We start from the raw sequence: 109,335 nt of genomic DNA, 5'->3' as shown, positions 1-109,335 counted from the left end.
TGAGTTTAATAAAAGTCATGAAATAATAATATACCTAAATGTAAATACTGTAAAATGCCTATCTCTATCTGGTGTGCCTCAATACTGCATAAAGCGCTCGTCAAAGTCAAAATGATGCGATGGCCTATCAAATCAAAGAAGGTGGAGTTATTGTTTACAGATGCCGGAGCGCCAGCTACAAACTACAGAGCGGCTGCGCTACGGTGAAAGAGCAACGCACGATGTAAGTAGCTAAACCAGTGCTCGCAGTACTGACACTTTTATATTTTAGTGTACCTTCACTGTCTTTAGCGTGCCACCACTTCTCATGTTGCTGGTAGCTTGCTGCAAAGAGTCAAAGAGCATTTCACTTTATGTGGCGCTGCGCATAAAGTTCGGCAGCTAGGACATCACAGTACCGCGAGAGCAAGTCGAAATTTTAAAAAGGGTCCGCCTTTACCTTTGCTCTCGCGTTACTCTGATGTCATACACCGATCAGTCAGCGCCGCATCAGTTGAACACACAAAGCGTCAAGGTCTGGATGAAAAGCAGAGACCTGCCAGGATTCTACGCACACAGATATATATAAAATGAATCAAAGCTGCTGTTATCTGCAGTTATACATTTTACAGAAACCAGTATTCATTAGATTTTAAGAACTTTTTTGGCACTTTTATCAGAAGGAAAGCATAAGATAATAATAAAGACTCTAATCTCAGGCATTTAAACTCAGTAAAAGCTTTTATTTAAATTTAATTTCTAAAATATGATTAGATTTGTATTGTAAACCATTTTTACGCAGTCTTTTCCAACTATTTAACACAGAAATAGCTAAAATCCACACTATTATCAATTGGCAAATTTAGGACTTATATAAAAAAAATTTACCACAACCCAAAAAAAAAAAAAAAAAATCTCACTCCAAGCTGAACTCAGAAGTTGGCAGCTCTGATTTACGGTTGTGGTCGAAGAGGGAACCCAAATCAATCATGATGTCATAATTTCTTCTGAATATTAATGATTCAATTAAGATATCAACATCCAGAGGCGGATCTACCGGGGTGGAAACTGCCACACGAACAAAAAGCATATGCCACCTGAGCACTGGTATCCCAATGTATAAACTATGAGTTTAATCGGTTTCCTCGACCGATTTACAGCAGCGACGCTTCAATGTGATGAGATAAAAAGACATGTAGTCGTAAATTATGACTTGAAAACGCATCTTTCTATTACCGCGTAAGTTGGTCCAAACAAACGACTCGTATGAACTGCTTCGTGTTAATGAATCAAACACATTAAATGCAAACAACCTGATCACGAACACATGACTATCCGGCTCTTTCACAACTACTCAAGGCTGGATTGTCCGAACTTTGAAGTGACGTCACGTGACAACGATACGTTTGGAAATTGGCGCTGTTTGTCGATTAAGTCGAGCATCACCTCAACAAATCAAGGTACTAAATAACTATTATAATTTATAGATATATCCTGAATGAGGATAGAAATACAACAAAATACCACTGCTGATTGTCTTAATATGGGGTTGTTGTTTGCTACAGTAGCCTAATTATAGACCGTTTCATCGGGCGCATGCGACAAGCGTCTGGTCCGAACTTTACATCCGGTTTCTGTTTGTTTAATGGTCTGACTAGTTGCTGAAACTGAACTCTTAAAGGAACACGCCCAGATTTTGGGAATTTAGCTTATTCACTGCATCCCCCAGAGTTAGATATGACCATACATACCTTTATCATAACCGTGCGTGCTGTAAATCTGTATGACGCAGCCCCCGCTCGCTTAGCTTAGCACAAAGACTGGAAGTGAATTGCTCCAGCTAGCATACTGCTCCCACTCAGTGACTAAATCACGAGAACAATTTCCTATTTATGTGTTGTGATTTGTATAGTCACACCGTGTACAAATAACAAGGTGGTATGAGAGACAGCGATCTTTTGGCAGTGTACATGCTGGGAGCTGTGTTCTCAGAGGGCGAGGCACTGCTACTGGGCGGAGTGATTTGCAAAACTCTCTGCTCCTCACCAGGGGCTTCTCGGGTGTTGCGAGCAAATCACTCCGCCCATGTAGCAGTGCTTCGCCTTCTAAAAATATAGTTCCCAGAATGTATACTGTTAAAAGATCGCTGTCTCTCATATCACCTTGTTATTTGTACACGGTGTTATATAAATAAACTAGCCTACTTTTAAAGGACTTTGTTGTTATTTATTCTTTGCAGAGTTTACCGGAAGTAACTGATGACCAGGAAAGCCACGTGTTTATGTTGTTACTGGTGAAAGCGTCTATATGACAACTGAACAGCAGGTTTGTGGCAAAATATCAAAAAAATGTTCCATACGTGCAAGCTCAGTGATGATATAGCCTAATGTTTTAATTTGTATTCATAAAGAAACTATTCAGTGTAGAGTATGTTTCGAAAGCTAAAGACGAAATTTCATGCTTGTTGCATTTTTCCTGAGAGCAATATGCTCAGGATCCGCTCCGAAGTCAGCAGCTCTCTGAATCCGTTGCGGATCCGCCTCGGAACCTGACATCCAGAGTTTTTGTTTAAAACGAAAAATAACAGTGGGATTTGCAGATAACACTGAAAAAGGTACAAAAGATGTTGTGGAAGGCAGAGGAGGAGATGAAGTGATTGAAGAAAGAAATATAAATAATGAATGACAAAGAGCTAGATGAGAAACGACAGAAGAAATTCAGCATGAAGTAAGTGAAGTGTGAGAGATGGTTAAGAGATAACGAGAGCTCATACATTGATAGAGAGAGCTTGAAACACAAGCAAGCACACTGTGTCTCAGGTACCATGTATTTTTACATCAATATAAAATAAGCAAAACCTATTTTATTTATATAACTTAGAATCCTCAAAGGACCATCATGTTAACCTTGCTTACTTACAGTTCATGCTTTTTTGATACTGGCGAGTTCTACATTAAATATAACTTATCTATATTAAGATTTGCTAATAGTAAAGATGCTAAAGGGACATGCTTGGGTACTTATAGAGACCGCTGCCACCACATAAATCATTTTCTAAATCCGCCCCATCAACATCCAATTTGTGTTATTTGATCAAAGGACTTTAATCAAAATATCGAGAATCCTCAATTCTGTGTTTAATACATTTGTGCTGCCGAAAACAGAACTTCGAGGGAGTTTGAATATTATTCTCCATAGTTGAGGGGTTCAGACAAGCCTCAAAGGATGCAGAAGGTGAAAAAGAGACAAGCATAAGAAATATTTTGAAGAACATATTTATTTTTTATAAGCACATCTGTGATTGTGTTTGATTCAGGGTTTTCACTACATTATTTGTGAGATTATCCTTGAAGTCCTGTAATCTAGCCTAGCTTGGATCCTTTCGAACTTGCTTTTGGACATAGAGCTTTTTAAACGAATACTGATCCAGATCTCTGGGGGCGTATTACAGAAAGATTGTAACTTGAAAATCCTATCTTATCTGTTTAGTTACCATGGTAATTTCAGTTAGGACCTCATTAAAAAAAAGCTAATACAGAATAACATTTCCTAAGTGCAGTATTGAAGATTTTCTAACTAGATGAGATAAGATGAAAATCAGATTTGTTTCTTTAATGCAAATTTATGTAAAATACAAATTTAACATACATGGAAAGTTTCTGTAATACGCCCCCTGCTGGTGCCTCATGTATAAAACGTGCATACACGCATATTTGATCGTAGAGTGTGCGTAGGCCTACGCAAAAACAACGGCAACGTTCATATTATGAAAGCGATCTTTTACATGTTAAAGTGCTTAGCATCACATCAGGGTCTGGGCAGGCGTACGCACTTTTGCTTTTCTGAGATAAATAGTTTGAAATAGTTTTGTACTTGTCAAATAAGCTATAGTTCAAGAGAGTTCATGACTTCAAGGTATCTGGTTTGGGCCTTCAGGTGGAGCAGAGGATAGAAATTGATCTTGAAACTGAGATAGCGGGTGCCCCAAGTAACTTTTCCTGTCAGCTGCATTACAGACATGAAGCAGCCTTAGCTTGACCTTCACCTTCTCTCACTCATTTATAATGCAGACTTATAAAAGTTTGAGCACATAGTCCTACTGGACTAGAACGTGAATGAGCAAAATCTATTCATTTCAAAACACAAAGCACAGCTGTAATAACACAGAAATAGCAGAAAACATTTTCTAGGTCTGAATACAGGAATATCAAGGTAGCCTATATGCTCAATAGACGTTCCTGTCTTTGCTTACTGTTTTGTCACTTGAAACAAATTCTTAGCAGTACACCGCTCTCTCAGTCCGAGATTTTTTACCTGGAAATTTCTTAACAGGCTTCAGTGGGTTGGAGCAAATGCTTTTAGTTAGTACAACATGAGATAGCATTATAAACTGGCACACGGTATAAAGTTAAAGATTAATTTTCATGTGTTTGTGAGTTAACCTTTTCTGCTACTGTAGTCCCACTGATCATTTTGACTCATCTTGTATATGGTGAGGGGTCAAAAGAGAAAGCTGGTAAAAGAGCACTGGTGGCCTTTAAACACTAGGCAACCCTGAGATTTGACGATATTTAGTCGTGTAGGAATGTCGGGAGATCAGCGTAACATTATATTAGTGAGTGAGGAGGATAGCTGCATGTTACAAGAAGGGAAACAAACTCAATTCTTTTAATATTTAACAGCTGCTACAGATGTTGTACCGAGTGCGTCATGTTATTCTGAAAGTTGGACTAACTGATCAAGTCAGCTAGTTTGCTGAGATTACGCTGTTTGGAGGCAAAAAACTAAATGCATATTTTACATTTAGCAGACAATTTTATCAAAAGTAGCCAATACAATACGGTGCATTTAAGCAAAACATTTTGTCACATGACCCTTGCAATGCAAATGCAATGCTTTATCAGAAATATAGGAACACTACAGAATGTTGATTTAAAATAAATGATTTTGAATTGGAAACAGGGCCGGCTCTGTAAATCTGGGGGCCCTAAGCAGGATAATTTTGGGGCCCTGCCATGCAGTGAATAATGGAGTATTGCCACCCATGGCGTAGCCAGGGTTTGACAATTAGTGAGGTCCAGGGGTGTTAAGAGGTAAAGGATTAGTCCATTTTCTTAAAAAATCCAGATAATTTACTCACCATGTCATCCAAAACATTGATGTCTTTCTTTGTTCAATCGAGAAGAAATTGTGTTTTTTGAGGAAAACATTCCAGGATTTTTCTCATTTTAATAGACTTTAATGGACCCCAACACTTATTAGTTTTAATGCAGTTTAAAATTGCAGTTTCAAAGGATTCTCAATGATCTTAAACAAGGCTTAAGGGTCTTATCTAGCAAAACGATTGTCATTTTTGGCAACTTCTCGTCTTCCTTCAGTCCTGTGACATGCCAGCGTGACCTCATGTAATAACGTCATCACGTCAAGGGGTCACGGATGACGTATCGAAACTACGCCCCAGTGTTTACAAGTGTGGAGAAAGAGGACTGTTCTGACATTGTTGTATGTGGAATGATACTAATTAATGTCTTTGTGTGAGTTTATTGTTTAAAATGGTCCGCAAATGTGCGTTTCATATATGTAACACGTGACCTTTCCGCGTCATTGCGCAATTACGTGAGGTCGCGCTGGCGTGTCACAGGACTGGAGATAGATGAGAAGTTGTGGTTTAAAAGTGCATATTTTTTATTTTTCTTGCCAAAAATGACAATTGTTTCGCTTGATAAGACCCTTATGCCTTGTTTGAGATCGTTTGAGTCTACTGAAACTGCAATTTTAAACTGCATTAAAACTGTTAAGTGTTGGTGTCCATTTAAGTCCATTAAAATGAGATAAATCCTGGAATGTTTTACCTCAAAAAATTATCTGAATTTTTTTTAAGAAAATTGACTAAACCTTTAACAAATGCTATCCCAGGAGAAAAAAAGTGCACTAAAATAAACTTTAAGTACACTTAGTAAATGTACTATTTTGTGCACTCATTTTGTAGTTAATGACTTTGTTAAATGCTAACTCCTAAACTGAATAAAATAAATAAATAATAAATAAAATAGCCTTCTTCATACCCACTGCTTACATATTTGACATATTTCATTAAACCCAACTGTTCTACATCTTTGTACCAGTGTTACTTTTTTACAGATGTTTAGTGTTAAAAGCGTTCATTACATAATCTTGATGATTATTGTGTGTGTCTTGCCGAATGTAGTATCATGTCAGCAATAACCTGCCCACGCTGAATTATGTGCAATTTGATCACTATTTAGGTGCTGGTCACCCCCGTGTTGCCAGATATAAGTAAGAAAACAAACAAAACAGGCCATAAAGAAAAAAATAAGTTCAGACCTTTTCTAACCAGCACATTCTCACTTTATACATTTCCTAACGAGTCACATTAATTGCTGAAACTTTAAACACTACGCCTAAAGAGGATTTTTCACAACCTGATATGGCAACCCTGCGAATGCTACACCAGTGGCCGCCAGCGTCTCACAGCTGTCAGTCTCCGTCATTTTCAGCAAAACTATACTGCCCTACAAAGCCAAAGCGCATTTGGTCAAAATTGAGTAAAGGGTTGAAATGGGCTTTGTGAGATGTGTTGTGTCTTGTGACAAAGTCTCCTGGTTAAATGTTGTCCCATTTCAGAGAAACCTGTGTGCCAAATTTGCAGTAACATGTTTGACTGACTGGTGTAAAAAACTTTAAGGGCATTTTTCTCAGTTTCAGTTTTTTCGGTAGTTACTGCACTTATCCTTTGTAGGGCAGTATAAAGTAAACTGTCCAAACTTAATTACTGTATATACGCGGATGGTTTAAAAGTACTAATTAGTCATTCAGAGAACTTCAAATTTTAATACTTTATATGAATAAACTGTGGTGATGCTGATGAGTACCATCTATAGTTGGGGGCCCCCTAGTGGCGGGGGGCCCTAAGGAGCTGCTTATGGGCTCGTTATAGTTGTGTGTAGGTCGTACGGCGTAGCCGCGACGGTGTAGGTTCCGCGGGTGATTTATAGCCGTGCGTAGGTTCTACTCCGTAGCCTGTGAGTAGATCTGCGTAGCCTGATGTGCACCTCGCACAATTTTTAACAGCGCGTCAGATCTACGCGGACCGCAAGCGCTGTGGTTGGTCCACCAGAACCCCTCCCGTCAGGTAAAAAAAAAACTGTGTCATAGGTATTTCCGTTTGTGACGGTGAAAACAAAGATGAGCCAAGCTGAGGAGTGATTTAACTCAAACTGCATCAGAAGTCGTTTATTTACTTCCGTCATTGCTGGTCTTCTAAAATTATACACAACAAGTTGCTGTTTCTTCTTCGTTTGTGGGTTAACTTGCTAAGCTTCTTCTTCTCTGACGGTCGCGCTGCTACTGTGGTTACGTGCGTGGTTACTGCCTACCAGTGGTCTGCGCGTTTTTGCACGTCGACGCGGACAACGACGCAAAAGTATAAATGAAAACCGACGCGGAACCTACGCCGTCGCGGCTACGCCGTAGGACCTACGCACAACTATAACGAGCCCTTCAGTTTTCATTTATACCTTTGCGTTGTCGTCCGCGTCGACGTGCAAACACACGCGCAGACCGCTGGTAGGCAGTAACCCCGCGTGTAACCACAGAAGCAGCGCGACCGTCAAAGAAGAAGCAGCTTGGCAAGTTAACCCACAAATGAAGAAGAAACAGCAACTTGTTGTGTATGATTTAAAAAGACCAGCAATGATGGAAGTAAATAAACTGTGACTTGTTGCAGTTTGAGTTAAATCACTCCTCAACTTGGCTCATCTTTGTTTTCACCGTCACAAACGGAAATACCTATGACACAGTTTTTTTTACCTGATGGGAGGGGTTCTGGTGGACCAATCACAGCGCTTGCGGTCTGCGTAGAACTGACGCGCTGTTAAAATTTTTGCGAGGTGCACTTCAGGCTACGCACAGGCTACGGATAGCCTACGCTGTAGCTACGGCGTAGAACTTGCACACGACTATAAATCGGCTTTAGTTCGCTTATAGGGAGAGCCGGGCTCTGATTGTAAAATCATCAAACACAATTCTGCAATTTATCAAACATCTCCATAAGGTTCTGTATTTCTCAAAAGAGCTTTTACCAAAGGTGACTTAAAATACATATTTATTAACACATACCTGTATTTTACATTTACAAGATTTGTAATAAGTCATAAGCAAAAATATTTTTATGCAATTTTTCGCATTCCTATTTTGCTACAGTAACAAATGGTGATTCACCTTCATGTGGACTGTTCTCTGCACTGATGCCACAGGCAGACGTGCCAAACCTGAATGAAATTCATCAACAGAAACAAAGACTTAAAAACAAACATCACTTTCATTTACACAGACTGACAAATGTTTTAAATATTAAGAATATAATACATAGAATACGTTTTTTACACAAACAAAACATACAACAATAAATGTGCATTTTTCAATACAATTCCTTTGTACTGTACAAAGCAAAATGTAAAATGTACAGAAATAAAAAAAGAGTTATATGACTGAGGTAAATCATTGAGCATTGGTCCATATTAGGCTTTAACATGAATTGTTTTAAAAGCACATGGTTTTTTTTACATGTAAAATGCTTCAATTTAAGAGAATACTCAAAAGTATTTACTGTACAACAAGTACTGAACATAAAAAGGCTTCATTACAGAGACTTATACAGAAGAAAAAACTGATCAAACGTGTCACAAGACTAGAATAACCAAACAGCAAAGTACCCAGAACTTCCTTTAAATAAGAGGAAATTTATATCTTTTTTTTTTTTTTGCAAAAATCTGCACTGGAACTTTTCTATATTTTAAGATTGCGAATAGCAATAAAGCACAAACCTTCATAAAACAGAGGCACTTGTATTGCATCATGCACTGGAGGGCACAGTGAGTTTGAAATCTGGCTTGAAAATCACAGTATAAGTATTCATGAGACCTTATGTACAACATTCATTCATTGAGTTAATGCTATATGTGACTTCAATGACAGCATCGAGCTGTGGCGCTACAGAAGAGTGAACACTTTTCCTAATATAAAATACTGCACATTCAAAATGACACCGCTGTTTGTATATTTTGCAAACTTACATGGCACACCAGTTGACAAACCTCAGGACAATAAATTGATTTGAAGTTGATGAGACGGTGGATATACATCTATAAAACACAGACACTTGTGTTTTTCGAAAGGAACATACTGAAGGCTGCTGGTGATTGTTGCATGTCTTTAGAGTAGTATTCAGTAGTATTCAGCATCAACTGTTTGCATCTTCTACCTAAATTCTCTCAAATTGAGATTTCCACTTTATACACTTAAGCCAACCACAATATTTGGATTCTTAGTAAATATACATTTCCATATGCAGCCATATTAGCCACTGCTCTCTAATGTATATAAAAAGAAAACTTAAAGTGCATTCATACACTCTCAACATTCTCTCCCTCCAGATACGACAAAATATTAACTTACTGTTTAGACCAAATACCGACATAAAGAAAGCTACACAAGTCCACAAGATACTTTGTGGCTCAATTATGATTGATGGCATGTGCAATGTCAGTATAATAACGAAAACAGCACTATAAAAAGTATCTACAGCGAACTAGAAATAAATGGCATAATATTTAAGTTTCAACCTGTTCAACTACCTTGAAACATGTACAGAATTCAATATACGCAGCATTCAAGACCTCGTCTGGGGTTCTTGGAGCAAAAAAGTTTTACAGCTTTCATTTCGCTCTGAATAGGGCTACATATATGCGTGCTCAAGTTTCAACTAACTGACAATTCAACAAGAGAAAAAATATGTCAAGTGTAGCATTTAGAGGTGCTACTATAGCTAGATTGGCCAGCTGGCCTTTCTTTGCTTTCACGGCAAGTCACGTCTCTTAAAGACTGCTGAATCCAGCCAGCTATAAAATGCAATACAGAATGAACTTGACTGCGCTTACCTTTACAATTTACTTCTGTCTGTGTCTGGAAAGTTTTTTATGAAAGCATTCCAGACAGACCCGCGTCACAAACAAACAATCAATATAAACAGTTTTTCCTTTAAGGCTCACCTTTTCGACATGCAAACAAGTGATACATAGTGACTCAAAATCCACAGAGACACTTTTTACCAAATATGGTAAACATATGAATGATTCAGAGCACTGGCACTTCCTGGTAACATGAGACATTGCGGTATTTATACATACACACATGTGTAACCCTATAAATGAATAGATCAGCATATCAATATACATAAGCAAGTAGGCTATATACAAAAAACACAACACAAAAACGGTCAAGTCCATCTTGTAAAGCACAATACACTGGCTAGTTAAGAGTGTGGTCAGCCACCAAACAACGGGTTGACTCACATCCCAGAGGACCTACTGTATAGGTTTGAATCCTGTGGTAAAGGTTTCTCGAGGTGGTGTTTTATGATTACAATGAATCTTCTTACGGACCTCATTTTCTTCGCGAGACCAAATTACACCGGTCGCTCAAAATTCCTGGCAGATCCTTAATGTGATGTCCTGTTAATGTGCTGAAGTAAGGCTCCACGCCATCATAGATCGATGGAGGAACAGGCAGTGCACAATGAGAGATGAGACAATGTTGCACTATATCTTGATGCCCTCTTGTTGGCAGAGCTGTGACAGAGACTTCTTCACACGTAGTGCAGTGAGCCGAGCCGCTCCATTGGCATACCAGCATTCCCTCATGATCTTCGCCATCACACGCAGGGCCTGCCGGCAGAACACCGATGTATTATACACATTAGTATCACATTATACACATTAGTATCGCTGGCCATATTTCAATGACAACTCTACATACTGTACGCCATTGCTGCATTGCTTTTGGGACTACTAAAACATTTTACTTGGGTAGGTTAGATGTACTCTGTGTATACAATATAGTTTGAAGGACCTTTAATACAGAGAGAAGTATTAAAGGTCCTTCATCCTTTTTATCTGAGAGCACAGTCTAGACAACTCATTCTGTTACACTCTTTAAAAAAACCTGCACGATATACATTTTTAATAAACATTTTTAAAAAGTTAGGGTTGAAATTGGCGTTGGGTTTGGTGACAACAGCATCTATGTCAAAGACACGGTCACATAATTTGATGGTTACAGAATTCATTTATACCAGGACTTGTTTTGTATACTCATCATGACCCCCCAAAATCCCTGTTCGATTAATTTTTTTTCCAAATCATCAGACGGCAATATAAAGCAAGTCTGTACATACTCTATAGGGAAATAGATCTTTTAAATAGGTGGATGAAGTGAAACCGCATAGACCTGATATTGACATGCAAACTTTATAAAAACTGTTTTGAACTTGACAAAGTTGTGTGTCAAGTGCCAAAATGGATAAATTGACTATAATGTCTATCTGTAATGGGGCTGTCACGATTATGTAATTTAACAAATTAATTGACTGTTTTATTGCTTTCACATTTAATTCTCATACATTTTTTTTTGTTTGTTCATGAAATAATATTTCACACATTTTTTTTAATTAAATCTTTTGCCAGGTTTACCTCGCAGTAAATATTAATACACATAAAAACATTTAATTATTTTCAAAAAATAATTATTTTTCAAAATAAATAATGTCATATTAGTACTGAACCACATGTCTGTAGTGGCTGCAAAAAAAAAATCAATTCCTTACATATCCTTAAGAATAGCATCCTTCACTTCCCTAAATTTGGAATTGCTGGTTAAGGAACGCCATTTGATACGTCCTCATTTATACAGGCGCTGCAGCTCCCCCTTGTTTTTTTAGAGAGACTTGCAATCATTGCGGTGATCTGAAATCATCGTGATGAGGTCAAACAATCGCGATGAGACGATTATTTAATCATTGTGACAGCCCTAATCTTTAACTGTTTCCCCGCCAACGTTAAAAAAAAAAGTTGCCAGCCAGCGCCAGCATTTTTCATGATTTTCACAAAAGTTTAATGCCTTCCAGAAAATGGTTTTCTTTAAATATATAAACAAACAATATATCAAATTAAAGAACAGACCCCTCTGCTTTAAAAAAAAAAATTCTTATGTTTGGGTAGGTTTCTTCAAAAACACTCAATTTTAAGCAAAAAGCTGAAATAAATAAATTTTTGTGAAGGACTTTTGATAGAGATCAGACGCAAAGCGATCTTTAAAACATACACGGAGTTCTTTCTCTTTTACGTGAGTCGCTACTTCTGCATTGTATAAGTTGCGGAAGTGCGCCAGCTGGTGGATAATAGCGGTATTGCGGAAAGCTGGAAATTCTCGTCATTGGCAGGGAAGCGTTTTCTCTTAATTGATGAGTTATCTCGTCATTGGCGGCGAAAGAGTTAATATTTTATTCAACATGGCAGGTCAGACTTCACATAATAAAATTGTTCTCATCCGTTGTAATCATTTAAAAGAGTGCAAACATCCAAGAACAGCCATTTATTGTTGGCCAGCTTTGCCATAAAATGCCTTTTTTACTTTGGCACGCTGTGCTTGTTCTGCAGACACATAGTGAGATTAGGGACTTTCTATGACTGCAAATTGGGCATAATCTAATTCTTTTCCACAGCGGAGAAAGCACATCAAGATAAACGGAGGAAACAACGATACCTCAACTGTGATGATACAAACGATTTAATAAAGAAGTGAGAGCGAAAATAAATAAAAAAAGATTTAATAGAGATCAAGATGAAAAATGGAGAGTTTCAGGGGAACAAACAAAGAGGCTAAGGGCCCGGGTATACTTTTTTCCGCGTCCGCGTCCGGCTCGCGCGCGCACGCGTCCGCGAAGCTTTCCGAGTATACTCCGCGCGGCCACACGCGGATGGCCGCGTTCGACACTATACGCAATACAAATGATTTCTTATTCAGATTATTAGTCTAACAGGCTGTCAGGACAGCACTGATTTGGCGACATTTACAGTACATTAAAACATTAGGATAGGTGAAGAAAAGTAACAGATCCACCATTGCAAACACAGTTTAGAACAAACAACAAGACAACAAAGAACAGGAATCAAACAAACATGCTCCAGTGCTTTCTGTTCTTGGAAGAAGTAAAAGTTAAAGAAGAAAAACGATAGTGTGTGTGCAAAATGTTGTCTATTTCCTTTGTATAATTGTTTATAGTGAAGTGTGCTGTCTAAATATTTTAACGCGCATGCGCTGTTGTACGCGGACTGTACGCGCACTGTCCGCGCGGTCTCAAATTTTGGGCTGCACGCGGACGGTCCGCGCGGCCGGCCGCGGACCCTCTTGATGACGAAAATGACGTCATGCGGACGGCGCGCATACGCGGACGTCCCTAGTATACTTTCGGCTTAAGTATGTGGAAGGAGGCGTATACTGTACCTCACAGCTCTGCCACCTGTTAGGGATGTTGGCACGAAGCTTTTGATCACAAACTACCCGCTTCATGTCCTCAACTGATGGGTCAGAGGGAACGAGGTCATAGTAAGGGAGCTGGTAGTCCTCATGGATGCCTGCGTGGAGAATTCAGCCTACATTAATTTTTTACACGCATTTCCAAAATACATATAAATACAGTGGGTCAAAACGTCTGAGACCACATATATTCGTGACCTAAAAATATGAATAATACGCAAATATGTGACAATAACCATGCTAAGTTTTAACCTTCATACAAAAGATTTGATTTCCTGGATGATCCTGCAACAACAATGTAATCCAATTGAAAAAGAAAAAAAAGTTTAAACCATAGCCTACTTCTTAAACTCAATGCATTAAAAATATATTGATACATGAAAGAATGGTGTAGAAGCCCCTAAACTTAATCCCAGATCTAACCCTAACATCAACACTAAACCTAACCCTTAAATCTCCAATGTTGTTCCAGGAAAAAAAGTGGCACTATATATCCAAGGTTCACCTGTTGGTGCTGACTGTCTCTTACCTCCGATCGAACACCTGCGCGCGATCTCCCAGAACACCAGACCTAAGGCGTAGATGTCTGCCCTTTTGAAAGACTCGAAATGCCTCATGTTAATGGAGTCATCCAGAACCTCGGGGGCCATATACCTGTCAACACGAGAGATGACATCACATAACCATGACATTTATTCGTCTGAGGGCCTTTTCGTGACCCGCAGTGTTGACTGATTGGAGAGCGGCCTTCTGTAAACGGAGAATTTGGAGCACGGTGACCTCACTTCAGAGAGCCGGAGGGGACGGAAGGCTGCAAGGAAGCACTCTGACTTTGCGAAGTCACATTTGGTTATCATCACAGCAGGTGAAGGCAGGTTCTCTATATTGCAATGTATGTGTGTCAGTGTTGGTGTTACTGTGCCAGCTAAGGAGTGCTGTGGGATGTGTGTGTGTCCGAGGTGCACAGAACAGTATGGACACACAACTGAGGATCTCTCACAGTGATAAGATGTGACACACTCTTGTAGTGACATCCCTGCTGCAACCATCCGTCTCACTGCATAAAAACTGCTATTAACAACATATCATTCACAAGACTAAATGTGAGGGAAATCTATTACGTTCTATTATCTATTATGTAACACTAGATTTCATGATTCTAGGTCTGCAGTATATAGTTAAGTTAAATGACATACCTATTAGCTATGATATACCTGTATCTGTCTCAGAGCCGAGTGCTGTTAAAGGCCTAACCAATCTAACACAAAGATCTACCAATTATCTAAAATATATTTTCGCATTGTGTTCGTTGTTATAACACCTGTATTTTATGTTCATTTGATAATTAAAGCTGCAAATTATGTTTGGTTACCCATAGGGATGGGACGGTATGAAAATTTCACATCATGATTATAGTGATCAAAGTTATCACGTTATCAATATTATCATGGTTTTGTTAAAATGAGATGGAAATGTTCAAAAAGAACTGATACAGTTTTATTTTTGAAAATCACAATTTAATATTTCATGTCCATGAAATTATTTCTGTGGTAAAAAAATAAATAAATCTAATAAGTTTACCATGAATGAATACAATACATTATCCCTTCAATGCCTTCTTGTGAAAAAAAAAAACTATGTTGCATGTGCGCGCCTGCATCAAACTGATTCTGGCTGGACATGATTTAACACAAGTTTTCAAAATCACGGTAATCAAACTGTAATGAAAATTAAATTTTATACGATAATACGAACCAGACGATGATGTGTTTGTCTTGTGGCGGCTACCATAGCTTCATTACGCATTTCGAAACAGAGGGGTTAGCTGTGGACTGAGCCGTTAGTTGCACTAGTCTCACCTCTAGCTGTCGTTAAAAGCTCCACATTGCACCTTTAAAGGAGTAGTCCATTTTCTTAAAAAAATCCAGATAATTTACTCACCACCGTGTCATCCAAAAGTTGATGTCTTTGTTCAGTCGAGAAGAAATTATGTTTTTTTTTTTTTGAGGAAAACATTCCAGGATTTTTCTAATTTTAATGGACTTTAATCGACCCCAACACTTAACAGTTTTAATGCAGTTTCAAAGGACTCTAAACGATCTAGGGGTGCACCGAAATTTCGGTCGCGAAAATTTTGGCCGAAAATGGCATTATCGGTTTCGGGCCGAAATAAAAATCCAGCCGAAAAAGTCAACCGAAAATGAATGTCAACCGCGCCCCTCCCATCCGTGCGCTAGCGCTTGGGTTTCACTCACGGTAATCAGTCGTCTCCCACCCCTCCCCTTTGTGCTCAAGCAGGTTTAACTCACGGTCAAGCGGTTTGCACGCGTCTTGATTAATAATGTCTTAATGTGTTAACTTTAGAGAGAGTCGCGCTAATGTTGTGTCTCATACTGTAATCCATTAACATACATTTGGCGAATAAAGCAACGAAACACAACGTAACGTTTTTATACGTAGCGACTGTTGCGCTGTTTGGGATTCGCCCTCGGTCTCTGTGTGTGCGTGCATTTAAGTGCCCTCAATAGTGCACATATGAGAGAAACGTGTTTTAAAAAAAAACAAGCAAACATAAAATCTCTCTGTTATTGACAGGGCACATATAAACAAAATTATCTCCACAGTATTCTTTTTCTAATAAAAACATTTGTTTATGTCTTAAGTAGGGTGGCCATTCGTGCCAGTTCCGCCGGACACGTCCCGAACATGTTTTCGGGTTCGTTCTCCGGAAGTCGCGTTGGTCGACTGCATACGTCATCAAGGTTTAATATTTCGGGTTTAATTTCAGAAAAGCAACCGTTACATTTCAAGGTAAGAAAGAAACTACAATGATTGTATGTCTTAAAAGAAATAAATCTAAATTTTTTAATGTATTTTAACTGAAATGTGATGACCAAGCGTGCCGCACAAGCCCTGAAAAGTGAAGCCAAAACATCTCGATCGCCCCCCAGTGACCGGTCCCAGTATAGGTCATAAAGCCCGCCTCCCCATGTTATTCAATGGGACTTGAGACCAACTAAAAAAATTAATTACACTTCAATTATCTTTTTTCCGAAGCTGGTTTCTGTCATTTACTGTAGTTTTTATCACGCTGATGTAAATTCAAATGTTTGATTTTAAAATAGGTTTGTGTTTAGTTAGTTATTTAATGATATAAAAACGGTGGTGTCACGTCATGATTGACAGCTGTGATATCGTGTGATATGCTCATTCTACGAGAGCGAGGGCGGGGTTTTGACTTCGCGCCTTCCCTTCCTGCTCACTACTGTGCATGACTGGTCCCGAAATCGCTATTGCGCAGACTCAAGACCCAAGATGTCAGCGCCATATCGGGCAACTGGCGGCTTCACTTTTCACCAATGGAAGAGAGCGAACAGGCGTCGTCCATCTTTTTTACAGTCTATGGTGATGACGTATGTGGTCGAGCAACGCGACTTCCGGAGAACAAACCCGAAAACATGTTCGGGACGTGTCCGGCGGAACTGGCACGAATGGCCACCCTAGTCTTAAGTGTATGTATAGATAGATTACAGTCAGATTAACCTACTTAAGTCTGTGTCATTAATGTTAATCAAACAACCCATGACAAAGAGACAAATAGCTCTAAAAATAATAATATATTTAATTTATTGTGTTATGATTCATTTAATTTGATTTCTGTACCTAATGCTAATTTCAGACCTTATTAATGTACAACTTTGTTCTTTTTTATAAATGTTTGCAATTTCTTTATTGTTTATTAGATTTTCCCACCTGCTTTTTGCTGATCTGAAAAATAATCTGATCTGTGCCTCAAAAACTGTAATGTGATCCAAACTGTGAGTTTTTTGATCTGTCACACACCCCTAGTAAAGTTAGTACACAGGGATAGCCATAAATGCAATTGTACTTATAATTGGCATAATCATTTCTTTCGTTGTTTCGGTTTTCCATTTCGGCCAAGAATTTTCATTTCGGTGCATCCCTAAAACGATCCCAAATGAGGCATAAGTGTCTTATTGTCATTTTTGACAAGAAAATAAAAAATATGCACTTTTAAACCGCAACTTCTTGTATATCTAAGGTCATGTGACGTGCTAGCGTGACCTCACGTAATACGTCATCACTTCAAGAGGTCACAAATGACGTATCGAATCTACACCCCAGTGTATACAAGTGTGGAAAAGAGGACCGTTCCGACGTTGTCGTATGTTGAATGATACTAAATAATGTCTTTGTGTCAGTTTATTGTTTAAAATGGTCTGCAAATGTGCGTATCATATATGTAGCATGTGACCTTTCCACGGCATTACACAATTACGTGAGGTCGTGCTGGCTCGTCATACAGCCAGGGGAAGACAAGTTGTTGTGGTTTAAAAGTGCACACCCCTTATTTTTCTTGCCAAAAATGACAAACGTTTCGCTAGATAAGACCCATATGCCTCGTCTGAGATCGTCTAGAGTCCTCCGAAACTGCGTTGAAACTGCAATAAAACTGTTTAAAGTCCATCAAATGAGAAAAATCTTGAAATGTTTTCCCCAAAAAACATAACAAAGAAAGACATCAACATTTTGGATGACATGGTGGTGAGTAAATTGGAAAATGGACTAATCCTATCCAACTGCCATAATTGTTTATTTTGAGAATACATTTGAATCAAGTATGTTTTACGTTGACCATCCCTTTTCACAACAACTACTAAATAAAATCCTAACATTGCAATAGAGGGAAGTCCACCTTCCCCAACAAAAGCCGCTGAACTTCACATCATCAACCAATGACGTTTAGAGCCACTTCCATCTAGCTGTTCTCTGAGTGCATGAATGGATGAGTGATCAGTTTTATGTCACAATCAAATAACAACAATTACCCAATATGTGGCATCTCACAAAAAGCCTCTCCGTCGCGTCTGACTCCTACAGCATCCGTCATTTCACTCGCCTTACAGAAAGCTTTAAATCGACTGACACTAATATTAAGAGGTACACAATGCCCTCAGCTCAGACAAATGCTCTTGCTACAAGCTGGCGTGGGTTTAGGTAGGAGTGCGTCTGCAACGGGGCCTAGACATGCATCAATCATTGTAAGAGGTGCCAAGGAATGAATGACGAACCTTTTGGTGCCCACTCTGTGATTGGGTGCGATATCGATGGTGTCTGTGGCAGAATCGTGGCGCACTGCCAGGCCCAGGTCAGCGATGCAGCAGGTTCCATTCTTCTTCACCAAGATGTTTTTGGATTTCAGATCACGATGGGCAATAGCAGGCTTACCTGATAGAAAAGGATAAATAAAAGGAGATCTATCATCTAATTATATAAAGCATATTCCCTTAAAAAGGGACAGAAAAAATATCCATCACTGCATTTAACACAGGGATTAATCTCATCTCTTTCATGTTGAATACTATTGGTGTTTTTCCATTGTCTAGTATGGCATAGTACAGGTCACTTTCAGGGCGTACCTTGTACCTGATACATTTTTTAGTGCAACCTCAGTTGAGGTTCCAAGTGAGCCGTACCGATGCTAAAATGTGATGTGTAAACACTTAAGATCACTGATTGGTTTAGAGAGAATCGTCACAGCATCATTGCTAAATGCAAGATTAGCTCAAGGTCAAGTAAACTTAAGTGATCCTTTGCGCTTTGTTGTACAAGTTCCCAAACTCTCTTTTAGTGGTGAAAAACAACCACATTTTGAGAATCAAGAACACCATTACATCAATATTTGCTTCATTGCTTTGTGCATTTGTGTCACGTTTACGATTATGTCACGGCAATAGAGGCGGTGCAACTTTGATGATAAGTCTATAATCCCACCCACTTTGAATCCGTATCAAACTGCAGTAGAAAAAAGCAACATGAGCCATGTCGTGCCGCACCAAGCCGTACTATGCAATGAAAAGATGGCAACTTTTTGTTTAGCCAAGTAGCCCTGCCCACATTTAAATATCAATATCAAAATCTCACTTAATCTAACTTTACTAGTATATTAAACACTAAAAACATTTATACATATATACATTTAGCCATTAACAAATGCTTTTATCCGAAAGCAGCAAAGCGATTCATCATATAAGCACTAATATGAGAAGACTGAATACATTCTGAATAGCTGCGATTTTATCACGTCACATGCATTTGCATTCATGCGTGGCAGTTTTGCCATTCAAGCGTGGACAGACAAAATCAGGACATAATGCAAATGAGCAATTTTACATGAAAATGAGTGCATTATAAAAATCGTTGCAACAAAAGTCAAGCGGTGTTTATATTGTGACTCACCCTGAGTACCCACAATCTCCATATGCAGATGAGCTAGACCGCTGGCAGTGGAGAGCGAGAGCTTAATCATGCCCTCCACCGTGACCGTGTACCGGTTCAGGTAGTCAAAGAGCGAGCCGTGTTCATGGTAATCAGAAACCAGCCACAGCTGAGTCCATGTGCCGTTATCTGAGAGTTATAGAGAGAGAATTCAACGAATGACTTGCGATTTAATGCATTACAGGGTTTGAATGCCAAGATTCTTTTTGATCAGACGCTTTTAAATGTAGAATATATAAATTAACCACTCTTTTTATGCTAAAGTATTTCATATATTTTGTTGAATGCTGGCTGAAATTTTTATTGAGAACAATAGTATTTACGCAGAGGGACAAATTACATCTTTTACATAAAAAATTGGTCGAATGAGTTTTAAAGGGACACGCCACTTTTTTTTTTAAATATGCTGATTTTTTAGCTCCCCTAGAATTAAACATTTGATTTTTACAGTTTTGCCATTCAGCTGATCTCCGGGTCTGGCAGTACTTTGGACTTTGCTGCCGTAACATGGCTGCAGGAGGCGCAGTAATATTACTCAGTGCCGAAAATAGTCCCCCGCTATTGAAAGCAACCAAGGGCACTGTTTTCGGGCACTGTGCCTCCTGCAGCCATGTTACGGCAGCAAAGTCCTTGATAATTACGGCAGAATGAGAGTATAGTTGTAGCCACATTGGCCTAGAAAATCACAACTTTTAATTTTTCGTCAGTCTTAGTACATGATGTAACTGGGTGATTCTCACGAAAACTTGGTTTAAAAAATGACAAGCATGAAAATGTAAAAATTGCTTAAATGTACTTTTGTTCCCACCAGACATTGAAAAACAAAGGCTGGAGTAAATGGGAACATTAATTTAAAAACTTTTACATATCATTTAACACTTTTTGTAACAATTTAAAAAATTAGTCCTAAAAAATCTCATTACAGCAACAGTCAGAAAACATCAACACTGACATATTTTCAAAATGACATGACAAACCTGAAAGAACATAATTTGGAGATTCTGCACATGCATTTAAAATCAAAGTATTATGCTTCTATTAATTAAATTAACATTTAATAAGCATCTGTTGCTGTAATGATAATCAAAATTTCGTGTAAGCATTCTGACAAGACAATATTTCAAATTACCTGTAAAAAAATTATCTTATCTGGTAGCCATCTTGAAGTAACTGGTCCATGTGCTTGGTCACTCAAAATCAAACTTTATTAAAATTCTGTATGTATGCTTTAACTGTTCTCAAAAAGTGTTGAGGAGGATGAGAACATCAGGCATGGACACATCATTTTCCTAATTTTTCTTCATTATTATTATACATGAATATTCAGTAAATATTTTTTCTGTCATCTAAAGTAGTCTAGCAAAACATCCATTTATTTTTTTCTTAATATTTTTGTGTTAATTTGATTAAATTACAACATAACGCATGTTCAAACACAGCCGGACACATTGCGGTAATGAGAATTTCAGCAGAAAATCAGATAAAATTTACAATTATAAATTCTTATGTTGAAATCACACATTGTGCAAGGTAGAACACAGTATTGTGTTAATTCTGATGCTTATTAATGTTACTATATTACACATTTTAAAGCTAAAATAATTAGTGCCGTGGTGTTTCAATGGTTTCGTGAGAATCACCCAACTACAGAAGAGTCGAGTTTTAAATAGAAAAAATATCTAAACTCTTTGGTCATTTATTTGCGCAATGCTAATGGTCTATTCAGATTCAATGGATTGTGCTAAGCTATGCCAAAAGTGCTACCGCCAGACCCGGAGATCAGCCGAATGGACTCCAAAACGGCAAAAATCAAATCTCCAACTCAAGAGGAGCTGGAAAATGAGCACACTTTCAAAAAAAGTGGAGTGTCCCTTTAATGGCCATACTCAAAGATAAAATCTAAACAAAAGGGTGAAAAAATACTACATGAATTAAAGCGAATGATGTCCTAATTAACTTGACTTGTTTCTACAATATTTCTTAAAAATTGATGTATGTGAATTTATGAATTTACTGTCAAGTACATCTATTGGTCAGATTTAGACAGATTCATTAACTGTTTATCGACTATTAATGTCATCAAATGTAAAATATTACATATTGTTGCCTTATGGAAAGCAAGTACAGTTTTAATAAATGTACTGTAATAGAACCAAACTGTTTCCTTTGCTCTCTGACCTTTATTGTCCGCAGCAATAAAACCCAGGATGTTTTCATGGCGAAGCATGACAGTCTGATAGATCTCTGCTTCACGAAACCAGGAGCGCTCCTCTCTGGAAGAGAATATCTTTACCGCCACCTCCTCTCCACGCCAACGGCCCCTCCACACCTCTCCGAAACGGCCCTTTCCTATGCTCTCCTGCAGTAAGATGGTCCTGGCGATGGTCCTCTGTACTAGTAACGGCAAGCCTAGAGAGGACAAGTAAGTGAATTTAGAATATGCACAAAACCAAGAGCAGACAAAACAAATATTCACGCCATCTGATGCATTGCCAAATGTACATTCTTTCTGGGGAGAAAACAATGCTGTCGTGACAATGCTTTTGATCGAACACATTTCAAGCTCAAAAGGAAATTGTCAAATTTGGTAAACATCTATTGAACATTTTTGTTTACACCCTCTGTGGCCCTTTGAAAACAGCTCGGGTAAAAGTCAGAGATGTATAATCTGTTAGAAAATATGATAGCTTCACCTGAGCCTGATCCAGAGGTTGTCATGTCATAGATGAGGTCTTTCAAAGTGGTGCCGTCTGCAAGGAAGGGGTGGTCCATCCTAGGGTCTTCCTCGCTTGGCACACGGTGGTGTATGATGGAGCGATTGTGGCACATATAGAAAAGTAGCACTAGAGCAAAGATCAGCACACAGATGGGCACCGCAATCATAGCGGCCAAGGTCACTGGACTCAAAGACCGCTGTTCTATTGGATCCTCTAAAACACACAGACAAAGCCGAAAGCTTTAGCTATGATGACCTTCACACAAATGCACTGATAAAAGACTGAATTTGCCATTAGTGATAGAGATTTAGCAGTGCTGATTGAATACTATGAAAACACGTGGGTAAATGTTTTTACTTAAGCTGACCTTGCAAAAATTTCCTAAAAGCACTGGAGGACACTGATAATGTAAAGTCAGCAAAACAGAACACAGAAGCCTGTATTCTGCGTGGGTTTCAATATCTCATTCTTAAGTGTAGAGAGACTGTTCTAAAAAAAAAACACATTGTTTTCTATGAGTATACGCACACTGGCGCCGATAGGTGGTGCCTGTCCGTGCCGCCCAGCTACAACTTAGGAAGTTGCTCAAATCCCTGTCGCGCCACAGAGAACCCACATAGTTTAACAATAAATAACATCATATTTGTCCCAAATCATTAACGCTTAACATTGGCTGCTAACGTATATTTTGCATTTTGAAGTAGACGCTATCTGACGAAGCTCGCGCTATTTAATGTGCACTTCCGGTTTACGATACCGCCGAGTTCTCCTAGACGCGACTTGACGCGGTGCTGAGCTGCACATCCGGTGTGCAACCACCTTTACAGTTTAATAACAAATAATTTTTACATTTTAAGTTCAACAAAAAAGCATAAATGTGTGAAAACGAATAAATTGAAAAATAATTAAAAAGAGAAGAAAATGAATACAGTAAATAAATACTGATTTAAGTTTTGGTTTTGATTCATTCCTTATAATATAACTACACTCGAACAAATGACTTCATAAATTCTGAAGAAAAAATGTATGTATAAATATTAGAGATGCACCGAAATATCAGCCAATAATCTGTATCGATCGATAAAAGCATTTTTCTCACCATTGGCTGATAGTTTAAAAACAGTGATAGTCATGGTCGATTTATCCTCTTAATCAAAAGAGAACAGGGAAATGCAATGAATTTAAGCTCAGTTTAATGTTCAATATTAATGGTCATGATGTAAATGAATATCATTAGAATTTAGTTAATGCAATTTAATATAACCACAAAACTATCGGTATTGGCAGATATCACTCTGAATAATCGGCAATTAGTATCGGTGCATCTCTAAAAAATATTGATATGCCAACTTGTTTACATTGTTCTCATTACTGCAAACGCATCTCTCATTAAACTGATGACAAGCCAATTATTTGGATTTTTTTTTTATTTTGAGTATTTTCACGGCCCATGGTCTATTATTCTTTTAATAAAGCATAGAAGCCTAACAAACACAAAAATTTTAAACTTCCAAAGCACTTCACTATGTGCATCATCTATATGTACAAAAGTATCTGAAGTATCAATCTGAAGCAGTAACTAAGAGGTTCTTCTCAGGAAGTGTTTTATAGATGATGAGTAAAAATAAAAAGATGCTCTTCTCATTGAGGTTATTTTCTGAGGATTAAATGTAGCACAACTTAAGTCTGAAGAGAAGATATGAGGAGCTCATATACAAAAGCCCCTAAATGCCACATCTGTCAAAAATGAGATAATGATATTGACAATGCTCATTTCCAAGAAAACATGTCTGATGCGTCTGAGCTCTACATATTTTTTATAATCCAGCAATAAGCAATAAGATAAAGGACACCAATGTCCAGTTTGGTTATTCATTACTAATTCATTTACACCATGCTTATGAGACTTCTAGGGTTCCCACGCCCTAGTTAACTTCCAATTCAAGGACCTTTCAAGGACTTTCCAGGTCCAATACCCTCAAAGTCAAGGACTAAATGTGGGGACACATTTCAAGTGAGAGCAAGATTACAATGTGTTACCTTTTCAGATACATTGTTACAGGTCCCTTTTGAGGGAATTCGCGCTGCATCACTGCGGTGACGCTTTGGGGACGCCTCCAGGGGTAAGTGCGTCTAAATGTGTATATCAAATTCAACCAATTGCGAGGCTTAACCACAAAGACAGGGTGACGCCAGAGCCAGGGAGTATATCGCTATCTGAAATATTGCCAAAGACGGAGTTACAGGGACGCAGGAAGTATGGCAACTTAGGGAGATGCAGCGTCTCGTTCCCTTCTCAGGAAACAACAGTTACATACGTAACCCGACACGTTTTCATGTGTCAAACACAACTATGCAAAAAGCATTTTGGTATGAATCCACATTTGCATACAGAAGATATAATCATTTAAAGCTAACAGTTTAGCATGTGTGCTTAAAGTCTATAATTTTTATGATAATATTTTACACTACACAGGAAATAATATGGATTTTTTTTCAAAAAACTTCTTGCATAAAATAGATTCAAGCACTTTCAATGACCTGTATCTATGTATGTATATTTTCAAAAATTCCAAGGACCTTGAATTTTTTACCCCAGATTCACAAACTTTCAAGGACCTCAAGGACCCGTGGGAACCCTGGACTTCTATAAGACACAATGCATCTTTTATATAAATTAAGAGACAAGTATGTACACAATAGTTCTTGTGCCTGTATGTGCTGAAGGTCACCACAATAAGCATACCTCCATGCTACAAAGTATGCAAGTGTTTTAAATGACTAGGATGTATAAAACATTTCAAACATTTCAAGTCCTCATATTCAACTCGCTCACACAGAGCACACAAATCTGTTTAAATCTGCAATTAAATTTTCTCACCTGGGAAGGTGACTTTGGGGTTCTTGTTGCACAGGTTGGTGTCGTTGCAGCAGTACGGGTGCCTGCCATGGTTGGTGGGGGCGCACTGGAATGGTCTGTCCTTTGGGACCAGATTATCCGGCTCAAGGCACTGACCATCATGTGTCACAGTCTGTCCAGCAGTCTTTGTGACGAACACAAAGCACAGGCCAGTTGTGTTGCATGTCTGATTTACACATCTTTCACAATAGCACAGCAATCCTTATTAGGGAGAGAAAGAGATTTTTGGGTTAGGATTCCATTTAACATGGTTCTTATAATAATTGTTAAGGGTGGAGTGAGAAAAAGAGATAATTAGGTTGATAGAGTCTAAACTATGATAAAGTGACTTAATGCTAAACAGATGCAGAGCAAGCATCCTCTGTCATAACTAATGACTATAAGCAACCATGAGCATCTGGTGCCATTGGCACTAAAAAAAAAAGCTTGCTGCTGTATCAAAACAAGAAAAAAACAAACAAGACTAATATTAGACTAGTATTGCTCCTGAAATATACTAGCAGATGCAAAGTAAAAACTGTAATTTGAAGTCCCTGTATAGTCAGATATTAAACGTGTTAAAAGTTTGTCACATCACAGAAAAATGTGTTATTCACCACCCACACAACCAAATTTAAATGGGAAAAAAAGGGAAAAATGAAAAAAATAGACAAAAATCTTGGAAAAATAGACATCATTCTCTGTTCTCAAACAGTGTGGGCGTGTCCACTGTCAGCACTGAAACTACGCAGACTCGTGAAAAAAGCTGGGTTCTGGTTAGACGGGATTAGGCGTGTCACGATTCTCCAAATCCTCGATTCGATTACATTTCCGATTCTAAGGTCACGATTCGATTTAATTGTCGTTTTTTTAAAGCACAAAAATGCTATGCCATTTTAAGACTAGACTTTTATGAAATATAATATTTGACCTTGAGCCCGGCAATGCCCTGCCATGTTAGTCGTGCTGCCAGTGGAAAAATATGGTACACGCACATACCTGATAAAACCAAACTTCCTGTCAAATGAACATTCCTGTCAGTACTTTGCACCTTAAAAATTTGCTTTTATTACCATCAGACGAGATTGTCAGAATATACCCCAATAAGTCATGTTTAAATGCTGTTTTCATAACTTTTAAGCAACTGAAATAAGTTCAGAGAAACAACCGGTCCTGTCACAGACGCCGTTCCGCTGTGCACGCGTGCAGGCTCGGAGTTCAACTGATAGCGGGAGGCGCTTGCTGTTTATTTGTTTCCCATGTAAAGAGCAGCTCGCGTGGTGTCTCCTGCATCTGCCAGCTATCTTTTGGATATACGTGTTTTTTTCCCCGAAAATGCATGAATATCCTCTTAAAAGAAGCCAAAGCAAGGAGAGTTAGAGTCTTCATAGTAAGAAATTTAACACTCACACTATGCAGAGGCTCAAATGGGGCTTCCTGGAGTGATTTCAGCACCAAGGACAGGTCCCAAGGAGGAATAGAGGGAGGACGCGAAGAATTAAGCCTTCGAGCGCCTCTGAGAAATCTAATGACCAGGTCGTGCTGACCCACTGTCCTACCGTTTATGGGTGAATGGTGAGCTGATATCGCAGCGATATCGACCTTAATAGTGGATGGTGAAAGCCTATTCTCTAAACGACGCTGGAGATACAAAAGCACAACACTAATCAGACATTCTCGGGGGTTCTCACGTTGGGAAGAACACCAGTTGACAAACAGGTTCCATTTAAGCGCGTAAGCCTGGCTCGTAGATGGCGCTCGCGCTGCAGCAAGTGTGTTAGATACCCCTTGCGGTAAATCACTCAAAACTTCTGTGGAGGTCCAGGGGACGGGGCGCGGGTGCCATAATGTGCCCCCTTGTTGAGAAAGAAGGTCCTTTCTCAGGGGAATCTTCCAAGGAGGGGCTGTCGTAAGGAGAGAGAGTTCTGGAAACCAACTCCTGGTTGTCCAATATGGTGCAACTAAAAGCACGCTCTTTTCGTCCTCCCGGATCTTGCACAGGGTTTTACGCAGTGAAGCTCACCGGGGGGACCCGGATGTTTCACGGCCAGCTGTGTGCCAATGCATCCACACCGAGCGAGTTGTCGGCTAGTGAATAGAACAGGCGACAATGGGCCTTCTCTGGGGAAGCAAACAGATCTATCTGCGCTTTGCCGAAACGTCTCCAAATCTGCTAAACCGCTATGGGGTGGAGTCACCATTCACCGGGGCGGCGCAGCTCGAGAGAGCGCATCCGCTTCTATATTGAGCGTGCCCGGAATGTAAAGCGGTGAGCGGTGTCACAGCTGCAGCTGCTGCCATATGCCCCAGGAGCTTCTGAAATTGTTTCAGCGGGACCGCGCTCTTGCTCTTGAATGTATTCAGGCAAGTCAGTATCGACTGTACACCCGCTTCTGTTAGACGAGCTGTCAAATCGACCGAGTCCTCTGACGAGTCGGAGAAGGAGGGGAGGTTATGTGCCCCGCTCGTGCCTCCGGAGCTCATCTGAAGGCCTAGAGATGAAAGTGGAATTCGCTCTTTCTGTGACTGTGTGGGTGCCGACTGAAAAGTCGGCGGAACAGAAAAATTAATCAAAGGATTCCCCAACCGGCCCTCCTCCGGTGGGGGGAGTGGTGCCTTCACCATCTCCCGAAGAGCAATTCCCTCCATCTCTAGGTCGCGTGTCTCAGGGCCGCTTCAACTTCCTTTTTCCACCCTTTGAAGCGGGCTGAGCGGGCGGGGCAGACTGCTGATGACCAGTTCCTCGCTTCTTAGAAGAGCCCTGGGGAGGGGCAGACTGAGGTGCCGACGTGGACGGGGCAGGCGCAGGACGCTTCCGACGTGGCATGATCTGAGCGATGGCCTCAGTCTGCTTCTTGGCCGCGGAGAATTGCTGCACAAACTCCTTGACCGTCTCGCCGAACAGGCCGGCCTGGGAAACCGGAGCATTCAGGAGCCGGGTCTTATCAGCATCCTTCATGTCCGCCAGGCACAGCCAGAGATGGCGTTCCTGGACTACCAGGGTAGACATCGCACGACCGACGGCACGTGTGGTGACCTTGGTCTCACGAAGCGCCAGATCAGTAGCCGCACGGAGCTCAGAAAACTCAGCCGAATCGTGACCTCCCGCGTGCAGGTCCCTCAGAGCCTTAGCCTGGTGAACCTGCAGCAATGCCATGGCATACAGGGCTGAAGCTGCCTCCCCACAGGCTTTGTAAGCGGAACCGGTTAGCGCGGAAGACTGCTTACAGGCCCGTGAGGGGAGAGTAGGCTGGTCCCGCCAGGAGGAAGCGACACCGGCCGGACACAACTGCATCGCGACCGGCCACTCCACTGACGGGATACCAGTATATCCCCTGGCATCTCCACCCTCGAGAGAGGTGAGGGGTGAAGGCTGATACGGCCGGTTCCGGGTGGAAAACGCGGTTTTCCACGACCGCGTCAGCTCTTCATGCACCTTGGGGAAGAAGGGCACCGGGGGCGAGGACTGAGAAGCCCTGGCACCCCCGAAGTACCAATCATCGAGGCGGGATGGTTCGAGTGGGGGAGGTTCAGTCCACTCCAAGCCGACCGCCGCAGCCGCCCGAGCGAGCATGGCTGCCATCTCGGGATTGAACGCAGGTCCCGAAACCCTACCCGAAGGAGGAAGCAGGTCTGGATCGACGTCCGAGGCTGACAACCCCCCCTCCGACGTTACGGTGGACATTGTCTCCGGTGGAGGCTCGACAGAGCGTGAGGACGCCGTAGAACAAGGGCCGCTCGTCCATCAGGACCTCTGCTGGCAACGGATCAGGGCGCTGGGAGTCACTGGACGAACCAGCGGACCGACCCAGCACTGTTATACGGAAATCATCCTTCGCAAGCCTAGTAACTGTGCCCTTAGCAGCACTAGGCTTGGAAGGCGGGGGCCATTGTCGGAGGAACGACACCCATCTCCGCAAATCCGCCATAGACATGCCCTCACAGACGGAGCATGAACTATCCTAAACGCAGCCTCAGCGTGCTGGAGCCCCAGACACGAAAGACAACACTTGTGGCCATCCCAGGGGGGCGATGAACACAACGCATCCAGCAACGGAGCACGGACGGAATTCCATCTTTAAAAAGACGAACCCGTCGTAGTGACCGACTGAAAGGGAACCGCCTTCTCCACTTTTTTAAAAGTGCAATTGCGCAACACTCCTGATTGACAACTAGGAGGACCAATAGTCTTGATGATCTACCCGGAAAAAGAAAATCCTCCGCAATACCTTTAAGGAGGAGTAATAAATAGTGTATTTGCATTTTGTGCAGAATAAGATCAGATTAATATCCATTTAGTCAAGACTCATTTACGTAATGATCTACGTAACAACCCTAAAATTCAACAAAGATAAATCTGTTACAGACGGGCTGTCAAACAATACAAGTTTCAAGTTGTTTTTTGTCATGTACATATTATAGCTGTCTGTGAATGTGAATGGTCTGCAAAGTTGTAAATCTGAAATCTTTCCGCCTATGATCTTCGCTGGCTGCCCACGCACAACCTCTACTCGGACCCGCACTTAAACACCTAAAGCCCATAAATACAGGGACATGGCAACACTGCAAGACAGCTTCACAACTACGTACAACACAAGGTGGTGATTTATTAAAATTGCAGAACATAAAGCTGTAATATCATTTTGCTCAATCAAGACAAACAATATTGCTATGGTTTCCTCTGTGTCAATCATTGCAGTTTCTGAAATGAGTCTTGTTCCATACAACACACACAACAATCAAATTACAATGTTTATTGACCCTGGATGCACATAAACATGTTATGTGAGACTCCAAATCATAATTAGGAAACTTTAAAATAGCACTTTAAGAAAAAACAGAATTAAGATGGGGACACAGATTTGAGGCAGTGTTTCAAAGTAGTATAAATGCAAATATATTAGCATGTGTTATATGTGACCCTGCCTGTGAAAACCCAGCTACAGTAAAGTAATTTATTGTGATTTAGTACATAATGTTAAGAGTATCTGTCAAAATACAACCTGGATATCTTTAACATTGACTGAGAAAGGTAATGTCAAAGATCAAAATCAATTTGAAATTGATTGCGACAATTAATCACTTTTTCTTATACCTTTTTTATTTTTTACAACAAACTAAGTATGAAAGCATATAAACACATACCACTCTACCTACACACCTTCCCTCCCCTCCCACCTCGATGCGCCAACTAATGATCTCAGAATAAATTCATGAGACTTTCACAGACAGGGTCACATAAGTTTGCAAGTGCTGGTGCACCCACGGTGGAAAATGTGTTTCAAGTATTTGTTATGGCATGTAAGGTATGTGTGCAAAGTATGCAGTAAAGTTCAATCCCTAATGTAAACAACAAAAACTGTGTAATCACAGTATGTCAACAGACATGACTAGTAGCTCAAGGAGACATGAACTCCAGGTTGAAGTTACATAGTGTGCATGAAAAACACGGGTCTGGAAACGTGGTTTTACTCTACTGTACAAGGTGTAGTATGCAAATTGTGTCGGAATGTCTTATCAAAAGGGTAGACAGATCAAAATGCAACTGAAGACCGATATATATGACAGTACAAAACCAAAGAGACAAGTTGTTTCTAAACCTACACCAAACCACAGGCCACAATTATGCCACTGTGGGAATTCAAGATGTCTAGACAACTCAACTAGATGTCTAGACAAAGCTACAATAAAACCGGATAGATGCTGTAAACCGGTTTCCCTTAGTGGAAACAACTAACATACTTTCAAAGTGTAGACTAAAAATTTTGCAATTCTTTCTTGACACTAAAATGACATCACAAGATTCCAGTTTAACACAGTAATAAAAAATATGCAGATAAAAGGCAGAGCCAGGGTTGGACAGCAACAATCTGAAGACAAACACGGTAAAATCAATGGCATCTTTCCTCATGCTTTACATTTATCTTTTGACTTACAGTAAACATCTAGTGCAGTCTTGGCTGAGACAATGTAAAAATGAATGTTCTTCCTTGGTGTATCCTTCAGGGAGTTTGATATACCTGCACTTTTTTCAAATGAGATGCCTACAGAGGCAGAATTATAGGCACATACCAGGGGCAAAGACTGTTCCAAAATGCAGACGTTTAAATATTAATGCTCCTGAAATTTCAATTTTAAACTTTATGTAGTAACATATTTATATATATACACACACACACACACATATTACACTCCACATACACACACACATAAGGGACACTCCACATTTTTTTAAAATATGTTCATTTTCCAGCTCCCCTAAATATTTGATTTTTACTGTTTTGAAATCCATTCAGCCGATCTCCGGGTCTGGCGCTAGTACTTTTAGCATAGCTTAGCACAATCCACTGAATCCGATTAGACCATCAGCATCACGCCAAAAAATAACCAAAGATTTTCGATATTTTTCCTACTTAAAACTTGACTCTTCTGTAGTTACATTTTGTACAAGACCGACAGAAAATTAAAAGTTGCGATTTTCTAGGCAGATATGTCTAGGAACTATACTCTTATTCTGGCGTAATAATCAAGGACTTTGCTGCCATAAAATTGAAAAATAATGCATACCTGCGTAACATGGAACAGGAGGCGCAAAGTTATTACGCAGCAGCCGAAAATAGTCCCCTTAGTATATCTTTCAATAGCAGGTGACTATTTTCGGGCACCATATCATTGTGCCTCCTGTTCCATGTTACAAGGGTATGCATTATTTTCGATAAACGCACACCTAACCTGCCAAATGTCTTAAAAATAACCACCAGAGCAATGTCTGTGTTAACCGTGGTATAAGCAAAATAACTGTGTATCGTGCCGTGGCCACATTACCACTTTGCATGTGCATTATTTTTTAAGTTAACAGGCCGTTGTCAATTATTCCTTTCATATTTAATATAATTGCATTAAAAAAACTGTGGAGTATTAGGGCGTTTTCACATTAGCACTTTTGGTGCGCACCCGGGTTCGATTGACATCAGAGTTCGGTACATTTGGATGATGTGAACGCTGTCTTCCGAACTCGGGTGTGCACCCGCGAAACGTACTCGAGTCCGCTTAAAAAGGGTGGTCTGGGGTTCGTTTCATGTGAACTCCAGATCGGTTCGCTGCTAATGTGAGCGCAATCGTACCAAATCGCGGAAGTGATCCACTGTTAATGACGTATTATATGGAATGTCCCACCAAAACAGATGTGTGTGTTTGTGTGTGTGCACTTTCCTTGACAACAAAATGCATAGAAAACTCAAGCAAGCATTGTTCTTTTTTTTTAAACCTTTGGTTTTGTTTTCAAAGAAATAATACAGAAACGCACTTTCGTCTGTCTGCCGCAAACATACTAAAGTCGTTTCGATGACAACGGTCTGTCCGCTGACGTCAATTTTTGCGGAGGCATTCAGAAATCATCTCTCTGCTTGCAGAGTTAGTCAATCACGCTTGAAAAATAATATGTGAACACAGTCCATGGGGGGCATGGGGAGGGGGGAGCAATCGAACTCGGGTTCGGATAAGGCAATCGCACCAAATGTGAAACCGTCCTTAATGAAAAGCTCTGTATAATTGAATAAAGCCATGTATTTGTATTTGGGATGCACCGTATATTCGGCCACTACAAAGTTTCAGCCGAAAATGGCCCAAAAGAGCATTTTCGGATTTCGGACAAAAGACTTTTATCACCGAAACAATACGGACGAAATGTTGTGCTGACGCGAACAGAAACCGTGCTTGTATGAAGCAACATCTGCGTGTGGACGTATTTAACGCAATAAGGCGCTAAAGTGAGCAGCCTTCTGTACCCACAGAGTCACATGCGGTTGAATGTGTCAGACATGATCGATCGATCGACGTGATTTGTAAACTTTAGAGAGAGTTGCGCTAATGTGTCTCAAACCATTAACATACATTTGGCGAATACAGCAATGAAAAACAACGTAACGTTTTTATGTGGAGCGACTGTTTATGCTGCGCTGTTTGGGATTCGCCCTCGTCTCTGTGTTCGCAAGCGTTTAAGGGCAAGTAGTAGTGCATACGAGAGACGCGTTTCAAAAAGCAAGCGAACATAAATTCTTTCTGTAATTGACAGGGAAAACAAAATGATCTCCACAGTATTTTTTTGTTTGTTTGTTTATGTCTTATGTGTATGTATAGATTACAGTCAGAAACCAGTCTGTGCTTATTTGGTCTTAGAGACAGTAACCTCAATTAACCTACTTAAGTCTGTGTCATTAATGTTAATCAAACAACCAAAGACAAAGAGAAAATCACTTCTGTAGCTCTAAAAATAATAATAATTATATTTAATTCATACAATAAAGACAGTGTTATGATTCATTTAATTCGATTTCTGTACCTAATGCTAATTTCAGACCTTACTTAATGTGCAACTTTCTTCTTTTTTATAAATGTTTGCAATTTCTTTGTTATTAGATTTTTCCCATCCCCTTTTTGCTGATCCGAAAAATAATCCGATCCGTGCCTAAAAACTGTAATGTGATCCAAACCATGAGTTTTGTGATCCGTCACACCCCTAGTAAAGTTAGTACACAGATTTGACATAATAATTTCTTTTGGTGTTTCGGTTTTCGGCCTTGGTTTCCTCTTTTTCGGTTTTGGCCAAGAATTTTCATTTTGGTGCATCCCTAAATTTTATTAGTTTAATAGATGCAACACGGCAATGCCAAAACTGAATTGACTATACACTCTATGAAAACATTTAAGTTGACACAGCTCATCCGATCCAATGAATTGTGTACACTGGACTTTAGAAGCATGTGCGTTTTCATCTTTTACAAAAACATTTTTAGATTTAAGGTTAATTACTGGCCAATTCTTTGGTTTCAACTTTCTGGCAATTTCTGTAATAAGGTCAAATAAGAATGAAGACAGGATAGAGAAAACAGTCACAGATGCATTCATGAAAATGCAGATAACAGGATGTGTTTAAAAAGAAAAAAAGGTACAAAAATTCTTCGGTGACGCCCTATGATCTCATTTCATATAATCCGTGCCAGATTATATGAAATGAAAGAAGAAATGACGTCTTACTTTCAGTGAGTGAAAATGTGTATAGGAACATTTTGAATATGATGTGAATGAAAAAGGAGTCAGTTGTGACCTCGAAGTGGTGTAAAGATATATTTCATTCAAATAAAAAATAGTTCTTTTGAAATCTTTTTGAAAACATTTAGATCGTGTGAAACTGCTTGGCTGGTCACGTCCTTTTAAGCATAAAATATGCTCAAGTAAAATTCAGAGAGTTTCACGATTTCACAAAACTACTCTTTTATCTAACTGAGATCAAATTAGAATGAAGACAAAACAGGCTTTCACACTAGCAGTTAAGTACCAAACAGGGCACATTTTACATAGAAAACTTTTGAAAAGCTGTCATGAGAGCATCAGGGTACCAAAACCGAGACTACCTGAAGGCGGTGGTCCATGCTAATATGCACCTTTGATGTACTAATACATGCTCTTTGGTACCTATATGAACTATTTAGGAACAAATGTGTACTTTTTGAAAAGGTACCATCACAGTGAAAGCTAGAGACCGTTTTAACAATATTAATCAAAGTTTAAAACGTGTGGTAAGCACATCAAGGTTCCACAGTAAGAAATGACACTACCCAGTCAAGCTGAGACCATACAGTATAATCATACATAGTCAGGGAAAATATAGGCCTTTCAAGCTCTCCAGCAGAGAAAACACACTTATCTTACTGTACTACATTCTAAATGCTAGTAAATTGGTGTACTGATCTATGTAATTAACATATCAATTGCATACATCACCCAGCTATGATGACTCAAATGTACCAAAGGACACAGCAGAAAATAAAATAACCATGTTGTGGCTGGGTGTCTCCTCACTCACTGCGATAGGATCTGTAGTTCAGCTGGATAAGAGTAATGAAGGAATTGGGCCTGTCTAGACAATGTGGACTAAACTGGAGTCACACCAGCATAATGAGTAATATCAAGTTTGCTGGCACTTGCATTAGTGGTCTACATTCAAACAGCTTTTTGCCCTGGATGACTGGAAAGCAGATCATCACAAACCATTGTTTTAATAGCATAGGAAACAGAGAGGACTCTAAGGGCACGCTCACAAATGTCACCCTCGGGCACGGTTTGGTTGGATTATCCCTAATATGAGTAAGCCCTAAATGAAGTTCTAAACGGAGGATCGGGAGGAGCCTAAACATTCAGGCCTGTGAATCATTAAAGGATTAGTCCATTTTCTTAAAAAAATACAGATAATTTACTCACCACCTTCTCATCCAAAATGTTGATGTCTTTCTTTATTCAGTCGAGAAGAAATTCTGTTTTTTGAGGAAAACATTCCAGGATTTTTCTCATTTTAATGGACTTTAATGGACCCCAACCCTTAACAGTTTTAATGCAGTTTAAAATTGCAGTTTCAAAGAACTCTAAACGATTTCAAACGAGGCATAAGGGTCTTATCTAGTGAAACGATTGTCATTTTTGATAAGAAAAATGAAAAATATGCACTTTTAAACCACAACTTCTCGTCTTCTTCCGGCTGTGTGACGAGCGAGCGACCTCACGTAATACGTCATCACGTCAAGAGGTCACGGATGATGTATCGAAACTACGCCTCAGTGTTTACAAGTGTAGAGAAAGAGGACCGTTCCGACGTTGTTGTATGTTGAATGATACTAATTAATGTATTTGTGTCAGTTTATTGTTAAAAATGGTCCGTAAATGTGTGTTTCATATATGTAACACGTGACCTTTCGACGTCATTACGCAATTTACGTGAGGTCGCGCTGGCTTGTCACACAGCCAGAGGAAGACGAGAGGTTGTGGTTTAAAAGTGCATATTTATTATTTTTCTTACCAAAAATGACAATTGTTTCGCTAGATAAGACCCTTATGTTTCGTTTGATATCGTTTAGAGTCCTTTAAAACTGCAACTTTAAACTGCATTAAAACTGTTAAGTGTTGGTGTCCATTAAAGTTCAGTAGCCCCTTATGGAACGGCTGAAATTCCACAAGGGGGCGTATTTGTTCCTCAGACGTTGCACAATAAACGTGACATGCGAATATATTCATTATAAATCGTGAATGAAAAGTGAGGTTCGAACGAATGTCCGTTAGTGAACTTAGGGGCTGGACACACCAAAACTTTTAAACGCGGCTGAAAACGCCTTGAGGACGCCGAATGGCAGCTGTTTTTCAGCTGAGTGCCAGCTTTCTTCAGCTGAGCGCTTTGGTATCTGTGCTGCGAGCTGGTTGGTTGCTGTGGTAATGTCCCGCCCCTCCTCCACTGTGATTGGGCAGCCGTGTGAAAACTGACATTGACGAGCGGAGCTTCTCTCCCAAAGTTGAATCTCTTTCAACTCTGGACGCTCAGCGCCGAGCGCGGAAAAACCGCCGAGCGCCGGTTTTCAGCGCGGAAAACACCTGCTAGCTGCTGGCTTATTTGAAAAACGCAGAGCTTCCATTGGAAACAATTGAAAACATGCGCCGGCCGCGGGCGTAAAAGCGTTGGTGTGCACGCCCCCTAATTGTATACACTACTTATATATAATTCGGTCAGAAACGTCAAAATTGTGATATGAACAAATCGTTTTGGATTAAAAGGCTTGGATATTCCATTTCCTTGGACTTTTGGGGATTTAAGAACAATTTGTTTTGGACAATTTCACTGAAGCGGATAAAGGGAAGATTTTGAAGGTAAGTAAATATCCTAAATCGGCGCCGCCCGGTTCAGGTAACTAACAACTAGATTACAGTTTTATGACTGCTAAAAATCATAGTATGCTTTGTGTGCGCTTAATGGAATCCCGAAAGTCTAAGCTTTACAACGATGTGCCGCATGACCGTATATTTTTAAGATTTAATGCTTCAAAGTTACAATAACGTTTATGCAGCCTCACGTGCAAGGGAGGGGGTGTACCGTGTACGGCACAGTGTTCCTTATCAGGTTAAAATGAGAAAAATCCTGGAATGTTTTCCTCAAAAAACAAAATTTCTTCTCGACTGAACAAAGACATCAACATTTTGGATGACATGGTGGTGAGTAAATTATCTGAATTTTTTTAAGACAATGGACTAATCCTTTAAGAGCGTATATAAGGCAGTCTTAATGCCTCTGCGTTAGGGCTGCACGATTTGGGTAATTTTTCCCATTGCGGTTATTGATGCTAATATTGCGATGTGCGATTATACTAAATGGTATCATGAGTCAACTTGATGGGTTTTAAGGAAAATCCACACAAAGTTTAGCTAAAATGTGTATTTGTAAAACTAGAAATGTTTTCGTATTGCCACGTGATGTAGCAACTGCTCAGTGTCAGTAATCCTAAATCCAAAATACCGCCATACAACAGACGTAGAGTTTTTTTTAGCTACCAGATCACTGTCAACCGCCTCTGCATCCATCTTCGCTCTGGTATAAGTGACGACGCACACCACACACGTGCACTGCCTTTATTGTTAGTTTTTCTTTCTTTTTTTAAACAGCTAGGAAAATCATCAAACTGTTATCAGAAAGTTTGTGTTAACAAGTCCACACATTTATTTATTTAATATAATTGCAACTTTTTGCTGTCATATAATTGCACAGGCTGACATTGCGATTGCGATGCGATTAATTGTGCAGCACTACTCTGCGTCCAGCTTAAATTTTTCCAACATTCCTCCTCCTCCCCATCTTCACCTTTACTGCTCTCTTTCTTCCTCTGTGCAGTTCTGTTGTGGGGAGGTTTGCTCTCTCTGAAGGTTCATAGGTCCCTTCGAGGATAGCAAGCCAAGTTAGTTTACCATTAATCATTAAGACTGAATGCGCAGACAACTAGTGTAACAAAGTATTTATAAATTTACATGTCTTAAGAGCTGATCAAATCACAAGTGATCAGATTAGACACATCTGTTTAAACCTGGTGTTAACATGATGTGACAAGTGTCTTTTTCTGATCTCATTTTAATTAGGGGAGAAAAGGTGATAAACATCACATGGGCTACTACACTACACGTTGATAACGGGGAAAAAATCTGATATTTCTTGGGATTATTAACGGATTGCAGAGACATTTGTGTGCCCAAAGAAAAAATTTAAACATGCAGAGACGACTAGACCGCAAGACTTTACTTGACAAACACTCATACAATGTCTTTTTGACCCATGATTTGTGAGTTCTTAAAGAGCACCTATTGTCCGATTCACGTTTTTACATTTACTTTGGTGTGTAAGTGTGTATTAGTACATGCTAACCATATGCAAAAGGTACATGCCTCAAAGTTAACGATGACACGATTTATTGTCTCCAACGTAAATCTATTTTATTGGACTACAACAAACACACGGAGAGTAGGCAACAGTTTTCTTCCTGGGATTGGTGATGTAGACAAGACTGACATTATCATAATTCCACGCGGTTTGTCTCACAGCCTGTAAGTTAACTCCTGCAACCAAATCTTTCAAACATGGTAAGCAGCGTCACATTTCCAGCTGATGTCAGAGGTATTCAGACCAATCACAACATTAGTTGGCCAATCAGGTACACAGGGCTTTATTAATCCATGCGTTTCAGGAAGAGAGTTAAAATCTGGAGCTACAAAAATGTACGGTATGTGGAAAATAATGTGTTTTTTGAACCATAAACCACATTGGTTTATACAAAATAGACAAAATAAATATTTTTAGCGATGAAATAGGTGCTCTTTAATTATTTTATTTGAATCATACATTTAATTTTCCATCTTTAAAATCAAAAATCTCTTTCACATATTGTCCACAACAAAGTGAAGACAGTTCTCTCATACTAAAAGCAAAATTTAGTCCCTTTTCCGCCCCTCAGAGGACAAATTAAGGCACAGTCTGGCTCATGGTGCATTTCCTTAGTCAAACACACATTTAGTTGGTCTGGAGGAAAATCAGACATCCTAAGCTGCCAAGTTTTGAGAACATTACACATTTAAAGCTCTGCTTTCAAATCAGTCGCCCGCTGTGAGTCACACTCAATAAGACACTGCAGCTCCACCCACTTAATCCAGATTACTAAAACAAACAGACACTTAATCCTTAGCCATATAACAAAGGCAAACCGTAGACAAAAACATTTTTCAATTTACCACTAATAAACAAAACGTCTCTACTTGGGCAAACACTGTCAGGAATATGCCACACCAAAATTCTGATTCAGATGGATTTGTTTAAAAGAATTCACCCAAATAACACATAATTCCAATACGCCCTCCAATCAATGTAACCCCTGCCTGCTACAGCATATGCTTATTAGATGTAGAGCCCGACCGATATGCGTTTTTTCGGGCCGATGCCGATACAGATATTAGGGAGTAAAAAAAGACCGATAACGATATATCGGCCGATATTCTTTATGTGTATATTATAGTTCAGTACACATATACTACAGTATATTATACTACTGTACATAGAAAACACTATATACTTTAACATAATATACTGTATATGAATAAATACAATGCAATGAAATGATCACTCACAAATGTGGTGATCACTCACAAATGTGGTGATCCAACACTTATATTGATGTGACAAAGATATGTACTATAGGCAAGAACTTAACAATAAACTTTATTATCCAAAATTAGTTGGATATCAGTGCACTAAACAGTAAACTTGACTTATTATAAATAACTTTAAAACACAAAGAGAACAAAATACATAAAACTTGCATCATTTGCAGTTTTGACGAGAATAACGTTATAAAGAGAAACTTATGAAGTCATTGATTAATATTAGCTTTACAGTAAGTTGTGTACTTCACAAATTAGTTAGCCACTCACAGTTACGAAGACAATGCTTGACGGAGCACATACTAATGTACGCTATGTTTAATGTTGTGCTTGTGCACAACGTTTTTATAACACAAACCCATGGTTCCGTGCAAACTTTAGACTTTAATAAAACTAATGCGTCTTCGCTCCGCCTCTTTTATTTAGCAAGGGTGTAGAGTTGCGTGAGCTTATTGAATCAATTGCTCTGAAATGAGCGTGTTAACTAACAACACAAGCAGCAGTAATCTCATATAGTGATATATAAGTGCACGGCTGCGCGTAGTTTAAACGTGTCATTTCTCCGTCTCGCGTCATTTCTCCCGCTTGCGTTTTAACTCGCAAGTCGACAAAGAGACGGATTAAAAACACCAAATGTAAGCGGGAATGCGTCTCTCTTGTCCATTTATAATCCAATCGACCAAAGCGCGTCTTAATACCAGGTGTAAAAATGTTGTGAAGAAGACACTACGTGACTGCAGCCACCTGAACTGAGAGACTGACTGACTGAAGTGAAGGGGGTGGGGGATTGGCTGGTGTCACTACAGTGAGTGATCTGGGTCGCCATTAGCAACCAGTATGGCGCACTCTGCTGGACAAACAAGTACTTACATCTTTCAAATGCATTTAATGTGTTCTGTAACAAACGTTCATATCGGCGCATATCTGCGGCTTATACGCCGATACAGATATATCTGCGACATGCTCATATCGGCCGATAAAATCGGCAAAACGATAAATCGGTCGGGCTCTAATTAGATGACTAAATAAAACAATCATTGACTATTTATTGATTTCTCAGAATAACCTGCTCATGTTGACACACCAATCAATATGCTCAGAAAAATTTCTCCCATCACGGTCTCTTCTCACTGTATCTTTATTAACAAAGGTTCATATCTGCTATTCAGTGACAGTGGTTAGGGTTTATGCATTTAATCTCTGACTGCAATGTTATTGTGGTATTACCCAAGTAAAAACAGGAAAGAAGCTTGAAAAAAAGAAAACATTTGCTGCATCAAAATTCAAAAGACATTCATTCAAAGTTCTGCTCTGGGCAATCTACCAGAAATAACATAAAACTAATTTTCCAAATACCAAATTTAAAAAAAGACATATCTTCAGACGTTTGTAAAAATATGTTGTACCGCTTGCAGATAATCAAAAAACCATTACATCTAGAAATTCCATTACAAGTTGCCATTTCATAGGTAGTCTTTTAAAAGTTAAGTGAAAAGTGACATGTTTGTTGTGGAATGCATACTCGAAATGTGACCTCTGCATTTAACTTATTTTCCCAGTGAGAAGTGAACACACGCACTGCAAGTCGTGAACACACACACATCCGGAGCAGTGGGCAGCTATCCCTACAAAGCCCAGGGAGCAATCAGGGTTAGGATGCCTGGTTTAAGGGCACTGATCAGTCGCAACATACCGGCCTTAAAGGGGTCATAGCGTGAAAAACATGGAAAAAGTCAGATTAAGTGAAATAATTGGGTCCCCAGTGCTTCTATCAAACTAGAAAATGTGAAAAAGAACAATCCAGTAACTTTGCTTTGGTAAACCATTTTTTGCAAGAATGTGAAAAATTGGGTTGTTCAGATTTTGCCTGTTTTTTGAAGAGGGTAGCAAAGCCAATTACAATAATACCGCCCCTTAATCCAGGGTTTCCTGCAAATTTAAAGCAACACTAAAGAGTTTTTGCTCTTTGCTCCCCCTACAGGTTAGAAGCAGAATTGTCCATTACCATTGTCGTAAATAATTTAGCCTACTGCAGCAAAGCTGGCTCTGATTGGATTGTAGGTCTGCCGTAAAGCAAGTTTTTGTAGTTCTCACTCGAACTACATGACCACGACCCGACGGTTGGAAACTTCTTTAGTGCGGTTTTGGCCGATAGAGGGCTGCAAAGCGAATGTGAAAGTGCCGTTCACTCTGTTACGAGTGGATGAACGACTGAAACTTTTTTGGAAACGTTATTTTAAGGTAAAAAAAAACTCTTTAGTGTTGCTTTAAAGTAAGTTAGCTGGTGATTTTGTTGTGTGAGCAACCTCCTAGCTAGGTTTCACGTGCCTGTTGATTAGATATAATTGTTGAGCGCTGTTGCTCATGCTATTTATGTGCATTATTTACATGCTACAGTAGTTGGGTGATTCTCACGAAACCATTGAAACACCACGGCACTAATGATTTTAGCTTTAACCTCTTAAACCCTAAGGACCCAGTCCCGGGTACAAAATTTCGTATTTTGACTCAAATAAAATATTCTTTTAATCTTTAATGGTCCATCATGGACCCCAGTAACACATATGAGATACTGTTTGAAAGCTTAGACTCTCTACTTTCTCCAGATATGCATCACTTTGAGAAATCTTTTACTGTAAGAAAGTTATTTACACTTAATTTACACTATCACCCCCCCCCCCCATAATTTTTTATATGATTTAATATTCACATATTTCATATTTTTCAAGTATGACAAACATGGGCAAGTCTTATATCAAATGAAAGCTCTCATTCTCAGGAATAAGGCTACAGCGTTATTTTTGTTCTATTATCAACACATATCCAACAATAGTTGAATGAATAATAAGGTAAAAAATCGTCTTTTGTAAACATATGGGAAAATTGAGTGTGGACTGCCTCAGATAGCACATATAGCCACAAATGATACACCATCTTTTCTCTTAGGTCCTACTCTAAAAAATGAGTCCATTCACAGCATTTTCTTAGGTTGTGTGCATGAATAATCCCTTGTTATTTATTATATGTCCAAAACAAAAAATTAATATTTATATGAAAAATGTATTTTCGGACACTTCAGTAAAATGAAAATAACTTCTGAATGCGACATGCTAAAGAGATCATTCTTTTTTTGGGTGTTTACTGTCTGCTGCTGTTAACAACCAGAACTGTTTGCAGTCTGCTAGAGTACACAGAACCAGAGTTATACACTATCAGAGGCAGTATTTACAACATATAAAAAGAAAATTTGGTGTTTTATCATATGAAAAACAACATAAATAACACTATTTGTCACAAACAGCAGCTTTTTATGTAACTTCAAAGGGCTTTCTTTAAAATGATATAAAGCAATTGCATTTATTCCACTGTATGTGGTAGGGATGTAACGATTCAATTGCGATTCAATCGCGGTCCTCATTAAAAATGCCTGTCTGAAATCGATTCTGAATCGCAAGGCTGCGATTCTTCGTTTTATACACAGCTTGTGCCTGTATTACGGCATTTGGTCAGTAGGAAGTCCTTATCAATCTAAAATCATTATGAGTCGGAGTCGTTTATAACGTGTATTTATAAAAGCAACACTCGTTAAACAAAATCATTCAAAATATTCTTTATTATCATGAAAATACCTGAAACAATTTGAAGAACAGCATATAAATATTCCTGTGTAGACATTTCCTGGAATAGCGTTTGTAATGCTACTTCTTGTGTGGCACAAAGGGAGTTTCTGCATGAGAGCGCCCCCTGGCGTTCGGATGTGCTGGGATTTCACCGTAATTCATTCAAAGTCATTCATTGAGAAAACGCGCATTTGCACGATGAATCGTTACACCCCTAGTATGTGGTTATGGGAGCACTTCAAATGTTTTTAGGCAGAAATTGTATACAAAAAGGGTATTATTCCTCCCATCAGTTGGAGTAAAATAACTTTTGTATAGATTATGATAGAGAAAAAAATCTTTTTTCCTCTGTAAGCTGGCAATTGCTGGAATCAAACAAAACTGTCTGCATGGAGCTGAGGCACTCAGGGCCAGAGTTATACACTTTTAAATAAAAACTTCAGAAAAAAAACATCAAAAAGCGCCTATTTATTTTTGTGTTTATTAGAGGACTGACATCACATACAACCATGTTTAGCACTTTCAACAGTGTTTTATGTAATTTCAAAGGGTTTCCTGTAAAATGATACCAAACATTTGTATGTAAACCTCTGCATGTGGGTATGGGAAGCTTTTGAAATTGGGTAGGCCAAATCCAGGCGAAAATCCCCAAAATAGCTTCAGGGTGGAAGAAGTTAAATTGTGTAATATAGTAACATTAAAAAGCATCAGAATTAACACAATACTGTGTTCTACCTTGCAAAATGTGTGATTTCAACATAAGAATTTATAATTGTAAATTTTATCTCATTTTCTGCTGAAATTCTCATTACCGCAATGTGTCCAGCTGTGTTTGAACATGGGTTATGTTGTAATTTAATCAAATTAACACAAAAATATTAAGAAAAAAAATAAATGGATGTTTTGCTAGACTACTTTAGATGACAGAAAAATATTTACTGAATATTCATGTATAATAATAATGAAGAAAAATTAGGAAAATGATGTGTCCATGCCTGATGTTCTCATCCTCCGCAACACTTTTTGAGAACAGTTTAAGCACACATACAGAATTTTAATAAAGTTTGATTTTGAGTGACCAAGCACATGGAGCAGTTACTTCAAGATGGCTACCAGGTAAGATCATTTTTTTTACAGTTAATTTGAAATATTGTCTTCAGAATTAGGGATGCTCTGATCAATGCCGATCTCCACTAATAATACGTGGCCGATCACTATTCTGAATCGGACATGCGATCTTATTACAGCTATTTCATGTACTACGGCTTTTGATCAGTAAGTCCTTATCGATCTAAAATCACTGTTAGTTTGAGTCGTTTATAACATGCATTTAAAAAAGCAAAACTCATCAAACATAATTATTAAACATATTCTTTATTATCATGAAAATACCTGAAAAGGTTTGAAGAACAGCAATATAAATATATCCTTCAGCCATTTCATGGAGCTGCGTGTCATCACAGTTGCGTGTGTATTGTTCTTCGTCTACAGCGCTTTTTGAGTTTCTGCATGAGAGCGCCCCCTGGCTTTTGGATGTAGCGGCATTTCACCGTAATTCATTGAGAAACATAGCAAGCATTATCGGCCAATCGATCGGAGCATCCCTAGTCAGAATGCTTACACGACATTATGATTATCATTACCGCAACAGATGCTTATTAAATGTTAATTTAATAAATAGAAGCATAATACTTTGATTTTAAATGCATGTGCAGAGTCTCCAAATTATGTTCTTTCAAGTTTGTCATGTCATTTTGAAAATATGTCAGTGTTGATGTTTTCTGACTGTTGCGGTAATGAGATTTTTTAGGACTAATTTTTTAAATTATGTTACAAAAAGTGTTAAATGATAAGTAAAAGTTTTTAAATTAAGGTTCCCATTTACTCAAGACTTTGTTTTTCAATGTCTGGTGGGAAAAAAAGTAAATTTAAGCAATTTTTACATTTTCATGCTTGACATTTTTAAAACCAAGTTTTCGTGAGAATCACCCAGTTACACTCCTTTAAGATAATGTTTTTAATAGTGGGAAATAATCAGTTTTTACAATCTTCGCGCTATCTATTATCATTCGCCAGACGTTCTACATCTGCTTCAGTTTGTGTTTATTAACCCTTTAGTTTCACTTCATCACGCAGCTATTCCCGTTAGAGGTATCTGTTAAAAACGTTTAATTCATTAATAATTAGTATGTGTTTTATTTTCTGTCATAGTTTCTTCAAAGTAAAGTTTTATTTGAGTGTTTTTAATTTAAAAAAATTCATTTTCATCGTGCCCAACCCTACCACCTTAACTAACAAATCTTCTGCTGGAAACCCTGTAATCTGCACTATCTATCCATGGCACTGCCATTTAGTGCAGGGAGAAAGAAAGAAAGAAAATTGAAAGCACAATTGAGTTTCAATTGCAACAAATCACCATCATTGCGATCAGTGTTTGCATTTCATGCGCTCATTTGCATTTTAAAAGGACACACCCAAAAACGGCACAATTTTGCTCAGACCTACAAAGTGGGAATTTTAACATGCTATAATGAATTATCTATGGGGTATTTTAAGATAAAACTTCACATAATGAACGAAAAAGTTTATTTAATGAATACAACAAGGTGTTTAAATGCATATCAAAAACTCTTTTTTTAGTGGTCTATCCGCAGTCACGCTTTGTCATACAATAGCAAGCCAGGTGTAACTCCTTTCTTCTTATGAGTGCCAGGAGGGGAACAGTAAAGCATTTAACACAATGTTTTAATGTTTAGCATTCCTTGCTTACAATACTCCACAAACAAATCTTTAGGCAATTTAGTGAAATATTTTGCCAAGGGTAAAAATGTACAAACTCAAGGCCACATCTTGAACAATTCGGAAAACAAAAACAATCAAATGTTTTTGTCTTCTGATCTCTCACAGTGTAAAATCAACAATTCTGTATCTCAGAGGAAGCTGTTGTATACTGATGGGGAAAGGAAGGGAGGGCTGCTGTGATTATAAAATGTTTCCTGCACTAATTGCGTACATCACACCGATAACATCAGCATTAACTAATAATAATTAACCATTTTAACTTGTATGCCTTCTTCACAATATAACAACATGGGGCTAAACACGATTGCTTGCACACAGGAATGCCATTCTGACACATCCACAACCACACGAAAGCCACCAGTCCAAATAGTCTACTGATTACAAGCCTTATCATGTTATCTTAGGCTAGATCACAGTAACTTAGTATTTGATTGGGGAATGTTATTCACAAAAACATTGCTGTAATGCTTGTCCTTGATATATAAACTATAGAAGCCATATGTTTTGTATCATCTTCAAAAATAGTTTATTTGTAATAAACGGTCAGAGCTCGCGTAAACATGTGAAACAGGTTTCCTGTCAGTTTACTGAACTTGACAAAACAAAAAGGTAACCTACAGTCTTTGATCTCATGGTGTCAGTGAAATACAGAAAAATCTGTCTGATCTTCGTCAACTAACGTTAGTTAAATAAAAGATTGTGTGTAACGTTAACAACAGAAGAGCATTTAAAATCAGATAATGCCCATCACATCGTAAGTGCCTTCATAAAACACGAACTGATAGAAATGTGAACACGCATATGAAAGCAACGCTAGTCAACAGTTTCACATAATTAAACGTTTGATCCAGTGGTTGTTATAAATTAATATGAACCATTAAGTATTGTAAATAAATACGAAACGGTCGCGATATCCAAACCTCGCGCGGTTCTCCGACCGCACGCGCTCCACCTTTCTGTCCGAAAAACACACACTCCTCCAAACTGTTGGGCATGTGGTGTACATCAGGGCATAAAGATAGCTTAAACACTACACTCATGTCAGCGGGGCTGTTTCATGACATGCGCCATATTTGAATACCCCAAGATTTCTGAAAAAGAGGAAACGACCAGAAGACAAAACTTAAAGGCAGACGGGGAACTACGAGGAGTTACGTCTCTTACCTCGCGCTTCCTGTGTCACTGTACATAGAAGTAAAGCCAACAGTAAGGAGCGACGCAGTAACGTTCCTACATCCATCATGGTAGAGAATATGTAAGGACTGGTCAGTTTTTTCTCTTACATTCAACTTGTCGTGTCTTTGCTTCGACAAAGTGAACGCCTTGATTGGCCAGCACGGTGAAAAAGCTCCGCCCACATAGTTTACTTTGTTTATCGTTACATTCTTCTAGGTGAGTGAAGTCGTGACTCGTGCCTCAAACTACCTCAAATCCTGCGATGAAAGTATTTTTTTACCATTTATTTGTATATATTTTCATGAGAGTTAATCTATTTAATTGTTATTCATAAAGATATATTTTTATTTCGAGATTTCGACCTGTGTAACGGGGCCGCAATGACAGCACTCTGTCTGCCAAGCATAAACGTAGCTACTAAGGGCAGATACTGTACACTTAACCCTGAAGGCAAGAGACTGATGAGCATATTATTGCACTACATTATACTTCTTTCTAAGCAGTTTTGAACTTTTTAAATAAAAGTTGACAGTTGTTTATTTCACCCTTAAGTTAGAGCTGTCAGAGATAAACACAGACAATTAAGTAGTTTTTACAAATATTAAAAAAAAAAAATGCAGGTGTGCATCTTGAGACAAAACATTGGCAGTCATATGTTAAATATGTGAGGGCAAGATGTTTATAAATTAAGGCAGTTTACACATGCATTTTAGTCTGGGACTATGATAATAGTCGCCCCATATGCGTTTTTATTGTCGGATATAAAATACAGCTTCATGTGTCTCCGTTCTGCCCCCTTGTGACCTGATATAAAATGCGATCGAATAGCTATTTCAGGCGATGATAGGTTAACCCTAGCCTGGGTGCCAGCCGATCTTAGCCCCGCCCACCACGATTTGAAATACGGGGAAGATCGGTCTGGGGATTCACCGTTCAGGAGCTACTATGAGAATATCAAAACAGGCCGACGAATCAAAATGTGAGGGCGGGCTTTATACGATGATTGACAGATAAACGACAGTAACGTAATGAACCACGTCACCAAAGAGCGCGTGTGTTGAATGGCTGCCGCTGTAGAGTTCAGATGTGTGGATTCTGACATTGAGTCTGTTCTAAAAGATATCGACAGAGCATTGATTTTAAAAGAGGAACAGAGAAACGCGAGCAGGGCATTTGTTGATGTTTTTGCCGTCCTTCTTATGGGATTCGGCAAAGGTTGGTCGCAACTGAAATGGACAACCTTATCATGGCGAGGCAACTCTGCGTGCACGACGAGATGGATATAATTAGCGGTCGTTGCCAGCTTCTTTTCGGAAGCCCGGAATCGTGGTTGTCTAATAAGTGGAGGGACATGCTAGGCTCCAATATTTTCAAGCCAACGTAGGGTATCGTCGTGGATGAAGTTCACCTAACGTACAAATGGTAAGAGATAGTCATACTCTATGACTTAGTAAATACTTCATGTTGTGATATAAACGAAATGTTGTAAACATAGTAGGTGTTGATGTACATTCGCTAACTCAGACTTAGTATAATCACCATGTTAGTGTCGTAGCGAAATGACTAGCAGTTCGGTCAGGCTGCAAAGACGTAATTTCAACATACACTCCGTTGCTCTGATTGGTCGTAGGTCTATCCAATTGAGTGCAGAGGCATTTTTCGGTTGAGACACGCCTCATAATTATAGCTCAATGGAGAGGTATCAGACTCAAATTCTGACTAGAATTGAGTATGACAACGTCAGGCTAGGTTAACCCTTGAAGAAGACAAAGAGTGAATCTCTCTCTCTCTCTCTTAATGGTAAAGTCTTAATATGTAAATAGTTAGAAAGAGATAAACCATACCTATAAAACAACACATTTATTCACTGAGCACCATTTAAATATGTAAAAAGTAAAAGTTACATACTCATAACAGATTTCTAAAAGTGAAAACATTGTAACTTATAATTTAAAATTGTCTTTCTAAATATGTTGTACATTCTAAAGCAGTGGTTTTCAAACTTTTTCAGCATGCGGCCCCCCTTGTGTATGGTGGATTCCTTCGCGGCCCCCCAAAGAAAATTTGTGACAAAAAACTGTTCTAAAACTCAACATTTTAATAGAAAAATCATTAAATTATCCAAAAAAGTAGTGCTTTTGGTTAGTAGCCTTATTTTTTAGGTTTAATTACACAGAATTTATGATAAATTAATGTATTGCATAAAATGTCATAAAACTGGGGCCCCCTGGCACCATCTCTCGCACACCCCCCCCCCCCAGTTTGAAAACCACTGGTCTAAAGCAATGGGAAGAGATGTAATGTGGTCAGCATTTGAAATAAATGTTTTTTAAATTATGGACTGGAATTAGTTTTATGTGCTTTTACATTATAAATAAACAAGACATGCAGTCACTCTTTAATGTTCTGTTAGGAAGTTGACAGATAAGAGGGGTGAGAAAAAGCCAATTTTAATACAGTGCATTAAAACAACGTTCAGCCTCACTAGCAAAAAAATACCTTGTTTAGAAAGATGCATCTATCAATATTTTTCATTCAAAATTTGTCTAGAGTAAAAAAATCTTATTAGTTAAAAATTATGGACAAATAACCCATCTGAGAAGACACAGGAATGTGGTGCATTTGTATTAATAAGATCTACTCCTGTTTGTTGATGTCTGGCTGAGGTATACTTTGGTATCCATAGTTGTTTGAAAGTAAGTGGGTTGCAGACTGAACAATGTCAGTAAGTTGATTTATACATATTTACATCATTTTCAGAGTAGAAATAAAACATGATTGCATACAAAGAGCTCTCTGGCTAAAAAGAGCACATTGGATATTTCTCCCAATAGTCCAGCTTTCCCTACATTTGCAGTGAACATTGGTAGATGGTGTTAGTCCAACTGTCTATTGTCTTCCGGGGTCCTGCATGTAGCTGTTCTCAATGCAAAGCACAATAAAGTGGTTTGAACAGCTACGTGTTTGCTGCCCAAGCAGTTTGCCCGTCTGCAATATAGATGCCTGTCCGGTCACTGCCATGTCACCGGTCCTCCACGTCTCGCAGTAGCTAGTTGTCATACGGATGCCCGTGGGACTCGTGCCGTGCCACACCAGCTTCTGAGGCCTTGAGTCATAGTAATATGCAGTTAGTCAGAGAAGCGCAATAAATGCTGGAAACCAATTGCTATTGGCATACAAACATGTTATTAATAATACGCAAGCAAATAGATTTGAGTCTGCAAAATTAAATAGAAGATTTGTTTACCAAGCCTGGTCTGTCATGACATTTCGCCCATCAAAAGAATAAATCGGAACAAGTGGGTCAAAAACAGCCCCGTTTCCGGAAAACATAGCCATCCAGCTTTTGAAAAGCACTTCTCCCTGTGGAAGACAGATGTGAAACTACATTTACACAGGCTGGATTTAGGCATAACCTTTCATTTCAGTATTTTCCGCATGGACGCTCTGTGCCTTATCAAGCACAAGATTAATTGGTTTCTTACTTTGAGGTTCACCACTGGCAAGTTGAAGCGGTCTCCTTTTCTTACAATGGTGGAGAGGTCTTGCAGGTGAGAGGAGAGGAATGCTCTGTAAGTGGATGTTGCGCCCCTGGCCCGGGCTTGCTGGTAACATTGATAATCTGCCCCACGGATTCCACGCATGTCTCCTGAGAATGGGGCATTCAGTGCCACCAGGTGCAACTGAGAGGGTCAAAGGTCATGTCAACTTGGTCCATTACACACTGATAATTAAAAGTGCAGTAAGGTTGAAGCAAATCTTACCCCTGGCACGGTGTGTGCACTGTGTGGAAGCAAATTGTAGCTTGGCAAAAAGTTCTTTAACTCCTGTAAAAGGTGAAGATTAGCTTTTCACATTATACTATATGTGTACTATATACACTCACCTAAAGGATTATTAGGGACACCTGTTTAATTTCTCATTAATGCAATTATCTAATCAACCAATCACATGGCAGTTGCTTCAATGCATTTAGGGGTGTGGTCCTGGTCAAGACAATCTCCTGAACTCCAAACTGAATGTCAGAATATGAAAGAAAGGTGATTTAAGCAATTTTGAGCGTGGCATGGTTGTTGGTGCCAGACGGGCCGGTCTGAGTATTTCACAATCTGCTCAGTTACTTGTACACGCACAACCATTTCTAGGGTTTACAAAGAATGGTGTGAAAAGGGAAAAACATCCAGTATGTGGCAGTCATGTGGGGAAATGCCTTGTTGATGCTAGAGGTCAGAGGAGAATGGGCCGACTGATTCAAGAGCAACTTTGTTTCGTTATAACCGAGGTATGCAGCAAAGCATTTGTGAAGCCACAACACACACAACCTTGAGGCGGGGACTACAACAGCAGAAGACCCCACCGGGTACCACTCATCTCCACTACAAATAGGAAAAAGAGGCTACAATTTGCTAGCCTGACGTTGTCATACTCAATTCTAGTCAGAATTTGAGTCTGATACCGCTCCATTGAGCTATAATTATGAGGCGTGTCTCAACCGAAAAATGCCTCTGCACTCAATTGGATAGACCTACGACCAATCAGAGCAACGGAGTGTGTGACGTATGTTGAAATGACATCTTTGCAGCCTGACTGAACTGATAGTTATTTCGCTACAATGACACTAACATTGTGATTATACTAAGTCTGAGTTAGCGAATGTACATCAACACCTACTATGTTTACAACATTTCGTTTATACCACAACATGAAGTATTTACTAAGTCATAGAGTAAGACTATCTCTTACCATTTGTACGTTAGGTGAACTTCATCCACGACGATACCCATTACGTTGGCTTGAAAATATTGGAGCCTAGCATGTCCCTCCATTTATTCAGCAACCATGATTCCGGGCTTCCGAAAAGAAGCTGGCAACGACCGCTAATTATATCCATCTCGTCGTGCACGCCGAGTTGCATCGGCGTGATAACGTTACCCGTTTCAGTTGCGACCAACTTTTGCCGAATCCCGTGGGAAGGACAGCAAAAACATCAACAAATGCCCTGCTTGCGTTTCTCTGTTCCTCTTTTAAAATCAATGCTCTGTCGATATCTTTTAGAACAGACTCCATGTCAGAATCCACACATCTGAACTCTACAGCGCAGCCTTTCAACACACGCGCTCTTTGGTGACGTGGTTCATTACGTTACTGTTGATTATCTGTCCATCATCGTATAAAGCCCGCCCTGACAATTTGATTGGTTCGCCCAGCTCTAGTCCTAGCATAGCAGCTCCTCAACGGAAAAACGCCAGACCGATCTTCCCGTTTTCAAACTCTTGTGGGCGGGGCTAAGATCGGCTGGCACCCAGGCTAACAATTTGCATGAGCTCACCAAAATTAGACAGTTGAAGATTTCTGTTGAGACATTCAGATGGTAGAGTCAGAATTTAGCGTAAAGAGAATGAGAAAATGGATCCATCATGCCTTGATACCACTGTGCAGGCTGGTGGTGTAATGGTGTGCAGGATGTTTTCTTGGCACACTTTAGGCCCCTTAGTGCCAATTGGGCATCGTTGAAATGCCACGGCCTACCTGAGCATTGTTTCTGACCATGTCCATCTCTTTATGACCACCATGTACCCATTCTCTGATGGTTACTTCCAGCAGGATAATGCACCATGTCACAAAGCTCGAATCATTTCAAATTGGTTTCTTAAACATGACAATGAGTTCACAGTACTAAAATAGCCCCCACAGTCACCAGATCTCAACCCAATAGAGCATCTTTGGGATGTGGTGGGACGGGAGCTTCGTGCCCTGAATGTGCATCCCACAAATCTCCATCAACTGCAAGATGCTATCCTATCAATATATTTCAGCACCTTGTTGAATCAATGCCATGTAGAATTAAGGCAGTGTGTCAAACATAGTAATAGTATGGTGTTCCTAATAATCCTTTAGGTGAGTGTATATTTATATGTATTAGTGTACTGTATGTATGACACACCTCGCTGTTTATTCTAGGTACACTATGGTCACTGGGTCTTCTAAGGCCTTGTGACAAAGAGGAATTGCCTTCCGGAACGGGAATTAATTCTCCCAACTAAAAACAGAGTTACATATTACAAATATCAGATAAACCCTATTGCCATTATGAAGGGGAACAAAAAATAGATACCTGCACTTTCCTCCAACCCTCCTGTACCCTGATGTACAATTCACTCTTATCTAAAACATATCCCATACTGCCAGCAGTAGCTTGATGGGTCTCACGCACAAGTTCCTGGGTGTTTTTATACGTGCTCACCTAGACCAGGCAAAACAGAAAGACAGGCACAAAGTTAAACCTAACAAACCTAAAAGTATATTTAGTCATTTTGAGATTGTTTATATTAAATAAGGGTTTCCTGTTCTGACTTACAGGGTTTCCATGCCCAGGAGGACCAGGTGGCCCAGGAGGTCCAGGGAGGCTTACAGCTAATCAGAAAATATGCAAAAGTTTAATGTCTAGGAAATTGCTGATGAGAAAGTTAATGAGCATCACTGTATTCTCTCAGGTGTAAAGCCTAAAACGTTTTAAAAAAGTTTGTAATGATAAATAATTGTTTTACAGCTGAGCCATGCACTGGCGGGGTACCTGGTGGCCCAGGAGGTCCCGGTGGCCCTTGCGGTCCTGGACTGCCATAGCCAGGTAGTCCTGGCAGGCCTCGAGCCCCAGGCTCACCAGGACGACCGACAATAGAGTCACCTTTAGGCCCCTAAAATTTTAAAAATATACAGTGTTTTATTGAGGATCCTAAACAGTGTGTGTGTAAGAGAGAGCGCATCTACGTCTATTAAAGCCATCAATACCAAAGGTCATTCAAGTGCTGGTACAAGTCCATGATGGCTGTCCTTTGCTTAATCCACTTAAGGCGCTTCTACATACACGACTTAACCTCGAAATCCAGGTGTGATGTGATAAAACAAATAATGGCCACCTTAACGGTGCTAAATAGCACTAAAAGTAGTTCTTGGCTCGTAATCATAGAGGAACCATTTTAAGTGCCATATAGCACAGACGAAGTACCTGTGTAGAACCATAAGGTGCTATGTAGAACCATATGTGGTGCTATAGGGGTGCTATATGACCCCTGTATGGTTCTTCATAGGTGCTATATAGCACTAAAAATGGTTCCTCTATGATTACGAGTCAAGAACCACTTTAAGTGCTATTTAGCACTGTTTGTTTTTAGAGTGTATGAGGTATCTGTCTTTAATTCCCACGAGGAATTATTAAACTGCTTCATTATTTTACAGGAACTGTCAAAAGTGTTTTCTCATTGTTTCCATTTACTGATATACCCAGCAGACATCTCAGTTTGCTCATCTCTAATTAAATTAGGTCTTTGTTTTAATAAAATAGTAAGACAGAGACATTTGCCTTTATTAACCCATTAGTTTTTATTACTTTTTAAATTTTGTCTTTAAAGACTTACCACAGGGCCTGGTCTTCCTGGGAGCCCTTGAGGACCAGGTATACCTGGATCTCCTTTCTCACCCTTTTGTCCTTTGTAGCCAGTATCACCTTTAGCACCCTTGAGACACACATTCAGCATCAACAGCAGCAGCATTCATTATAAATAATATTGCAACAGAAGATAGGTTATCTGGAATAATATAATGTAATTATTATAGCAACGATTGTTTCCATACTAAAATACTATCTCTGTCTGCAGGTATTCAAACAAACAGCTCACACAGATTTCTTGAATTATACTTAAAGGAACACACCCAGATCTTGGGAATTTAGCTTATTCACCGTGTGCGTGCTGACGCAGCCCCCTCGAGCTTAGCTTAGCACAAAGACTGGAAGTAAATGGCTTCAGCTAGCATACTGCTCCTAATAAGTGACAAAATAACGTGATTTGCACAACTCTGACCGAACTCTCTGCCCCTCACCAGGGGCTTCTCGGGGGCTGCGAGCAAATCACTCCACCCATGTAGCATTGCTTCGCCTTCTGAGAATATAGTTCCCAGTATGTATACGGTTAAAAAATGGCTGTGTCTCATATGACCTTGTTATTTGTACACAGTGTGACTATACAAATCACAACACATAAATAGGAAAATGTTCGCGTTATTTTGTCACTTATTGGGAGCTGTATGCTAGCTGAAGCCATTCACTTCCAGTCTTTGTGCTAAGCTAAGCTAGCGGGGGCTGCATCAGACAGAGTTACAGCACACATTGAGATGAAAAAAGGTATGTTTGAACTTATCTAACTCTGCGGTATACGGTGAATAAGCTAAATTACCAAAATCTGGGCGTGTTCCTTTAAAGGAGCATTTCACCCGTAGAAACATTCATCTTTATTGAAAATGCATCATATTTGTAGTCGAAATGTAACATACCAAATGTAACAATTTGGTGCCTATTTGACCGAGAAAAGGGGTGTTTGTAGTCTCACCCCCTCAACAAAGATAAGGGACTTCCTTCTTTCAATTATGCAAAATGATGATTTTTACATGACTGAAAGAAGGAAGTGCAACACTGAAATCTGTATTTCTCCTGAGGAAATGATGCATGACCATTCAAAAACATGACTGGGGTTCTAACTATACAAAGCTTAAATCAAATGGGTGAAGTATTCCTTTAAAACACACAGATTCATATAGGACAATATTTTAGATATCTGTATGTGAGGTAGCCCCACCCCAACGAATGCTATCAGAACAGATTACCAACCATGGTCCAATTGTTATTTCTGTTGTTTTACTGATTTCAGTGGTTTCTGCCAGGTAGTAGAGGCTTTTTATGCATGTTATTAAATATTAATTTGAATGCTTCATACTGTATGTATGTGCACAATTGGTTTATATATACAATGCTGAATATTTATTTCACATGATATGTGACAACTGGGAGAATTTACTTACCCCATAACCATTAGGAAACATAGACACTGTGGACATAAAGAACATATAGATCAATCCAACAGACTTACAGTGGCACTGTCAGAGACATTCATTCTGCTACACTGAGTTTACTTATCCGTAACTACATGGCCAAGTTCACATCATTCAGGTTGACCCTAAAGTGAGTCATACAAATCTCTTTTTTTGTTGTTTAAAACAGGTCAAAATGGCATGAAACATTGCAGTAAGAAATAGTTTTGTATAATTAATTTCTAAATATACCTTGTTGTGAACTGCTGTTGTTGACCTGCAAAATATTTTTTTGTCTGAAATTAGACCAAGCTTTAGACAGAATGGAATATGATGGAAATGCTATCTGATGTGAAATTTAAAAAAGAAACCTGTTTTTTTACAATGTACACTGTACACCAGATTCTTAATAACATTTATTCACGGTTGAGCCCAGCAGTTAGAGCTAATGCAACATGCTTCTGTCAGCTTAGGTGAGCACCTGAGATGAGATGGGTTAAAAGACAATGATAACTTTCCTGTGTTTGTGAGTCATAGCATACGCAGACCTAAATTATTTCCCAGACTTCGTCATTGTTCAATTATGAATTATTCAGATTAATTTAGCACAAAATGAAATATAATTCATGTCTGGTTTGTAAATTAGGCCTGTTTATGCTGTTTTAGAGACCCGAGCAACCTTAAGATAGAAAAGAAGGCGATGCTAGTGTATTAGGGGGAGGAGTCATGCCTATGACATGCGGCACACCCGAACCAAACCACCAACCAGAGAACTTCACTTATTAACTTACTGGGTTTTTGCAGTGCGGTCTAGGAGGAACTGGGAAAACTGCCTTCAAAGCAGAATCATTTCATGACTTTTGTGAAAATTACACTTTGTAAGCCAGATAAGCCATGATTAGTTGCTCGATATAATTTGTTACTGCATAAAGAACCATACTTACTCCTTTGAGGCCAATCACTCGACCTGGTGGCCCTGGAGGACCAGGTGGACCCGGTGGACCCTTAAAAGTCACGATAAACAGAGATATGAAATAATGAAAACATCATGCCACAAACATTGATGAAAATGTACTAATGCCACTAATAGTATTGCTTATTTGAATGTGTTTTCAGCACTGCTATGGCACCTGAAGCACTTATAAATAATTATTCATATCATCAGGTATAGGAAAAAACCCTGCTCTGACTGTGTAATATGTTGTGCAGTAGGCCGCCATGACCTAGTCTGTTTTTCTGCAACTGTTCATCATTCAGCACTGCGATCCAGGCTCATTAAAATGAAATTATAACATGATTATAATAATTTACTTACAGGTGGACCACTAGCATCACCCTTGTCCCCTTTCATTCCAATCAATCCAGGTCGCCCCTAAAAGAAAACATTGCAGGGAGTAGTAAGAAAGTGGAAATAATCATTTATAAGATTGTAAAATTTTAATACAAAAAATTCATAAATAAACCTAACCGGCCGACCAGGAATTCCATATTCTCCTTTTTGTCCTTGTGGTCCAACTGGCCCCTGAAGATCAAAGGATAAAATAAATATATATCGTTTAAATTCAGGTTGATTGGGGCAGTTTTTGATCGACATGCCGTGTTAAAGGGACACTCCACTTTAAAAAAAAAAATAGGCTCATTTCCAGCTCCCCTAGAGTTAAACTTATTGGATTTTTACCTTTTTGGAATCCATTCAGCTGATCTCCGGGTCTAGCGGTACCACTTTAGCATAGCTTAGCACAATCCATTGAATCCGATTAGACCATTAGCATCGCGCTAAGAAATATCCAAAGAGTTTTGATATTTTTCCTATTGAACACTTGACCCTTTTGTAGTTACATCGTGTACTAAGACTGACAGAAAATTAAAAGTTGTGATTTTCTAGGCCGATATGGCTAGGGAACTATACTCTCATCCTGGCGTAATAATCAAGGACTTTGCTGCTGTAACATGGCTGCAGGAGGTGCAACGATATTACGCACTGACCAAAAATTGTCCCGTGCCATTGAAAGATACTAAGGGGACTATTTTCGGCTGCTGGGTAATATCATTGCGCCTCCTGCAGCCATGTTACGACAGCAAAGTCCTTGAGTACTACGCCAGAATAAGAGTATAGTTCCTAGCCATATCTGCCTAGAAAATCACAACATTTAATTTTCTGTCGGTCTTAGTACACGATGTAACTACAGAAGAGTCAAGTTTTAAATAAGAAAACTATCCAAACTCTTTGGTTAGTTTTTTAGTGAGAAGCTAATGGTCTATGCTAAGGTATGTTAAAAGTGGTACCGCCAGACACAGAGATCAGCTGAATGGATTGCAAAAAAGTAAAAATCAAATATTTAACTCTGGGGGAGCTGGAAAATGTCTGCTTGAATTCACACACTATATTGTACATCAATAAACATGTTGTCTTTATGATATTTGTATGTTTGTAAGTGTGTCTTACCCTAATCCCAAGTTCTCCAGGTCGCCCTGGTTCCCCCTGCAAAGTAAATCAAATGTTAATGTCAGACCACTGGAAAACAACGAAAGTGTGAACATTTTCAAGCTCCAAAATAAATAGTTTCTTTCCACCTTGATTCCTTTTGGTCCTTTCAGGCTTGTTATCAGAGAGCCATCAGCAGCTATAGATACACCTGGCTCCCCCTTGTCCCCCTTTAAAGAGGGATATAAATGTTATTTATATGAGAGACAGATGTACATTTAAATTGATCATTAACATTTATTAGTTTATTAAATATGAAATTGTGCTAGACACAGCCATCCCTTCAACCACACATTCTCTCCCCAGAACCTGTCCTACAAAAATTGTACCAAAAGTAGCAAGTATACTCTGATTGGCAACTGTTCTGAATAAAATGTAATACTATTTGTTTGCTGCCATTTAAAGGTATGAGTTCTCAGGATACCTATTTGAGGTAATATTTAATTTTGACATTTTAGCTTACATACCGTGTGATCATTTACCTGCAGTAGACAGCTGCACAGTTTTAGGAACACATTTATAAAATAAAAGCCTGACACTGAAATGTCATTTTAAAACAAAGTAAACAAAGGCTCAATATGGGCTCCATAATGATAGGTACTGCATCAATGTAGATATTCAAATGATATAAAATCTTTAACTTCTCTCATTTGACTGTCATGGCAATACAAAATATAAGCAAACTATTTCAAAACAAAATGGCAGCAGCATTTAGCTGGGTTCTCTATACATCATAAGTCATTTTGCAGTTATTAGTGTTTCCATAGAAACTGCTCGTTTTTTAGTACAAGGATGTGCTCAGCAGCTCAATGTGGAATCTCATAATTACAGTAATTCTGTCATGATGTGAATGCAACATTCAGCATACTTTTTTAATTCGTACCTTTAGTCCTGGAGGCCCTTGAATACCAGGAAACCCGATTTCACCTTTTGGTCCTCTTGGGCCCTGATCATTACAATATTACATGGTTTTCACCATTGCATTGTTTTTTTTAAGCAGCAGAATTAAAGTTATTAAACTCCACAAAACCAACATTGTTTGAAATTGAAATGTAATAGTGATTATTTGCGCCAAAATTATGTAATAATAACCACATTATAAACTTTTTGAGTCATTGTGAAGTTGAACTGGAAGAATCATAAATTCAAAACATGCTGTTAATTTGCAGCATGACTGGTTGTTTTTGAACACAAGGTTAAGTAATTACATCATCAGTACTTTATTATTATATACTGTAGACTATGGGTAAAGCAGATTTATAGAGAAAGATCAAGAATTTATCTTTTTACCGGCAATCCTGCTTTGCCAGGCAAACCCTCTGGACCCTGCGACATACACAATACAAACAAACAATTAGAGGTCACTGATGTCATGCACGCTTAAAAAGCCTTCCTGTTCCAGTTCCTGTGGAAACACTTAGAAGCCTTAAGCTGCCAGGAAAACATGTTGCAAATAGCTGCTTTGCTCAGATCTTTGCAATAAAGTTCTACAGTATATTCATATTTGTTAATGTGATATGAACAACAATCAACAATACAGTATACTTAAAAAATTAATTTGTAATTAACATTTAACTAGATTATAAGATAAATAAAACATTTAGAACAATGTCCAGTGTTAGTGCTAAGTGATATTAACATACAAAACCTTAACATCCAATTTCTTTTATTATATTACACACAGGCAGTTGAACAAAGGCCTAACAATATCTTTCACATACACTGTTAGACTCAACTGTAATTTCTACAGTTACTTACCACAAAATGCCCAGTAAAATACCATAATTTTCTGTTCCAGTTCATTACTGCAATATGCATTGCATTATGGGTATTAACATTTAATTTACAGTGTATTTTTTTGAATTTGTGGTAGACTGCTGTAAAACAACAGCAGTAGTGCTACTGTAGTTGAATAAAGAAGAATATAAAATGGAAAAATAAAACATCTCTATGAAATGAAATACAGTTTATTTGTTATGCTTTTAACTAAGAAAAAGAACCCCAAGGTTTTGTCGGAGGAGACCAGAAAGAGAAAACGGGAGGGTAACAGAATAAAAGGAAGGATAAGGATCAATATTGGGCTAGCGTTCACTCGCTGGCGTGAACTACTAGAGGAGGAGGGTGTAATCTTTTTTTTTGAACGTGAATTTTCCTGGAGGCTACTTGGGGAGTGTAGCGAGTAACTTTTATCAAGTGACTCTGTGGCACCTTGGTAGTGTTATGAACCTACGACACGGGTGACCCTAGTTTGATTCCCCTTTAAGGCAATATATTTTTAAAACTAGGTTACAGTAAGGGTATTATACTGTAAAATGGAAACTGCGGTAAGGGCATCATACTGTAAAAAACATGAACAGTTAGGGTACTGTAATGGGGCAGTTACAGTAACTCACTGGCAACACGTTACCAGTGAGTTACCGCATATATACAATAAAAAGTCTAACAGTGTACACTTTCTCTGTGTTGGCTTGAATGAATGTTCTCTTTAATGTTCAAACACTTAATTTTTTCACAGTTATGTTGCTAAAAGTGATGAGTTAAATGAAGCTGGCTTGCCTACAACGTAGATCTCTCTGGAGTGGACTAAATTAATTCAAGAAATAATTTAGTAGTTTGCGTGTTTAAGGGATAGGATGTGAAAATAGTGAGCTGCTTTACGTACCTTAGGGCCTGCTGGTCCTCTGAGCTTAGTATCATTTAAAAGAAGCTGAAAGAAAAGCACCTTTATACTTTTTTTTTAATATCACACAAAACATTCTAAGTGTAAGAGCACATAACAGGCAAACAAATAAAAAGGCTTTTATACTTACATCTTGGATGCTTTGTATGGGTCCAGGTGGGCCAGGGGGCCCAGGTGGCCCTATGATGTTCAGTCCATCACGACCTCTTTCACCCTGGGGAATTTACAGAATACAGCAACTTGCAATGTGAATTACAATCAAGTACACTGAGTACTATACAACTGATACATTTAAGTAAAGCTAACATGCATAATATAATACACTGCTACATAACAAACCTATACTACAGTCTCTTCTTCTGTTTGTGTAGTTTCAACAACACTGCTTTGTGTAACTAAAATGAATATTACATGATTCTGGCTTAGTTTGAGTCTCAGCTCACTCTATTAGAGCAAGAACGGTTTTGCTTGAGGCAGTTCAGTAAATGATGGCAAGAAATGTGGTTTAGGCCTATAACAAGAAAGCAGCTATTACTTTAAGAGTTTGCCTGAAGCTATTAAAGAAGTTAAACAACAACAACAACAAGTCTAAATAAGTCAGACAAGTGCAGTGATTTACAGTATAGTACATTTTGTTTTTATTTAATATCAGTGTATATGCATGCATCTGATATAATTGATATACCTGTATTACATTTTGTTACTGAGTATTTCTTGAGCATTGAATCAGCCATAGTCACAATGCTTTTAATTTTTATCAACCATTGAATTTTTTCCTATAGACATATGGCTCAAATGATATCCTCATACCTTCTCTCCTGGACTGCCCTTCTCTCCATTAGGTCCCTGTTCACAGCAAGAAGGTGAAATAACCATTAATAAACTATTAAATAACTACTATCATTTTTATTGTGCCACAACTAGTAGAGATAACAACTTACTTACATATCATCATAATACTATACATTTCTATTGTTATTGTTACATATCAAATGGCCTGGCTATTGTATGCCTTCTTCAGAGTAATTTAAATGTATATAAACATAATCTCTCTATATAATGTCGCTTGCGTTCAATAAACAGAATAAAGAAAGAAAAGCCAGAACTAGAACACTTACCCTGGCTCCTGGAAACCCAGCTACTCCTGGTTCTCCATTAGGTCCTGGGGCTCCAGGCTCACCCTGAATGATCACAGAGAAGACTAAATAATACATTTTGAACTTGAACAAAACTTTCTATTTATGATACGTTGTATAGTGCGATTTTGTTTAGCTATTTAGTGTGATTCTTGTGCGTGTAGTTTGACAGACCTTTACGGTCAACCCAGGAGCTCCATCAATACCAGGACGTCCCTACAGTAAAGAAATAGACTAACTATAAGATTAACAGAAAATCGTATGTATTTTACTTAGTATTATACGTATATACATGCACACACACCAAAAATACTAAACACCACACAGGACCGTATAGTAAATTTTAAGGTAGTTTGATTTGTTATATAAATTGTACGCTTTACCTGGTGGTCAAGGTTGGGGTAAGGAAATAAAATTGTATTACATCATATCATTTATTTCAAAACCAACCTGAGGTCCTGGTGGGCCAGGAAGCCCAGGTGGTCCCTGAAAAATAAGAAAATATGATAGGCCATTCAACAAATAAATCAAGGTTGTAACCCATACAAGGAGCAATAGAGCTCCAGCCAGCGTATGATGAATTCACCTTGACGTGTGAATAGTGAATAGAATTTGATAAATGATAAATAATGGTTTTGATGTTCTAATACACTTACTCTATGGCCTTTCAAAATGTCTGCTCCAATAAATAACCCGCTTTCACCAGAACCCTCCAAGTCCTGTAGGTTAAACCACATTTCATTAGATTAGTTTTATAAAGACTAAACCAATTCAAATGCCTTTTCTCAGAAATACAAAAGGTAAGGTTTAAAAATAAAGTTATATTTTGCTGAACTTGACAACCTGATGTTTGAGGTTTTTTTTAAAGAAATTACATTTATCCAAAGCAATAAAGCTCTCCTAAGAGACTGAAATCTTAAATTGTGCTCATGATTCGCACTTAAGATAAAAATATCTGTTTGTTTTTCAATTCTCTGCTTTGGAAGTTAGAACACATAAGGGCAGTTTCCCAGTAAAGATTTAGATTAGATATAAGGACATTTAGGAAGTTTTGTTAACTATGTAGTAAGTTTTGTCTGTGTGTATCTTGAGACAAAACAATAGCACTGATACACATCAGTATAAGTTGTTTTTAAATTAAGGCAGCTCAAACATGCATTTTTGTCTAGGATAGCCATGTCCGGCAAACTTACCCATAATGTTAAAGGATTAGTCCATTTTCTTAAAAGAAAAATATCATCCAAAATGTTGATGTCTTTCTTTGTTCAGTCGAGAAGAAATTATGTTTTTTGAGGAAAACATTGCAGGATTTTTCTAATTTTAATGGACTTTAATAGAGCCCAACATTTAAAACTTAACTCAACACTTAACAGTTTTTTCAACGGAGTTTCAAATGACTATGAACTATCCCGGGCGAGGCATGGGGGTCTTGTCTAGCGAAACGATTGTCATTTTTGACAATAAAAATAAGAAATATACACTTTTAAAGCACAACTTCTCGTCTAAATCCGGTTGTGATGCGCCAGCTGACCCCACACAATACCTCATGACGTCAAGAGGTCACAGAGGACGAACGCAAAACTCCGCCCCAGTGTTTACAAGTGTCTTGAAAGAGGACTGTTCCTACGTTGTTGTATGTCAACTGATACTAATTAATGTCTTTGTGGCAGTTTATTGTTTAAAATGGTCCGCAAATGTGCGTTGTATATATTTAACACGTGACTTCTCTACGTCGCTACGCATTTACGTTAGGTCACGCTGGACCGGACCTACACGAAAAGTTGTGGTTTAAAAGTACATATTTTTTATTTTTCTTGTCAAAAATGACAATCGTTTTGCTAGATAAGACCCTTATGCCTCGTTTGGGATTGCTTATAGTCCTTTGAAACTCCGTTGAAAAAAACTGTTAAGTGTTGAGTTAAGTATTAAATGTTGGGGTCCATTAAAGTCCATTCAAATTAGAAAAATCCTGCAATGTTTTCCTCAAAAAACATAATTTCTTCTGGACTGAACAAAGAAAGACATCAACATTTTGGATAACATGGTGGTGAGTAAATTATCTGGATTTTTCTTTTAAGAAAATGGACTAATCCTTTAAGAACTGTTTTACATCTGGGACTTCCAAAAAGGAGAGTTTGATAATCAGGTGGAGCATTTGGATGAATTCAAAACACCACCATCTCCACGTCTCCAAATCACTATTTGCATATCAGTATTAAAAAATTGGTAAATTTAGTGTTATTAAATCCATTTTTAATTTTTACCTTCAGAGTGTCCATATAGCCGTTGCCTGGTGGACCTGGTGGTCCGGGTAAACCCCTTGGTCCTATTGGCCCCTTGGGGCCAGGTAGACCTCTTGATCCAGGGTCACCATTTTCCCCCTGTATGACAAGCAAGACAGATATAAAACAAGACAAAGATAAAATGGTCTTTTAATTATAATGTGAACCAAATTTCACACAAAGGGACTCTTGGCCAACCAAATCTAAACAATATTCTAAAACAAATTTATTAGCATTACTACATATCATAACTGATCATTATAATGTTCATGCAAACAGTTGGATAAAAGGAAAAGTCAATTTAACAGTGGGATTCAATCTGTTCTAATTACTTTAACCCTTTAACGTCACCCCACTTATTGGGGTGAAAAGTTGATGCGCACCTTCAAACTCTAGCATTTTTTGGTCTAGAGTAGAAGTCTCATCTTGGTCTTGTTTTAAAGAAGACAATTTTAGGTTTATCACTGAAGTGTCTGGAGGTAAAATTGTTATAGCAGTTTAAGGGCCTGTTTACTAAATGGTGCAAAAATAGGGCAATTCAAAAAGCCATAGTACACTGGAAAGAACTGGAGAACAAAAAATGAAGGTTGAAAGTTTTAAAACGTTTGATGTTGTGTGTCTTCTCTAAGTGACTCATATTTTATTTCCTTTCATTTAAAAATAACATGGCTTGGCAAACAATATTTTTGAATTTTGAATACTATTTTCTTCTGGCATTGCAAATAAACTGTTAAAAATGTTTAAACAATCCTCTGCATTGTATGATGCATTCTCTGCTCTCTGTGATGCCTTTTTTTTTAGCAATAATTGCAGTGCAAAGTAATTTAAGCAGACTGATCTCACGGAAAGTCGTGTTATAGTCACGCAAAATTTCTTGTCACTCGCACAAATCTCTATAAAAAATAGTTTTTCGTGTCTGTTGCACAACTTTCTGTTTGTTTTGTTTCATTTTATGTATTGTTTTCTCATTGTTTTTTTCTTATTTTCTTACCATTGTCATTTGGGGTTAGGATCACTTTCTGTTACATTTTTAGACATCCTAACCCAAACCCCAACTCCACACTGTAAAAAAAAAAACTTTTCATGAGGTTGTTATTGTATAGTTTTATTCTGTAAAGATAAATACTTTGAACAAACTCTTGTCAGTAAATAACATAAATTTAAATCTACAGTAAGTTACTGGCAACCAGCTACAAGTAGCACTGTAATTTCTACGGAATTTTTTTTACAGTGCAGGCGAAAATAGTTTTAAAAGCGGAAGAAAAACATGTAGAAACCAATACATAAAAGTCAACCTGATCTCACAAAGTTCCATGGGATAGTCACAGAATTTTGGGCATTCTCACGGATCTCCACATTTTGCCACGGACTGACCCCCTCCGCGGCACTCCCACGGACTAGTCAATCAACTGCCTTTTCCCACCTTCAAACCATTGTCGCTTCGGTTTAGGCTTAGATTTGGTGTTTGCGTTAGTATGTCACTTTGGTTTGTATTATTTTTCTGCTTTATTCTTTTATATTTTCTAAACTTTAAACAACTGTCACCTGGCGTTGGGGTTAGAGTTGGGTTTGGGTAAGGATGTAATTTCATGTAAATCTAACCATAAACCGAAGCAACAATAATAAGAAAATAGGACAAAACAGTTGAGTAACCAATCCGTGAAAATACCACAGAACAAGACAGTCCGTGGCAGGGCCACAGAAAAATGCAGAGATCCGTGAGAATGCCACGGAAATTCGTGAGATCAGGCTGATAATAGTACATCCTAACCCAAATCCCAAATCTAACCCCAAACCCAAGTGACAATGATTTAAAAATAGAAAAAAGAGAGAAAACAATACATAAAATGACACGTAAAAGAAAGTCGTGCCACGGACACGAAAAACTGTTTATAGAAATTTGTGCGGGAGACACAAAAAAGACATTCGTGCTCAAGGTATGAAAAAAAGCTGAATTTCGTGCCATGGACACGAATAAATAAATGAAATTTTGTGTTACTATAACATGACTTTACGTGAGATCATGTTTCAATTAAGACACGCTTTTCCGACGTTAAATAATTGCACAAATACCAGTCATAACACAGGAGCAAACATTAGTAAATAGCCTAGAATGAATTATTTAAATAATCTCCTCCCAGAAATTTAGCGTCTTTAAGGGAAACACTGAAAAAAAGATTCATTGAATTTAATCAAATTTTTTAAGGTAAGTGGTTGCAATCAATTTATTTAAGCTACATTTAAACAAAAAAGATTAGTAACGTAAAATAAAATATAAAACTTTTGTTTAAAAGTAAGCTTAAATAAATTGATTGCAACCACTTACCTTAAAAAAATGATTAAATTCAATTAATAATTTTTTTCAGTGAACTCCTAGAAATGTAGATGCAATGACGTCAGCCACAAAAAGAACTAGACCGCACAATTTCTGTGCTAATTATCCATGTGAGACAAAATGATGGTTTGCGCTGGTGCAAGCTATTAGTAAACCTGGCCCTAATTTTTTTAAATAAATAAAAATGATGCAATAACATTAGTTTTATAAAATAAAATTATAAAAATGTAAATGTTTCAAGACAGAAATGCTATAAACATGAAGACATGATTGGATAAAAATTAGATCCAAAATATTGAAGTAAACTCAGACGTGTTCCTTACACGGAACAGGTGACAGTTTTAAAGGAACAGTATGTAGGATTGTGGCCAAACCCTGAACTGCAATCACAAATGTTTGAAATGACATTATCCTGGCCGGACCACTGTTGTCAGTGATATAAGTATTTGAAATGAAAATGATTTCTTAATATCTAGTGACATATCAGGGCCATTTTATGATTAATTGATATTCAATTCTTACATACTGTTACTTTAACCTAATGATTTTTGTTATTCCAGCAAGATTTTAAGAATGGGTCCAAACTAAGACTGGATACTTTGCATACCTTTGGTCCAGGGGGTCCTCTTATTCCCTGTTCACCCTATGAATGATAGTTACAAGTTGAAAGTTTTATACAATAGTTAGTGAGTTCTTCTTTTATAAAAAGTGATCATACTTTCTCTCCTTTTGGTCCTTGTGGTCCTACTGTTCCTTCCTTACCAGGAATACCCTTAAAAGATGAAAAGATCAAAACCTGCTCATGATGTGACCAACACTATGTGTTGTACTAGTATTCAAACACCCAGACTACATAACTTTTATTTGTTCTGTGCAAAACTGCACACTATCACATTTGATTATGCATTAAATCTCAATTTAAAAGAGCACATATAACAGTATTTTGGGTCAATGGTTGCCCAAACAGTTAGTAAAAGAAGGCAATCTAAAAAGACAGAATTTATCCATCATTTAATAAATTCAGCACAACTCCAGGATGTCCTAAAGTAAATAAAACCTTCTGAGTGCAACTCTTCCAGATTACAACAGATTTCCTTTCAAACGGAATACAGTGGGACCCACAAACACTACACCTAAAAATGAACTATTTTACTTTTAAGCTAAAAAGAGATTTGAGAAGTTCAGATGCTAAATCCTCCAAGTGTGTCTGATATGTTTTATTAAATGAGCATTTTATCATGTTCTTATGTTCAGTAATTTCATTTTAATGGCATTGAAAAGTTTATTAGTCAGTAATTGAAATGCCTTATTTTCACAAATGTCACTTTAGTCATTTCTTTGGTATTTAACAAATTTGACTGTCTTTCGCTGCAAAATGTTTTTACAAAAAACTCCACTTCTTTAAACAAGACATCACTAAAAAAGCAACTAAAAACATTGCAAATGCTAAAAGTCAGAATGTAAAACTGAAGAAACTGAACCACACATTAAGGGTTGCTGTGATCCATGTGGCTGCCACATTCGGGTTGTATTTAGGTCCAAGTACTCACAAGGGGCACAAGTTTGAATGTAATCATGGTAGTTTTGTGCACCATCATTCATGCACTTAGAGGACTTTGCTAAAAATGTATGTGCCTTTTAAAGGACTCTGGCAACAAACCAGCATTTCTGAATGGCTTGAGGCTGAGATTAAGCGTATTTAAAGCAAATGTATTTGACAAACATATAAACCGTGCCGAGAACATTCGGTTAATATCATTTAAATCTCATTTTTGAGCGGCTTTTGCATCTAAGCTCTTCATTTATTTCTACTTCGAATAAAAAGAGACCTTGGTGACTTGCAAGGAATTACAGAGAAGTCCTGTGGCCACACACTTGTAAAGGAAATTCATGAAAAGTATTTGGCATAAGACTTGATATACAGTAAGACTAAGGTAAAGCATAAACCCACATACATATCGTAAATCTAGCATTATTCAAATCTCAGATTCGATTCAGGCAAATGAGAATAAACTGGCATTGTAGAGAAAATGTTGTCTTTTTAACCTATTGATTAAAAATGTACCTAAACATGGGTAATGTCTGTTCATTACCAAAACCTGAGCTAAACGCAGAAATAGTACCAGATCCACAAAACCAGTTTGCAAATAGCTGCCACGTGGGTTTGTTGAATTCAAAAAGAAGAAAGGAAAAATTAATTAATGAACTGAGAAGTGTGGTAAAACCATCATTTAACAGCACTAGGAGTTCTTGAGGAGCTCTGATAAGGACTGAATAATTTATCAGCTGCTCTGCGTTACTATTAATATTCATAGTGCTTCATTATTCATCGGCTGTGTGCATTAAGCATTGGATGTGAGATGTGAATATTAGATGACATGACCAACATAATAAATAGATTAGAGACGATCTCTAATAAAATGTGCAAGCATTTTTTACACTCACAGGAAGTCCAGGTGTCCCAGTAAGCCCATCTATTCCATCTTTGCCAGGGGTTCCTGGTAAGCCAGGGGGTCCGGGGATAATTTCTCCCGATGGACTTTGAGGACCAGGGGGTCCAGGTTTACCTGGAGGCCCCGGAGGACCAGGTGGACCTCTAAGAATATCACATTTCTATTATAGAGATACATCTCCATTGCCTATCCTTCCTAAATTAATAGACACATATTGTATTAAAAGCTATTTAAAAAAGTATGTGTCAAATGACTGCAAAACACGGTGAAACAGGATTTTTACGATTAACTTACTCTAAGAAGTTCTGTATCAATGTCAACATCCCCAGATCCAGAAATGAGAGCATCAAATCCATACTTTCATCAAGAAAGGATACATATGAATGGAAAAATAGATTTTGCAGTAGTTAGATGCATTATTTTGAGAACAATGCTTTTACAAGAAATGCAAGTATCAGTGTGGCACAATGCATAAAGCAACACACTGTGTGTAATATACTCACTGGAACTTTGACCGGTTTGGATGAGCCTGATGGTCCAGGAGGCCCTGGTGGACCAGGTGGTCCAGTCCGCCCCACTCCAGGATCACCCTAAAAGAAGACAGTGACTGCTTTTCTATCATTGCATATTAAAGCTTGAAAAGACCAAACCACATAAGCAAGTCCTCAGTGCATAATAATATTGTGAAGAATCAAATATGGGATATTTAAATGCATATCAGTTGTATTTTTCCTTACCTTTTCCCCTTTCATCCCAGACTCACCAGACAGTCCTGGACGTCCTTGTGGTCCCTGATAGAGACACATTAATTTTTTTAATTAAGATCAGCTAAGGCTCAATGTATATCTTACATTTTATATGGTATATCTGTTAGTTAAAGGGATATTTTACACAAAAATGAAAATTCTATTCTAAATCATATTCTCACTCTAATGTTGTTACAAACCTGTATACATTTCTTTGTTTTGATGAAGATATTTTGAGGAATGTTTGAAACCAAATTGATCATGAGACCCATTCACACCCATAGTATTCTTTTTCCTACTATGAAAGTCAATGGGGTCCCTGATCAATTTGGTTACAAACATTCCTCAAAATATCTTTCTTTGTGCAAGAATTTTTTGGGTGAACTTTCCCTTTAACTATGTCACATAAATTATATATAATATGATCAGAAAAATTTACAAAAATATTTTTGTTTGAAAATTGCTACACTGCATAGCTGACAGTGTCTCTATGGCGCTTTTCCATTGCATAGTACCCCCGCGGTTTGGTTTGGGTCAGGTCGGGTCAGCTCACCTCACTTTGGCTTGGATAGCTTTCCCATTGAGTTTAGTAACACTTCAGAGTGGGAGGGATTATAGGCGTGTCGTTAAATTTGCGCTGCCTACTGCTGTGACATCATACAAGTGAGAGCGTCGTTGTACATTCCCATACATTTATTTATTTCTCAGTCCGCCACATAATTATAATTGGCCACCACAAATAGATGTTTGCACTAACTCTGTCTCACCTGGCAGTTTCTGTACAAACACCCGTGTCGTCAGTCAACTAATTTAAGTTGCATTTAAGCATATACTGTATGCGAACGTGCACGTCGCGAATGTGCCGCCACAAACTGAAAGTCTGGAAAAAAACTGTTATGGTGTTCCTGATTCTCAACCTGTGGGTGTTTTTCATTGCTAAAAAGGGAGTTTGGGAACTCATAGCAGAGCACAGATGAAAACAGGTTTACTTGAGACAGCACAAGCTAGCACTAAGGTAAAGCTAATCTTTTACATTATAGCGATGAAGCTGGTAGTGATGATTCTTTCAGACAAATCAGTGATCTACAGTGTTTTCGCAATCGCATCAAGTTTTGGTATCAGCTCGGGTCGCTTGGAACCCCAAACGAGGTGGTACCTAAAAAAGTTTCGGGTACTACATACTGCACCCAGTGGAAAAGCTCCCAAAAGTAAGCTGACCCAAACCAAACCGTGGGGTACTATGCAATGGAAAAGTGCCATAATCTCACATATTGTGTTAGGATCTCTTGTATCACTACATGTTTTCTTACAAAGTATATGGGTACACCTCATTAGGGTCCTGATCACCCTGTATGGATTTATATTTTGCAATAATGACTGGCTGACTGTAATTTCTCTTTTACTCAACATTAAAGGGATAGTTCGGTCCCACCCTGAAGCCACCCGAGTTACATATGTCCACCTTTTTTCATACAAACACATTTTTTTAGATATATTATATTCAATCTTTATATGAATGAATATCCAAAGAATGTGAATCCATCCTTCGCAAAAGTAATCCACACAGCTCAGGGGGATAAATAAAGGCCTTTTAAGAGTAATCGATGTGACTTTTTTAAGAGAAATATACAGGTTTAAAACTTCACAAAACGATAATGCCACCATCTTAGACTCCTCCGCATTCAGGAGAGAGTATCAGTGTAGTGTACGCATGTGGAGGGCGGAGGCACAGAGCAAAACAACACTCGCCATTTGTCATATGTCACTACGAAAAGTGTGTACTACTACGATGATGTAACTCGAGTGGCTTTAGGGTGAGTAAATCAAGGGGTAATTTTCATTTTTGGCCGAACTATCCCTTTAATGTGTCAATTTAGCATTGTTCAGTACTTAACAGATTTCCTTCAGCTCAATCACATTTTTTTCTAAAAGTGAGTACTCACTGGGATTCCTTCTTCGCCTTTGCTTCCCTGTAAAACACAGACAAGACATTAGAAAAATAGCTAAGATGTACAGTAAAGGTACTTTGTTAGATTTTTTAAGCATATCCCTCAAAAAAGTTGATCAGCGCACTCTAAAAATGGCTGAGTTATTTTTGACCCATAATGGGTAAATATTGGACATAACACGTGCTGGGTTAAAAATTATCCCGTGCTGGGTTAAAAATGACCCAATGTTGGGCTGTTGCTATGCAACCATGGGGTATAATAACCCAGCATTGGGTCAATTTTTAACCCAGCACGTGTTCTGTCCAATATTTACCCATTATGGGTCAAAAATAGCCCAGCCATTTGTAGAGTGTGCATATAGTATTTAACAATAATTGTCTAATCAATAAAAGGAAATAATCATACAGGTTGTCCGGTATTTCCTGGCCTGCCTGGTTTCCCTGGTGGACCTATTGGACCTTGCGGGCCTCTCTGTCCAGGCTGATCTGTATGTTTGGGTGGGGAAGTAGGTCCAGGTGGTCCGGGAGGACCCGGAGGGCCTGGAGGTCCAGGTGCTCCACGTTCCCCTTTATGCCCATGTCCAGAACCCTGGGGGAGTGGAAAACTTAAACATTTAAGGTTTTGCATCAATTTAATCATTATTATAATTATAATTATAAGAGCATTACCCATCATTAGTTCATAAATATTTTGACACTGCTAACTGAAATCAGTTATTTTTTTAGTAGTATTGGTACTTACATTCCTAGTAATCTCCTCTGTTTCATCTGTTTTGTATGTCCCTGTAAGAATTAACAAACAATATATCTATATGAAATCATATAGAGATCATGTAAATATTTTAAATTTTTAATACTAAAATTGACCAAATAGTCACACAAAAGAGGCATTTAGTATAGATGAACAGATAAAAAAGATGTCCTTTGTTGTTTAATTTTTAATTAAAGACTGTCCCCTCACCCCTAAACAGTCTTTCATCTATAGGGGTCACATGTCCTGAGAAGTCACCTTCATCCACTTCAGGTGGCAGAGTGGGTGGGGCTTGCACAGGAGAGGTGGGTCCATGTGACTGAAGCATAACACATATAACAGAAACATATTGTGTCAAACTGATCTATAATACTGTGTCTTAACCTACATTTATGATTTATGAAAACATACTTTACAAAAACAAGTGCATTTCATAAAACAATTTAAAAGTGAAGTGAATATCCTAAAATATCCTACTCCAAAATAGTCGGATAAACTGGTAGTCCAGCCCCAAGCACATGTCATTGGTTGGGCTAGTAGTAGACATGATTAACCACTTATACAAACAAAGCAATGGTTTGAAAATACAAATGACTCGTTGTAATGCTGGCGTCCCACTAGCTGACACAGAAACACTCATTTGTTAGTATATCAAAAGAGGTGACACTAACATTTCTCTAATTTTCTGTCATGTGTTTAAATAAACCATATTTGAATGAACTCAAACACAGATGAGATCTGACAGGGATGTAGAGTGCAATTTTCTACGATTAACTTTAAAATGGGGCCTATTTCTTAATTTAAAAGTTAGCGAGCCACTGTCCTATTCACTTTCGTTATATTGAAAGGGCCAGGGAAAACATTATAAAAAGTTTTAAAAGAAAAATATGGATTTTGAATAACATGAGTAAATAACGACAGCTACTTGCTGTGACGCTGAAAAATGTGCAAACCTTAAAGAGCATCCGGGAAGTAAAACTGGGGCACATAATGGTGCTTAAAGGGACATGCCACTTTTTTTGAAAATAGGCTCATTTTCCAGCCCCATTAGAGTTAAACATTTGATTTTTACCATTTTGGAATCCATTCAGTCGATCTCCTGGTCTGGCGGTTCCACTTTTAGCATAGCTTAGCACAATCCATAGAATCTGATTAGACCATTAGCATTGTGCTCAAAAATAACCAAAGAGTTTGGATAGTTTTTGCAATGATATTACCTAGTGCCCAAAATTGAAAGTTACCAAGGGGACTATTTTCAGGCACTACCAGTGGTGTAGTCTACGTGATACGCAGCTATACGCCGTATACCCACTAGGAATTGTCAAGGATTTCCATATACCCACTAAAAATAGCGTGAGGATGCGTAACAGCATGGTTTTGTGACTTTCAAACTTTTAGTCATAATTTAGATGTAAAGCACTGACCATTAGCATGCTACACTTGCTACTTTAGCGGGCTGAAATGCATACATAATATTAGGCTATATATTTGGTGGTGTGTTTGACTTCCTGCCGAACTGCGCGATCTGATCGGCATATGAAATCAAATTACCATAGCAGCGCGAAACTGACTGGGGAGCAGACTGGTGTGGCGCCACAAGAACCCACAAACGAGTGACAGCAAAGTACCGCGAGAGTGATTCTAGTTATCACATGGAGAAATCTGCTTTGAATTGCTCTCGCGGTACTTTGACATCACCAAGAGGTCTGCTTAGCGCCAAATAAAGTCGAACCTGCAGTGTATAGCTGCTCATGTGACACTGTAAACATACAGTCCATGTGGAGAAGTGAATGAGTGGAGCAGTGCTGTAACAAAGTCCGGTGAGTTAACAACATGTGAGTAAACAACATTTAAATCATCAGTCCAGTGTATTACTTTATCTGGAGGTAAGGATCCAAATAACCCCGTGTTTATGTCCTGATGGTTTTTAGCTGCCTTCAGTTCCTCTTCAGCATGTTTGCTTGTGCTTCCCAGTGTTAAACTTCCCTTCTCTGTGTTCATTTATATATCTACGTTCAAGCTGTATATGATCTTAAACTTCTGTGAGGAAATTCATGTCTATTATGTCTGTTCAGTTTAAACTTGCAAATTAAAGATCATTTTCTTCACTTTGGTTTGGGTGTCTAGGCTACATGATGGTCTTGTAATAATAATTAAGTAAAAGCCTATTTTCATTTTTAGACAATGCTTGTATTATATGCAAAAATAAGCTTTTTATATCAAAGACTATGCAAATTAGAGTTACTTCATGGCCATCTTAAATGTGTATTAATTAAAAACATTTACACCATTAAATTACACATGGTAATGTTATCAATAGTTGTCAGATAATAGCCATTGAAAGAGTGAATATGTTTTTTCTTCAATGCATGTGTTAGCCACGGATTGAAGATTGTAAACAGTTTATTTAATTTTAATTAACAGTTGAGTAACTTTTTGGTGTAAAATCAGTCCAGTTTCAGTCCAGAAGAGTCAAGTTTTAAATAGAAAAAATATAATTTTGGGCACTAGGTAATATCATTGCAAAAAATATCCAAACTCTTTGGTCATTTTTGAGCACAATGCTAATGGTCTAATCAGACTCAATGGATTGTGCTAAGCTATGCTAAAAGTTCTAGCGCCAGATCCAGAGATCGGCTAAATGGATTCCAAAACGGTAAAAATCAAATGTTTAACTCTAGGGGAGCTAGAAAATGAGCCTATTTTTTTTTTAAAAAGTGGAGTGTCCTTTTAACATTTTGTTAATGCAAATTGATGAGATTGGAGAAAAAAAAAATATTTTGATGCTTCTTTCATCAAAATGTTATTATAAATCAATTCCTTATAAGAGAGAAATAACCTCTTAGTTTTCAGGTCAATAAAAATAAAGCTTATGTCTTATTTCTTACAAAATTCACTACTCACGGAAAAAAAACTGTTTTCCTTTTACTGTGATACATCTAAAGCCCTCGACACAAACTTGAATAAAAACTATTATTGACTTTTCTGAGACAATAATGGATGTGTGCAAATAACAAAGAAGCTGTTAATAAAGTGCACTGGAAATGTATTTTAAAAATATTTTCTTTCTAATACACATTATTCTTGGTCAATAAAGAATCTGTATATGTGTAAGTGTAAGCAGGTGCTATTGCTAAACCTTTTCTTTATTCTGGCCCTTGCGTGTCCCACCATCGATGTTCTCATGTTTGCCGTGGTCTTCTTCATCAACAAAATCACCGTCACCACTTCTGTCCCCGGAGGCCTACAAACAACCAATAAACTAGCTGTGTATCTTACAGATGAGATGACTCTACCACAAGAGGGCGTGCCGCACCAAAGTGGAGTTTTAAATGGTGGGTCGTTGGGGAATGCTGTGGGAAGGCAAGATTGTTTGGCCCTGATTGATGGGTTGATCTGGCATGGTAGTGGATAAGCGGCAAGGCTTCTCTAATAAAAACCCCAAAATAAGTTTTGCCAGTGATTACAGCCAGTCATTTATTTTGAATGAGAGCTGGTGATTTCCAGGACACAAGCAGTGGCTTATTTATAAATAAGTAGCAACTAGCCTACCAATGGTACACCGTCAGAAGAAATTATCAAAAATGGCTCCTGTTGTCACTGGGGCAGTACCCTTTATAAAGGTCCTAATATATGTACCATTTAGGTATAGATATGTGTAAAAAAAGGATGCACTTACTCCAGGATCATCTTCTTCGCACTGCTCTTCAGCTGCTTTTGGGTCTGGTTTTATTACCAACTGCTGGATGGACCCCTGAGAAGAGAGATACATGAGTTAGTTTTTGATTGAAAATAAAATCGAACTGTTCGCATGTAAAAAAAAAATCGCTGTATATTTTCAGAATACTAAGTGGTTAATTATATTGCAATCATATCTGTAAATTCCCATGGCCTGGAGCAATGCAGACAGAGATGTCTTTGTTCTTATTTCAATTCCAACAGCAGCAGACAGCTTTTTTTGGACATGACAGCACAGATATATCCAGGGGTCTGTGATGTGCCAGCGGCGTAAAAGTGAAGGTAATAAGTTTTAAGCAATTATCAGCAGGCTTTCAGATGAACTCCCCCCCCTGCTATTCTCATTAGTATTTTATGTTTTTATAGCTACACTTTCATCATAGTACAACAGAGATTTATGATCGCCATCAGCAACTTTCATTATAAAAGGCATTGTGAAATGTCACGGTCTAAACAACCATAAAACAATAATAGGTGAAATTTAATTTTTAAAATTCTTAAAACAGATCATTTTTACTGTAATAACACAATAACTTTCACCAGTAGTATAAATTGTGGAAAGGTAACATAAGGTTGAAAATAAGTATATTGTGCCACAAGAGAAACAAACAAGAGTGTCTGCTCATTAATGCCTGGATTCCCTAATGTTTTGGTGATTTTGTTTGTAGAAGTAGCTCCTTAATTGCTTAATGCCTCACTAAATTTTCCTTTATTTTTTACAGTACATACTACACTTTCAAGCCCCTTATAGGGTTATGTGCTCTTTAGTTAGATCACTGTTTTTGTCATTGAACCCTTGACTTTATCTTTATGTGACAAGTTCATGGTCTTGCTCCTGTTTTCTTGCATGATACCCATACAGCATTATACCATGTATCACAAAGGATTTTACTTTGTTATGTAATTCCCATGACAACAAGAGTCAAGACACCCTCCCCATACTAACACATTGATAAAACTGGCTCCAGCAAAAAAAGGTAATTAGTGAGCCAGAGGACAAATTTAGGTATTTGCTAAGTATTGTAGACTGTAGTACGGTGGCCTCGTGGTGCAAAAATAAATTACAATGGAAAATTACTTATTTACAAGATTTTTAACAAATTTACAAGATTTTTAACAAATTTACAAGATTTTTTAACAAATTTACAAGATTATTTAACAAATCTACAAGTGTTTAAACAAATCTACAAGTGTTTAAATAAATCTACAAGTGTTTAAACAAATCTACAAGTGTTTAAACAAATCTACAAGTGTTCAAACAAGTTTACAATGAGTGAAAAAATTTACAAGTTTTAAATGAAATTTACAAGTTTTTTAAAAATGTAAAAAATTTTTTTTTTACAAATTTACAAAGTGTTTAAACAAATTTACAAGTTTTAAAACAAATTTACGTTTTTTTACGGAAAGGGTAGGTACGATAGCCGGAAGTAAGTAGGTTTTGTTAAACAACGCCAGTTGCTATTTGTTGTTGCTAGCTAGTTTAAGAAAGTACTTACTAGTTGCTGAAGTAGTTGCTATTTCGCCATCATCTGGGGCCGAACTTGAGGCCATTTTACCGCCGTCAGGCAGAAATGTTAGGCATTTTCCACATTTGTGACAGAAACGGCTACGGTTGATGGGGGTCCCGGTGCCGCAGTAGGGGCAGAACATGGTACAACAATGAACGCTGCTGTTCGAAAAAGAAAAAAACGGCCATTTCCTGTAGCCACTACTTCCGGCTATTCTTCTTCTTCTTCTGAAATTTTATGGCGGTTGGCAAACCAGCTTATGGTGCACTACCGCCACCTACTAAACTGGAGTGTGGAGCACTTCCGGCTATTGCACCTACCCTCTCCGTAAAAAACGTAAATTTGTTTTAAAACTTGTAAATTTGTTCACTTATTGTAATTTTTTTTTATTGTATATTTGTTTTAAAACTTGTAAATTTGTTCACTCGTTGTCATTTTTTTTTAATTGTATATTTGTTTTATAACTTGTAAATTTGTTTACTCATTGTAAATTTGTTAAAAAAACTTGTAAATTTATTCACTCATTGTAAATTTGTTTAAATACTTGTAAATTTGTTAAAAACTTGTAAATATGTTCACTTATTGTAAATTTGTTGAAAAACTTTTTTACATTTGTTTAAAAAACTTGTAAATTTGTTAAAAAAACTTGTAAATTTGTTTTTAATCTTGTAAATAAAATTGCACCTCGAGGCCACCGTACTTTAGAGCTAGGTAAACAAGGAAACAAATAGTCATCTAATGATTTTAATACAAATGAATTAAAGAATTTCATATTTCTCCTAATATATCCATATCTCCTACAGTACATCTCAATACAAAATTCATTCAAAATGTCAACAGGTCAATAATTGTTACAGTTCTGTTTGTTGTACCTGCATGTTTTTCCTCCCTTATCTTAGTTATATTACCCTCTTTGTTTATTTCTCTTCACACCAAGCCATAACAAGAATAACCATTTAGCAACATTAAATTATCAAAAACATAACACACACTGATATATAATGACACTAACAATATTTTATGATAATCAAAAACTTTTGGTTCAAATCCCCTAAGTCTCGCATTCAGAAATATTAATTTGTGGGCAAAATCCGCTAAACGCCCCATTTTCAGCAACATCCTCTAAGTGCATAGAAGATTAATTGGACGAATACAACCAGAATGTGGCAGTCACCCTAATGTGTGGGTGAGTTTTACATAACTTTCAGCAATTGCAATGTTTGCAATGTTTGGAGCTTGCATGCCCTTTGCACGAAAGAAAGTCATATTTGTTAAATATGAATGAAATAACTAAAGTGACATTTGTGAAAAAAAGACATTTCAGCTACTGACTAATAACATTTTCATTGCCATTAAAAAAAATTACTGAACCTAACCATAACAGCCTGATAAAAAAAATGCTAATTTACAAGAAAATACATGTTAGACGCACTTAAGAGAATTTTGCATCTGAACTCTAATTTGAAGCCACAATGTCCCCACAAGGTCAAAAATGACTGGTATTTGTGGCGACATTTGGTTCCTAAACTGAAGAAACACACACACACACACACACACACACACACACACACACACACACACACACACACACACACACACACACACACGCGTAATGTAGACAATAACATTAAAAGATTTAAATAGCAAATTTAAAGGTATATAGACATTTTAGCACCAACAACAAAAACAAACAGCTTTTGTGTACCAAACTTAACTTCCTTTAGTCCCTCTAGGGTAGATTTTTCTTATAACAAGTAAAATAAATAACATGTAAATGACCTTAGTTAAAATTAATGTATACAATGTTAGCTACAAATCCTTGAATTCTTGCCTGGCTGCCAATCCATACAGTGTTGATCCATGCTCATTGTCTCCCCTCATCTTTTAAAACCGAAACATTTTTATTCCTGGGATCAGTTTAGTCACTAGCTAGACCAATAAACAAACACAGGCCGTAAGTTAACTTCGGGGCCAGACGTGTAATCGCGTGCGTCTAAATATATGATGTAATCTTGAAATCAGCATTGCAATTATCTGCATGCAATTATAAAATATTTACATAAATTGCAGCAGTTTCAGTAATTGTTTTGTGCGAAGTGGGCGAACCAATAAAGACAAAAAGAAACATCTTCAAAGAAAGTTTCTGATTTCTGTGGAAAGTGAAATAGTGACCTACCACAAATCTCTCCAGACCAGTACCGCCTGCATTAGCCACAAAGATGCCCGAGCCAGACTCAAAGCTGAGCGGTTTCTGGCTTCTCTTCAGGGTGGCGCTGTGGTACTCCTCACAGTCCATGTAGAGCCGGACCTCCTGCCGCTCTACTGTCAAGGTGAAGCGGTTCCACTGCTGTGTCATGTCAGGTACTTTAAAAGAAACCACCTGCTTGGTGTCAGTAGGCCCTGGCTCACTGTAATACAGTAAGATCTTCTGCGTCTTATCCTCCACAGGTGTCAGGGCCAAGCCCAGATGAACGATCTTCTGGGAGGCATCGGTAATGGCAAATACCACCCCTCCCCGAGGGCTGGAGGGTTTGAGGGTAACAATAATGGCAAAGTCACTGAAAAACGGTTCGGGCACAAATATTTGGGTCAGTCTACCCACGTTGGCTTCCGGTCCAAAGTTGTATGCGGGGAAACCTTCATAGCCAGTGACAAAAGATACAGAAGGAGGAAGAGGAACGCCAACTAGCTCTGTGAGGACCAGGTGACCATTGGATGCTCTCTCTGAAATAAAAATAAAGTGGTTGTAGTTACAACTGATTAAAATGTTGGCAAATGTATTTGGCAATGTTACAATAATAATAGTAGCCTAAAACAAAATGCCAGCTGAAGAGATCCACCACAGGAACAGTGAGCAAACTATATACAGTATTTGTATTTATACATCTGGCAAAAGTTTTTATGCAAAATGACAGTACATTTCTTTTTTTAGTATGTGTGTACCCTGGGATCGAAATCCATCAAGTTTGGGCTTTTAAAGGGGTGGTTCAATGGTATTTTATGCATTCTGACTTATTAACACAGTTATAGAGTTGTTTCCTCATGCTAAACGTAGGCAAAGTGTCAAAAAAGCAGTTGGGTGTTTTACAGAGTATTTCTGTGCCGAATGCACTTCGCCAGGGTTCGTGGAGGTCTTTTCGATTACGGGTCCAGCTGACGTTTCAGGGGTTTCTATACATAATCACTTCTTTTTATGGGCACTTCCCCGGAAAACCCCGCCCACCTGTCAATCAGCGGGAGATGCTAGAACTTACAAACATCACATTATGCAACAGCTTTGTTTAACTTCAAAACTCAACAATGGCATAAATGAAGAAGTGTGTTTTTGGATGTAAGGAGAAGAAAAACAGCCTTATGGAAACCAGGTCATGACTGTCACAGTGTCAAACTGTGTTCTGTGTGTGTCATATGTATTAGTGTTGTTCCCCGAGTTAGCCACCAGATGTCTCTTGTCTTCACTGTCACATGTGTCATGAACTGCATCTCCCATAAACCCTTCTGTCATCATTGATCATTGTACTCAGCTGTTCCCACTCACCTTGTTTAGTGTTTGTGTATTTAAGCCCTGTCTGTTCAGTCATTGTTGTGGATTCCTTGTTGTAAGTCACATCGCCTTCTGTATCTGTGTTTATTTATGTATATGGTCTGGATTGCCTGTATGGATATTGACCTTTGATTGAATGAATTATGCTTTTGGATCACCCTTATTAAAACTGCATTTGGATCTAACTTTTCATGTGTGCGAGCAGCGATGCCGGTAACGCGTTACTTAGTAACGCGTTACTCTAATTTTACCACTTTTTTTAGTAACGAGTAATCTAACGCGTTAATATTTCCAAACCAGTAATCAGATTAAAGTTACTTATCCAAGTCACTGTGCGTTACTATTTTTGAAATTTTCCTTAGTAAAATATATATTTTCTTGTATATTTCTTCTTGCGTCTCGGGAAGTGAAGTCAGGTGTGCGACAAGTCACGTTTTCAGCACGAGGACAATTCAGGTCACGTGTAAGCGACACAAACGTAAACAACGTACAATGAAGAGAGAAGAGAGTTGCAGCTACAAAAACACTACGTCAAATTAAAAAAAAAAACCTTTGGAGTCGCAGCACGGCGCAGACAGTCAAACTAAGAGCAAGTCCCACCCGGTGATGCGAAGCAGTGAGCAGGAGTTCATCCACTACCCAAACAACAAAAGCTGGACTTCAGTGCAAAACCAGTAAGTGTGGGAGAGTTGAAGAACGAAAGTAACAAAGCGATTTTCTCCGAGCCCTGATAACATCTAAATCTCACTATGACCGCATATTAGCACATAACCTCTGAAAGAGTTTACAAATATCGCGTTATTTACTCACCGATTTCCACGTGTAGATCCAGAACTGTGTTTTCAACCATGATAAGTACATTCCAAAAGCGGTCTTTTTTTCTTACAACGCGTTGTGTTTCTCGTTTCATGTGTTACAATACTGATAAATCTACAAGGTATTTAGTATATAACATCCTGAAGACTTCTCCGTTTTTCAAAATAAAAGTAAGTCGAGTTTATAGAGTAAGTAGATCCTGTCGGGTCAAAAGTAACACTTGTTAGTTTTGTCCAGCTGCTAATACTGTGTATAATATGGTAAAAAATTGATATTATTCTAATTTGATTTAATTTTATTTTCATAGTGTTTAAACTATTGAATTTTTTTAGTCTCAGCAATTTAAGTTTGTACTGTTGGTTGCTTTTGAAACATTTGATAAAACTGAAATTTAAAATAAAAATGTAATTTAATTATTTTTTACAAAGATAAATGACAAAATAAGTTTGCAGTTACATATTAAAGAGGTCATAGTAATATATATTTAATAAAAACAAGTGTAACACAAAAATCTATCATGTTTTGTTGTGTTACTTTTGACCCACCTGTGTGTTACTTTCGTCCCTGCTGTCAAGGTCAAAAGTAACAATTCAGTACTCTTGTTTAAAGTGAAATTATACAGAAGTCGTTTTACATTTGTTCAAAATTCCAGCTGGTTTTGATAGACCACACTTGTGAGTTATTGACCACAACAAAAATATATCTCTGTCTAAAACATTAACTTTTAAAATTAAGTTTTTCTGAAAATGGCCCCTGCTCACCCCTATTTATGTTAAGTGAAGTCAAGAAAGACTCATATATATATATTTTAGTTTTTTAAAACACAACAGTTCAACTTAAAATGTCAGGAGATACATTGTTGACGTTACTGTTAAAAATGCACTTCCAATAAAGTGAGTGTTGGCAAAACCGGTTGTCATTTTTAATGTTGAGGCAGTGGGGGTGTTGGCAGCTACTGGAATGTAACTAACAAAGTAACTTGTAATCTAACTTAGTTACTTTTAAAATCAAGTAATCTGTAAAGTAACTTAGTTACTTTTTAAAGGAGTAATCAGTAATCAGTAATCAGATTACTTTTTCAAAGTAACTGTGGCATCACTGTGTGCGAGTCGTGACAGAAGGAATCCACCATGAATAGATCCAGCGGATTGGGGATCCGGATCAGGCCACCCGCTACTGCAAGGGAGAGAGGGAATCGGATAAGCAACATAAGGGCCCTACGCCAGCAGGGTCAACCGGTGGGTTGTCTGGCCCAAACGTTTTGGACCTTATCCTGCGGCTTGAATTATAATGACGCTGCGTTAAAGGACTTATTCAATTGTTGTCTGGATGAACGGCTACCACAGTGGGAGATGAACGGGCTGGACATTTTGGATTTCTGGGGGTTCACCCGTTACTTAGAGCATCGTAGCCAGTGGAATAATACTGTCACACCTGCGATGTCGGACAAGAGGGCCGCCACCAAGCCAGCAGTGGTTCATAAGATGGCTGTCTACAGGGATGCACCTGTGTTTGAGACTGCCACCACTATACCTGCACCTGTTCGTCAGAGGGTCTCTATTGTAGAGGAGACTATGTTCGAAAGGGCAGTGATTATGCCGGCACCTGTTCTCAAAATGGCCGCCCCTGACCCAGCAGCTGTTCCCAAGATGGCTGTCACGTTGCCTACTCCAACTTTTGAGATCGCCACGGTGATTCCGGCCCTTGCGTTCCAGAGGGTCGTTGCCTCACAGTCACCTGTTCTCAGGAGAGCCATCATCACACCCGCACCTGTGCTCAGAGAGGCACCAGAGGTATGTGCTTAAAGCTCAGTGCTTTCCGTGTTTGCCATGGCTCTGTGGTGCGGGTGGTCTGTCTTCTGCTCTTTTGTTCAGCACGACCCTGAGCCGAGTGAGTCATCTGAGCCGAGTGAGTCATCTGAGCCGAGTGAGTCATCTGAGCCGAGTGAGTCATCTGAGCCGAGTGAGTCATCTGAGCCGAGTGAGTCATCTGAGCCGAGTGAGTCATCTGAGCCGAGTGAGTCATCTGAGCCGAGTGAGTCATCTGAGCCGAGTGAGTCATCTGAGCCGAGTGAGTCATCTGAGCCGAGTGCTGAACTCTCTGCCGGTTTCAAGATGGCGGTTCCCAAGCTCCCTGCCCTCACTGCCTGGTCCAAGAAGGCCAGGGTTGAACTCTCGTTCCTATTTAACCTGGTCCAGAGGGCCTCTTTCTATTGTCTCCCTCTACCCAGGTTCCTGACACCACCAGCACCACCCTGGGTTCCTGTCCAGCCGGTTCCGCCCTGGCTTCCTGCCTTGCTGGGGTCCCTGCCTCCGCCCGCGGCTCCGCCCTGGCTCCAGCCTCCGCCCGCGGCTCCGCCCTGGCTCCAGCCTCCGCCCGCGGCTCCGCCCTGGCTCCAGCCTCCGCCCGCGGCCCCGCCCTGGCTCCAGCCTCCGCCCGCGGCCCCGCCCTGGCTCCAGCCTCCGCCCGCGGCCCCGCCCTGGCCTCCTGCTCTGCCGGCCCCGCCCTGGCCTCCTGCTCTGCCGGCCCCGCCCTGGCCTCCTGCTCTGCCGGCCCCGCCCTGGCCTCCTGCTCTGCTGGCCCCGCCCTGGGTTCTAGACCCTCCATCCCTCCTCCAGCTCCACCTCCGTTCCTCCACCCACCTGAACTTTTGTGTTTTGTCATTTGGAGTGTCTGGTAGCCACTCCTTGAGAGGGGGGTACTGTCACAGTGTCAAACTGTGTTCTGTGTGTGTCATATGTATTAGTGTTGTTCCCCGAGTTAGCCACCAGATGTCTCTTGTCTTCACTGTCACATGTGTCATGAACTGCATCTCCCATAAACCCTTCTGTCATCATTGATCATTGTACTCAGCTGTTTCCACTCACCTTGTTTAGTGTTTGTGTATTTAAGCCCTGTCTGTTCAGTCATTGTTGTGGATTCCTTGTTGTAAGTCACATCGCCTTCTGTATCTGTGTCATACCTGTCAAGTATCCCGTTTTGGCCGGGAAAGTCCCGTATTTTACCCTTCTTTCCCGCCGTCCTCCCGTATATTTTCCCGTAAATCTCCCTTATTTTAACCTGCGTAATTACAAAAATAATAATGCCCGGGTGGAGTAATAAAAAACATTCCCAATCCCAGATCGCTAAAGGTCCACTGATTCCGCTAATCCACTTCGTGTTTTCCCACCCGCTCCGCAGCATCTCTGTGTGCACTCTCTGCCTGGAGAGCGAAGACGACAGTTTCTGTCTGAAGTTTGTTGCATTAACAGGTAGATTTATTACATTATATCAGTTGTTAAACCGCAGAATTACTAATTTGGAAGTTTGTTTATGTATTTCTTCGGTTAATGATTTGCTGTCGGTGTTCTAAAAGTGCTAACAAGTTAGCAACAAACAGCAACAAAATATCCACATTATTATCGTTACAATGCTTGTCTAATGAATTAAATGTTCCCGGTCAGATCTAAGTTAACATAAACACTAAATTTGCTGTTGTTGGCACACTTTGTAGACAAAAAATACAAAAAACACCAATGCCTTCAACAAAATAAAGACAGAAAACGGAAAGGGAGGCTGGTAAAGGCAGTTCAACATTGCAAACATGGATTCAAAGCTCCATCAAGCCAGCAGGTAAATCATATTGAATATCTATTGTCACACTTTAATTCTTGTTATTATATTTTCCCATTATAATCACTTGTCTAAGTTGATGCTAGTAATATAGTAACACATCATTTATTTATAATACGTTATTAAAACCATACTAATAGTACCACCCCCCATAGTGCCCTTTTTGGTTTGGGCCACTGCCCCATCTAGCATTTTCATTTTCTAAATGACAGTTCTCATTACAAAGAAAAGTGAATGGTTTATACATTTTTGGCATTAAGGTATAATGCAAAAGAAGTTAAAATAAGGCTTTTCAACCTAAGGCCAGTGGGTTTTGTACAGATGCAAATTTGTGTGTATAGTATGTACAGTTTGAGTGTGACTTATGAAATGTTTTCACAGAGCTGTGTGTTTCACTAGTTTTCTTGCTAATGAATTAGTTTGTTTAGTTAATTTTAACACAATTATCAGCACTGGTTTAAAAAATATTATCCGTCCCTCACCAGTCTTAAAATGTAAGGAATACTAGAGCTTGTTTGGGTTGGTGGTGGGACTGTTCGCGGTGGGCGCCGGAAAATTTCCCTTATTTTCAAATCCAAAACTTGACAGGTATGATCTGTGTTTATTTATGTATATGTTCTGGATCGCCTGTATGGATATTGACCTTTGATTGGATGGATTATGCTTTTGGATCACCCTTATTAAAACTGCATTTGGATCTAACTTTTCATGTGTGCGAGTCGTGACAATGACTTGCATGCGGTAAGTAAGACTTCTACTTTATGTTGGAAATAGGCACGTGTATATTATATAAATGACACAAACATGTAGTGAATCATAAGTTAAACAGTGTTGTATAGTGTTGCATGACTCATACTTGCTCCTCCCGCAGTAGTAACTCCTCCTTCTTCATTTTTTCGTACCTTATCGGAAAGAATCGGTAAAGCTAATCTTTCTTTTATAAATCTGATTAAACTAAAGACTCTTCGGAAGATATAAAGGATGTTGTACTACTACTCCAGATTAACATCAGAAATGCAGAAACAGCGTGTGTTATGTGAGCTTTAATGCAATACTCTACCAAATATGGATTTATATATTATAGTTTATTCCCAAAACAAAAAAAAATCAAATAACACAAAATATGTGACATCACATACATAAGGGTCATTTGATAGATGCTTGTTGTAGTCAGATAAAGCAGAAAAACGTGTGAACCACTTCACCTTTCTTTTTGCCTAAAATCAAAAGGTGGCCCTGCAGTGCCACTCCATCAACTGACCCCAATTTCCTCAATGTCCAGTAACCCACTGCGTCTGATCATATTACTGTAATATCATGTGATGGAGGGCAATTTTAGGATTATTCTTTGATAAAAGCGGGCTTGGTGATCTCTAAAACACAACGGTGTGGCACAATTACTGTACAAACATTTTGAGTCAGGCTGCTCTTTAATATCCAATAGTCTCATGAGTAAAACTTAATCTCTGTAATGACCCAGTTATCTTAACTCCAAATAACATTTGAAAAAGACACCACCAACAAATACGCTAATGAAACACAATAATACACCTCCTACCTAATATCTCCTGTCAGTTCATTAGCTAAAACAAGCAGATAAATGAAATCCCAGAAGAAACTAAACAGATCTATGATCAATAAAGATGCACCCTAAAGCCCATTTGTGACTACATTCATTAATGCCAAACAATCATGCTCCAGGCAGGACCACTCACCACCCTTCCACATTCTGAGAGGTTTTTTAGGTCTGCTGGCTTCCTCTGTTGGAGGAGGAGGAAGGGTCGGGAGGACGGGGAGTGTGCTCCTCTCCGGTGCAGGTGTAGTGACAGCTGGGATAGGTGTGGTCTTCTCTCGACCCCACAGAAACCTGAACCACTGGATCTGAGATGAGTCAGTGACCGAGCTCAGGAGAACCAGACAGGTCAGCTGCAGCAATGGGGCAGCCATGCTGCTCAGCTATAAGCGCATCCACTGCTCCCGCAGTCATGAGACGCTCCCATTTGCACCTCCTCTCTGTCCCGAGGGGCCACAGATCAGACCCCTTAAAAGCCCTCAGTACCCCACAGCACCACGCAGACTTTGGTATTCGGAAGGGCAGCCAAATGTCCCATTTTCTATGTCAGAGAGTCCATTATAATGGAATTGTTGAGCACACATAGAGGCAAATTGGCAGCCTACAACTCCCTCGTTCACCCCCAGCCAAAAATCAACGCTAGACCATATCCATCCATCCATCCATACATACATATATAGGTCAGGATGAATGTTGGTTGTTCTTTGTTGGAAAAGCATTTGCATAATCAAGTGTTGACAAAATGTGACTTTCTGTACTTTTGCCTTATATTCATCTTACAAATGTTACAAACAGAGCAATATATTACCACCTCTATTAAAGATTTAATGCAGTTTGCGTACACAAACAAATGGGAAGATTTCACAACAATGACCAGTGTTTTTTAACCTTCTTCTGCTTATACTGATATAAGCAAACAGACACTGGCCACAGGGAGCAACACGCTTGCAAGTGAATGCTAGATCAACTGCTGGAGTTCAGCTCTAAAATAAAGTTTACGTGGAAAACTAAAGTAATACTGCAGTCTCATAAGAAATACAAGACTTTTTACGAAATTGATAACACATACCATTGTGCTCACAATACTCAATACCACTTGCTGTTGTATTGAGATGTTGTGAAAATTTACCCCATTGCCAATCTTTTGAAAATACTAAGAAAGTAATTTTTTTTGCATTGTAAACAGGAGGACAATGCAGAAATTCACTTAAAGATGGTGTGTGTGTGTGTGTACATTTTAGCAGCATCTAGTGGTGAGATTACGAATTGCAACCAACAGTTAAACGCATATGGTAGCCGCCACAGGACAAACATGTCGTTGTCTGAAACAACATATATACGAAACGCGCTCTGTAGAGTAGTTTGTCCGTTTAGGGCTACTGTAAAAACATGACAGCAACTTTCATGTAAAGGAGGTCCCGCGGTGTATGGAGATAAAAACAGCTCATTAAGGTATTAAAAACAGTACAGTTCATTATGTAAGGCTATATACACCACTGATAATATAGTTATGTATATTATATTGTATTTCTGCCAAGAGAACCTTCTCTAAAAGTTACACAATGATCCTTTAAATTTTCTTAGGTTATTTTTTAGCAATTTTATGAGTAATACTCATTTAGGGGTGTGGTCCTGTTCAAGACAATCTCCTGAACTCCAAACTGAATGTCAGAATGGCAAAGAAAGGTGATTTAAGCAATTAAAGAGTGTGGCATGGTTGTTGGTGCCAGATGAGCCGGTCTGAGTATTTCACAATCTGCTCAGTTACTGGGATTTTCATGCACAACCATTTCTAGGGTTTGCAAGGAATGGTGTGAAAAGGAAAAAAACATCCAGTATGCGTCAGTCCTGAGGGCAAAAATGCCTTGTTGATGCTAGAGGTCAGAGGAGAATGGGCCGACTGATTCAAGCTGCTAGAAGACCAACTTTTACTGAAATAAACAACCGAGGTATGCAGCAAAGCATTTGTAAAGCCACAACACGCACAACCTTGAGGCAGATGGACTACAACAGCAGAAGACCCCACCTGGTACCACTCATCTCCACAAATAGGAAAAAGAGGCTACAATTTGCACAAGCTCACCAAAAATGGACAGTTGAAGACTGGAAAAATGTTGCCTGGTCTGATGGGTCTCGATTTCTGTTGTGACACTCAGATGGTAGAGTCAGAATTTGTATCCATCATGCCTTGTTCCCACTGTGGTGGTGGTGTAATGGTGTGTGGGATGTTTTCTTGGCACACTTTAGGCCCCTTATTGTCAATTGGGCATCGTTTAAATGCCATGGCCTACCTAAGCATTGTTTCTGACCATGTCCATCCCTTTATGACCACCAAGTACCCATCCTCTTATGGCTACTTCCAGCAGGATAATGCACCATGTCACAAAGCCTGAATCATTTCAAATTGGTTTCTTGAACATGACAATGAGTTCACTGTACTAAAACGGCCCCCACAGTCACCAGATCTCAACCCAATAGAGCATCTTTGGGATGTGGTGGAACGGGAGCTTCGTGCCCTGGATGTGCATCCCACAAATCTCCATCAACTGCAAGATGCTATCCTATCAATATGGGCCAACATTTCTAAAGAATGCTTTCAGAACCTTGTTGAATTAATGCCACGTAGAATTAAGGCAGTTCTGAAGGCGAAAGGAGGTCAAACACAGTATTAGTATGGTGTTCCTAATAATCCTTTAGGTGAGTGTACAGTATTTCCCAAACAACAACATTTTGTATTGGCAATTTCTTTAAATTAAAAAAAGATACTCATCTTGCAGGCAACATAACTTTAAAACAGACATTGTGAAACTATGAGAAAAGAGAGTCAGTCCTATGGAAGCTGGAAGGTCCCCACATCCAATAATAAATGAGAGTTGCACTCCATAAGCAGAGGGGAAAATTAGGGCATGGAAGAATCAACCCAAAACCCTCAGCCAGGTTTTCACAGATCAGTGATCAAACACATCAATAACATGACAAAGAAAAGCCTGTTTTGTGTGTGTGTGCTTCTGTATAAATGTTTCAGAGTTTTTCAATTAACAGAGAATTTTTTAATGTGTGTGTATCTGCCTGTCAAAACTGAAGTACACAAAATAAAAAATTCATATTCAAACACGCGAAATGCCCAAACAATTCACTTGGAATTTGTAAACCAAAAAATCTGCAGCTGCAAAAAGCATTACTATTCATTTGGGAATGTTTTGGTCCCACAACCTCCCACATCCACTACTTATCAAATGCAGTTTGTAAATAAAAAGCACAAGATTGATTAAATAAACCAGTTAAGCTGCTCTTTAGTCTCCACTAAATATATCCTGCTTTTTTCCTGATCTAATGTACATTAATGTTCATCCCAGTAAGCATCATATATCCTGCTGAATGCATGTCTATGTAAAAAGTATCATGAACATAAAAGTACTAGTTTTAACAAACATGCCTTACTAAAAACATTACCTGTGTGCATGTTGAGGTAAAACAAAGGGCCCTGATGTATTTTAAGATATGTCAGTGCAAGTTGTTTTCAGTTTAGAGAGCTCTTAAAAGTGTTTAAGTCTAGGACTAGTCTAATACCTGTCCGGGAAACTGCCCCTTAATAATAAGTTTCTTGTCAAAAGCCATCAGCTGTACAATGTGAATTTCCAGTCTATAGAAAACTTTCAATTAGCAGTAGCCTCCATACAAGGACATTATGTCTAAAAGATCAATTATACAGAACTGTCCTCAAAATGCCAGAGCTAGAAACAGAATTAAGTGCTAGACATAATTATTTGCCTTACATTTCTGTTGCTTATGAAAAGCCGGTATTTTGTTGGGAAAACATATTTGTCTGCTCTCAACCTTGCAAAGCGCATGTTGCAGATGATGCACAGAAATGTGTAATTATGAAGCAATACAGCACATTTTGAGACTAACTACTGATTTTAAAATCACACAAATTAGTTAATATTAAATGTTTATCTACATGGACTAATTATTTACATGATGATTTATACCATTAAAGGAACAGTATGTAAGAAATGTATATCAATTAATCATAAAATGGCCCTGATATGTCACTAGGCATTAAGAAATCATTTTCATTTCAAATACTTATATCACTGACAACAGTGGTCTGGCCAGGATATTGTCATTTAAAAAGTGGAGTTGCAGCCCTCAACTTATGTTTATGTTGTCATGTTGTGTATTGGCCACCAGTTGTGTGATTGCAGTACCAGTTTTAGCCACAAGTTTTGTGATTGCCGTACCAGTTTTGACCACAATCCTACATACTGTTCCTTCAAGTCATTTTTACAAACATACCTTACAAAAAACAATAGTCAGGGTTTCCCTACTTTACACCGTGAGTGGGCACGCGCGCCACACGGCCGAAATGAGAAAGACGTGGTCTGGACCGTCACTGTCTGGAGGATGACTAGCCAGTTGATAAAACATCTCGGAGAATAGCACAGACGCGCTTCACACCGCGAGCGTGCACACGCGCCACACAGCCGAAATGAGATAAAGAAGTGGTCCGTCATGTCTGGAGGATAGCCAGTTGATAAAACACGTGTCCGTGAGAACTGTAGGTGGACTTATGTTTTGGGTTTATTTAAGCCTGTTATTGTATTAGTCTATAGTTCTTGCAAATTTAAAGTTAGTTTTGTTGTTTGAGCAACCTGCTAGCTAGGACTGCTAGGTTGAACGTGCCTGTTGATTTAATATAATTGTTGAGCGCTCTTGCTCATGTTATTTATGTGCATTTTTACATGCTACAGTAGTTACATACCTGTAAGATAATGTCATTAATAGTGGTTAATAATCAGTTTTTACAATCTTCACGCTATCTATCATCGTTCGCCAGACGTTCTACAACATCTGCTTCAGTTTGTGTTTATTAACCCTTTAGTTTCACTTCATCACGCAGCTCTTCCCGTTAGAGCTAAAAACATTTCATTCATTAATAATCTAGAATGTGTTCATTTTCTGTCATAGTCTCTTCAAAATTAAGTTTTATTTGAGTGTTTTAAATAAAAATATTTTAATTTTCACCATGATACGTACGCCCCGCCCCATTGATTGCCCCGCCCAAACCTACCACCTTAACTAGCAAATTTTCTGCGGGAAACCCTGATAGTGGTGTACATCTTGAGTCAAAACAATGACAATGATATATGTAAAGATACTTCAGGGCAAGATGCTTTTAAAAGAGGGCAGTTCAAACATGCATTTTAGTCTAGGATAAACTCTGTCCTGGAAACATCCCCATAATATTTAGTTTAATACTCTTAAGCATTTTAACAATTATTTAAAAAGTGGCGTTGCAGCCCTCAACTGATGTTTATGTTGTCATGTTGTGTATTGGCCAACAGAGGCCTATACCATGAAGTCGGTTTAGTTGGTGAGCCAGGTAAGTTTAAAATTAGTTTGTGAAAATCCTGGGTTTTGGGTACCATGAAGATAGCTTGTACCAACAAGGCCTGTTCACATTGGCTTAGTTTTGTCAACTTAAAACTAATCCTGTAACCCTGAGTTTGTTTAACCATTTTCATGGTATAGGATCCAGTTGTGTGATTGTAGTACCAGTTTTAGCCACAAGTTTGTGATTGCAGTACCAGTTTTGGCCACAATCCTACATACTGTTCCTTTAAATAAAGTGAATTTTACAAGCTTTATGATTTGTTATTGAATTCATTTAAATACCTTCTATTTACATTTGGCAGACAAAGTAACTTACAGTGCATTCAAGTTGCAGATTTTATGTGTTGCAATGAAACCTATTACCTTGCTGCTAACACATTTGGATTGTGGGGATAGTTTACCCAAAAATGAAACTTCTGTCATCTTTTACTCACACTCATGTTTCTTCATGAGTTTCTTTATTCTTAAGGTATTTAGAAGATATTTTGATAAATGATGGCAACCACACAATTGACGTACCCCTTGACTTCCATAGTAGGAAAAGCAAATATTATGAGCCCAGGTTTGGAAAGCCTCGTCAAGATGGGCAGCATGTTATCCTCCAGCTCCCCCTAGTGGCGAGTTACAGAATATGTAACCCAGTGTAAGATCTACTAGTTAAGCAGTGTCCCAAATGTTCAAAACAAAATGTAACAAAAGTATAAACACTACCGATCTCCTAAAGGTTTAATCTTTGACTCTGTCTGTTCTGTCCACTGATTGGTTGTAAGGGTGTGTGAGAGTCAAGATACTGAGGGATTATCATCAGAACAAGTTAAAGAACACAAGCTGACAGACGCTGGGCTTCAGTAATTAATTAGCAAAATGAAGGAGGCCTTATGAGTGAACAAAAACAGTGCTATGACACATTAAATCAAAATCATGCAGGTCACTTTCGGTAAAGCCTGCCTACTACGTAAAATAAACTTTCACATGAATAATGAACCATGAGTTTCACCCTTAATCCTTCTGACAACATGGTCAACTCCCAGCAAGCAAAAGCCATCATTTTGCCATCTAAGTAAAGTATAGACCTGATATAGTCTGGACCCACTTTTAGCCAAAATAACCTTAAAATTTGGAGTCATTTATTTATTTTCTTCTTTTATTCTTGAGCCGTGGTTAGATGTCTACATCATGTAAACGCAAAATTGCAATATCACAAAAGTTACTAAACCTACTCAAAAACTTGAACATACTTTAAAAGTATGTTTGAACTGTGTATCTATTGCTGGACTGACACCATGACATGCAGTCAGGCAGTGAGTGACATCACAGACAGTCGGTTTATTGAGCCAATCAGTACGAGTTGTTTGTTGGGAAAAAGTTGGGTCAGATCAGACAGTGGGCTACTGTTCCACGCTCTGACTCAGGTCATTATAACATTTTCGAGATCTGCCCTCCTTATAAACCTGTAAGGGCAGAGAGTAAGCTCAAACTCAATGGTGCTTCTGTTTAAGATGTATGAAATATGTTTTCATTGCAGAATAACCCCCACCTCGTTTTTACTTGTTGCAGATATTCAAGTCAGGTTTTTGCCACTTGTTGAGAGCAGGAAATGTTTGGTTTAATGTATATTTAAAGTGGCCAGCCTATTCCTTCTAGATTTTGTCATACATTTCACTAACATAATCAAACTTTAATTGTAACTTGTTTATTAAAGAAATAGCTAGCCCCAAAGTAATAAATATACTTGCTGTCATGTTGTCCAAACATGTGACTCCATGTGCTTCAATAGAACACAAAAGGTCAATTAAATTACTTTTAACCACTTAACTGTCACTGTTCCTGTAGAGGAACACCTAGGTTTACTTCAATATTTTGGATGTAAATGTTTATTGAATCATGACAAACTATATATTTTTGGAAAGGTCTAAGCCTCTAGAATACATATTTCAGCAGTGTTTTATAAAATAAATTATATAGGGAGAGTAATTGATTACTTTATGAAGAGAGTGCGCCTCAAAACATTTATGTCCTGCTAAATGTCATTGTCCCACTGGTGGGATGCCTACAATTACTTCAGTGTTTTGCATATGAATTCTTATCCAATCATGACAAACTGTATATCAATGGAAAGCTCTAAGAGTGTAGTTTTCATTTGTCATCATCATTTTGGGAAAATATTGACATAGTTTGAGTCATTTTCTAAAAGGTCACAGACCCTCAAGCGGGCCCACATTGTTTTTACATATTTATAATACTAATACCCTATCCTAAACCTAAAAATCTTGACAAACTATATATCTTTGGAAAGCTCTAAGAGTGTAGTTTTCATATTTCATCACAATTTTTGGAAAATTATGACATAGTGAGAGTCAGTTTCTAAAACGTCACGGGCCACAGGTGGACCCAATTTGTTTTTACATATGTATAGCACTAATACCCTGTTCTAAACCTAAAAAATCTTGTCAAACTATATATCTTTGGAAAGCTCTTAGAGTGTAGTTTTCATATTTCATCAAAATTTTGGGAAAGAAATGACGTAGTGAGAGTCAATTTCTAAAAGATCACAGGCCAACATGTAGGCCCAATTTGTTTTTACATATGTCTAACACTAAACCCCTACTCTAAACCTAAAAAATATTGATAAACTATATATCACTGGAAAGCTCTCAGAATGTAGTTTTTATATTTCAAGGTCATCTGATGATAGAAATAATGTAGTGACAGTTTTTAGTTACATGACCCCACCCCCCATAGGAATGCATATTAATTTTATATATTCATAATTCTAATATCATATTATAAATCTTCAAAAATGTTGACAAACTATATATCATTGGAAAGCTCCAAGAATGTAGTTTTCATATTTGAAAACGTTTTAGCAGTTATAATAATACAGTGACAGTATTTTATCAATTTGTGACAAGAGAATGCAGCAAACCGTTGACATCTAGTGGCCGTTGTTGGTAAAACCACTAAAAGTGTTACACAAACCTCATTTTTTGTGATTTTAACTTAAAATTTGGATCACAACTGCTTGAGACATATGGCCTCATGTTTACATTATTACTTTTGTGAAACATGTTCATTTTTATAATTTTATTTATCACATTAATATGTTATTGCATTATTTTTAATTATTATAATAAATTTAAACTGCTATAACAATTTTTCTGTTAAATATTTTCACCTCCAGAAACATCAGTGAAAAACCTTACATTGTCTTCTTTAAAACAAGACCAAGATTAGTCTTTTAGACCAAAAAATGCCAAAGTTATATTAATTTGAACCTGCACATCAAATTTTCACCCCCCACTCTAAAGGGTGGAGTGACAGGCAAGTGGTCTACTTAAATGTATTTTTTACACAAGGCTTAATATAACTTTAAAAATACTATATAATTCCCAAGTCATATTGATTGGACGACAGGAAAGTGTTTTTTCTGTGTTTTTGAAGCTTTGATTGTGTTTATAGTGCGCAATATAACATGTGTTCATGTTTCACGTGTAAAAAACAAAATTGACTTATCTGTATAGCGCTGTTTTCACTGTCATCAACACGGGCTGATGTCTTCCTTGTTGTATGAAGTCCCTCCTTTAGAAATACACATCGAGTTCTGATTGTGTAGTAGTTTGTTTAGTGTGTTGTGATTTATAGCTTGCCGACCGTTAGCTTAGCTGGCGACTGACGTATTCCTGTGGGCGGAGTTTAGTCAGAAAACGTCATTAAAGCAGGAAGTAAAGGGCTGCAGTCCAAACCGGCCGTTCGCTGGCTTTGAAAGGCGAATTCTGTTAAAGAAAATATATCGCCTGGCAGTGAACTTTGAGCTTTATCATTTAACAGGTATTATTCATTCTATTATAGCAACATTACACACTAACTAGGGTTTAAAAAATGGGATCAGAAAGAACGTGAACTTTAATATACCTTGCTAAACTATTTTGAACATTACTGAACTGATATTGAACTTCTTGACTTTTTAACTAGAATCAAGCCTACATTTTTTTTTACATATTAACTAATATGAGCATGACCTTTCTTACTGGAGATGCATTTAGTTTAGGTTACTTCTTTTTTTATCAGGGATAAAGCACATTATTAATGCATAAATATGTAAAATGCACCAGATTTAGCCAATATTGACAAAAGTTTTCATCCGTAGTCCCTTTTGGCAGGTTGATGTTTAGGACAGAAGTAAACTATGAACAAAGAATATTGATACATCACATTAAGAACATGGAGAAGATAGAAAAGCAGGTAAAAATAAAAGCATAACCAGGGACGTGCACAGGAATTTTGAGGGGCAGTTGCTCTGACCTAAAAAAAAGGGCACCCCCCCAAAAAAAACCTCACGGGCTATATGAAGGATTGAAAATAACAGGGTCTTTATTATATATATATATATATATATATATATATATATATATATATATATATATATATATATATATATATATATATATATATATATATATATATATATATATATATATATATATATATATGGCATATGGGCAGTTGCCCGGGCAACCTGAGCAACCCCCCTGTGCACGTCCCTGCAGACTACCATCCATAAATCACTAATGTTCACAATTTTGGTGGGTCAATTACCATGATTTTAAATTCTTCGAAACTTAATTTCTTTCAACAATCTGGGGGTCTATTCCACTTATGTGTTCCTTTATAAGTCTAATTAGTACCAACGATGCTGCAGGTAATGAGAGAAAGAGATGCTTGTGTGTGTTAAGGGAGTGTATTCTCATTGTAATATAAAGTACCTGAGGAGTCTAGGCCTGACTCCTGGGCAGAGAATGATAGGAATTTCCAGGTCAAGCATCCCCCAGATGCTCTGTTCAAACTCATTTACTCAATCACCCACCTGGAGGTCACATGTGAATGACAATAGAAAAATGCTCTCATTCGAAGTAATTACAAATTTGCATGATGAGATATGTTATTATGGAGAAAGAGTTAGCGTTTATTTTAGGGTTAGGGGTTTCTGGGGTGATCTGCTTAATTAAAACCCTTTAAAAAAAAACAAATATTATATTAATAACTTTAGATTGAAAATTACAATGACACATATTACTTTGTTTATTCAATGTAAATGGAACATTATTCTTGTCTTTAAAGGTTCCTCTTTGGGAACCCTTTGATGTGTTGTTTTATTTTGAAACAATTTGTAGAAACAACACATAAAAGACACAAACTAACAAGGTTAAATGTTACTATAGCACCTGAGCAGTTTATAGGTACTCTAAGTGAATTCACGCGTTTTAGGCCATAAAACATTTTTTTGTTTCATACAGTAAACATCTCCTCACTATCTGTTCGCTGCCTGTCCCCTGAACAAACTGTAAAAAAAAACGCGGTCTCTGCAGACAGCCCAGACTTCGCAAACTGCAACAAAAACAAAGTGGTCAAACCTACCACCACGAAACATAACAAAGTGTTCCAGCCAATAAACGACAAGAAGGATTTGGGAGTGGGGTTGGGCGCGTTCATGACTCGTTCAGAAAGCACGGAATGGAGGGGGAGGGGATGAGTTAGCTATGCTCCGTTTAGTTTGACAACACTTCGAACGTCAACAGGAAGGAACGTCACACAGATTCCCTTAGAGCGCCTTTAATAGGCTTGACCACAAACTCCATTCATCCCTCTAGTTGTAGCTGTCAACCCAAATGTGGCCACCTGTCAGTACAAATCTGTTTAACACATGCAATAAGCTCTGATTCCTGAATATGATTTGAACATGACGTACTACGAGTCTAGTTAACTCAAAACAATATATTTTAAACATTTGCAGAATACTATGTACCATAAAGTAGGCACTGACCGATGGTTGAGCATCCATGGAAATGTACGATATTGCATTCCAATACTATCAGTACTAAATAGTAGTTGAAATTATATTTACTATGTCCCATCTCTTTCAATGAACTCAAATATACTTTCCCCTAACAAAACAGTGCATAACGTTAAAGGGCATATAGGCCTATTGGGATGCAGGCTATGTTTTGACGTAATCAGGTGTTCAGGTCACAAACTAACATGGTGAGGCAGACTGGATAAACAGACAGACATGTTATTTTAATGTTTGTAATTACATTAATGCCCCTTAACCGTGCCTATTGCGCACAGTACATACGTCGCTGCGCAAAGTCAGACGAGGCTGAAGTCAGTTTCTTATTTGCAGCATCTTATTGACGCTATTTGCATTAAGGATGCAAAGGGAGCGCTGATAAGCACACTTCGGAGTGTAAAAATGACAGATGGGACACCCAACGGACTCGTAGACTAAGCGAGCACGCGCAATTTAAGGCCACAAGACCGAAAGTCCACATGAAGTGCGCCTTTTGGGACAGGGCCAAAGCCAGCTCTCTGCATTATTTCCGCACTCACCGCTGAGCGCCAAGAGTAAAAAACGTTCAACTTTGAAAAGCTCAGCTCGTCAATGTCAGTTCTCACACGGCCGTGATTGGACCGCCGTGTGAGAACTGACAAGTGGAGCTTTTCACCCAAAGTTGAATATTTTTCATCTCTCTTCGCTCAGCGCTGCGTGAAAAACGCCAAGCTTCCATTGGAAACAATTGAAAATGCTGCTGCCGTAAAAGCTTTAGTGTGCACGTCCCCTAACAGTACTGCAGAATGTCTTTGGTATTGCATAAATATTTGTAATTTTGCACAAAAATCCTACGTAATGATATTTAATTCATATAGATATAAACTGCTTCGAAGGCCGGATATTTCATGCCCACCTCTGTGCTAAACCCATATGTGTTTTCTTAAGTGAAACACAATAGCTCATGCATGCATTTTTAAAAATGCATTCAGCCAAGCATCACCTGAACCAAAAATCAAATGATCCCAGACAAATCCTGTATGCATTTCTCGTGTATTTTCCGTAATGTCTTTGTGAAATGGTCTCTATTGTGTTCGACAGCATAAAGAACACATTCTGAGATTGAACAGAGTTACTAACCATTCACTGTCATTTAGCATGCAGCATCGACATTCTTACAATTTTCTCCTCCTGTGTTTCGCTAAAGGCTAAGTCATATGCATGCGTGATAGTAATAAACGACTTTTAAAGTGAACAAGCCCTTTAAAGCTCCCCTCAAGAGGCATGCCATTGTTTCCTAAATGAGACCTTTTTATTCCATGCTTCTGTGCCAGAAAAGTAAGGATTCTGCTTCTCAATGTGATTTCACAATTAAACACACAAATTCAACACCATACAGACATGTACTGTATGGCTTACAGTATATGCTAGGATTGTCAGTAGAAATTGATTGTCCATTCAGTTCATTCTCATCCTCAGTCTGACCCTTATCCAAAGTTCCCTGCATGTGATTGGTTAAGGAGGTGGTGGCGGGGGATGATGTTTTTTTCCATGTTGTATATTTTCCGATGTGTGTAATAGATCACTGTAAATGCTAAATGGCTGTATTGTATATCTGAAAAATGGCGGATGGGAACTTGCTGTAAATCAATGATGTCACTTTTGGGGTCAATGTGCTTTTCAATGTTTTACAGCAATGCACAGAGGAAACAGCTCATTTCAAAAATCGCAGACAGCATAACTCTGTTATAGTGTTGATTTTGATTAATGCTAATCTTTGCACCGCTTTAACGCAAACTAATTTCACAAAGTATTTAAATAAAATCAGACCTGACTGGAAATAAAATAAAACTTTCATTATCTCATTCTGCATTTGACCTCATGCCAGACCCCACAATGAGTGACCACACTAATAGCTTAACAAATGACCACTGTGACTCCACTGTGAAATGTATAACTACTATTTATATATCTCAAACTAAAGACCTTAATACTGTAGACTTGATAAATACAGTGATTAAATGATTTTCAGCCAGCAAATACAAATGATCACAATGTGAAAATAGGCCTATTTAAGATGCATTACATGAATCAAACCGACAGCAAAAGCATCAGTACATAGCAGAATAACAAGTGATTATTTGTTTTATCAGCAGAACAGTGTCAGAAAGAAACTCGGCTACACATTTTGAGAAAGCCAAGCTGTGAGAGGGTTGTGCATAAAATCTACAATAACTGCTAAATTACTGTTAGTCAATTATCCACTTACACTCACCTAAAGGATTATTAGGAACAGCATACTAATACTGTGTTTGACCCCCTTTTGCCCAGAGAACTGCATTAATTCTACGTGGCATTGATTCAACAAGGTTCTGAAAGCATTCTTTAGAAATGTTGGCCCATATTGATAGGATAGCATCTTGCAGTTGATGGAGATTTGTGGGATGCACATCCAGGGCACGAAGCTCCCGTTCCACCACATCCCAAAGATGCTCTATTGGGTTGAGATCTGGTGACTTTGGGGGCCATTTTAGTACATTGTCATGTTCAAGAACCAATTTGAAATGATTTGAGCTTTGTGACATGGTGCATTATCCTGCTGGAAGTAGCCATCAGAGGATGGGTACATGGTGGTCATAAAGGGATAGACATGGTCAGAAACAATGCTCAGATGGGCAGTGGAATTTAAACGATGCCTAATTGGCACTAAGGGGCCTAAAGTGTGTCAAAAAAACATCCGCCTCACCATTACACCACCAGCACCAGCCTGCACAGTAGTAACAAGTCATGATGGATCAATTTTCTCATTCTGTTTACGCCAAATTCTGACTCTACCATTGAATGTCTTAACAGAAATCGAGACTCATCAGATCAGGCAACATTTTTCCAGTTTTTAACTGTCTAATTTTGGTGAGCTTGAGCAAATTGTCGCCTCTTTTTCCGATTTGTAGTGGAGATGAGTGGTACCCGGTGGGGTGTTCTGCTGTTGTAGCCCATCCGCCTCAAGGTTGTTGCGTAGTGTGGCTTCACAAATGCTTTGCTGCATACCTCGGTTGTAACGAGTCGGCCCATTCTCCTCTGACCTCTAGCATCAACAATGCATTTTCGCCCACAGGACTGCCGCATACTGCATGTTTTTCCCTTTTCACATCATTCTTTGCAAACCCTAGAAATGGATGTGCATGAAAATCCCAGTAACTGAGCAGATTGTGAAATACTCAGACTGGCCCGTCTGGCACCAACAACCATGCCATGCTCAAAATTGCTTAAATGACCTTTCTTTCCCATTCTGACATTCAGTTTGGAGTTCAGGAGATTGTCTTGACCAGGACCACACCCCTAAATGCATTGAAGCAACTGCCATGTGATTGGTTGATTAGATAATTGCATTAATGAGAAATTGAACAGGCTTTCCTAATAATCCTTTAGGTGAGTGTATACATATAAATAAACTTCTAAGTAAATTTTAAATACTTTAAGGGGACATTTCATGAAAAATTTTTCCTTGTTTAAGCGGTCCTCAGTGCTTCTATCAGCCTAGAAAATGTGAAAAAGAACATCTCAGTAAGTTAGTTTTAGTAAACCATTCTCTGCAAGCATGTGAAAAAATAGGTAATTGAAATCTGGCTCCCCCTGTGATGTCAGAAGGGGATAATACTGCCCCTTAATCTGCACTGTCCAACCATGACACTGCCATTTAGTGCAGAGATCAGCTAATTGCATTTAAAAGGACACACCCAAAACAGCACATTTTCACTCACACCTACAAAGTGGCAATTTTAACATGCTATATAAATTATCTGTGTGCTGTTTTGAGCTAAAACTTCACATACGTACTCTGGGGACACCAAAGATTTATTTTACATCTTTAACACTCAAATTAACCTTATTTGATTGTCATCTTACATAGGCTGATTGTTGTCTTCATTGACAAAATAGATAAATCAACTCCATAAAGTTTACAGAACCCAAACAATTGAACTACTCTAAAAAGTAAATCCACTTTCATTATCTGTTTATATAATCTGCGTATGTGTCATCCACAGACATATCACTACCCAACATAGCTAATGTAGATTGTAAGTGACAATTAGCACTATTAAAAATAAAGACACTACAAAAAGGTTCCTCACAGCGATGCCATAGAAGAACTATTTTTTGGAACCATTATTTAACTTACTGAAGAAATTAGTGTATCACAGTAGTGATACAAATTCAAACTGATGTTGTTTTTCAGGTCACTGGAGAGCAGATCAAGTTATGTGGATGTCATGCTGTTTGGATGATTGTCCTTTGAAGACAGTGGGCCTATTAACTAAGCTGCATGGAGAGGATATAAAAGATTTACTTGATTCTGAAAGTTTTTCTTTTAATTTAGCCACTCCAGATATCTGAGCACAGCACTGTGTTGAAATATGAAGAAATTATGGCACAGTTTGGACCATCCTGAAAGCATATACAATTAACATCGCAATAAAAAAAGCCACCTTAAACCACTTCATCTGTTGACTCCACTTGACTTCTCAGACAACACATGGTTTACTGCATGTCACCTAATCCAGAGTCAACACAGACAGCCCAGTCAAACCTGATGGCAACCAGATACACACAGATGTTTCTGTTGTCTGTAATAAGGATCGTATGGATGAATGGTTCACAGAACACAGGTACTGCACAAAATGTCTTTGAAGTAACATGAGAATAATTTGAAATTTAAAGGCCAGTTCACACAAAGGACAATAAAGACAAGATAATGTTTTAAAATGTTGAGAAATAGTTTGAAAGTCAATTAAAATGGCGTTGTCCACTCCACACCATAACTGTAAGGGGGCATGCACACCAAAGTTTTACGCCGGCGGCCGTATGTTTTCAATTGTTTCCAATGAAAGTGCTGCGTTTTTCAAAAAAGTTAGCATCTAGCGTTTTTTCCGCGCTGAACGCTGAGAGTTAGAAATTATTCAACTTTGACTGAAAGCTCAGCTTGTCAATGTCAGTTCTCACATGGCCGTCCAATCACAGTGGAGGAGGGGCGGGAAAAATATCACAACAACCAACCGGTCCATCGTATACAATGACTGATAAACAAAGCAAAAGTATCACAGCAACCAAAGCCACGTTAAAAAAGTTTTGGTGTGCCCTTAAGCTTTGCCCAACAAGCAATTTTGCATTTTAAAGGCACACTCCACGGTTTTTGAAAATATGCTCATTTTCCAGCTCCTCTAGAGTTAAACATTTGATTCTTATCATTTTGGAATCCATTCAGCTGATCTCGGGGTCTGGCACTAGCACTTTTAGCATAGCTTAGCACAATCCATTGAATCTGATCAGACCATAAGTATCGCGCAAAAAAATAACCAAAGAGTTTCGATATTTTTCCAGTAGTGATTTTACGCACTGCCCGAAAATAGTCCCCTGCCATTGAAAGTAACCAAGGGGACTATTTTCGGGCAGTGAGTAATATCACTACGCCTGCTGCAGCCATGTTACTTCAGCAAAGTCCTTGATTATTACGCCAGAATGAGAGTATAGTTCATAGCCATATCTGCCTAGAAAATCGCAACTTTTAATTTTCTGCCTGTCTTAGTACACAATGTAACTACAGACGAGTCAAGTTTTAAATAAGAAAAAATATTGAAACTCTTTGGTTATTTTTAGCACGACGCTAATGGTCTAATCAGATTCAATGGATTGTGCTAAGCTATGCTAAAAGTGATCAGCTGAATGGATTCCAAAACAGTAAGAATCAAATGTTTAACTCTAGGGGAGCTGGAAAATTAGCATAAAAAGTGGTATGTCTCTGTAAAGATGTCTAAAAGCCATTAAAACACAACCCAGACGTCTAGGCTAAATCAAGGCAAAATTTGGGCAGTAAGTGAAATTAATAGATATATAACCATAACCCAAAAATAAATAAAATAAAATAGATAAATAAATGAAACCAAATCAAACACCTTGCAATCACTGTTGACATACATCTCTCAAGTGTGGATAATTTTTCCAAAAAATAAAAATGACTTCAAATGTATTTTAGCTAAAAATGCCGAGATATATACGTTCTATAGTTAACCTAGTCCTAGACGGGAAAATTATGGCTATTGCTAAGATCACTTTCAAAGTAATAGTTTTCAAGATGATGTTTTGACAGCCAATGAAAAATTTAAATTCCAATTTAAAGAGCTTGCACATTTAAAATGTGAAACTGGTACAGACGCTTTTATATATATATATATATTTTTCCTCATCTCAAAACATGTCTATAACATCTTACAGATGAATTGAATGCACCTTTTCTGAAGCAGAAATGTATCAAATGTGAAACTAAACAAACAAACATATTTTTGCTGTATACTAAAATTACACAATATTGCACAATTTCCCAAAATAGGCATACATCTGGATTTAAAATCACATGAACATCTCTAAGCTGAATGAAGCTATTCATCTGCAAGTCATTTTAAGAAACATAGAGATTTACCAAGGGGCTCCATCATAAGATCTTAAAAGTAATGTAGCATTTCTCTTCCACATATACACATCTTTAAGTGTGTCTGCGTATAATGCAATCAATTGTGGGTCTACATTATTTATATAAAATGTAAAAATCATTCCACTTAAAACCATGTCAAGAATGTATGTCTTTTGGTAAACATCAACTTCATCTTAGACACAACATCTTTCATCTTCAATTCTTCCTTTACATCACCCAAAGGCCTACAGGTGTCAGATTTAATAGTTAATCTGCAATTCATATTTTTCTCCATTTATGCATATAAAATGCAAATTCTTTCCATGCAGTCCAGTGGCTCAAATTATAATGCCGTTACATTAAAAGTTATATGTAAATATAAAGTCATGCACTTACCCTCCATCACATGAAGAGCTGATGAGAGACACCATAAGGCAAGATGCGCACCAATCAGACAAAACATGAGGCTAAATGAAGAGAGTCAATGTTAATAAAAATTACAATACCATATATCTATTGCAGTTTGAATTAAATAAGTCATTCACACAATCCACTTACCGTGGTTTCATTTTTATAAAAATCCAAAATTCCCCCAAAAAATGTTTTTTAGTGCAAAATGTGCATATTAACAGTGTCTGTCACACGTGCTTTCCTCCTCGACTCTCCAAGACTCTCACTTAGACTGCCTGCAGTAGCACACAGAACAAAGACTGCCTCAGTCTCAGCACTATACAGCACTGCTGAAACCCGACCCCAAAAATCTCTGAGAAGCGACGCTCTCCACTCTTTCAAATCCGTTTTAGTGCAGTGACCCCATAAACAACTTGACTGTTCAATCTTTCAACAAATATGTTTTTCTGTGTATCACTCTTGGCTGTGAATTACAACATGCATCAGTCCAAGACTTTTCTTTAAAGTGCACCGTTATTTACTGAAGCTGTGTTAACAGGTAAATGATCACGTCCATTAAGCTATATCCCTATATTAATTTTGCACTATGGTAAAAATACTTCAAAACTAAAAGGCATTCATTTTGGGCCCCACACTACTATATATTGTCACGATATTATGGCAGCTATTGTTTAGTCATCTTTTTTGTCACTACTATATATTGTCACGATATTATGGCAGCTATTGTTTAGTCATCTTTTTTGTAATAACATTTCCATCAGCCCAACTGTCAACATTTCTAACTTTAATTGCCCCTGTACTTCTTTTTGTGAACCATGTCGCATAACTTGGCAAACTCTTTTTCACAAAACACTGACAATAACATCCACGAAGGACCACCTGGGAAGCAAAAGCCTTTTTAGACGTTCACCCGAGAGCTTAAACCCCTGCTGTCCCCCATTGGCTTGCCGAGTTGCCTCAAGGCATCACCTCTACCTGAAACAATGCAACGAATCAGGAGTGCAGATCCCAGAACTGACAAAACATCTCAGTTCTTTGGTCCTGAACAAAAGGTCCTGCTCCATAAGAGCCTGTCTGTTCTTAACCACTTCACTATTTCTATTATCAAAGGAGTCCTTATCATTTAGTCTGAATGATAAACCATTTTGTTAAGGTGGTAAATGAAAGGGTGAGTCCAGTAGTTAGCTAGTCTCTAGTTTTGTGGAAAAGCTTTTGAAATGCTGGAGAATGCATGATGTGCCACAGTATTAACTGGAGAACAAATCACCATACGCTGTAAAAGTGATTTCTAGAAACTGACAAAATATCCAGCCATAAAATATGATTGTAAAAAGTGAAAGAATCTAAAACTTAAATTGGTAACACCTAAAAATGTTTTTTTTATTATTTATATTTTTACCCTAAGTGAAACTAAAGTGAAATTTTAAGTTGAACAAACATAACTTTTTGGGGGGTTACAAATTAAAGTAATTTTTGGCAGCCATTTTTACTGGCTGGATGTTTTGCAGTGGCGGCCGGTGACTTATTTTTTCCGAGGGCGCACGATGTGACGTTTGTCACAACATGTATGTAGCCCGTCATGTGTGTGTTCGGCGCGTCGATTGAACATATGTGCATTACGTGTTTTGTCAAAATAAGTGCCTGCTGCAGACGTGTCTAAAGAGTTTATGATAAAAGAGACGCTCGCATTTGCCAGATAATCTCATGTGTAATCAAAGTTTACTGTTAAGGAAGTGTCTTGTGTGTATTTTGTGAACGTGAGCGTCTTTTTATCATAAAACAGTTTTGACGCATGTGCAGCAGGCACTTATTTTGACAAAACACGTGATGCACATGGTTCACATGACGCAACAAACACATATTTTGAACTTGTTCCCCTCAGAAGAGAAGTCACCAACCACTACTGATGTTTTGTCAGTTTCTAGATCTTTGATCGCTATCTAATAAAATAGACACATTTAACAGAAAGCTCATAAATTAAGTGCTTCACATTTAGACATGAATGTTTAATGTAATACATGAATAAATTATTTAATGGTAATTTCAAGGTCTCCAATACACGAGGATATAAATCATTGTTATGGAAATGATTTATATGCATTATGATGCACATGGCTGACCAAATTTAACTGACTCAACTGGACTGACAAAGTCTAGTCAGCATTTAGCACTTTTAACCAATCAAATTTGTTATTAAAGCTACAACCAAAATTAATTTTGGAAGCTGCATTCAAAATTTCACATGGCGTAGAAATCTCAGTGAATGGTCATGTTGCTTCATGCAATACTAGTTAAGTTAAGCAGTGCAACCACTATAATGACTGTAAACAAGTTCATTCCACCTGAGTTAAGCACTGTGGCTAGAACTTTGTGCGTTGTTGATAAGGTCAGATGTCAGATGACCTCATTACTGGGGTTAAGTACACAGACGCCAAGTTTAGACAGACGGTTACTTGTGGAGCATCTGTCGACAACTTCCAGCGAAGTAGTTTACAAAATAAAGTTACTCTGACAATACTTCCACAATCTGTAGCACTGCAAGTTCATGTCCTAAAAATTAGGAGAACAAAATGAGAAACTCAACTTTTATTAAAAATGTAAACAAATACTGATAGAAGTTTTTCCCACCCTTCTCATGGCACAGTATGTTTGAAGAGACTATCAAAGATTATTGAAACTTGTTTGATGTTGTTGTTGTTGTTTATGATGTTGACATCCTTGATAAAATTCTACTGTGCGTCTTCAAAGCCATTCTCAATATCTTGGGAAACAGCTGTTTTCCTTATTCTCATAACTCTTATAAATCTTTATCGACTTTTGAGTTGCTTTGTTAAACTTTTTGATCCTATAGAGCTGTTGTACTTGTTAACTTTATTTTACAAATTAAGGAATTATATGGTTTATTTGTTTAGCTTTTCTATAAAAATCATTATCCTATGGGTTTAACATTACGTTAACATTGTCTCTCACCTAGCTACACTGTAAAAAAAACTAGCTGTAATTATGCAGCTGGTTGCCAGTAACTTACTGTAGAAGATAAAGACTGAAAATGTTTCATCGTCATTTAACTTTGAACAAACTTGCAATGTAAAATCTACAGTAAGTTACTGGAAACCAGCTGCCAGTAACACTGTAATTTAGTTGTGGTTGTCTAGTTTCCCCTTAATACACAAAGCCCGTCAGAGTCTAATTCTAACAGACTCGAATGGAAACATGACGTCATTATCCCAATTTCATAAAGTCTCTCTAATGGAGTGGAAAAGCAGCTCCAATTCATAAATGTACATCTTAACTATGTCAGGGAACACTGTTCATACTGTACAGTATATATGCACCATGTCTGACCCAACATGGGATGCT

At 38.3% G+C, this 109,335-nt stretch overlaps 2 protein-coding genes across 4 annotated transcripts; both read right to left on the bottom strand.

The window, feature by feature from the left end:
• Positions 1–8,087: 8,087 nt before the first annotated feature.
• tgfbr1a (transforming growth factor, beta receptor 1 a) lies at positions 8,088–47,553 on the bottom strand. The gene is made up of 9 exons (XM_055202256.2): positions 47,394–47,553; positions 25,273–25,512; positions 22,368–22,604; positions 21,853–22,083; positions 19,636–19,803; positions 18,468–18,624; positions 13,904–14,028; positions 13,342–13,472; positions 8,088–10,724 (listed from the first exon to the last, which is right to left on the bottom strand). Exons 1-9 carry the CDS (start codon positions 47,470–47,472, stop codon positions 10,599–10,601), a joined length of 1,494 nt encoding a protein of 497 aa, XP_055058231.1. The 5' UTR covers positions 47,473–47,553; the 3' UTR covers positions 8,088–10,598.
• Positions 47,554–49,793: 2,240 nt separating this feature from the next.
• On the bottom strand, positions 49,794–106,300 carry col15a1b (collagen, type XV, alpha 1b). Of its 3 annotated transcripts, none has more exons than XM_073875851.1 (42): positions 106,123–106,300; positions 105,961–106,031; positions 80,506–81,053; positions 76,763–76,837; positions 76,223–76,327; positions 73,342–73,402; positions 73,075–73,115; positions 72,739–72,921; positions 72,328–72,354; positions 70,376–70,429; positions 70,142–70,228; positions 69,941–69,995; positions 69,631–69,788; positions 67,904–67,957; positions 67,793–67,828; positions 64,833–64,949; positions 63,225–63,287; positions 63,019–63,054; positions 62,743–62,784; positions 62,551–62,613; positions 62,243–62,278; positions 61,563–61,646; positions 61,415–61,459; positions 60,043–60,078; positions 59,636–59,698; positions 58,842–58,922; positions 58,714–58,749; positions 57,736–57,789; positions 57,583–57,639; positions 57,212–57,271; positions 57,059–57,100; positions 56,520–56,544; positions 56,259–56,284; positions 54,821–54,919; positions 53,958–54,100; positions 53,764–53,821; positions 53,521–53,649; positions 53,350–53,445; positions 51,170–51,232; positions 50,891–51,088; positions 50,653–50,768; positions 49,794–50,511 (listed from the first exon to the last, which is right to left on the bottom strand). In XM_073875851.1, the coding sequence occupies exons 1-42, from the start codon at positions 106,131–106,133 to the stop codon at positions 50,295–50,297; spliced, it is 3,651 nt and encodes a 1,216-aa protein (XP_073731952.1). In that variant the 5' UTR covers positions 106,134–106,300; the 3' UTR covers positions 49,794–50,294. The 3 variants fall into 3 exon arrangements, with proteins under 3 accessions (XP_073731952.1, XP_073731948.1, XP_073731951.1); XM_073875847.1 differs by having other exon boundaries at positions 73,294–73,402; positions 106,123–106,299; XM_073875850.1 differs by lacking the exon at positions 57,059–57,100 and having other exon boundaries at positions 73,294–73,402; positions 106,123–106,299.
• Positions 106,301–109,335: the final 3,035 nt, after the last annotated feature.

Source organism: Misgurnus anguillicaudatus, chromosome 2 (genome assembly GCF_027580225.2).
Source record: "Misgurnus anguillicaudatus chromosome 2, ASM2758022v2, whole genome shotgun sequence".
Classification (NCBI taxonomy): domain Eukaryota; kingdom Metazoa; phylum Chordata; class Actinopteri; order Cypriniformes; family Cobitidae; genus Misgurnus; species Misgurnus anguillicaudatus.
Note: the sequence above shows the minus strand (reverse complement) of the source record. Positions and strands in the feature narration are given on the sequence as shown.

Bases quoted from the DNA above. Each gene is read 5' to 3' on its own strand.
- tgfbr1a (XM_055202256.2), bottom strand. From the start codon at position 47,472: ATGATGGATGTAGGAACGTTACTGCGTCGCTCCTTACTGTTGGCTTTA. The intron at 22,084-22,367 runs GTGAAGCTATCA...TGTCCTCTCTAG, and splicing joins AACCTCTGGATCAGGCTCAG to GCTTGCCGTTACTAGTACAG. The intron at 18,625-19,635 runs GTGAGTCACAAT...CTTTTCTATCAG, and splicing joins GGAGATTGTGGGTACTCAGG to GTAAGCCTGCTATTGCCCAT.
- col15a1b (XM_073875847.1), bottom strand. The intron at 54,920-56,258 runs GTAAGTAAATTC...GTGTGTCTCAAG, and splicing joins TGTTTCCTAATGGTTATGGG to GGTGCTAAAGGTGATACTGG. The intron at 53,446-53,520 runs GTATCTATTTTT...CTCTGTTTTTAG, and splicing joins AGGGTTGGAGGAAAGTGCAG to TTGGGAGAATTAATTCCCGT.